At 36.4% G+C, this 121,636-nt stretch overlaps 5 protein-coding genes across 8 annotated transcripts; 3 read left to right on the top strand and 2 right to left on the bottom strand.

Moving 5' to 3' along the window:
* The first annotated feature begins 4,876 nt into the window (after positions 1 to 4,876).
* Positions 4,877 to 9,519, top strand: LOC127965998 (myb/SANT-like DNA-binding domain-containing protein 2). Its single transcript, XM_052566779.1, has 4 exons — positions 4,877 to 5,330; positions 6,315 to 6,570; positions 7,402 to 7,465; positions 7,553 to 9,519. The coding sequence occupies exons 1-4, from the start codon at positions 4,890 to 4,892 to the stop codon at positions 8,418 to 8,420; spliced, it is 1,629 nt and encodes a 542-aa protein (XP_052422739.1). The 5' UTR covers positions 4,877 to 4,889; the 3' UTR covers positions 8,421 to 9,519.
* Positions 9,520 to 12,533: 3,014 nt separating this feature from the next.
* On the top strand, positions 12,534 to 45,355 carry esama (endothelial cell adhesion molecule a). 2 transcript variants are annotated; one of them, XM_052567839.1, is made up of 7 exons: positions 12,534 to 12,988; positions 38,086 to 38,228; positions 40,404 to 40,605; positions 40,705 to 40,860; positions 42,121 to 42,243; positions 43,502 to 43,631; positions 43,708 to 45,355. In XM_052567839.1, exons 1-7 carry the CDS (start codon positions 12,919 to 12,921, stop codon positions 44,162 to 44,164), a joined length of 1,281 nt encoding a protein of 426 aa, XP_052423799.1. In that variant the 5' UTR covers positions 12,534 to 12,918; the 3' UTR covers positions 44,165 to 45,355. The 2 variants fall into 2 exon arrangements, with proteins under 2 accessions (XP_052423799.1, XP_052423800.1); XM_052567840.1 differs by lacking the exon at positions 12,534 to 12,988 and adding an exon at positions 37,756 to 37,944.
* Positions 45,356 to 46,682: 1,327 nt separating this feature from the next.
* On the bottom strand, positions 46,683 to 55,364 carry fez1 (fasciculation and elongation protein zeta 1 (zygin I)). 3 transcript variants are annotated; one of them, XM_052567843.1, is made up of 10 exons: positions 55,107 to 55,364; positions 53,039 to 53,408; positions 51,363 to 51,414; positions 50,328 to 50,414; positions 50,080 to 50,245; positions 49,386 to 49,660; positions 48,457 to 48,537; positions 48,273 to 48,348; positions 48,028 to 48,093; positions 46,683 to 47,579 (listed from the first exon to the last, which is right to left on the bottom strand). In XM_052567843.1, exons 2-10 carry the CDS (start codon positions 53,353 to 53,355, stop codon positions 47,563 to 47,565), a joined length of 1,137 nt encoding a protein of 378 aa, XP_052423803.1. In that variant the 5' UTR covers positions 53,356 to 53,408; positions 55,107 to 55,364; the 3' UTR covers positions 46,683 to 47,562. The 3 variants fall into 3 exon arrangements, with proteins under 3 accessions (XP_052423803.1, XP_052423801.1, XP_052423802.1); XM_052567841.1 differs by having other exon boundaries at positions 51,363 to 51,462; positions 55,107 to 55,362; XM_052567842.1 differs by lacking the exon at positions 46,683 to 47,579 and adding an exon at positions 47,606 to 47,946 and having other exon boundaries at positions 51,363 to 51,462; positions 55,107 to 55,363.
* Positions 55,365 to 61,231: 5,867 nt separating this feature from the next.
* vps26bl (vacuolar protein sorting 26 homolog B, like) lies at positions 61,232 to 66,140 on the bottom strand. Its single transcript, XM_052567834.1, has 6 exons — positions 65,647 to 66,140; positions 64,404 to 64,560; positions 64,110 to 64,274; positions 62,592 to 62,767; positions 62,323 to 62,465; positions 61,232 to 62,197 (listed from the first exon to the last, which is right to left on the bottom strand). Exons 1-6 carry the CDS (start codon positions 65,867 to 65,869, stop codon positions 62,063 to 62,065), a joined length of 999 nt encoding a protein of 332 aa, XP_052423794.1. The 5' UTR covers positions 65,870 to 66,140; the 3' UTR covers positions 61,232 to 62,062.
* A 2,349-nt stretch (positions 66,141 to 68,489) lies between these two features.
* On the top strand, positions 68,490 to 94,570 carry foxo1b (forkhead box O1 b). Its single transcript, XM_052567393.1, has 3 exons — positions 68,490 to 69,239; positions 89,854 to 90,045; positions 90,889 to 94,570. Exons 1-3 carry the CDS (start codon positions 68,685 to 68,687, stop codon positions 92,041 to 92,043), a joined length of 1,902 nt encoding a protein of 633 aa, XP_052423353.1. The 5' UTR covers positions 68,490 to 68,684; the 3' UTR covers positions 92,044 to 94,570.
* The last annotated feature ends 27,066 nt before the right edge of the window (positions 94,571 to 121,636 follow it).

Below are 121,636 nucleotides of genomic sequence, written 5' to 3' on the forward strand. Positions count from 1 at the left end.
ATTTAGTGAGATGACAGACGCTGATAGCACCACAAGCGTCACATGTGCTTCGATATGTCTGTAACGTTAATAAACGAAAGCGCGCTTCTGCGCCATTCATTAACAGAGACACACAGAACATGCAGGATTCAAATTCAAATCGACTTTTCTGGCTTAATGTTTACAGATACTAGTCCATATCATGATTTCATTTAAGTGTAATGGCCTACTTTTGATTATTTCATTGAAAAGTTGACAAATTCCATGACATTCCATGTTAAACTGAAAATTCCGTTTTTACGGCTGGATTCCGCGTCTTCCGCATAACGGAAATCATAGGGCCCTAAACATATACATCATTTTACCTCACACTTATGTTTGAAATTTCCTGTAGCCGATCTATACAGGTGGGAAGGGTTTTGAAAGCGCGCAGTAAACTGCTACAGCAAACACTGGCCAAGTATTTAAATGTTAAGCAGCCAGCTCAATGGCTGTTGCTGAAAATGGCTGAAAAAAAAAAAAAAACTAAAGCACTGTGGGAGCATTTCAGTGAGAAATAGAGGTAGTCATGGATGTAGGAAAATGAAGACTTCTGAATGCCTGAACCAAGAACAGTCTCTTTCGGATATGTTAACTTGAACATGACAACTCACCGACTCGTTGAACCCTATTACAGTGTCAGAGATGGCATCACAATTTGGACTCCTAAGCAATTCCATGATCCTGCAAAGAAAACAATAATACTTTCTTTATAATCAATTTAATCAATCCAATTATACATTTCTCTTTATTTCTTAAACAAGCTGTACATTATAAAAAAATATTCATCAACTTTCTTGAAAATCCATCATAGAATCAAGAATCAAATATGGTTTGGAGAATCAAAAAGAAAACACTATTCAGCTCCTTTTTATATTATGTATAACACAAAGTGTATGGAAGAAAAAAAATGCACATATTTAAGTATTTCAGCATGATTTAATGAAGCTTTAGGTGAAAAAAGAGAGAAGGCTGCCTCATAATGAAAGCCTCCAAACCAAAATGTGCTTTTTCTCTGAACTGGAGTCTGCAGGTGCTGCAATCAGCCGCGCCGCTGAGTGAATCTAATGATCATTCACACCACCGTGATAATGATCTGATCTAAAGCCAGTCGAGTGAGATGAGATGAAACAGAATTTGAAGATGGGTGTAAAAAGCTCCCATCATCGACGACTCACTCATAACAAAAAGACAGCAAATCTTCCATCAGCATCCCTGGCAGAATTTGTACTTCGGATCTCCCATTTCATTCCAGAAACAACTCTCCTCAAGTCAAGTAAGAGCTCTGGGTTTTTGTATGTCTTGGAGGTGAAAACAAGGGAGGGCATCGCAGGAGGAATCCCGGCAGAGGACACTATCTTGGACAAGTAACACATCTGTGACCCTGTAGGGGGTCAGTCATCGCGGACACTCTGAAAATCCAAAATTGCTGCCTGGCAACCAGAAAGTCATGCAGAGGTTGTTTATCAAAATATCCTCACCTCCAAAATGTGCTAAAAATCACAATTCGCTCTAATTGACTGTGAATGCATGTGTGTATTTTTGCTTGCAGGGGATAAACGGAAATATCTCTGCCCATTAGACATTATGCAAATAAGCACTTTCAGCTTTATAAAACGCAAAGGAATTTTGACTTGCCAATCCTAAAAGCAATCGCTCCGATACAAATTCACTTAAATGCTTCCAGCATCTTCGCTAAAATGCTAAATTATGAAATAATAATCGTAATTATCTTCGCTTTCTCGCTGCCCCTTAATGTTGCGGAGGGTCATTAGAATTTCTCTCACATTCAGCCATTTAAAGGGCTTTCGTGACTTTGCTGATGATAAAAAAAAAAAAGTACTGGCTTGATTTCATGAAGACGTGAGTTACTATGTGATCTGACTAAGAAGTGCTCCTCTTAATGTCGGCAATGCGTTTAGAAATGCCTCTAGAGCGGGTCTAATCAGAAGGCCATGCTTCTGATCATGAGCAAACACATCCATTCCCTCATTAAGCTAAAGGTATGGCAATGCATGTCTGTGGGGCATAATATGCATACGCTAAGAGATTCCCATTTTAGATTTGCATTCACAAATATAATGTCCAGTGTTGTAGTACAAAGTCAATTTTTACAATACGGGGGTTGTGGCTCTTTATTATTCATATTCATCATGGTTGAGGGATTCTTTATCTTGCATCTTGATGAGAAAATAACACCTTAGGCTAACTTCATACACAATTGAATCATAAGCATGGGTTTGCTCCTAAATTGTAAAATAATAGCAAATATTAGCTTAGGATTCTTTTATATTTTGTAATATAAAAGTTATATGAGAAACGAATTGACGTGTTTATCAGCATGTGCACAGCTATAGTTTAGGATTCAGGTTCCATCACCAAAAGCTCATGAAAGTCTTTGCGTTAACCTACAGGAACTTTTATAAATTACATAGGAGCCTGTCATCTTTGGTTTTTTTTTAAAGGTTATACTGTCTCCTGACTCCACAGTACATCTAACCTTTAGCAGACCTCGAACACAATGAAGCTGTCAGAAAACACCCAGATATAGACAGGAAATTTTATCTGGACGGTTCACTATTCTTAGGACGGGCCATAACCTTTGACCTGAAATAGATTCTCTGTTAAATCATGTGAACAGCTGTGAAGCTGCAGCTCAGTTAATCTGGATTCCCTATAGAATGACAAGATTTTTTTGTTTTCCAACACAAATATAATTCGACAGCATTATTAAATCAACAACATTACTATAAAATACATGGTAGCACTTTATTTTACAGTCCTGTTCCTCATGTACATACTATGTACTTATTATAATTATAACAATAACTATGTAATAACTAGGTACTAACCCTGAACCTACCCCTAAACCTAACCCTACCCCATGTAGTTACCTTGTATTACCAGAACTTTCTTAGATAAATACACTGTAAGTACACTATAAGTACATGTTAGTACACGTACTGTAAAATAAAGTGCAACCAAATACATGATTCATGCAGATGATCCAAGCTGCTATGAACATAAACAAATTCTTCTTCAATGTACATTTGTGGCAGCCAGACAGCAGACTAAATCATCAAAACTGGTTCAGTCTATGACATCCTGTGTTATACTTCATAAAAGAAGAAAAACATATTGTAAAGCTGTTATTTTTATGCGAACATTAAAGAAACAATGTGTCTGTAAAATAACAGGGCAAGAAAGGGGCATGATTATATCCATTACTTTTAAAGAAACACAGACAGAATTTTAATTTGACCACGATTAAGCATTTAGTTGTATTTCTTGTGGACAGAACACGTGTACACAAGTAAAGTGTTCCAAATCTGTTCTGTTGCCAGCCACATTAACAAACTCTGACACAAGGCAGAATGTAACGAGGAAGAGCAACCCCGCCTAGTGGTCAGCAATGGTACTTTCCCTTGTAGCTGTGGTGGAAAATACGCCTAACGTACTTGTATGGCAGAGTAAATGACCATCTAGAAAAAGGTTAATTGATTTTAATATTTTAATAAAATATTACTAATAATGTCATATTAGATCATGTTTACATACATACTTATTTGTATAAAATACACGAGACAGAGGTGGAATCTCCAGGGGTCAGAAAGAAAAACGTCCTGCTAGGTTTATTCCACTCATCAACTCACTCCATTCCATTCATCAGTTCTACCTCCGATCTAAAAAAAATCTTTGCTAATTAGCATATCCAGGTGACTGGAACAAAATACTGAGGACTTTTACTTTCTGAACCTGGACTTAAATGGGTAACTGAACTATCATATATATATATATATATATATATATATATATATATATATATATATATATATATATATATATATATATATTTACATAATATTTAACTTTCACATGACAACCGTTTTGATTTTTGGAAGTGATACTGTTTATATGTAGTTGTACAAATCTGTTTGTAGTATATTTATATTGGTAAACTTACATTTCTTAGGCCGCCAAGCAAGGTACAGATTAAATCCTGTCTGAAACTTCGTTTTGAAAGCCGACCAACTGAGTTTCGTTATTTTCTCAAAACAATCTGTGATCCCTCGCCATTTCACTCCAGTTCAGGATTTACATTTCCCGCTAACGAGTGAAAGAAACACGAGGCTAGCGATTACGGGTCGAGTCACACTCACAAACTCAGGTCTTATATTCAGAAACATGCTTCAAACAGCAGGTGAATTCTCACGGCGTTGCTTTTGTTTGCAGTAGTAAACACCGACTCTTCGACTTTCAAAACCTTTTGTAGATGACAAATCGGCTTTCACTCCGCACTAGTGATGAGAGATTTGAACGGAGGCTTCGGAGCTTGTATGTGTCGAGAATAAAGAGTTGTGACAAATGAAGCCTCGATTCGAAGCTTGTCTTGTTAACATAGAAATCACGCGACCAATGTCAAACGAAGCGAGACTTGAAACGAAGCTTCACTTTCTGTCCAGTCACGTGCGCGATTCACTTTGCTGACGAAATGTTTGATCCCCCAGATCTTACTTTACGAGTAAGTTTTAATCCTGATTTTTCCCTTGACTATAGGCTTTCACTTTTTGCATAATAATTATAATATTTAATATAATTTCATTCATTATAAAATATATACATTTTTTAATATTTTACATAAGAAAATATTTGTATTATTATATTTAAATGTATTAAATTATTCAAAAGTGAAACATTGCTTTTTACATAATTATCGCCCATAATATATACTTTTTAATATAGTGTTATTATTTATAACAATTATTTTTAATATGTAGCATAATATTGGGTGCAAAAATGATGCTGTCAATCGCGCTTGGAGTGAGCGCGCGCACTCTTCTCTGCCCCCTCCCCTTAGCAACAGAGGCAAGATGGCGGCCCCCAGTAACGCCGATCGTTCTCCTGATCTATCGGTGCCGCTGAAGATTCCCAAAACTGAGGTTCCTTCCCCGGAATCCGAGGATCTGAGTGACAGCAACCAATACCATTCCAACCCCTCCACCCCTAACAGATTCTCTCCTCTGAACGTCGGGGTTTCGCTGTCTGGGGGCGCAGGCCGGAGTGGATCGGCCTCTGCCTCTAACAGCTTCACCGCTTGCCGAGGCATGTCATGGACGCCGTCTGAAACAAACGCGCTGATCGCCGTGTGGGGCAACGAGCGGCTGGCGGAGGCGCGGATGCAGCAGCTGGAGGTGGCCGGGACGGTGTTTTCTGGCAAGGCGCCGGGACCCGCGATGTACGAGCGGGTGTCCAGAGCGCTGTCAGAGCTGGGTTACGAACGGACCCCATCCCAGTGTCGAGAGAGGATGAAGGTAGATAAAACATTCAAACCAATGGCTGTCACTCACTTATTCTCAGAGGCTTGTTGTCATGTTTAGTCGGCAGTTTACACAGAGCTTTGGTGAAGCTGTCAAAATCAAAACACAAAGCATGGATCTGTCTTGTCTCAAGCATGACTGTCGGTTATGATCAGTTTATGGTAGACCTCCACAGAGGTTTTGGTAAAATGGCGAAATCCAAACAAAAGGCTATATATATATATATATATATATATATATATATATATATATATATATACACACACATACATACATACATTCAGGTCACACATATGCATTCAGGTCAGAATGATGTTGTTTCATTTTTAGACATGTTACACTGAATGACAATGAAATAATATACATACACAGCTACCATCTAATTCATATTCAAGCATTTTACTTATATTATTATTTATATTATTTGTATAAGTAAAACTATTTTATGATTATTTAATTTTTCTGATTTTATATATGAAGCATTTACTTATTAATGTATTTACTTCAGCATTTACCTGTGAAATCACTTACGCTATCGACAACAGTCATATATTATATATTATTGTAACTCTTGTATATGATAACTCTTATCTCAGGGTTCGAACCTACACCCTTTTGATTACTAACCCAGATCTTTTAACTTCTGCACTACACCACCCACCCTTCACACTGCTTTCACTATGTCTGAATTTGCATACCTCCATGCTACATACATAGTATGTCAAATTTGTCAAATGTCAAATTTGTAGGATGTTTGAATATATTTTTAGTGTACATTTATAGAAACAATGCTATTTCATATATGAAAATATATGAAAACAAAAAAGTTGAGTGTCTGTTTTTAACAATAAGTGCTGGAAGTACAGGGAAAACATTTTTTTATTATTATTATTATTTGTGATGTCCATTTCTGTCTTAACTGATTCAAATATGGAGTGCATGTGTTGCTGTTTTTATAAACATGACCATCATCTGCAGACGCTGAGACGTTGTTATAGCCGGGTAAAGGAACATGGCATTGGGAAGAGGAAGAGCAGTTACTCCTTCGAGCAGCTGGAGAAAGTGTTCGGGCAGGGCGGCTGGGACTCTCAAAGCTGTCAGCCTGTGCTGATCAACAGCAGCGGGCTCTACCAGGAGATGGAGTCAGACGGAAGCACTATGGAGGACTACTCTCAGGAAGACTGGTGTAATCAGGACCTTTCTGCTGCCTTCAATGAGGGAGACCTAGAAACAGGTGATTGCTAAAATCTCTCTCTGCAGTGTAAATGAGTTAAAAGTCACTATTGTTGTAACCTCCTCATTTAAAAAGGGGAGCTTGTAGACTGGTGGTGCAAAATCTGGGCAAGCATCTGAAAGATTTTAGATTCATACCTCATCAGTGCTGCTCAAAATGTGCTACCACAGATATCCATATAACGGTTCACAGATTTACTGATAATTTAATGACACATATTTAGTTACAGTATATACTTATTACACTACTGTACAAGTTACATTTATTCAGTAAATACACAAGTGACAGTGTAGGCTTTTAAATTTTAACAAGAACTATAAATAAAAAAAGACCTTTTATATTCATCAAATCCTGAAAAAAAGAAATCATTATATATATATATATTTATATATATATATATATATATATATTTCTTTTGAACTACTTTTAACAATGTTAAAAGTAGTTGTTACCTGATATTTTTGTGGAAACCATATATATATGTATATATATCAGGTAACCCAATATAACTGTATTTTTGATCAAATTAATGCAGCATAAGAGAATACATTTGTTTTTTAAACTTACAAACATATATCAATACTATGTACTGATTATTAAAATTAATGTGTGTATATATATATATATATATATATATATATATATATATATATATATATATATATATATATATATATATATATGTACACATTTTTTTTTTTTAAAGATTCATCATTTTCACTGTGGCCCTATTTATCATCCCCAGTCTATGAAAATTCAGCCCCAACTCAAAGTCTAATGCTATGTGCATAATTTTAAATATCTCATAAAATACAATCTTATCTTTCACAGAGGACAGCCAGCTTCCAAAAACCAGAGTTCTTCAGATACGACTGGAGCCATCTGAGCACGCTCAGTAAGTTTGAACCCATGTCCTTTTTCCCTATCCATTTATTTAAACACAATTTCCACCCATGTCCTCATTTCCTCATGCTCTCTTTAGACGCCAGGAAGTGATGCAGAATGTGATGCGTATCCTGGAATCAGTGGAGGTCAAATGGGAGCACTTCCAGACGTGGACTGACTTCTCCCGTCTCCACCTGTCCAATAAGCTGGCCATCTTCGGAGTGGGCTACAACACGCGGTGGCGAGAGGAGATCCGCTACCACTACGCAGAAATCAGCTCACAGGTTCCCCTGGGAAAACGACTGCGGGAATACTTCAACCCTGAGAAGGCCGAGGGCAGGGTTATCATGACCAAGGTGCAGAAGATGAACTGGAAAAATGTGTATTATAAATTCCTAGACATCACTATTAGTGAAGCTCGCTGTTTGGAGCTCCACATGGAAGTGGAGTGGATCCCGATCGCACAGACGAGGGCGGCAGGGTGCAGCAACGGCTCCCAGTACCTTCTCCCAGGGGGCATCCCAAAAACATATGGCCTGTATGCAATAGGCTATGAGGAGATGAGTGGATCCAATTCTTCGCCTAGCACAGAGGACAAGTCTTCCCCCTCACAGGAAGAAGAGGAGACGGACCATTGTGAGAATTTGGAGAAGGACAAGAGGCCATCAGCCAAAGTCACTTACAGTTACCTCGGCATTGCAGAGGAAAGGACGCTACAGCAGTGTCTCTTCCAGCACTTTCAGACTTCAGGCAAACACTACACCCGAGGGGAGCCTTCGGCTGTAACCAGGTTCCTGCAGGACAACTGCACCGGCCAGACCAAGGAGGGCATCCTCTCTGGATTACACATTTACATTAAGTTCATTGAGGTGGAGCTGGACTTTCTCTCCGCCGGGTCTTTAGTGGAATGTTTAGAGACTGCGATCGGTTATTCGTTAAAGTTTAACAAGAAGGATGCACTGTAGCCAATTACATTTGCCAATGAATCTACCGTATTTTCCGGACTATAAGTCGCACTTTTTTTCATAGTTTGGCTGGTCCTGTGACTTATAATCAGGTGCGACTTATTTATCAAAATTAATTTGACATAAACCGAGAGAAATGAACCAAGAGAAATGAACCAATAGAAAACATTACCGTCTCCAGCCGCGAGAGGGCGCTCTTATGCTGCTCAGTGCTCCTGTAGTCTACACTAAGCAGCATAGAGCGCCCTCTCGCGGCTGGAGACGGTAATGTTTTCTCTTGGTTCTTGGTTCTAAATAAATGCGACTTATAGTCCAATGCATATGTTTTTTTCCTCATCATGACGTATTTTTGGACTGATGCGACTTATACTCAGGTGCGACTTATAGTCCGAAAAATACGGTATTTAAAGCCAGGATTTTGAAATGTAAACTTGAACTTAAAGTATATATGTGGTATGTCAGGCACAGTGTGTTCCAAAAGGGGTCATGTAGTCTCCTTTGCAGTAATTGTCTCTATCAGGGAGCGTAAACGGGAGCAAGCTGCCTTTATTTAAACCTCTCGAGATCCAAACGCAGGAACTGTTTGAGGGGGGGAAAAAATCCTTAAGGAGAACTCTTAATTAATCTAAGTATAAAGTCTATCTATATAGAAGTTTAAATATATATATTTAAGAGTATATATTGATATTGTCAAGCATTCCAGCATTTCCATTTATAGCATTCAAAGAATGTTTTTCATAAAGCGTTTATCAATGTTTGGTTTTTATTTGTGAGTTCACACAGTGTCTTTATGTATGATTGTTTCCAGGTCACAGTCTTGTTTACATGTTTGGAAGGACAAAAAATAAATCGATGAAATGACGTGCTGTTCATTCACTTTCTGATTTTAAATTCATGCGTTTTAGGTTTTTATTTATCCAGACCTTTCGGTATTAAAATATTATAATTAAAAGTTTCTTGAAGTCCCTTATATACACATTAAGTCATGGCATGTCAAATGTAAAATTAAGATAGGCCTACATTGAACTATAAGAATATGAAGTCTTGTTTTCAGAGAAATTTAACAAAATTAAGTTGAAACAAGAATAAACATCTGTCAGTGTGGTATGAAAACTTGTTTTCCCTTGAATTAAGTAGATTTTTCTAAACTTATTGGATATTTGTTCTTGTTTTAATCATCAATTCACCTAACTTTTCAAAATAAATCAAGCATAAAACAAGAACTTTTATTCCATGTCATTCTGTTCCTCTATAACTGCATCTTGATTTAATAAACTTCAGACATTTTCACTGTTAAACAAGATATAAAATAGTGACGAAGAACACTTTTTTGCACAGTGATCAGATGGTATAAAATGTTATTTCCAAAGTTAGGTATTCAAGCAATAATTAACTTATTATTTTATTTTTGAACGACTGTTAAATGAAATAGAGATCTGTTGGATTATTATTATTTTTTTTTACTTTGAAGTGATGTTAAAACAACACGACATTTACAAGACATTTAAATTTAAAGATTGTAATGAAGTGTTGTGCTCCTTTCCATTTATTCCTTGCATTTTCTTAACCTGGTCTTGAAAAGGTCTTAAATATACCTTCAGAGACACAGATGGGCGGCTATATGACCAGCAGGTGGCAGTAAATATCTGTGAGAGGCTGAAAGATGTGTCCAATAATGTCACATTCAAGAATAATAAACCATGTATTAGATTACTAAATATAGGCCTAAGTAGTGCATGTGAAAGTATATGTCATACAAGTGAAGTAAAGTGCATTTTGTAATTCTTAAAACATGCAATACTTTAGTTCAATTTGACCCTGGTGCCGTGAATTATGCCCCAAATCAGAAGACTGTGTAGTGTTTTATTTAACACACAGTGCACGTTCTCTTTGTAACACTGCTTGTGTATTAAACTTCTTTTGTGGTGTTGCAAAGGTAGCTGGGTGCTGGCGCTAAGAGAATCAATAATTCAAACACAAAGTCTAATTTCCTTGCTTAGCCTGTCATATGAGATGAGTATCTCTCTCGGCCAGGAAAAAAACACTCCCAGTGGAGGCTGCTACACTTTTTCTAACCCCAAACATTTATTATTTGCTTTATTGATTGAGATCTCTGGATTAAAAATGGTGGATGGTGACTAAAATATAGAACACTTATTATTATTGAACATGATAAGTGCTCCTTATCTTTATTTAGCTTTTTCTAAAAGCTCTAATATTACATGTGTCCGTATGAATACAGAAAATGCATCTATAAGAACATAATACTTTTTAATACTTTAATACCATTAAACCACTAATGTTTCAATCAGACAGAAACATATTTACGATTAAGTTGTTATAATTATTATTTTATTATTCTAGTTATTATTTTGTGTGTACGACAATATAATAATTTGTTTTTAAAAATATATATTTGCCAATATTGAATTATTATATTATTTTTCTCAATTTTAAATCTATTTATTTTGATTATATATATATATATATATATATATATATATATATATATATATATATATATATATATATATATATATAAATACATACATACATATATACACAGAAAGACACACACACACACACACATATATATATATATATATATATATATATATATATATATAATTATTATTGTTTTATTGTACATTTATAACACATTATAATTATTATTATTGTACATTTATAACACATTATAAATTATAATTGTGATTTACATTATAAAATTTAATTAATACATAATTAAATCAAATTAAATTAAATTAATTAAAATAGCTTACCACTCTGTCTTCTATATAACTTTAAACAACAACAAGGGGAATTAAATAAGAAAGGTAATAAAAAAGGCTGAACCTTCACTGTGTCTCATTCTTATCTCCTGGTTTTTTATGATTGAGCTGTGTGTGATCATAAATGATGGACCTAAATTACTCTGCAGGTCATGTTCACGTCATTATCTTTTCTGTTTGCTCGTCTGGGAGCTGTGAGATGATTGTGGCTCTGAATGTGTTCTCTTGTGTATCTGAGTGACTGACCTTTGCTCGTTGATTTTACAGCTCTGAATTGGTCAGTTGTGCCTTGGGAATGGCCTCCAGAGCGTGTTTTTTGATCTGTTGTGTCATTTTTATAGTGGTTTAAAAAGTAAAAAAGACCTTCTGTGTCAAGGAGTGTACTGTTGCAGCTAAAACACCCAAGCTCACCCTGTCCTTTGAATTTTTTTGTGGATGCAGTTTGCCCAAGGTGCTCGAGTGCATTTAAGATATTAGCTTTGACTGCAAAACCACATGATCGTGTCCGAGTAGCCCAGGGTGTAATCACAGAACTGAGCTCATCTGCCCCTAATAATCCAGCAGTCCGACTGCATCCACCTCAGCCCTGTTTCCATAGCAACATGCCATCCTAAAGAAACAGGAGTGAGGAGGTATTCACCTCCGAGGGCTGAGACCACTGTACTGCCTCGACAAGCCCCACTCCCTGTCCTGTTGCATTATCATTTCAAGAGATAAAAGGAACTACACGCTGTTGTCCCATCTAACTGAAAAGCACAAGAGCAGCCTGACTGTATTTTTATTGGTCTTTGGTCTTTTAAAAAGTTAAATGAAACCTCTGACTGCAGTCATGGTCATATATTAACCATAAGCATGTACATGAACTACTGATCTAAAAAGCATTATATAACATTTAGATAATGACTTGATAGTAAATGGAAAATGTAATGAAAGTAATAAAGTGTGACCTATTATACAAGTTTATGCCTATGATCATAAACTTACTAGTTATTTGTAAAAATTTATATTTGTCAAAATATCAGTCTATCAATTTACCTATCAATCTATCTATCTATCTATCTATCTATCTATCTATCTATCTATCTATCTATCTATCTATCTATCTATCTATCTATCTATCTATCTATCTATCCAAATTCCACACTGCCTATGTTTTAGTAATTAAAGTGGATATGAATTCATATTAATTTAATTTATATCAAATCGACATCTTTGCTTTAATCACTGTAGATTTAATAAGCGTTCAGCAGCTCGTACGTTCTCACGCGGAGTTCACCTGGAACTGGAGTGATGACGTGTCGGTGCGCGCAGGGGGCGTTCCGCGCGAGTGCAGGTGCAACAGCTCCTCGAGCAGTCATTACACACGGACTGAAGTACCGCTAGTGTTCACCCCACTCTCGCTGTCTGTGGAGTGCGTCGAGAAACTCCAGCGCTGTGAGAATCGTCCGGGATATTCGCCGAGAAACAAACGCACACTTGTTCAGTCTCATGCCACTGAATTCTGAGGAGTCAAAGATGATTTCCAGCTTTGAATGTAGCGTCAGTCTTCCCACGGTGAACATCGCTTGTTTTGAGGAGAGCACAAAGTTTTAGGACACTTGAAAGAGCCTTAGCGCTTTGATTTGTTTGTAGATAACCGTTATCTACTTCACGCGCAGTGTTAATACTGACGAGCGCGCGCAGAGCGGACACTCTTCACATGCTGAGCCATGGAGACGCTAACTTCCGCGAAACTTCACACCTGCCTGGCATTCTTATCATTTCTGTGCTGTATCCCAGGTAGGCTGTTTCTACACCACTACATGAACTATTACTGTGTGCTGGGAATGTAAACACTCCATGTGTTTACATAATGGATAGATATGAATAGGTATAGCCTACTTGAGCGCTTCATTCAGACTGTTTTTACAGTCAAACGCTAAAAATAAAAAAAATACAAGCCAACAGTACTGAGTAATACTTTACATATTTAAACGTGTTCTAAAATAGTTAATTGTGTGTGTGTGTATACATGTTATATACATGTTATATAAACAATAATATTTCATATGTCTTTTGTTTGTTGTTTACAGTCTACAAGAATAAGAAAAGACATAATATGATAATTAGATAATTATTGATAAAAGTGAACTGGAATGTAGGTTATAGTTTACCAAATGGTAGGAAACAAATCAAGCGGAAGAATATAAAAAAAAAAAAAAACACAATATAATACCTTAATAACACATGTTTAATAATTCTACATGATGTCCCTTAAGTCACATGCCCTTATAAAACACTGTTATCTAAACACTTCATGAGTAGACTAGTTTCACTTGGGTGTGGTCATCTGCTCATGGAGTCATTTGACATGCTTTCCAAAGCAATAAGGTCATTTTCCTTTAATTATTCTGTATGTAAAGTACAAACAATTGATATCGTTTGGAACTAAGTGACGTAGCAATACTTTAGCAGTTGTAAGTAACAGATATGACTTATGAGGGTTCTGAGATTAATGATCTTTGTTTTCTTATGCATGCATACACATGCGACACATTTTGCAGGTTCGTCCTCTTCTCTGCAGTGCCTAGAAAAGAGGGAACAAAAAAGAATATAAAATGGATTAACAGCGGGTATTTCCTTGAGTAAATTATTTTTTTTAATTTTTATTGAGAGAACTTGATCAGTTAAAAAGTTTGAACCGAATGTGAAATCTTGAGCTGCAGTTCAGACATTTAAAGTGCAAACCAAGGATTTACTAAACCCATTGGAATGAAATAGCGCAGTAAAATACCATTGTAGGGTTTCTGTGTTAAGCCCAGGTGGCAGGGATAAAATAAATTCAGAAGAACATCATAAGTTCCTGTAATCCTGCATTGCTCTGGTAGCTTGTACAAGTCAAAGCATGGCTTTGGGTAAAAGCCCTTGTTGGCCGTTTGGTGACACTGGTAAAAACAAAGCAATTTCATGCCCGGTTTTGTTTGCTCTGTTTTTATATTTAGAAGAACTTTGCAACAACTTTAACATAACACTGCTGCTCTAGAATGCAACTGAAAACTTTGTGTTGACAGATTTACAGTGTCCCATACGTATAAAAAAAAAAAGATGTCTTTATTAGAACACCAATGAATCAAAAAGCTTATAAAAATCACAATAATCTACAAGTAGTCAACACAACTCCAGTAATGTCTTGTGAAGTGAAAAGCTATGTGTTTGTAAAAAACAAATCCATAATTAAGGCATTGTAACTAGGGTTGGTCTGAATACCATTTTTCGAGCTTCGAAGCTTCGGTAGTAATCAACACTGAATATTCGAAGCTTCGAAAGGAGGGGGCTGAACATATTATTCTCTCTAATAAAGGCAGGAATCTCTGTGTATCTGTTTCTGTTTGCATTTATATTATGTCGAGAACCATCCATCCAATGACTTCACCTGTGGCGGTTGTGTTGCTGTGGACCCAAGGGAGTGCAGTGTCGCATTTTGGTGCAATATGGACACGCGAAAAAATACAGAATTAATAAACTAGAGAAAGGCGAGCCAGAAGCGGTGCGCCTCATGCAGACAGGGTTTATATGCTCCGAGAACGGACACTGCACTAGTGATACAAAACACACAGGTCTGTTAAGAACAATATCAAAATTATTATTATTAGCCTGGGCTACTGTATGTTTTTTTTCATGGCTGCCGAATTTGCAAGTATTTTCCATGAAAGTTAAGTGCACATTTGTATCATGTAAAATTACTGATTAACATGCGGCGGATAAAAGCAGCTTGTTTTTTTTACACCAACAATATATTACTACTTACAGAAATTACAGGTGATTTTTCAAACTCGATGTGCTGTTGTGGTAGGCCAGTTTCAAATTGCACATATGGGACACTGCCTTTGTTTTGTCCTCACTCAATTTAAAGTGATCCCATCTTCTTTTCCAGATGAACTGAATCATGACGTTCACTCAAAAAAAAAAAAAAAAAAAATTATTAGAATCTCAAAATTAAAAATCGAATGCCAAACCACCGAACAAATATTTGAATAATCAAATATTTTTATCCAGCCCTAATTGTAACATAAAACCATGCTTCTAGCTAAAATATGCATCCTCCATCACTAATCTTTCTTTCTTCATTCAGAAAGCGATCTCCTCTGAATCAGGAGAGAATCTGCACTAATAAAACACTGTTCACAAGTTAAAACAGTCTTTTTCATTAGAGAAAGAGTGATTATGGACTCTTATTTTAGCTAATAGTGATGGTTCAAAGGTAAAATGCCTTGATGAAAATACTTTTGTGTGAACTGAGACAAAATTTTATTTGGGAACTTTCATGTGATGAACTGCCCCTTTGTGAACCTGACAGGATTGTATAAATCCACTAAAACTCACCTTGAGAAATAAATGCAAATATCTGGAAATATATATGTTATAAATTTTGATATGATAGATTATCTAATGCAATGACATTCATATGTTTTAAAGTGTGACTTACTGAAAGTGTCCAAATACTTTTTGGGGTCATTGCAGCTAGAACCGTCATTTTTTCCATTAATGCCATGTTGGTTAGGGTTTGAGATGTGGGGTGTGTTGAGTATCAGGGTGTCTCATGTACAGAAATGAGAGGTCTCCCTCTCCCAGTGCTGTGTCCCTAGAGGAACAAGCTCAGTTCGGTCTGGGGTCATGGGAAAACTAGTATGTGACTTTCCCAACTTTTCCCAACTCATAATCCATGTGACACATCCTCTTGGAGAGGATTTTACATTACATGGCTTGTACAACCAATTGTCTTTTGACGTGCCTTTGTTTCTTTGTGTTGACATTTTTTTTTTCGAGTGATTTTTTTATTTATTTTATTTTTTTATTGGAAAAGATTGTGATTCTAGATTGTAAAGTCCTAGAGCAGCTTAAATCACCAGTGTTTTTGCATCCATTCATCATTCAATTTAACTTGGTGTGGTGTAGTGGCAGGTTGTCGTGCCGATGTGTCAGTTTAGCCTATTGCTACTGAGCTCATGCAGGGTGACGTTGTGTTGATGCTTTTGCGCTCCTCTCTAGCTGGTCTTACAGGAATCTGTGTAACAATTCTTGACTATAGAGATACTGAGGTCAGACGCAGAGACTCCTTCCTGTCAACTCTTGAAGGCACGCACAGATTCTCACTCATACTAATATCTCAGTGTTAGAAACAGAACGATGTTTAGCATGAAATATTTCAGAGGGGACACCTACAGTATGTCTTTTTCACTAACAACCTATACAGTCCAGTTTAACCAAGCCATGTATATTTAAATTAAGGCCAATAAAAAAATTTGGTGCATCTTTGCACCATTTCCTAATTTGCATAATTCCTTTAGTGAATGCTGAAACAACGCAGACAGCTCGTGCAAATGAATGTCAGCGGGTGCAATTCATTTTTAGTGAATTTTTATTGTGTTTAGTAAAGGGGCTTGCATATCGTTATATAAAACCAATTAATTCAAAATCATATTCTTGATAATATAATATAATATAATATTGATTCTCCTTACCTTGCAATCCAACGAGAAAAGTAAGACATTTTCATTATTATTATTATTCTTTTTTTGTAGCAGAGCATCAAAACTATTGACATGAAACTAAATGAATCCTGCAAATCCAGTTAATGCAACTGAGGAGAAGAGTAATCTTGAAGAGCTAGCTGAGCTTTTGTAGAGGAAGTGACAGAGTAATTACCACTGCTGAAATCCAGTGTAATCTCATGTGGCTGGTCAGGAATCATACAGTGCTGAAATGCAGTGACAGCAACTTACTGTCTGACTGTCTCTCTGTCAGATTGTCTTATTATACCTGGAGTTCTCCCTTTACACTGTAAGAAATATTTTTAAACATCATCTTCATATGGTAGAATCTTAATTTTGATTCTAGTGAAAAATATTAGTTAACGTTGCTGAATTATTCTACACCATAATAATAACTACTGTACATCAGGACACAGTACTTTTTAAGATTTTTAAGAAACAGAGACTTTGTGCCAGAACCTTGTGTACTGCTACCTTGCTACTAGGCAGCTTCCTATTGGCCTACTGAGAGGTTCTTGTTAAGCCTCAATTGCTGATCAAGAGTTTCTTTGAGTAAAATGGGTGACCTTGGGGTCACAGTTTGTTGTATAGCTCTCCTGCCCATGAAAGAACACCTCTTTCTTCAGAGAAATAGCCTGACAAAGATAGGAGCAAGAAAAAAAAAATTGTGTCTTGTTATGGAGAGAGATTGCAAAAAGAGTGAGAATCAGAAGTGAGCTGTCACTGAGGTTATGCGCACCTGTCATTCCATCAGCCATTAGAGGACAGAAAGCTTTACTTTACAGCTCATCAGCACTAGCCTACTTCAGCACCTGTGGCCATGTACAGCCTCAAAACCTCATTACTGTGAGAAAGAAAAAAAAACCCGCCTTGCACACAGTCATTTATAACCATTGAGAACAGTCATCTTCACATATAATTACATACTCATACTTCAGACAGGGTCCTGAACCTGTGTTTACATTCTGGTGACTATAACAATAATTTTGGTGCTGCTCTCATTATAAGCTGTAATTATAGACTTTCAGAGGGAGTATTAGGATCATTGGCGCACACCAGTGTTTTGGAGAGCTAAGACTTCATTACGATAATGACAGCTCAGAGGTAAAGACCCTCTGTCTCGCTGGTTTTATCCTCCCATCGGGCTTTCAAAGACAAGATGCACACAGTCAGATTTAATTTGCATGTTGTTGTTGTTTTAATTCTCCATTCCATTTGCTCTCACTTCAAGACTTTGTGATTTACTGGAAATATATTGTATACTGTAATTCAGTCAAGGGTGCCAGGAGGATGGGTTGATCCTGAATAACACATTTAGTTTAGTCGAGTGTGACTTCCACGAATCCAAGCAAACATTAGATTTGGTCTCTAAAGTTACACTGACCAAGTGGCCATTGCCCCATACAAGCAGTAATGCTCTAAATAGGAGGGGATTGATTCAGGGGCCAAGCCTCAGGCAGTGACCTCTTGTTTCATGTTCTTTCATTAGCAGTGTTAAGAATTAAATGCTCTAAAATGAGCTTACTATATTTAGATTTAAACCCTATTGTTTAGCAGCTATGCATCTTGTGCCAAGTCTGAACAAACACAAAGGGAAATGAGGAAATATAGCTTTGTTTATAGGCAATAAAAATGATACTCACTTCATGACTTTCAGTAACACTAACCTGCATTTGTTTCACTGGAAAATTCTTTAAAGAGAACAACAGTAACATTTGAATTTGTATACTGGTATTGTGATTAAACTTCAGGTTGTTGCGGCTTGGCTCTCTGTGACCTTCATTGACGCTTGGCAAGTGTGTGTTTTTTTCCTCATTAGTGACTGATCATTACTGTCATTGATTTCTCACTTAAATCCTTTAGTCATTAAGGTGGATCCTCTTTGGCTTGTTACAGAGTTATTTTTGGCTCTCATTTGTAGGACTTGTAGTGTTTGAGTTTGAAAGTGTTAGTATTCGGTTTATTATGTGCCTGCTACTAGAGCTGTACAAAAATCATGTTTGACTGTCTCTAGTGGAGTAATTGATCATTTTGAATTAATAAATTACACATTTTTGATTTAATAATTTTTTTTGTTAGTTTTTTTTATATTATATAAAATAATTTCCCCAGAAGAAAATGTATTATATAAGTGTGTGTGTGTGTGTGTGTATGCATAAATGTATGCATGTGTGTATAAATATATATTTTAAAAAAATAAACATAACATATTTTTCTTAAATATATACATATTAAATATATACATGCATATATACAGTGTTTTGGTGTGTATATACATACATAAACACATTTCTTGCCACTGTGTCTTTGCTTTGTAAGCAAAGCGACATGTTGTCTAGAAAATTCACAGGTGATGTTTCTTTAGCACTCATTTTTGAGCCACAGAGTATAATTTGAAGCACAAAACACTCATCTATGACTCCGAAAACACACTTATTACAACCACAAGTTGTTACTGAAAGTTCTGAAGACCATTTAAAGAGCTGTAACTTGTTATTGCATTTGTATTGGATTTATGCACATTTTATTTCTTGTGGAGCCCTACTGTGTGCTTTCCATGCAAGACATAATACAGATATTTGAATGTGTCCCCTGCTTTTATTTCTTAAAATCTAAGCATATAGACTCTTTCTATGATAATTTATGATAATTTTATCCTCCTAAGACAGCCCAGGGGTGATGCTGCATCTCTGCGGTATATGTCGAGCTAATATCTCACACGCTGCTGCTCCCATCAGCTACATCAAGCATGCAGTTTGGAAGCGGGGTGATGCGGTATGCATTACGACTTGCAGGGACACACATATTGTGTGTGTGTGTGTGTGTGTGTGTGCGTGTTTCAGATGGTTATATATGAAGATAAACCAGTGCACCAACATCTGTCTTCACTCAAAGCAGGATATGTCTTCTTGACACCTCAGTGCAAAAAGTAACCAGCTTCTATCCCAGAACGCTCTGCTCATTACAACTCTCACAGTCTGTAAATTACAGCACGCCTGAGGCTATCTATATTCCATCTAATCCAAATTCTTGCATCTATTCCAAGTCCCTGTGTCTTTCAGTTAAGCCCAGGTTGTCAATTGTCACCATCCCCGGCTTTGCATCAAATATATTTTTTTATTTCCCTTGTATGTTGTAACGTGGTCCTCTGAGCTCAACCACAGATCATTATCACAAAGTTTTACCAACGCAATCTCTGTAACATTTATTTTTCTACTTTATCTTTTCCTAAATCGATTTCGTTCCTAATTTATACAGGCAGCACTCCATGCATCCCTCCATTCCCAGTTTGCTCTTGACATATGTGGAAACACTTATGAAAATAAAAGCCGGGGACCATGTGTGAGTGTCGCTCCCCAAAACACATTAAAGTGAATGAAAGAGATGTCCTGTTATACCCTGTGCCAAATCCATTACTGCTAGTCACTGTCATTAGCCATTCATTCCCGCTCACCACTCAGAAATAATCAGTACAGGAGGTGCACCAGGGTGTTCATCTTCTCTCCATCAGTGTAAAAATAGCCGGAGCTGTCAGGAGCAGGTCTGCTTTTTCCCTCCACTATTGATAATTCAGACTCCTAATTACTGTGTGATACATAATTGAGCACTTGATGAAAACCTATGGATGTTCATTTAAACTGTTTCACCTTTAACCTGCTGCCTCTCATGATGGCAGCCTTGGAGAGATTCCGAATACTAACGAGACTGGGAATGATTGAGAATTGAGGATTTTATGTGAGATTTATGGAATTTTTCAAGAGATAAAAACTACAAATAACTTGTCTTCTCACAAATTACAAAGTATTACGAAGTATGAATAACACTGAATAAATGAATATGTCTTTAGAGTCTTTTTTAATTATGTTAATTATAGGTAAGAGTTTTCGTATAGAATGAAAACTAAATGCTGACAGTCTTTTGGGGACCAATATGGAAGGAAAACTTTCTAGGATAAACGGTAATACACTGAGCAGAGGCTGTGAGGAAACACCAGCAGTGTCTGGATCAGAGAGTATTGAAGTGAGGTGTCCATTAAAAAGGCAGAAAGATACTGAGCTCCAGATTTGACTGTTTAATCGAGACTACGAGGATTAGAGTTGGATTATTTAGGCATTGCAAAGAATCAGCAAATTAGCTAGTTGGTTTAATCCGAGAATAGCACACGCACAGATACTGTTTGAGTGTGTGTGGAGGGTAAACCCAATATAATATTAAAGTTGTAATGTCTCATTTGACATGTAAAATGAACCATTAATTTGATTTGAATCTTCTAGTTTCACAGCAGTTCAAAATATCGAAATAAATTTCTTTCATTATTGAAGTATTATATAATTAAATGACAGATATATATTTTATTCATTATAGAAGTGTTTTCACATTTTTAGACTGAATTGGCTTTCTTGAACCTGAGATCAGCATGAATACAGGGCAGAGGCTTTAGATGTACCGTCTTTGCCATCATAACCACAGAAGCAGTGCAGTTACAAATCACCTTACTGAATATTACGTCTTTGAAGTAATATTCTTAGGTTGATAACTTCGAGGTGACATTGAAATCATTCTCAGAAGCTTTATAAAGACATGAAAGATTTAAAATGCACAGTTGCAAAGGATTACTGCAGAGCCTGAGGATTGTGTGCACAGTAGTAGTTTGGATCTCACACATTTCTGCGTAACTGGAAATTTATCCCATCTTTGGAAATGCTGTGCATGGGATTCGGGGATATGTGAATAAATGCCTTCAGATTGTTCAACATTCAGCTGTCGCAAATTAACTCGGAGGTTCATTTTCACACGTTTCTTTTGAAGTGTCAGTGTTTTGGTCTTGAATGATATTTGAGGCTCTATGAGCGATGCAGCTGTCAAACCTGCACGCAGGTGATAAGTTGGTTTCCAGTGAAGGAAGCCTGTCCCAGTGTTCAGTGAGTTTTCTATTTCTGGTGGGAGAATTAAGGTAAATCTCATGCCTTTCAATTCTCATGACTGACTGAGCAGAGAACATCTGCAGAAAAGTCTTAAAGTGCAACATCTGAAGTATTATTTATTAATACAGCGAAGCTGGAAGTGGAATTTGCGTACTGAAGTTATTGGGGCACTGCAGCTAAGTACGCATACTTGTCCTGAGTTGTCTGATCAAATTGGTGCATGCAGTCACAGAGAAGAGAGAGCAAAAAGACTGTGGAGATCACCTTAGATTTATTCAGTGTGGTTTGTAGTACAGAAAGCAGCACTCTGTTGTTTAACAAGAGCCAGACCTCCTTGAGATCATACCCTTTTGGAGCTTTGTATATGCCTTTCAAAACTAAAATTAATATTTGAAAAAAAAAGGAACAAGTATTTACCTGTAGAGGCTAATAAAACATTTACAGAAAATAGCTTACTTCCATGTTGCAAAATAAAGTGGATACACTTTTACCTTAGCTGTTTGAAATTCTGCGGCACGTAATTGTGATCTTATTTGTTCTTTCAGTCATTAATAAAAAGAAGAGATGAAGGGCTAGACTGCCGTCCTCTAGGAACATCTCCCTAGAGACACACACACACACACACACACAAAAGTACTGTCATAATTACTTGGCTGCTGATTAACTATGCACTATTTGATTGGTCAAAGTGTTTGACATGTGGACCCTTTAGCCTGGAAGTATTGTGCTTTCTTCAGGCTTAGACTTATAATACTAATGGGAAGAGGGTTCAAGCGACCAATGGCTGATTGACTAATTAGGTTTTTTAAAAGAGAGTTTGAAACTCCTAAATCTGTTAACATCCCATTGCATAACAATACAAGCAAGTGCTTCTATGCTGTATAACAGCCATATTAGTCTCTGCTACATTTTGTGGTTTCAATGCAGTGGTTTGTGCTTATTTCTCACAAGCCATGATTTATGAGTTAAACACTAGTCTCTGCTCTTCCTTCCATAAAAAGTAATTACATGAAGTACTAATTTGCATTTGCATTCGATATGCATCACTGCAGACCCATTAGTAGCAAGTTTGTTTACCAAAAGAGAATCTGTTATATCATAATGCTTAAATCTCTGCATAAATGTCTTGTATGTAATTAAAAAGCCATAGGCGATCAATTTAATAATGGATGGCCTCTGTGGTTCTTCATAGTAAAACTGTTTACTGTGTATTTAATTTTAATTTTGTGGTTGAACAAATAACTCTATATAACTGTCTAGCAATGTAATAGATGTGTTTGTTTGAAATTAAATGCCCTAGTGTCAGTGTCTGTGGTAAATCTGTTATTGTTTCTCACTCTTTATGACCACCATTGAGTTTATATAAATAATTTTCTGTGTACAACTGACTGGTGACCCAAAGATAGTTTTGTATTTGCATAGTATGTGGGTATTTCCAGTTGCTAATGCGTTTTGGAAAATTTTAAAGTTTAGTCTACCATATTATGGCTCAAATATCTTTTTTTAATAGTTTGTATGAATTACTTTGGAAGCCCTTTATTCTGTGTTGAAAGAATTATCTAGTAGCTGTGTGGAAAGTGGTTAACTTTCATGTTCTGTGCAAAAGAGCATTATACCATCTTAGTATCATGTTTTCTTTTGAAATGAAGAGGAGGAATGGGAAAGTAGAAGAAGGGTGGGAGAAAAAAAGGGAGAGGTGGGGAGAGGGAGCAATAAATTAAGGAAGAGACAGCATTTAGACCTTTCCTTTTTCTGACTCTCACCTTCCTCTATGACCGCTTGGCACTTCCTGATAAGCTCCAGCATTCCTTCAGCAGGCAATTCCACTGTTCCCAGATCACCACGATAACACCAACAGATGAATAAATACATTTGCTGTCCTGTGAGTAATAGAGAAATCCCTACAGTGACTAAACCTGAGATACGCAAACTTCTCCAACATTCAGTGATGGAGGAAACACTGTCAGTCTGAACGATTGTAGTTTTAAAAGTTGACTTTCGTGGCTGTGGTTTGTAACTTTTATGTTGGTTTTATTTGAAAATAGATTTTCAGTAAGTCGTTCTGCAGTTGAACCGATTTTTCAGACCTACTTTACAGAATAAGATGTCCATTATGATGGAAGAAGTCGCAGCAGATTATCACGGCCACTGTTTTGAAGGTCTGCAATCTAATCTCCGAAGTTTAAAGGGTAATGTGACTCTGTTACCCAGGCCTCCACACATCCTTCTTGAAAACGGACTCCTGTTGGAAAGCGAGGCTTGTAAAGGAGTGCTTTGTTGGGATTCGGTAGCGAGGGCTATTGTTTATTGTCCCTTGGGATTCACTGCAACAGAGCGTTGTATTGCAGACATGCATTGAATGCGTTTTGTTAGAAGAGAGATAGCAAAAACTGTATTTTTGGCAGGCTAATGCTCTTCAATTCCACCCTGACAGATCATCCGTTCATCAAAGTAACAACAGTGAAGCTTTCGCTCTTCAAAATGGCATAAAAGATCAACTCTGATCCTCTTAAACCAACTAGCCTACCTGCTTTGGAAGCTAATTATTGCTAATTCTGTTTTGTTTCAGATTGTTAAATTGTTTTAGTCATTTGTTTGGTCATTGTCTTTGTGGTGGCAATCTCAGATATTTGTGAAGGTTTTGCCAAAAAGGTGTCTCGTTGCACTGAAGAGTTGAAATGAATGAGTGAGTGGGGCAGCTTTGAGCTGTGAGAAGATTAAAGGGAAGAGACTAGGCTTAGACACTGCCTGAGAAGATGAGCCCAATCTCAGAAAGTGCAAAAGGGGATGTTGTGGTGGGGAAGGAAGTGGTAGGACGTCCATAGACTTAACTCAGCTGCAGTTAATCATCTTAAACAACACCTTTTGAAGGTACTTGCAGTTTCTATGTTGCATTAGATGCATTGAGCATGAAATGGTTAAGTCACCCAAAAATGAAATTTCTGTCATTAATTACTCACCATCATGTCATCCAAATCCGAAAAACTTAAGTTCATCTTCGGAATACAAATGAAGATATTTTTGATTAAATCCGGGATCTTTCTTACCCTCCATAGACAGCAAGGGTTCTACTACAGTCAAGGCATAGAAACGTAGTAAGGAACCCTAATTTTACCAAGCTACAAGAAAACTTTTTATGCGCGAAGAAAACAAAAATAACAACTTTATTCATTGATTGTCAACAATGCATCGATAATTGCAGAGTACTGTTCCATAATAGAAGAAATCGTTGAATATTTTTGTTTTGTTTTCTTTTCTTTGTTCATTAAAAGTATTCTCGTAGCTTTGTAAAATTAAGGTTGAACCACTGATGTCACTTAGGCCATTTTATCAACGTACTTACTATGTTTCTGTGCCATGATCATGCTATGACCCTTGCTGTCTATAGATATAATATCTCTAAATATCTTCATTTGTGTTCCGAAGATGAACAAAGGTCTTAAGGGTTTGGAACGACATGAGAGTAATTAATGACAGAATTTTCATTTTTGGGTGAACTGTCCCTTTAAGCTCAATTAAATGCCACAGTTGCATTTTGTAATGACTTTCAGCCAGTTAAAATGTATTATTGTTATTACAAAAATTTCCATAATTTCCCAAAAATGGCAGTGTCTAACAGAAAAGATAAATGTAATTTAACAAAATGGTATTGCATAAGATGTGCACATATTTCAGAAATTAAAATAAACATTTTCATTCTCAAAATGTATTTCAAATTTTTTTGTTTTCAGTTAGATTTTTCAATTTGATAAGACTCTCAAACTGACACTTCTGTTTATCAGTTAAGCAACCTTATGTTTTGTCGAATATAATAATGTCAAAATATCCAAACATCATCTGATTATTTGGCTCAGCTGTCCATCAGTGTATATTATATCAGTTGTTAAAAACATAGCCTTCTCATTCATACAGGATCTCGTACACATCACATAGACCATTTCATACAAGTGTGGGAAATGTGAATAAGTGGATTTTATTAAGTCACTTATGTTTGACAGCTGTGAACTGATTTATTTTTTGCCCTTTGTATTTGAGAGGCCTTTGTTGATCTGTGGGTATTATCGCACTTTGTTTAGAGGATTCAGCCATAATGTGGGCAGCAGAGGAATGGTTGTATTCCCACACATTTGCTATTCTTGTAGATAAATAACAAGCTGGTGGCTGAAGCAAATGTCACTGATGACAGAAGAAGCTGTGATGCCACCCCCCTCCCCCATAAGTCTGTTATTTTATATTATTTTATGTACATCTTTTAATGTATGTGGGGGGATTTGTGAGAGAGATTTTAGGCCGGATTTCTAGATCAGACAGATCATTAACCCTGAGCAGTCAGCAGTAAGCCTTGTGGCTTATCTTGCCATCTTCTTAATTCACACATTGAGTAATTAGTTTATTTGTCACACCTTCTCTCAGAAGCTTCACCCATCAGAGAAGCTTTAGATTCTCTCATCTATGTCATTATGAGAAACCACCATAGTAGAAGAAAGATAATCATTTTATATGCTGATGAGCATTGTCTGAACCTTTTGCATTTTATATCATTTATTTGAACTATTTTGGCATTAACTTAACAGGAAAATATTTGCAAATACTTAACATGCACATTTTCACGAACATGTGCATTCATTTCAGGGTATCCTTTCAAATCTACTTCTGTCTCCCTGTGGAGGAAACCTGTTATTAGGTTTAATATTTACTCTGGAAATTGAACCAAACACTCATAAATTCTGAAATAAGGGTCAAATCCAATAGCTAAGGCAAGTCAGAGCTTATTGTCGGTCCACTGGACAAACACACAATCTCTTGCAGTTAGCCCAAATGAGAATTGCAAAATGACTAGCTGTTTGCCGGAGTGAAGGAGATGACATGCTAAGGTGCAACCGTGAGGCTTGTCCTGCTGCATTTCTGTGCCTTCAGAAGTGTGTACTACTCTCTCTTAGCACTCATTCTCAACAGGAGGCAGATAAATGCTTAGATGGTCCTGGTGGACCGCTGTGTCTGTCCATTTCTCGTTTTGAACTCATGGCTGCTCAAGGTCAGACTGTGCACTCAAGTGCAAATAACTTTTCTATGGAAGCCTTATACCAGACAGCCCTTGACGAAAATCACACTGGGATGCAACCAGCCAGCTTTCTGATGTGTTTGTCTGAAGAGTCAAAGTGGATTTATGGAGGATTTATTATTATTATTATTATTATTATTATTATTATTATTATTATTATTATTATTAAATATTTTTATTATTATTATTATTATTCAAATATGTATTTATTTAAAAAAAATTATTTATTATCTTTTTAATGTATATATTTTTTTCATATAATTTGTATTAATTTTCTTTTATTGTTTTCAAATGCTTATTTATTTTTTTATCGTGTTTTTTTATCTTTTAAAAAAAATCTATATATTTCTCTATATATATATATACATATTTTTTTTTTTTACATATTGTAATCGTATTATTTTATATAAGTTGTATTTTATATTTTAAAAATGATAGAGAGTTCTTGGAGTTATTTAAAGATCTGGATTTGTTACATTAGCGCTGGAGAACACAGATTTCAGTCAATGTCAGGAATTATTTTTTAAAACACTTTGAAGTCAGGGCTGGATTTGGTTTTTGCTTTGAATTTGCTTTTATGAGATCAACGCTGGCTGAGTGTCATACTCAAAACCTTCTGGGTAACTCCTGATGAGTAAAAACCCCTGATTGAGAGACATATTTATCTCAGTAACAGCTCCCCTGGAGCCTATGGCCTGGATCAAATTTCTCTAGCAACACAAGTAAAAGGATTATGACACTGGTAACGTCCCTGTGTCATAATGCAATCACCTGAACTGATATAAACACCACAAATATGATCCCAGATCAGCAGGTCTCTAATGAGATTTGTTATGCATTGTGATTATCAAGCCCATAGCGGTGGTTAAGCTCTATCTGGGTCGTGGGTGTCTAGATCATGATTAACCCAGGAGCAGCTTGATGGCATATATTAAATTCAGAGTCGGACCACCTGTCAGTGACATGAAATGAAGATGACGTCACTGCTGTTACTCCTCTATGGCATCAGCTATGAACTAAACCTGCTTTTATGACTTCAGGTACATTAATGAGGAAAAACCTCATATAGAAGACATGTGAAATTAGTCTTCCTGCTGTTTTAAAATTGAGCCGCTCCTTTTAGTTGTTTCATTTAAAGGAACATTCTAAATAATTACAGTTTGTATAAATTAAATGTGAATGACTGTTTTTGGGAATACTTTTTATATTATATTATATTGTATTGTATCTATGTATTTTATTATTATTATTGTGGCATGTTTTGGCATACTTTGTTGCTGGGTTTTCTGTTTCTTTGTTTTTTGCACTTTTCCCTGTTTTTATATTTAGATTACCCTGGCCATCATCTAACATCATTTATCAGTTATCAGGCATAACATGAAAATTATTATTGACTTATTGTTAATAATTATGGATAATTGGATATCATTAATTACAGTTTGGTAATATGTATTAAATTACAAGAGAGAGTTGGAATTTATAGAAATAGTTTATATATACGTGTGTGTGTGTGTGTGTGTGTTTGTGTGTGTGACCCTGGACTAGCTTTCCATTGATGTGTGGTTTGTTAGGATAGGACAATATTTGGCTGAGATACAACTATTTGAAAATCAAAAAGTCTGCAAAAAAAAATCTAAATATTTGAAGTTATCCAAATGAATTCTTAGCACAGCATATTACTAATCACAAATGAAGTTTTTATATATTTACCGTAGGAAATTTACAAAATATATTCTATGGAATAAGATCTTTACTTTAATTTGCTAATGATTTTTGGCATAAAAGAAAAATCGATAATTTTGACCCATAGCCTATAAATGTTTTTTTTTTTATGGCTATTGCTAAAAATATACATCAGAGACTTAAGACTGGTTTTGTGGTCCAGAGTCACATATTTAAAACCATTATTTTAAAAACAAATATTTAGTAATCCATAAACAGTTGAAATCAGATAAAATAACCTGGAATTTTCCTTTTGATAAAGAAAAACAGTGTTATCTCTTGTGATTGTCTTGTGGCTGTGGCTGAAATAGATCCCTGCTGGAGTTTGTCAAGGGTGGTGACATTCTATAAATTGTTTTTTATCCCATAAACCGGTCGTCACTGTTTTCTCAGGGACTGTGTTTTCATAACCCATTGTTTTCAGATGAAATAGTTTTGCTGTGTTCTTGTTGTCTGTTTTTCTCTGTATTCAAGCAGGCGCCAGCATTCACGCTGGGAATATGCTGTTTTAGATACAGCTTGAGAGTTTGATCACAACAGAAGGAAAACATGATCGTGACTTGACAGACATGACTGTGTCTGTGTGTCGAGACGTGCCACAGGATCCACTTCCTCTCTGCTTCTGTTTGTTTCTGTTGATCCTCGGGTTAATCAGAGCTCCTCAGAATCAAAAATGCAAAACAGAGATGATTAATGACGGCCAAACACAACATCACGACCTGCTGTTTCTGCTTCCAGCTTCCCCTATCATGAGCTTTACTCATCAGTTGTGGCCTTGTGTGTTTTTAAGACTGGTTTAACTATGGAATTGGAGTAGCAGATCAGGGCTATGTGTATTTTTGTGACAGCGTTGCTAAACTGAACTGACACTGTGTGGGAACTCTTAAGTCTTCTAAGAGTGTAATGTAATCCATCCCCTATGATACTCAGCCTTTCTGATAGTGTTGCTAGTGATGCATTTTTGGCTTGAAACTGACTTTTTCCACTACAAAATACAAAATATTTTTATAGTAGCACTGTTGCAACTATGTTTTCACGGTACGATGATAAAAGACATTAAGGGCGGCACAAAGAAAGCTGTCTGTTTTTCTTTCTGGTGGTATTCAGGCTAATAGATTCTTTATTCAGCTCAACAAACATTTGTTTTATCGGTTCTCACGTCAATTTAAGATTAATTCCTCACTCAGCTACCAGAGAAGCTTTATCTACTGTTGTGGTCAAGCGTCTGACGTATATAAGAACCTCGTTGAAATGCAAGTCTTAATCGAAAAGTCCACACTGCTCCTCAAACTCAGTGTGATAAACCACATCCATCCTAGACTGAGGCGTATCTCTTTCCTGATACACTAGCTCTGCAGAGTGTAGAGATAAAGCTGGTCTCATTGATTTATCTGCACTCTTTTCCATAAGATTTAGAGGGCCGGAGCTCTATGGTAATTACGTTGTCTTCATAGATGAGTAATTCGTTTTTGGACGTTCATTCTCAGCATGTGGCTTGATTATAAAATGTGTCATTTTCTTAATTTTACTTATGCAAGATGGGTATAGTTTGGCATACTCTGCTTGTAGCTGTATTTGAGGAAATGTACAGTTTGGTAAAAAAAAAATTATAAATAAACTCTCTTATGCTCACCAAGGCATTTTTTTTTATTTACACGTATTTTAAAATATAATACATTCAATACAATATAAAACTATTTTGCTGTTTAATATTTTTGTGAAAACCGTGATACATTGAACTGGATTGGAAATTTTAAAGAACTGTATATATTTAAAATATTTAATTTAATGCTTCAAACACCACTGTTCACGTCTTACTTAGTTTGTTCAATTCACTGCATTTAAAGTGCCCCTATTATGGGTTATGAAAGGTTAATATTTTGGTTTTGTGAGTCCCCAACAACAGGCTGACATGCGTACAATTAAAAAAAAACATACATTGTCTTATAATATGCATTTATTTTTACCTTATTTGCTCAACAGCTCTCAAAGGATTTGTTTAATTCATTTTTCCAAACCCCTCCTTTGGCTTTGCGTGACGCTAATCTGTGGTGGTTGGTCCAATTGGATCTTGCCTGATAAAGCAGCATTTGTGAGGGCAGCGCTGCTTTGTGTAACCGCTATTTTACTGCTCCAAAAGCGGCAACAAGTGGCAAAGAATGAAATTAAATTTGAATTCAGACCAAACGGAAAAGACCAACAAATGGGCTAGCAATATGCTAATGTTTAATGTTGACGTCAACAAGAAACGTCTTGGGATTAGTTTTAAAAACGACTCGTTTCAATGATTTAGAGTTGACTCTTTCTTTTGAGAGACAATGTCTTTATACACAGTGCACTTTTAGATTTAAAACTCTTCAGGATGTTTTCATTCACTGCTGTGTTACACACTGCATGAAAAGGTAATTTTCAAAAAGCCCTTATAGGGTCACTTTAACATGGGAGTTTTCTTTTCAGCTGTCACTAACAGGTTTGTGTCACTTATGACAGCAGTGGTGTGAGGTTTGATTAATTCAACCTTAAACTCAGATGATGGATGGTGTCTCTGAATCAGATTAAATGTATGAGGTTTGTGTGTCACAGATGATCTCATTTTGCGGCTCCTGTAAAACACAGGGTAATCCCAGCACAGTTCATCATGTTGATCCGATGTCTTCTGGACAGATTGCATCACCGGCCACCTCTTAGTATTCTACAGATTCGACTCCCAGCTGTCAGTCACCGTGTTGATTTGAAGCGATCAGATCTGGGCCAGAGGAGCATCCTGAGCGAAGCGATTGATGCAGCAGCAACACGGGCTCATATTGAAGTTATTTCAGGGTCTTAGATGGGGATGCAGGTGTGTGTGTGTGTGTGTGTGTGTGTGTGTGTGTGTGTGTGCGTGCGTGCGTCTCCTTTATGTGCTGTTGGAGTGTGTCCCAGTCTTCGTCTTATCTGGCCCAGCTCTCTTTCTTTTATCCATGTTTTAACACGATGCACAGGAAAGAAGGAAACACTGGACTTGGACTCTGACTGCGTCTGAAATGACATACTCAATGAGTACAGTATTGTTCAAAATAATAGCAGTACAATGTGACTAACCAGAATAATCAAGGTTTTTAGTATATTTTTTATTGCTACGTGGCAAACAAGTTACCAGTAGGTTCAGTAGATTGTCAGAAAACAAACAAGACCCAGCATTCATGATATGCACGCTCTTAAGGCTGTGCAATTGGGCAATTAGTTGAAAGGGGTGTGTTCAAAAAAATAGCAGTGTCTACCTTTGACTGTACAAACTCAAAACTATTTTGTACAAACATTTTTTTTTTCTGGGATTTAGCAATCCTGTGAATCACTAAACTAATATTTAGTTGTATGACCACAGTTTTTTAAAACTGCTTGACATCTGTGTGGCATGGAGTCAACCAACTTGTGGCACCTCTCAGCTGTTATTCCACTCCATGATTCTTTAACAACATTCCACAATTCATTCACATTTCTTGGTTTTGCTTCAGAAACAGCATTTTTGATATCACCCCACAAGTTCTCAATTGGATTAAGGTCTGGAGATTGGGCTGGCCACTCCATAACATTAATTTTGTTGGTTTGGAACCAAGACTTTGCCCGTTTACTAGTGTGTTTTGGGTCATTGTCTTGTTGAAACAACCATTTCAAGGGCATGTCCTCTTCAGCATAGGGCAACATGACCTCTTCAAGTATTTTAACATATGCAAACTGATCCATGATCCCTGATATTCGATAAATAGGCCCAACACCATAGTAGGAGAAACATGCCCATATCATGATGCTTGCACCTCCATGCTTCACTGTCTTCACTGTGTACTGTGGCTTGAATTCAGAGTTTGGGGGTCGTCTCACAAACTGCCTGTGGCCCTTGGACCCAAAAAGAACAATTTTACTCTCATCAGTCCACAAAATGTTCCTCCATTTCTCTTTAGGCCAGTTGATGTGTTCTTTGGCAAATTGTAACCTCTTCTGCACATGCCTTTTTTTTAACAGAGGGACTTTGCGGGGGATTCTTGAAAATAGATTAGCTTCACACAGACGTCTTCTAACTGTCACAGTACTTACAGGTAACTCCAGACTGTCTTTGATCATCCTGGAGGTGATCATTGGCTGAGCCTTTGCCATTCTGGTTATTCTTCTATCCATTTTGATGGTTGTCTTCCGTTTTCTTCCACGTCTCTCTGGTTTTGCTCTCCATTTTAAGGCATTGGAGATCATTTTAGCTGAACAGCCTATCATTTTTTGCACCTCTTTATAGGTTTTCCCCTCTCTAATCAACTTTTTAATCAAAGTACGCTGTTCTTCTGAACAATGTCTTGAACGACCCATTTTCCTCAGCTTTCAAATGCATGTTCAACAAGTGTTGGCTTCATCCTTAAATAGGGGCCACCTGATTCACACCGGTTTCTTCACAAAATTGATGACCTCAGTGATTGAATGCCACACTGCTATTTTTTTGAACACACCCCTTTCAACTAATTCAACTAATTGCCCAATTGCACAGCCTTAAGAGCGTGCATATCATGAATGCTGGGTCTCATTTGTTTTCTGAGAATCTACTGAACCTACTGGTAACTTGTTTGCCACGTAGCAATAAAAAAATATACGAAAAACCTTGATTATTCTGGTTAGTCACATTGTACTGCTATTATTTTGAACAATACTGTAGGTACTTAATTTCAATAAGTACTTACTTAATGAGCACTAAAAGAGTAAATACTCTATAGCCAAATCTCATTAAGAATGAATGTGATCCAGATATCATCCGCCATGTTGACGTTATCATGTGACCAATGACGTTGTAAAAAGCGCAACAGCTTAAAAGATATGAGAAAAGATTAACTCACTTTTTATCCAACACAAATGTTCTTCGATTTATCAGTTGTACTAATGGACAAATGAAAATACAACTTCTGTTTAGTTACTCGGTGTAGATTTGTTTATTTACATTCATCTAAAGCAATGTTGACAACAGTGATTTCTATATAACCGCACACATACATCACTCACTCAGATGTCTGTTCATGATGTGGTCATCTGCGATTCTTTTAGAAAATGTATATATATATAATATTTTCATTTATTTATTTATTTTTTTGGTTGACTTGAGGTGGAGTCATATTTTCTGTAGTCTTTGCCTGTCCATTTTTCACCATCCACATGAATCAGATTTGTCTCTGCGCACTCATTACTGCTTCAATTAACCTTGAGCTGCACTAAAGTCGATTGCAGAGACTTATGATTCCTTTTCATCATCACATTCACCCGCACTGCCCTCTCTTACGCCACAGATATTGTGGATAACATCTTACTTCTGCAATTAAACTAATGACTTATAAATATTTCTCAAATGAACCAAACAGAGTCACAGTTTGATAGAAGCATTGTCTGTAATTACGGAGAGATAATAGAGAGAGGAAGATGAGATTGGAAAGAAAAATGCCAGTAGAGGGAGAGAGACTTCAAAATGAGAAAAGGGAATAAGAGTTTTCTTGTCAGATAAGTAGTATTTTAAAAGAGGTGATAGAGGATAACCTGAAAGTCTTTCTCTATACACTGTTCAACAAACTTTTTATTATTTATTTTTTTAATAAACAGAAATTGGTGTACTGAAGTAAAAGGCATAATGGTTTTCTTCTCATATGACAACAAAAGGGCATTCTATGTGAAAAAAATAGCCAAACCATAGAAATACTTGCAAAACCTCCACTGCTGTGTTTTAGTGGCTATCATTTAGTCGGCATATTAAAATGATGTCCCTCAGATAGTAATTCTTTCCTGAAGGTACACAAATAAGACCCCCCCACCACATCCAGTGTTCATTACGAAACCACTTCATAAAGGTTTTATCAGTGATATGAAGAAAACATCTGTCAATCTCTCAGATCTGCAGTGTGCTTGTATATGTCTCCACCCCGGCCATCAGTTCTCCGGTTGATCTGATCATGGCTTTATAGTCGAGATTAGATTTGTCATTTTCATTTGACTAATTTTGCCAGAGCATCTGTAATCATTTTGGGTGTTAACTCATCTTAAAAAGACCTTCGGCCTCAGATCTGACTGAAGACCCAGGGTAGGAATGCTTTAACGGTAACTGTGCAGTGTAGATAGAGTTAGTGACCTCCACCCAATGCTTGGCATCCACGCAAACTGTCAGATGCACCAAAGGCCTTCCCAAAATCTTCATCGGAGCCTAGTGCCAGCTTCTAAAAATAAACAGTGATCTTCCTGTAATTAAAAGCATCAACATCTCTATTTACGTCATGCACATGAGAATTCGTATGGGAGCAACCTCACACTGTGTTCTACTTGCCATGTTCTTGTCTTCGTGAATCACGTTATCCACGATTCCCTCAAGAAAGTTACATTAAAGTCAACATGATTTTAATATCGTTCATAATGTGACATATTTTATAGTGAAATTTGATGTTCAGTGAGATGATAATGTAGGGCGGGACTTAACTGAATTGTGAAAAGTGTCTCTACATGAGTAACATGGTTGTTGGAGGGGTGGGATTTAAAATTAAGAGGTTTTGGTCTTGTCACCCAAAAAGAAAAGTAAGTTTGCATTCATTCTTACAATTGGTTTCTCAGTGAATCTTCTTGTTCACTGTAAGGTTAGTATCTGAGACCATGAAGGACATTAAAGCCATTGTTTTTCTTAAGCTATATGCACAGCATAATTACTAAGAGTCTTGATTTATGTTAGCGCAGCACTTTAGAATAATGGGTTTATCACAGAAATTAGATGGTTTTCAGCAAAATGTTCCACACAGAAACTTTAGGCTCAGCTGATGTTAAACAGGTGCGGTGCATAAATGCAAAATATGAATTAATAACCTGATCTTATATCAGGGATAAATTACATGCAGTCCCATTATATGTTTAAATGTCGCTGAGTAGAAGTATAATTATAATTGTGAGGATTTATATAACCAAAGTAAGATGCCAGATTTAGTGCTCAAGAACGATTTGTATTATTATTAATTAAATTTTTTTTTTTTTAAGCATTCAAATAGAAGGTTCAAAAGAACAGCATTTATTTAAAATTATATGATCACTTTTGATCAATTAAATTCGTCCTTGCTGAATAAAACTATCAATTCTAACTGACCTTAATCTTATGAATGTTAGTCTGCAGGTTTAAGTTTTATTGACACTATACTTTGTGCATCTTTGTTGTATAGCTGATGACACCTGTCAAGCATTAGTCTTAAATATAAAAGTCTGTGTTCATTATTTGACTTGACATGAGCTGCTTTCTATTTTTACATATTCTCCTCATTGCCCATACCTGTCCTCAGAGCTTTCCTCAGAACTTTCTGGGGTTCACAACGGAACAAACACAAACACATTTGCATCAGCGAAAACATTTGTGTGCACAAATGTGCGATTTGGAGGACTATAATGCCAGAAATCATTTGTGGGCTCATTAGGCTGATGGGATTGGGACAGTACTGGAATGTCTTGTCATTAGGAGCTATATCAGAATTCTGTGATGGTATTACGCTTGAAGACTCAGGAAATGGTCTCTCTGCTTTGTTCCCTCTGTCATTCTCACAGTAAATCAGAAAAAATCCCTTAACACATTTCCCAGAGGAATCATATATCATCCTTAAACGACCAGTGGACATTCACTTGAACTGGTCTCTTGTTAGCACACACTAATCTTAAAGTCACATCCGCAGCAAGGATGCTTTCCTCCTATGGCTTTGTTAAAGAGCTTCATGTTTGTTTGAGGTTGCTCTTTCGATAAGAAAGTTTAATAGGACAATTTAGAAGATTCTTACGTGGATCAGAGAAACTCTGTGTTCACAAGAGAGAAAACACTCTCAAAAGTGCTCTTATTAATGAGAGAGGCTGATGCTAACACGTTCCCTACTGAGCGTCAGCTACTAGTTAAATCTCTTATTGAGGCTTTAGTACAGCGTTCTAGAGATGAGGAGAATGCTGGGCAATGCACCTAATGATTCAGAAGCTCTGAAGTCCTGAATGAAGAACAAAACACCATATTCTTGGTGTCCATGTTCTTATTTACTGTATAATGAGTTTATTGCATACCATTTGCTGCCCTCTACTGGTATGCAGGCAGTCATGCATTTCATTGCATTCACTTTATTTATAGCACTTTATAACTGCACCTGCAGACCAAAGTGCTGTACAATCAAAAAAGAAGGTCAAACTCTTGTTCTAAAAGTTCATGGAAAATAATATATATATATTTTTTTTCTTTCTCTGTCTTTAAGCATTACTTCTAAGCTGCTTAGGGCTTAACATGCTTTGTATGGTATCCTAGCATGCAGATTATGGGAAATATTCCCATAATGAATTATGGATGAACATTTGTATATTATTGATTTAAAGTGCTAGTGTTCCTGCTAGAAAGCCGGTTAATCTTATGTTTTAATTATGAACTAAATTAATTTAATCTGAGTTTGAAAGACATAAATACTTATCAAGACCATTTAATATTTGCTGTTGTTCAAATGTTTAGGGTCAGTAAGGTTTTTGTTGTTGTTGTTGTTTTTTTGGAAAGAAATCAATAATTTTACCTACCAAGGACTTTAGTTTTCAATTCGTTAACAACAGATAGACTAGAAGCAATAAAAATGATCCTAAAATAAAAATAATATATATTATGCACACGCATACACAAAGCCTACATCACGTGTCATTATACTGTATCATGTTGCTGGTCCTCTCTGTATGTTTGTTTATAAATCTTTCACCCTGAGGAGTGTTTCAGAGTCCAGTTGGAACAGTTCAGGGAATGGCTTTTGGATGACCGCCATGACCTCTGTTCCTCGACAATGCCCTCTAATGACAGATGGGGGCAGACTGGAAAAGTGGATTAAGAGATATTTTTCTTCTTTTGGTAAACAACAGAACTGACACTGACTGCAAGATACTGTACATCTGGAAGAGACACAACCAGACAACCAGCTTAATTCCTTTATACATTCATAATGCAATTCAGCATATGATCCAGTCCCACATATGGGTTAAATTTCTGAATTGAGCCATGGCATTATTTGGTGAGTCAATGGAAGCAAACTGACTATCAATGCTAGTTTGTAATCAGGTTAAATACCAGCCCGCAAACATATAGCAGAAGAAAATGTCCGAAAGATGAGTACAAACAGGATTCTAGTTGAGGATTAGTGGGTTTACACTTAAGCGAGGGGAATTCAATATACATTGAGGCTCATTGCAGTGGCCCTGTGAATGTCCCTCTCCCTCCCACGTACCTTCTGCTAAGCCTAAAACAAGATGCTCGGCAGTTGCGTCACCCAGTTTTTCTCCCTGTGGACTTTCATCTGAAATCATAAGTGACAAGAGGATTTTAGAAGCAGATTCTCTCTTATGAGTCTCTGTGTGGTGCGTATTTGTTTCACTGGGAGCTGAGCCGAAGCATCCCAGCCAAGCTGGCGGATCAAACGGACAACCAGGACAGCTGGATTCAGCTTGTTTACCTCCACTTGGGGGAGTGTATGTCACTCCTGAATGTTTCGGAGATTCTATTGGGGTTTCAAATGAGTGCACCTGGACTTGTAGGCTGTCAGCTGGGTTGAATGGAAATATTTAGTGTTTTTGAGTGTTTTTTTATGCTTTCTCTCTTTATCTTTCCAGGTGACCTTGCCCAACTTCAGCTGCCTCAGAAAAATGTAGAAGTGATCAAAGGGCAGATGGTAGTGCTGCAGGCTTCTTACACTGGTGTGGAGATTGAGAAAAATACTGTGGTTTGGAACTACATGTCCAGCAGCACAGAAATGGTGACTCTCTTTCTTATTTGTTCTTCTTCTTCTTTGTTTGTGTTGACAGACTTGTATAATTTGTATTATTATTAATTTGTATTGCAATTTATATATTCTTATTCGTATTAATTGAGAGACAGCATTAAATAAATATACTTTTTTTTTTTTTTTTTTTTTTTTTTTTTTTTTTTTTTTACAAATTTTTACAAATGTTATATATACCTATAACACCCTAAAATCTTGGTCTTAAAAACATGAACATGTTATTTGTTGCTTTTATTTATTTAAAGTATACCTAGTCAGCTACTTTGACGACTGTGGATTAAATAAATAGCTAAAAATGGTAAAATAAGATGAACATAAGAAATAATGATGAAAAATAATTAATAAAAACAAACAAAATAACAACAAGCGAAGTAGGATTAAAATAAAAACCCAAGGTAGTGTAAGTATTGTGTACAGTAGACTGAAACAATGAATATTCAGTAGAATTTAGTAATAATAATAATAATAATAATAATAATAATAAAAGCAGAATTTATGCTTGTCATATTAAAATATACTATATTTAATTCCCATATAAAGTGTTTATAGCTATTAATAAACAAGTAATAATTGAGTTAATAAATAATTGCAATAATCCCTTAATAATAATTATTATTATTATTATTATTATTTAGGGATATATCAAGCTCTTTTTGATGGAATAAATGAGAGACAAAGAATTGTTGTAAAAGTTAATATTCTGTAAACTATGAAATAAACATTCTGATAATCATAAGTAATAAGTAACATAGTTAATTAACTAGGTTGCTGAGAAATTTAAGGAGTGCAGTATTTTGGGTCTTGTGCATATATTGGCTGTTTTCAAACTGATTTCATAGTTCCATAAAAAAAAAAAAAAAAAAAAAAAGACAATTGCTGCCAAGAGTAGACATTTCAATTACAGTTTTTACACTAGCTCCTAAGGTAAGATGGTCTGAGCTTGCAGGTAATATGAGATAGCAGTCTGCTATGATGATTCACATGACTTTGTATTTTTAATATGGTTATATATATATATATATATATATATATATATATATATATATATATATATATATATATATATATATATCATGGTGTTCAGAAGGTAACATGACATGCAGCTGATGTAATGGTCACTCAGGCTCTTGAGTTCCAGAGGTTAAGAGTGCACACTGATAAAATCCCACTCCTCATTATCACCCATACTCGAATACGCCGAATGGATTCAGCAGAGATTTATAATATATTCTGATAATGTTATGTCAGTCCAAATTAGATTTGGAAATGGTGTGGTATTATGGGTGGGATTATATTCATTCGTTAGTTTTTGTGCAGATGCCAGAAAGTTTAGCACCATCTGTGCATGTAATGATTTTGGATTATGAATGGCAGAGACAGAAATAATATTCTGGACCGATTAAAAAAAAAAAGTGTCTTAAAAATGATCACTTTTTTTATATGGAAATTTTGTTTTGGTTTTCATTCAGTTACATAATGTTGATCAAATGTCGACAAATGTCTTTATCACAGAATCACTTGTTTTTTTGTATTAACCATATCAAAAGTACAAAAAGTCATGTGAATCATCATAGCAGACTGCTATCTCATATTACCTGCAAGCTCAGACCATCTTACCTTAGAAGCTAGTGTAAAAACTCTAATTGAAATGTCTACTCTTGGCAGCAATTGTCTTTCATTTTGCATTACACAGCACCTCATTATCTGCAGATTATAAAATCCTCTATCCTGCATTTTCTTCAGTTGAGATTAAATCTGCACACTGAGGAATCAGCTGATATGAATCCTTTAGACCTGTCCGCTGAGAAATTCTGTCCCAGCCTCTAACAGATTGATGATCTTACATCATTCCATTTTTTTATTGTATTTTTACACAAGTGGTTTAGAAATTTCAAGCTGCTTGCCTAAACAGTTTTTCAGTATATTTAATTAGTATTAGAAATGTATTTAATTATTTAATTTATGTTTTCAATAATTAATTTATAATTGTGTGTGTGTGTGTGTGTGTGTGTGTTAATAAAATGTAATGAATAAATATAACAGTATATTGTGAAAAGTATTTCACCTTAAACCTCCTGTCTTTTATTATCTATTCATACCTCATTTGCAATTTTAATGCCTCCCACCCTCTTCTCTGTCTTTCTCTAGATTATCTCATATGTTGGTGGAAAATTAAGTTATAGCACTTCCCAGTTTGCAGGGCGAGTTGGTTTTATGCATAATATGCCCAACACCAACCTGTCCCTGTACATTAACAACACCAAAGCATCAGACTCAGGGAAGTACATGTGCCAGGTTATTATACCAGGCATCACAGGACATACTGGAGAGCTCACCCTTGATGTTAAAGGTGTGTACTTACTGCCATACTGTTGTGCACACATCATAAAACACACATGACAGATGCTTGTCCTGGATTTAACATCATAACCCATCCTGTCTCTTTTAGTCCCTCCTTCGGTTCCAGTTTGTCAAGTTAAAGGAAGGCCTGTTCTTAAAGGGAACATCACTCTGGCTTGTAACTCTGATGATGGGAAACCTGCACCACAATACAAGTGGACCAAGACCAGCCCCACTTCAGAAGTCTTCTTCCCTCCCGCACAAAGTGAGTCTGTCTGTGTGTCCAAGTAAGACACAAGAATAGATTTCATTAAGGTATTCATTCTTCATTCTATTAGCATGCATTAGCATTAACATGTTTTTCCAAAAATGAAAATGTACTCACCCTAATGTTGTTTCAAATTCTTAACACTTTATTCCTTTTGTGGAAAGAGGTGAAATTTGTAAGAATGCCAACTGATAAAGAAAGTAGCATAACACTATTCTTTAGTAAGTCATCTACTTGACTCTGGATACAGTCGCAACAGGTAACAGCTCACTACAAGGGAGGAATATTTGTAAATTTTAACTTTATTTCGGTTGGTTTTTCATATTTAGATGTCGTATAACTTCAAAAGAGTGCATACAGTCTATGATCAGGTGTATTTCTTTCTTTTTTTTTCTCATGTGTTCAATTGAGGACGGTAAGTATGTACAGTCAAACCAAAATTTATTCAGACACCTTCAACATTTCTCACATTATCACAGTTTAGAAAATGGTAATAAAATATGACAAGAGTTAAGAGTTAAACTGTCAAAACCAATTCATTAACTTTGATAGAAAGGTATGTAAAGAACTAGGTTAGTTGTCAGCTGTTAAATTTACGTACACAGATGATACCCAATTTAGGTCAACCAGTTACCAGGCAATGCTAAATTTTGTTCAGTCTGTGGTGGAAAAAGGTTGCATTAGCAATTAAAGGAAAACATGGTCAGGTAAAAGTGTCTGATTTTTGGTCCAATATTTTTATCAGATTTACTGATAGTCCTATGTATGAAGAATTTTTGGGTATAATATGCCACAGTTTACTTTATTTTGCTGTCCTCACTTACATAAATGAACTATAGTGTCATGCACCCACTAGTAAAAATCAATCAATTATCAAAATCAAAATAATATCTGGTGTCTGAATCATTTTTGTTTTGAGTGTATTTTTTAAACACCATGAATGGTGAAAAAATCATTTCAGAATTTTCTTTTGTGGTTCAACTAATCCTTTAAGCATGACGAGGAAACCGTTTGGCCTGAGATTAAACCTTAAAACCATATATTTGTTGACCTTTGTTATGTAATTCTTGAGTCACTGGAATCAAATCCTTGGATATACTAGATAAACATTGCTGGCATTCATCTAGCAATATTTTATCAGTTACTGTGACACTCTGTGATCTCGCTTTCAAATATTTGAATTTTTCTAATCTCTGGCTGAATTATTTTTGTGATCATGTAAGTCTAACTTTACCCTCATACTCGTTGTTGTTGTAGATGAAACAGCAGGAACATTAAAGCTGAACAATCTGAGCAGTAATATGTCAGGGAAATACATGTGCACCGCATCCAACTCTGCAGGAGCGGAGACGTGCTACATCAACCTGGAGGTCATCACATGTACGTACTGTTGTTTGCTCATTACATACTGTACATAAGCTCTCAAAAGTATTAAGAAATTAATACTTTTATTCAGCAGGGATGCATTAAATTGATCAAAAGTGACAGTAAAGACATTTATGTTAACATCACACTAACTAATGAATTCTAAAAAAAGTTTTACAGTTTCCACAAAATAATTAAGCATCACAATTGTTTTCATCATTGATTTTTAGAAATGTTTTATGAGCAGAAAATCAGCATATGTGACCCTGGACCACAAAACCAGACATAAGGGTCAATTTTATGAAGTTGGGACTTATAAATCATCTGAAAGCTGAATAAATAAGCTGCCCAGTTATAAGTTAGGAAAACATTTGGCCGAGATACAACTATTTTAAAATCTGGAATCCGAGTGTGCAAAAAAATCTAAATATTGATAAAATCGCCTTTAAAGTTGTCCAAATTAAGTCCTTAGCTATGCAAATTATATATTTATATAGATATATTTATGGTAGGAAATTTACAATATATCTTCATGGAACATGATTATTATAATATAATGATATTATTATTATCATATTTGCTTATATACTTTTACTAATGATTTTTGGCATAAAAGAAAAATTGACAGATTTGACCCATACAATGTTTTGTTGTCTATTGCAACTTAAGAATGGTTTTCTGGTCCAGGGTCACACATTAGAAGGACTTCTGAAGGATCATGTTACACTGAACACTGGAATAATAGATGCTGGAAATTCAAGAATAAATGTATAAAATAAAAAGTAAAATAAAAAATGCAGTCCCACTTCATGTTAGGTCGCCTTAACTACTACTACTATGTACATAAATGTAAATAAATAATTTGATACAATGGTACATACATGATTTTACATTGCACTTATATTTAAAAAAAAAACTGCATATAATTAATTTCTGTAATTACATTTATAATTACACTGTTGACTCATCTCTTACACCTTAACCCACCCTTAAACATGTCCCTAACCTTACCTGTATCCCACCTCAGTACCAGCAAAGCTGTTTTGCAATACAATATGAACACAATACGTAGACTGTAATTTTTTTTTTTTTTTGATCTAAGTACATAGTAGTTACCTAATATAAAGTGGGACCAAAAATTAAATCTTACTGTTTTTTAAAAGGTTGTATTCATTCTCTTTTTCATACTTGATGTTTAGTCATTTAAGTTGTATGATGATAAAAAGTGTACTGTACATTAAGTACATTAAGCATACATTCACTTTTCATACAGCGACTAATGCTGGGATGATCGCTGGTGTCACAGTTGGTTGTATTGTGGCTCTCATCCTCATCATTCTCTTCCTCGTCTTCATGTGGACAAGACGGAAGGACACTGAGGAGGATTTAGCTAATGAAATCAAGTAAGATCATTATGATTTATTGATTGATTTAGTAATTTCTAACTTGTTTTGACACTAATGTTTTTGTGTGTTACAGAGAGGATGCTCAGGCTCCCAAACGCGTCTCATGGGCCAAGAGTGGCACTGGATCTGACATCATCTCTAAAAACGGCACCCTGTCCTCCATTCACACCAGCTCTTACCCGCGAGACACCAAGAACCACCACCATTACCCTCACTCCGACACCGCGTCCATCCTCACAGCCACGGGCAGCACAGCAGGCTACCGCTCGCAGCCTCCAGCAGACGCCAGCCTGGAGCGCACATTGCCAGGCTACAACACCAACCCCACCCCACCCCGTGGACCCTCGGGACCCCCCAGCACCAATGGAGGCACACCTCATTACACCTCAGTGACCCGGCCAGCCTCCGCTCAGCCTCAGATTCCTCGTCAGCCCTTGCTGCCCACCACTGTAACTGCTGCCAACATCTCCCGCATGGGAGGGGTACCCATTATGGTGCCAGCGCAAAACCAGGCTGGCTCTCTGGTGTAGGACCAAACATTTCATGTCTGCGGTGACACAAACTAAAGCACATTGGAAAGGATGAATAGGAACTGATAAGCTTAATGCCTCTGTATGGAAACTGTATGATGTCATTTTCTTTATTTTGTTTAAATGTAAGCAAAAATATGTAAAGATGCTCATTTTAATGTTTTAAACGTTTTTTACTGTTCAAAGTAATACAAAAAACTTTCTATAAATTGGAGCTTGTTTAACTATAAATGAAAAGACACTGACCAAAAAACAAAGATGTTGGAACATTAGTGCTATTCAAATGATTAATCGCATCCAAAATATACGTTTTTGTTTACACAGTATGTGTGTGTACTTTGTATTTTTATTATGTATGTATACTGTATATACACTCACATGCATGTATATATTTAATAAAAATATGTTGTTTATATATTAAATAAATTATGAATATAAATATACACATGTAAATATTTTTTTATATATACAGTATGTGTGTGTATTAATAAATATACACAGTACACACTATACACACACACACATATTATGTAAACAAAAATATTTATTTTGAATGCGATTAATCGTTTGACAGCACAATTGGAATTATTCACTTTTTCACTTCATTGTATTGATTCTTTTTGTTGTTTCTGCTTTGATTGTTATTTTGCTAACTAAAGATGCTATTTTGCCTTGATGAAAACAAATGAAAGGTCTATTCCATATTATTTACAGACACTCCTCATGAATATTTACGTTTAATACATATGTGGAAGTAAGCTGTTTTAGTTTGAATTGCAGCACCCACTCTTATGTTTCATAGCCGCATATGTTAAGGGACATCACCTAAAATGTGACATATTAAGTTGCTTTATTTGCCTTTAAATGTTTTTGGCCAAGTATTTAGAAATAAACTTATGTTGTTATCTCAGAGATGTGTGGTAGCTTTTTTCAATTTAGAAGTGTGGAATTTGCTATATTGTGTTTTTGTACCCCATGATGATATTTTAAAACTAATGTATTAAATTGAATATGTAAACTGTATTTATAAACATTCATTTACCTTACTGTAAATAAGGTATTTATTTTTCATTCTAGATCTGTGGTCATTTCACAATTTCGTAGCAAAGAAGTTCATGATTTTTCTGGTTCACTGGATACAAAAACATCCAGTTTCCAGGAAATAAATGCACCAGTGAAACAAACTCAAAAGTGGCTGTATTTATTTACTTAACGTACATCACTGAACATCCCAGTTTTACTCAGAAAGAAGTCATATTATGGAAGTAAAATGGGTTGCGAATGGCAGTTCATGGTCACTTTAAGCAGGCTATAGCTAACCATATAATAAATCAAAATAGCGCATCTACTGTATGCCAAAAATCATGTTGTTTTTTATTTTATTTTACCACATATTTCATAAATGCAATTTAAAATGCTGTAATTTTTTTAAGTATGTTGTATACTCAACAGTACGACTGACTGTTTATCAAGCACATATTTTACTATATTTTATCAGAATTGTTTTATATTTCTTACCCATGTCTGGACTGGACAACCTCAAACTGTTCTGTATATATGACTATTTACTGTCAGCAGACATGAAAACACTTTGTATTCATATTTTTGATTAAAAGAAACTGGCTGTAAACATGCAGTCTGTTCATTTAAAAGGACATATAGTAGTAGTGTTCTGTAGAGTCTGAAATGTTGCATATATTTTGTATGATATCAGTAACATATCACCTAACGTTAGTAGGCTATGTATTTGTTGTCATCCAGTCCTGGAAAATTGACCTACAGTGACCTAGATTCATGTTAATGCTTACTAATAAGTATTTTTTATTTATTTTTATTTTTTTTTTGATGGCGGAAAAAAAAGAACCTCATAAAACTTAAAAATTCACAATAAAATCATTCGTGGTTGCGCATCATTTTTCGCGCGCTTTTTGTTGGAAAGTGCCCAAGTGAACGGTTATGAAGACTTGCTTTTAAACGAAGAGAGCAGAAGGTAAGATACGGTTATAGATAGTCTTTTAAGACTTTTAGTCACCCATTATTAATAATATGTAGGAAAGATAACCTAACGCGTTACGTAATATAAATAAGCCGCAAGCTGTGCAACATTTAGACAGAGTGTGGCTAAAATAAGCTAATTTGACTGTGCTGCATTTAAAAATGAGCAAAAATGAATTCCTCTGTTTTCATCTGTTATCTAACATTTCCTATAATTCTAATATTGTGTTAAGACACTGTATTAATTATTTCAATTAAATTCCAACAGAAAAAAGTAGGCTAGACATGGACAGCATATCAGAATTTTTTTTCCAACTAATGAGTATCAACAGTTTTGATGTCACCGGTTATTAGGTGTAAGCTACGTGTTTTCATTTAATTCATTTTGCAAAAGTATAACGTTAAACTAGACTCTAAAAAAAAAAAAAAAAAAAAAAAAATCCTCGACAAGCTTGCATGTGACCTGTATATGACTGTCCTCTAGTGGAATGCTGAGGTATTACAATTGAATCACAGTCATTCAGGCTTTTACAGGGTTTGACGTTTATTGGAATTACAACTCAGCAATACTTCACATTCCTCCATGTCCCTTACTAAATAAGAACTATATACATTAAAGATGTAAGCACAAGGCATGGATGACAGTTAATGTTAAAAGTAAAAAAAAAAAAAAAAAAAAAAAAAAAAACATTTTTATTAGACAAATGGATCGTCAAAAGAAACTATGTAGAACTGTGTATTTCATACACAAGATGAAAAAAAAATGTCAGGTTACCCAAAATAAGAAAAGTTACAAGATTTCTCCCTGTAACTTGGCATTAATGTTGAACACTAAAACATGCTGTATTTTCAACCAACCTTGGCTGAAATGAAGCCGCAATACTAAAACGGCTAAAGCAGAAAGTATGGATGGATTATTTTCAAATGTGCTCTCGAATCACTGCATCTACACCTTAGGAAGATTGTGAATAATGCCCTTCTCATCGCCACCTGTGTTCAGAATGGATGTGAATGATTGAGTGGTATCTAAAATACCTTATGTTAGGCGTATATTTAAAAATAAAAATATTACCTGATCGTAGAGTTAAACTGATTAAATTCCACCTGTTACCCTTACACGTTCCATATGGCTTTTGGCCCGTATTAACACACGTAGTAGAAAACATGTAAAGCACCAGGTGCTGTAGTGTGAACCTTATGGATATGTGAATACAGGAAGGGCAGTGAGATGAGCAAGGTCAAAGGTCGTTAGACAAGCAAGAGAAGGATGGTTAGATGTTCAGGGTCCCTCGCTGATACTGGATAAGGGAGCTCATGCAGCTGGGCTTTGAGAACCGAGAGAGGACGAACGAAGACCCCCGACCTCTCCAGAGTCTCACCATCAGCACGTCACGCTCAGGACTTTAGGTAGGACACAGAACTACAGGATGGAGACGTGATAATGTGTTAATGGTCTCAATGCAGTGTATGTCGTTCATATACATTTATATACTGTACTATATAACAATATTATACTAAAACCATAAAAACAATTTAAAATAAACTTTATCTGAAATAAAATTAAATAAAAATAAATAGATACTATATTGACATATAAAAAGCAAAATAAAAATCACAAAAACACACCAAAACTACTAACACTTTAAAAAATGAAAGCAATAAAAATGAAAACAAATTCAAAATATCAATAAAAACTCAATGATATTAAAATAATGCTGGTGCGTTATTTACGGGAATATTTAGAGCTGGTGAACAGTGATCTTCTGTGAATCCAGTTATTTAATTAGCTAAATTGAGAAAAATATATTTATACCAAATATTTTTTTAAACGTTATTTAGATCATGGTGAAAAAAAGTTTTGGATTTACCTTTTAGTATGTAGTCAGTCAGGAGGGTCGGGACCTTCTCACTGTCTTCTTTCATGGCATAAAGAACTGAAAAACAATATCAGTTGATAAAATGGTCCTTGTTTGTTTTCCTTTGATAGTTAAATTTGGTATTGTTTGATTTTAAGCATTAAATCAATCAATATTAGCAATATTAGCTTTTTACAGAAAAGTCGGTTTCACTTTGACTCAGTTTTAATGCCATTAGTGCAGATCAGTACTCTTACTTTTTGTGAGCATTTGCAAGTCATCCACAGACGGAGGAGTGGCTTTTTTCTCATACGGAATGACTGTGTTTAGGTACTGTTGAGCACACATATGAAAAACAGTCGGACAGAGTTTACGATCAGATCCTATTCCTGCATATATATGCATGTTTAGTTCAAAACATTTATGGAAATGCTCCTCCACCTGTCTTTCTGTCCCTGAGGTCCCAAAGGTCTGCCTGATGCCTGTCTGCAGGATGTTGGAAAGACCCTCCATACTGAAGCGCTGAAAAACATTAAAACATAAAATATTAAGAACTAGAAGCTCACATTTTGTACAGCACTTCATTCATTGTGTGCACATCCTACGCCAAACTACTGCAAGGAGCTGGAAGAATTCAACTGAGGATCTAGAAATGATGGAAAAAGTTCTGACATTACATGATAGAAAATCACATGCATTATACATATTTTACATAATAATGTTGTGATGCAATTTATTTAAGCATTTGAAAGTATTGATTTTATTTCTTATGTTTTATTTAATTTTTTTTGAGAATTCATAAAAATGAAAAAGTGAGAAAAATGTATATATAATATAATATTATTTAAAATAAATAAAAAATAATAAATGCAATATTCATAAAATAAAAGTTATTAAAAATTAGAAAAATAAATAGAATTTAATAAAATAATAATAATAATAATTAGCCATTTATCAATTATCAATCATGATGGTATGGATATATATATAAATAATTTATCATTTATTGGCTAAAATCCTAAGCCTCTGAGTTCAGGAAAGGTGTTTAAACATAATATATTACATTTGAGCTTCACAATTTGCCACATTTACCAAATCTAATCACTGTGTACAAAATAACTCAAATGATCAACTCATCCCTGTGAGAACATGGAGGATGAGGACGCAGAGATGCAGTTCTTGCATGATGTAATCAAATCACAGTGGCATTACTGCAAGAGGAAGCAGCTATTGCCTCCACAGCTCATACTGCAGGGGAATGCTTCCTCTACTCTTCCAGTAAGTTCTAAGTGCAGCTGTAGAGTAATGGGGCAAGATCCATTAACCGCAGATGGAGGCAAACATCACGCAGCTCATTTCAACACACTTACTTTTGCAGGCATGCTCCCGGTCTTCTCGGAGCGCGTCGGTCCTTGTAAACTCATGGCCTTGTCCTTACGCCTGCGCTTGCTCAGCTCCCTTTGCTCCTTCTGTCTGTTCTGGACCTCCATCAGAGCTGTGATGAAGGTGTTCTTCACCTCCTTCTCAAACTCCAGCTCGTCCCTCCGGGCCAGCTGGGTCACCAGTTCCTCCGAATACTCTCGTATCGCCGCCTCCATCCGACACAAGATGTCAAGCAGTGCCGAGCTTGGCATCAGCCTCAGACCTGCATGACAAGCACTGGGTTTAATAAGACTTGATCAACGCGAGCAACTCTTGGCTTTCACACTGTGACTAATGTTGCATTGTTTCTTTAGTGTCGTTCCCACTTAATGTGGGCTATTTTCTTTCGCTTTTTCTCCACTGCGTCTTTGGTTTCAAAAACATGATCTGGGATAAAGAAATGCTGAAACAACAGATTCAAATAGAAACCTTCTCTACTTTATAGGCACATGTTTCTAGAGCATGTTTACACTTACCTTGATCTGGTTTTACTTTCGCTGACAGACATCATGCTTGTATTTTACTCATAAAGATCATCTGTACTGTATATATCAACTACATTTTCATCTTGACATCTAGTTTCATCTAAAGATTCACCCTGAGGTTCACATATATTTATTAATTGCAGGTTTGAAGGAGCACCTTCATAGGAGCAGTTGTTGTTGGAGGCCTGAGAAAGCATGCGGATCTCCTCCAACAGAGAGGGGCTACTTTTAGAGGAAGACACAGCGATATCATCTTCCTCCTCTTCCTCTGTCTCTCCAGGATCTGGTGAGTTTTCCATCATCTCCACGATCTCCTCAATCACCTGATGAGAGAATAAATGACAGATTTTAGTGGGCGTTTAAACCAGGATTTTTTAAAAGGCGGCTGTAAATGTTTAGACTTACCTGATCAGCGCTAATAAGAGGTTCTTCACTCAAACAACTGACATTTTCATTCTTCTCGTTCATCTCATCCTCCTCTTTTTCATGTATCTTTAAAACCAAGACATGAAAACCATGTAAATCCACAGCCGTGTCAATAAGACATGATGGTAGAGAGTAATGGCTCCATATAGTTCCATTACACTCACTGCTAATGTGCTGAAGAGAGTGCTTTCAAATGTTAGCTTGACAGCTCTTCTGGCCTGCAATGATGTACAGCAGAGTCTTGACTAAACTAGTCAAAAGCTAGCATTAGATTACCTCATTTCACATCCGACCAGTTGCATTAGTTGATTATCTGTATAACAGTATACAAATACTGTAACTCTGTTCATCTCACACGATGAAGAAATATACAAATCTTTGCCAGTTAGTCACGGACATTATTCAGAGATCTTTTTGTGGTGTCTAAACTATTTATTGCAAAGCTTTTGACAGGCTGATTGCCAGAGAAAGTAGATCAGGCTGGGTTTTTGGCAGCGAGTGACTATCTCCGCCGTCCATTTGGCATAAATATACACACCACACCCTGAATCAAGAGTGCAAAGCTGTACTCTATGCAGTGCTGCAGTCATTTACTCAGAGGAAATAAAATTGCTTTTCAATTATAAGGAGAAAGATATTTCAAGTTGTTTCAATAAAATATATCTCAAGAGATTTCTTGATGGCCAATGCATCAGTGATAACTTCTTTGCAACTTAAATCAGCTCCATTAATATAATATAATTAATATAATAATCATACATTTCCTTTAACAATAAATCATATTTAGTGATATCAACAGAGTAATAATATTAATATCAGAAGTAATCTAAATAGTATTATCATTGTATGGTAAAATTCACATGATGATATTAAATTACTATAAATAATGTAATATAAATATCAATGCATTGGTAAAAATGATTTTGTCCCTAATATTGTACTCTTGACTCTAAGCCCTGCAGTATATTATCATGACAACACCATGAACGTTATCAGAGCAGAGCAGATGTTTACCTCTTGATCTGAGAGGTTGCCATTCAGCGTTTCTGAGGTGGGCTCGTCCCAGCTGGACACAGAGGAGGGGACGTAGTTGTCAGTCAGAGCATCCCACACGCTACAAAAACACATGCATGGACATTTATATACACAGTGTTCCAACTGACACACAGTGAAAATGGTACAAATGAGACATTCAGACTCAACAACATCTTTATTAACTATAATAACTGTGATCTAAAATGGTAATTGTGTATTAACAGCTGTCGACCATGTCGGTATGCAAATGCACTGTCAGAACATATTTATATAGCTCATTTTTTATTTTGGTCATGCATGCGGACCTGCAGACCACTTATGTGCACCCCTGCTAATAAGTACTCAATTCATTTACTGAGAAATTTCATTTATATGTATCGATTACGATTTGTTAGCAACAAGAAATTTAGAGCTTTTGCTTTTTTTATTATTATTTTAAGAAGTTCTTTAAGTAGCTGGTTTGCATGTTTATATAACAGGGCTAGTGACAATGCTTTCTTTCTCTTTCTATCTATTTATCTAGATACTAAAATTACTCTCCACACTTTCTTTGTGCCTCTGTCTAGTCATTCAGGGAACAAGTGGCCATTCAAAGTGTGCTGATCCTCTGTTGACACACAGACACAAGCCTACCAGCCTCCATTCCAGCCCTGCAACAACACCAAACTGGTACAGACTCATCGTCTACCCATATGTCATTGTCAGAAAGAGTTTCATTTCGGTTTGCTGTCTAGAGATCTCCAAAAGCAACATCTTATCTAGAATATTTAGCAACCACAGGTAAAAATAAATAAATAAATAAATATACTTAGAATTGAGCAGGCTGGTTTCTGTAATTCATCAGATGCACAGCCACAGGCTGAATTCTAGCGCAGGGACAGATTTGTGTCTGAATACCAGCCAAGAACAAAAGCCACGGGCAATGTGAACACATCACAGCGGGAAACGCAGGAAATAACATGCTAACAAATCATAAATCAACGACGTATTTACAGCAAAAACTATGAGAGTAATGAGCAAGATGCTCAAATTCTGGAAAACCCAGCAACATGTTCAATTTGATCTCTTACAAGGTTACAAAACATATTGATTTGAATCTAATTTTCTCACATTTTTATGCTCTTTTTATATTTACTTGCTAATATTAGTGTATATATTTGCCTTCACCGTCTCAATCATTGATGATGTTTTGACTGTTTTAAATCAACAATAATGCCTACTATGTTTAGACCAAGGGATTTTTTTTTTGTCCTATTTTGCGAGAGGCAGATTTGATGGCAGAGAGAGGATGGTGATAGACTGCCAGCACAGACAAGTCAGGACAAACAAAAGCACTGAGGCGTATAAAAATGTGCTGAATAATTCACAGCCGAACCATGGACATGCACACAGACAGGCGCTGGTGATGGACAAAGGGTGTTTTTATACAATTTGATTGGCAGGCCAGTTGGCAAGGATGTCAGACATGTCCTCACTTTTGATTGGCAAAGAGACAGCCAGCTGGATAGGTATATTCATCAGCGCAGTCATAACAGTATGCATACTATTTTTGGTGGTGTAAAAACGTGAGGCTAATTGCATAAATCTTCCTTTAAAATGAATGAATTCCTGTACCTTACATGTATTTACAAGAAGTGGAACAGAAAAGATCTTACTCTTCATCTTGAAGCCTCTCTTCATCCTCCTCGGTGTGCGACTGGTTGCGAACAGGTGCCAGACCTTCTGTCTTCGTGTTGTAATTGTGGAAGCACACATTTAGCTTCTCATCAAATTCATTGACGAGGTCCTCCATGGACTTGAAGCTCATCATCTCGGAGAAGTTCTCCAGCTCTGAGAACTCTTCGCGGCACAGTGGGGCCAGAGGAATGGTTTTGTGAGGACGGCATGCAGGCTGCTCGGATTGGATCTCCTCCATCTTACAGGGTCGCAGATCCTCAAATTCCTCATCCAGGCACACCAGAGGGGCCTCCATCCTGATGCCCTCTTGATCGCACAGTCACGTGGAGGATGTCACTGTAACAGTCCCTAATTAAAAATATGATAATTGTAAATCTGTCATTTTAACATCTCAGATTATCATCTTAAACATAAAATGCTAATTTAAAATGTTAAGTAATTCAGATAGATTTTTCACTTCTCTGAAAATGATGTTATATAATAGTAATGGCTTCTTCAGAGTCAAGAACATTTTGTGAGACTTGATATGAAAATATGAAATACAGCAGGGAACACGAATGACTGCATTTCGCTCAAGCAGAGTGAAAGTAATTGTGTTTAATTTGCATGATGGTTGATTCTGCAGAACCTCTGGGACTTTTCCCAATGAATTCTGGGACTGTAAGGCCATCAAAGTCAACCAGCGATTATAGCTCATGCTAATTCAAATTCACTTTCCCAAACATGAAAAAAATAATAAATGTAGAAATACGTACATTAGCTTTTTTTCTGCAATCATTACTACCTTATAATCCACTCTATATCAATAACATTTATTTTTAGCAAATTAAATGATACAATATGAGCGTTTCTAGGTAAAAATGCATCTTGTTATATTCTGATTCACCCAAAACATGGTTTTTACATTCTATTCAGGTAAAGATGACTCGAAATGAAATGAACAAGTTCAGTTTGAGAGTTATTATACAGTAACATCCACTCTTTATTTCCTGCATTTTCGACCTGTGATCTGACAGTTCCCATGAATGAGCTCGATAGGCTTTATCAGGCTTAAAGTCAAGCTAAAAGACAGCAGGATAAAAATCTATTTAAAATTGTCTTGCATAAACTTTTACCCCAACATTAGATTAGTCAGCAAAATTCCATTCCACTAATACACTCTATTACCCTAGTGTGTATGTGTCTGTCTGTAGTGCACTGTGTCAGAATTAAGGGAATGACCTTGTGTCACTTCCTGGTTTTTGGCTACCGATTGATTTGTTTGTCCGCCTCCCATAATTCTGTGCCTATGGCCAAAACCCATTCACAAGAAAAAACTTCAAATGACCAAAGCAAACAGGCAATCCAATGTTACATTGATAAACTGCTGCTTATTCACACCTCCTGAGGAAGGGGGTGGAATTGAGCAAGAGTAAAAATAGCATATTGACCTTAAATAAATCGATGGAACAAACTGTGGCAATGGAATAAAACACTTTTGACATGGGACCTCCGCTGAGAGTGACATAATCTAAATGTGTATTACAATCATATTTATCCCAGTGATAAAAAATGCAAGAGATATTTCTCAAATGCACTGCTAAATCTGGATCACAGCATTAATTTGTGGGTGCCAGTTAAAGGTGCTTTCAGCAGGCATGACCTATGTTGTGAAATATGAATATCAACACAACCATGTCACAAGATAAGATGAATTGATGAGCCATGATGGGGAGAAATATGGCAGATCACATCATAAAGCATGGGAGAGATAAAATACAACATCACTGTTTTGGTTTGGATGAAGACATTTTTTGGTGTTTCTTTAGGTCACACCACATGGATTTGAAAATATTACTTTTGATTATCCAAATGGAAAGATATTTAAACTGTGCTATCCCCCAAAAAATATGTCTAGATATATGTACCGAATTAAATGAAAAAAGAAAGGGATGGATGCAGAACGGACGGAGATCAAGGTTACCCCATTACCCAGTGGGAATGATGTGAAAACAATGGCGGGACGGAGACGGAGTGATGGAGGAGAGAGAGGGAGGAACAGATTACCTGCAGAAGAATCTCTCCGTGTGTATCTGGGTAGAAACTGCCCCTCCTATTCCAGTACAGTCAGAGAGAAACCACCATCAGCAAATCTTGGTCAGGATGAAACGACAGCAGACACAATCATTCCCATCTCACACTCAGAAGCTCTGTGTCCTGATGGCTGCTATTCTTATCTAAGCCAGTCAAGGCTCAGAGTGTTGTTTTCTGAGAATTAAGCAGCAGCCGTCCTCTCCTGTTCCACTGAGCCTGCGCATTGGTACGGCAGCTGATGGCATCATCCTCCTCGCCGACCCTCCCCCTTCTGCTCCTCTCCTCATGCACCTCACTCTCTCCGCCCCCTACCCCTCCTGCTCCCTTTCTCTCAGTCTGCCATAAGCCAAATCCCTCCATATTCATGAGGAAGGACAAAAAAAAAAACCTGAGAGGTAATGGGGAGAAGCTGTATTGGGGCTTTATTCACACCTTGACCTCGCTTGTCATCGGCCACATCAGGAGTCTCTTGGCAAGATCCCTTCTCATTACCCCTCAAAGCACGCTCGAGGGATTTCAATGGAGGAAGCCGTGCTAACAACATGTACGCTGCTTACTGTCAGTCATTACTATTGAAATGAAAGCTATAAATCTGGCTAAATTACAGTGTTTTAATAATGTTGCAGGGTCATATAGAGTAATACTAAGTCTGAGACCACTAGTGGAAATGCTTCTATATTGTATTTTTGTAATAATTTAATAAAACAATTACAAATTGTATTATTAGTATAACAGTTTAATGAAAACATTGTTAAATTTCACAAATGTGGTTATTTGATTAGTGACCTATAGAACATGAGGAACTGTAAATGTTTTATTTCTTTGTTATAATAACATATGTTATATGATTTCATTTATTTTTAGGGAACATTAACAAAGATGAATAAAAGCTATAATGTTGTTCATTGGTAGACACTAATGCACTAACAAATGAGATCTTATTGTTAAGTGTTACTAAAAAATGTATTATAATTGATGTATCTCCTAGATTATAAATTTTCAACATCCTAAAGTAATTACATATGATTTATATAGCACAATTATTTATATAGCACAATTGAAAACCAAACCCAAAATAATAAAAAATAAAATTCCTTCCTCTAAAACATTCAATTTCCAGGTTTATGTTTGATAATTAATCACAGATTAAACAACAGATGTCAATGGTGTCTCAGATTGAACCCCTACAGACAAAATACACAGTTTCCAGCTCAATTTGTCTGACTCTGCAGGCCATCATGCAAGTCAGAAAGACAGAGAAACACAGCAAAGACAAAGACTGTGGATTATAGGAACTGATTGGGCATAAAGAACCTTTTGTTTGGTCGTAGTATTGCACAGTTGCCCTTTACGTCACACATATCCACACCTCCCATATGTAACGCCACTCTCCCTGCTGCCCTTAATCTTTCACGGCTTTTAATCTGTGTCTCAGCCTGTAAAAAGACCCATACAGTTAGAGACGCTCTCCAGCATGCATGTGTCTGCATTCACACAAGCTGCTCAAAATTGGCTTGCCATATTCCAGGAATTAGCATCTGATTGGGCCCTATCTTGCACCCAGCGCAATTGACTTTGTACACCGACGCATGTGTCATTCCTATTTTGCACCCGCGCAAAGCGCGCTTTTCCCTCCACAGAAGCACGTCGCTAAACTAGTGAATGAACTTGCGCTCCCTGGGCGGTTCAGCGCAAAAAAGGAGGCGTGTTCCGGCGCAAACAATCCCTGGTGCTATTTTGCTGTTCCATTAAACAATTGCGCCACTGACCAGAAAAAACCTAGTCTAAAGTCAGTGGCGCGTTGCGCGTTGTTCATTATGCTATTTTAAGGGCGCATGCTTGACCATAATGTATAGCGTGCACAACGCGCATACACTTTGCTCATGTAATCTACACAGATGCAACAGTTATTTTTGCAAATCATAAATTGTTACACTAAAAAAATATTAACACATGAGATGACGGAAATCATTGTGGTGTGCCACGAAGATGTGAAAAAAATAAGCATAAATCTAGCTTACAAATTATTCAGGCTAATTATTCTCCCATCCCCATACAACACACCTTCTCTGTCTTTCACTGCTTTTACAAGAACATCAGTCTCCTCGGCTGTGAACCGCTCCTGGCGTGCGCCTGGTAAATACGCCATAATAATAGCAATCCATAATGGAACTTGCGCACCTGCTTTTAAAGGGAATGTTGGATGACGCTCTGATTGGTTTATTTCACGTTACGCCCAAACCACACCTATGAATAATGAAGCTACTTCAGACCAACCCATTTTAGATTTGCGCCGGGCGCAAGAGCCATTTATCCCGCCGGGAAAATAGCAACAGCGCCGAGACCCGCCCACAAACTTACTTGCGCTTCGCGCTTTGACACTTGCGTTTCAGATCGTTAAAATAGGGCCCATTGTATGGATTACAAACAATGCTTTCACAGTTTTGAGCAGATGACTGTGGGAAACAAAAGCATGGCACACGTTGCACAGGCCATCTAGACATCATATAATAAAGCATCCTTCCTGCTTCCTGGCTAGATTTACTCAGAAATGCATTTCGGTGTTGGAAGCATGCGGCGTGACTGAAATACAAATGCAGGTGTATTACTACTGGCTAGCATGCTTTAATGTATTTGGTAGTTGTTGGCTGTATGCATGTGGCACATCTTTGTCTAACAGACTTTAAACCATGTGAGTCCATTAATGGTTAATAAGAAGGAGGAGAGTGCAGAAAGTAACAGTAGTGGGTCTTTGAAGGGGGGGGGGGGGGGGTATTCTGCAAAGCTCAAACACAAATATGACATCATCTTCTATGGGAGTGTCAATCACTGTCTAATATATACAACTACAAAATTGTTAGATGATAAGTCAGCCTATTTTTATCATCAAAGCTGCACTGTTTTGATGCAAAGGCCACTTCAAACCGTCTTTCAAAACCCTTTACACTTGCCCAAATGAAAAAGAATATATATATATATATATATATATATATATATATATATATATATATATATTACTTTATTTAAACATGCAAACTACAGCTCATCTCATACCGCGTTTGCTTTCCATCTTTATTACATTAGAACTGATGAGATAATAAAAAAATTGGGAATACACACAATGACCTGATTTCCTGTGCAACACTCCCCCTTCTCACACAGATGCAAGGCTCCTCCACAATGCAGTCAAAAGACTCGGAATGACGGAGGCCCCATCGCCATGGTAACCGGGTTTGTGCAGCTGAGCATTGCGCTCGGAGCAGTGGCTGTGGTTATTGGTGAAGGATTGGAACTGGCCCATTAGCTCCACGCCTCCAAACATCGAAGGCCTAATAGGTTTGTACAATGTGGCCGCTGGATTTATCGAGCGAAGGTGTTGTTTTAGCTGACATTGAATATTTATGAAGTGATGTGATGACTGTATGTACTGTATGAACCTCCAGTTCTTTTATCAGGGCAAGATGGTAGGTTGCGCCTGCCGTTGACACTTTTAACAGAAAATCAGTACACTAAACTACATTGCCACTGATTTAAAATATAATAATAATAATAAAAAATAAGGTTTTAATTTTTTTGATTGTGATGATAGTTTAGAGTTGATAGGAAGTGAATAGTAACGGTGCTATAAGTCTGCACACAAGGTTATCAGTAATGCACTTTAATTATTTAAATATTTTTGCAGCAGTAATAACATATAGTAATTGTTACCCTTTTTTTTTTTTTTGAAATTGAAATTTTCCAAAATGAGAAGTGATTTTTATTACTCTTAGCCTCCCTGAGGAAAACATCTGCTACTCTGTATATCGTGTGACAGACTCGGTTCGGGATTTGAACACAAAGGCTTGTGATCTCTCCTCAGTCCCCATTAGTGTCTATGGGCTTGAATTTTGCAGATGTAGGGAAAGAGGACATCAGCTATGATCAATACTCATCCAGGTTCAGAATTCACTTGGAAAATACAGCTGTCAGCAGCAGGCCAGCCGATCAATAACAACATCTAAACACTAGAAGACTGCACATACTATTGAAAACTCATCAGCTAAATTATCTGCCTTTATACTTGCCCATCTGGAACGTTTTACAGTAAGTGAGTAATAAAGCATCTTATACATAAATGCCTCTACTATTCAAAAGTTTGGAGTCGGTAAGATCTTTATGTAACAATGCAAATACTGAAAAGAAGAAGAAGAAAAACAATTTGGTGCTCAATAAACAATTCTTTTTTTTTTTTTAAACAATTGTGCAGATTAATACACTGTGAAAACTGTGATCAATTCATTAATATACAGGGTAGCCAATAATATATGAAAATTAATACATTTTAATCCTTCTATTATCAATTTGGCAGTAGAGTGCATTGCTGATTGGGCAAATGAGGTGCGAGTCTGCCCTCTAGGGGTTATCAAGAGATACAGCAAGCTGATTTCAAGCATTTAGAAACCCAATTAATCTCAAAAAGTTTAATTTAAACATGCAAATCAAATTGTGTTGGAGAAAGATATCAAATGTTACTCGAGTTTATGAATTAAAGGTAAAAGATACTTTAGGGACAACACTGGTCTTATTTTTAATATTTAGCTCATTTAGTTCTTTTAAGAAAAAAATTAAATTCAAATATAAAACAGACCTTGTGAATTTGTTTCTAATAAAAAAAGGATGGCAACACTTTAAGACCATAAAATACCTTATTTTTACAAACTGAGTTCATTGCAGGTGAAAAGACTAATCATGACACTGGAAGTTTCTAAGATGGAAAAGATGAACATGTTTTTTTTTTCTTCTTTTTTTAATCTGAGGAATCAGAGTAAAAACAAATGTCATATACAGCACAAGTACTGAAAGAGCTGTTAGATTGTGTGTGTTCTGCACTCGTATTTTACATTAGCACAGTTCTAGAATCTTCTAGAATCCATTTTGTAAACTCTGCTAGTACCTTAGAACGATTTCTAAACCATTTCTAAATCATATACTTACAATTCTGTAAATATATACTGTACATACATAATATTAATATAGAAATATGGTTATCTAATGCTGTTTTAAGCAGCACTTTTTTACACAATGTTAAATGTCGAGAAAGTTAGGAAACAACCGATTCTTATTCCTTCTTTGTTTTGAAAGGATACACAGTGCTAATTTGTAAAATCGTATCGGTGAAGTCAGTAAACACAGTGTGGCACACAGAGCCATGAATATTCTGCAAAGAGATGCTTTAGATTTGTGAAACAGACAGCAGAGAGTTCACTTACACTAAGTTCTCTGTGACCGGCCTTGCCATCATCTTTTACTAGTTTGACACCAAAAGCAAGAGCTTCTTTAAAAGGCATGTAAAAAAAAGTGAGGGGGGGGGGGGGGCGATTTTATCGAACATTATGCACTATCTTTCTTAGTTAATGTTCACTGCCGGACACAAGGATCATTTTCTACTTAAGTGAAAGGAAGTGCTAAAAAAAGACTGATATTGTGAAACTGCAGTCTCACAAAAGGCAGCTTATCTTGAGATGATTCATCCTGGTTTTTCAGACAGATAAACACCCCTACGGCCCCAACATGACCAGAAATAATCACGACAATAAGAGACACTAACAAGGCAGCATTCATTAACCCGCAATCTCAAATTATGTGCGCAATTACTTCCAGGATATGCATCCCTTATACTGCGCACGTTAATTTATCTGCTTTTCATCCTGATCACACACACTTTATCAGCATTTATAATAAGTACTGGTCTGTGGTCAAAGATTTCTAAGGTTTTAAATACATACTACTAGACATGTAATATGAAGCTGATCTCCAGTGTTGGTAAAAATGAGAACTAAAATAAGATATTGATGCCATCCAAATTGTAGAATTGACAGGCATTAAAGAACATTAAACATTACAATGCCAATGACCAATCAGATTAAACATCCAATGACCTAGGAACACTTTAAAATAAGGTCGTTCTGTAGTAACCCTGAACTAACTAACAATAAACAATCCTTTTACAAACATTAATTAATCTTGATCAACGTCATCTTTTAGATAAAAATAGTAAATTTTTACAATATACACGTTAACATTAATAAACGTTGAATCAGCCAACACAAACTAACAAATAAGTTGAATGATAATTCATTTATAAATAAACATTATCTAAGATTAATTTTTAGTTCTTGAAAGCTTATAATAAAGTGTTATCCGACAACATATAGTCTTGAAAAGCTTGTTAAAGGAGCTTGTTAAAGTATCCTTGTATCAATACAGTCTGACAGACAAAATAAAAATACAATTCAGGTGCATTTTAGTTTAGCTACTGTACATGCCTGTAGGGAAATTCATTTGGTTTGTTAAATCTAAGCAAAAATGCTTATGTAATTTTGGGTTGATATGAAGTTAAGGGTCCCACTGGAGACACTGAAAACACATTGGCAAAAACTCTGAAGTGCTTAGAATTTATCTTACGGAATGGCAACAAAAGTAAAAAGGCTTGTATTGGTAAGAATACTGTCAGAAACACTGTTATGTTATGAAAGAACAAAATCTACAATAACAAAACATTCAATACAGAAGTGAAAAAAGGCTGTAAATAGAATATAGAGAGTGGAATGTGTTTGTTTTGTCTAGATGAACTGCTGAAATGTTTCAAATAAATATACAGTCAATTAATTCCAGGGTGGAGGACAAAAAGTAAACAATCTCAGGAACCGCCAAGAAGAATTCGTAAATATCAAATTGTGGTTTTTGGAATCAGCGTTTTTGCTTTTCATACATTAATCCCTTTTTAAAAGCTACTTAGGAACTTGTTGATCATAAACTGGTGTGTTTAGGAACGTGAAATATCATGTTTACATTGCCATCTATTTTGGGAGCACAAGGCTTCTTTAAATCCATACACACAATCTCTTTGACTCATACACACATGAGAAGATGAGAAGACATGGTTGGGGTTAGTTGTCGTCCTCTTTAGCTTGAGAAAGTGCTTTCTCTGCACTCGCCGAACCCTCGAAGCGCTGAGAGGCGATGGCAGCTTGATGGGACATGCTTTTTCTCACAATGTCTCCCTTCCTCCATAGTGTAATCTCCTAAAAATCCACAAAAAATGTCAATTCATGTATAAAATAGATCATATCCTGAACATTTAATGGTTAAAATATCACTACTAACTTTTTATTTATTCATTTGTTAATTTAGTAAAGTAAAGACCAACCTGTTGTTTGAAGTAACGTCTCTCTTCTTCATCAATGAGTACGAGATTCAGGTAATAACGAACAGAGAATTTCTTATTAACATCCCTCATGGTGGGCGTCATCTCGTACCCAGCCAGAAAAAGACGGATGGGGATGGATTCACCTAAAGCCAAGTAAAGATCGAGTTCAAATTCAGTACAATTCATTTGAGTCAGCTGTGAATATGTTTCAAATGAATCCATCAAAATCTTCATGCTCATAAATGGTCGTGTTAAGAATTGTTTCATACCTCGCACAGGTGCTCCATCCATAATCTCGTATTTTGCAATGGTGTCATTTTCGTGGTACACATTTGTCCCTGTCCCTGTTGTCTCCCGTTTAATAATATCAATCTCCATGTGTTTGATTTTGATTCGCACCAACAGGAAATAGATCTTCCCTACAATCACATCTTTCAGGTGATACCTGCCATTTTTGGGGGGGGGGGGGAAATGCACACAGGATATCAGTGAATGCCAAATTGAAATGTTGAACTATTTTAAAGAGGTCATATGATGTTGCTAAAAATAACATTATTTGGTGTATTTGGTGTAATGCAATGTGTTAATGTGGTTTTAGGTTCAAAAAGCACATTATTTTCACATACTGTACATTACTGTTTCTCCTCCAATTCTGCCTTTCTGAAACACGTTTTTAAGGCCCAATCGGTCCAAAAAGCAAGGTGTGCTTTGATTGGCCAGCTATCCAGTGTTTTGTGATTGGCCAAATACCTCAAGTGTGTGACAGAAATGTTACGCCCCTTAAAATACTGTGCTGCCGTGTTCCGGGGTCGACAAGACAAAAACAATAAAACCCATTACAAACTAGGCATTTGTTGCATCCAGTGGGAACATAATTACTAATTATAATGACTTATACTGTGTTTTTACATGTTGCGTTGCGTATCGCGTGTTAACATGAAACCATGTCTGCATTTGTGATCTGAGAAATGACAAAACTCACATTTGAATCTTCAGTGGCAAATTATTTCAATATGAAGATGTACTTACAGGCTGTAAGTCAGAAGCGCCAGATTGTCCTTGCAAAGTTTGAATTGCCTTTTGTGACACTGACGGATTGTAGGCTACTCTCCCAGGATCAGGAAACAGTCCTCAATAAAATGTGCTGCATTGATGCAGAATCGTTTCGTGAAATGATTCTTAGATTTTCAGAATGCATCACGATTCCTCTGGAATCTATTCTGAGCTTAGATTTTAACAGCAGATGGTGATCTAATCTAGTTTTTATCTGGATACTCAAATGTTCATGAAGAAGAGTGCTAAAGACTGTTTGTGCATTCAGCTGAGTCATGTAATTTCACCTCAGCTTAGAATGCTTTTATGACGCAAGATTAATGTAAACACAGCCCACTGTGAACACCTTTTGTTATTCGCTTCAACCTTTTCAAATTTTATGGATTATTATTTTAGGTTAAGTGTGTGTAAGGATTTGGAAACAAGCAGAGTATGGTTGTTTCTAAAGCATGCAGTGCTATCTGCTGTTTAAAACTAAGCTCAGAATCGATTCAAGAAAAATAATTGCGATGCATTCGGAAAAATCTCAGAATCTATGCGGAATCATTTCTCGATTCGCGATACATCGATTTATTTTCCCAGCCCTACTGCGTACATCTGAATAATTGGGTTGAACTCTTCTGGAACTGATTTCTAGTCATGTCCTCTTTTGGAAGGCCAAGCAAAGTAGTTTCGCTTTCACAATGAAACACAGCGTCTCCACAACATGGCGGCGGCGGTAACACTTGACTTACTTGGACTTGTTGTACTCAAACTCAATGTGTAGACAGTCCTCAATTCCCACCTCCATCTTTATGGAGGAGTTGAGTTCTGGATATGTGCTGAGTGTGTGCACTACAATGTCCATCTCTTTGGAGATGTCATTCAGTCTCCTGCTGATGGTCGCCCGCAGGAAATAGCTGAAGGAAAATTAGAGTTTAGAATAAAACCATCCAAGCAACATCTAAGACTAAGTGTCAGCTAAGTGTACAATCTATTGTGGGAGGTCGTATAAACAATCTTTCCTGAGCTACACAACTAGAACATACCGTAGTTTAACATTCTGGCCTGTGTAGGACTCGTACGGTTTCTCCACGTGTGTGAACTCAAAATCAAAGGTCTGAGATTGAGCCATTTCTCCAGGCCGAGCTAAATCCTTAACCAGAGAGACAAACTCATGATGGTTTCCTCTGTCATAGTACAATTCTAGGAGAAAAAGGGAGAAAAATATTACCATAGATGCTCAATTTTGACATGGCTGCTTAATAAAACATTCAATTTGGTTGGTATATTATGTTTCATTATTTAAAGTAAGAAAAATTATTTAAGGCTTTGTTAGGTTTGCCAAGTATTGAACAACATGACATTATTAAAGGTAAACTATGTCTTTATAATAAATAAATAATACATAAGGTTGAATTACATGCCTCAGGAGGGGAAACTACATTTTCTTTACATACATCAAGTTCTGAGAAATGCCCTTGCTTATAACAAGGATAAACAAGTATCTTTTAAGGAAACTGTTCATTACTGAAAAAAAATTATGACATCAAGAGGTGTGGTTCCTATTATACCGCCTTTTTTTACTGGAGATGGGGAAGTCGATTCATTTTAGAGAATCGGTTCTTTTGAACAATGCATTTAAAAGAACAGGAGAAAATCGACTCAATGATTATTTGACATGTAGCACATTGTGTGTAATGTGATTCAACTAACATGGTGACACTTATTTAGATTCTAAATATCATTTTTATTTACATTAAAAGATACTAAATGTAATTTACCCTTATTTACCCAAAAAGTTTGAGGCTATTTTACGTCCTAGCTGTTTTTTGGTTGATAAACCATCACCAGTACAGGTTTTACACGATGTAAAATGATTTTTATTATTATTATTATTTTTAATCAACCTATCATACGAATATACTTCTTGCTAATTCCGAAATATAAAGATACGCTCAGAGGAGCGAATCCTCAATGATTTTTAGCGAACCGGTTCGTTCGATTCACTGAAAATATCCAACAAGAAAGAACGATTCGTTCACGAATCAAACAACGCCAATGTGTCATATGTCACGAGACCAGTGTTTGCAATTTGACACTTCGTATTAACATGTTATTACTTAAGTCTGCATCACACTTAATAAAACGTGCTTTACAAAACAAATGTGATCGCGACACCTCTACACAAACGAACACAAACGTAAATGTTGAATTGTGTTTAACTTAGCAGTCACATCGCAGCACATACGTTGCGTCATCAAGCATTGCTCGTTCAAACGTTGTACTAACCGATTTGCCCGATAAACTCTATTTTGATCCCTTGATGCTCGAGCCTCTTGCCTGGGTTCTTCAGGGTTACGTTGACTTTCCCAGAGACTGTCTCCCCATCGTAAAACAGAAAATATTTGTCCTTTTTCCCGTCTTCTGTTTTGTGCTCGGCCTTTTTTCTCGTCTCGGCATCATTTAGAACTACGTCAATTTCAGCACTTTGTCCGAAACTGAAGAAGCTCATCCCGAAATCCTTGTGCTGGACTGGAATCCTTTTGTATTCTAACACCTGGTCCTATTCCACATCAATACAATTCCGTCCTGTTCACAAGCGAGCTGCTCTATCTTTTGTATCTCTATCTCATGTACTTATATAATAGGTTGTTCAAAATAAATTGTAGCTAATTCTTCATATGGCTACTGTATTAATACATAAATAAGATTTTTCAGCAATGCACAAACAGACACAAGCTTCAGAAATGAATTTACTACCGGGATAGTCCACGTAAATATTGTTTCAAAATAAAAGTCTTACAGAGACGACTGAAATTTATCAAGAGTCAAATGTACATTAGAGAAATTATATTTAGGGGTTTTATTTGTTTTAATTTTGAATCATTTAATGCACACACAATCTTATTTATCACATACTTATGTAATATTGGATACGGTTTCTGCAGGTCTTAAAATAAAGTTTTTTTTTTTTTTTTTTAATGGAGGCCTGAAAGTCACAAAGTCTTAAATAAAAAAAAAACTTGCATTAAATGTTGAATACACTGAAAAAAACTTAAACAAATTTAATTGAATTTAACAGGAGAGTCAAATGTGCATAGAAGGAACTGTATTTAGGGGTTTTGATTGTTTTATTTTTTTTTTTATTGATGCACACAAACTGTTGTAAAATATTTAATATTTTTTAATTGAATTTATCAAGAGTCAAATTTATATGAGAGGAATTGTATTTAGGGGTTTTAACTGTTTACATTTTTTAATAATTTGATTTACACAAAATGTTAGTAAGTAATATTGGAAGTGGTTTCTGCAGGTTTTAAAAAGTTCACTTCTTTTTAAAGGCCTTAAGTCATTAAGTCTTAAGTTCATAAAACTGGCATTAAATGTTGCATGCACTGAAAAAATAGTAGTATGTTTTATTTTGTTTTTGAATATAAATATCTAAATATCTTTAATTCAAAATGCATTTACTTGAGATTCAAAATTCAAAAAGAAGCCCTGTTTTTGAGAAATAACTTAATGCTTGAAAAAAGAACTCATATGAAAACATGTTTTCCCTTGAATTATGTAGATTTTCAATTAAAAACCATAAACACATAATTTACACACACACGCACATATATATATATATATATATATATATATATATATATATATATATATATATATATATATTAATATATATATAAACCTTAAAAATGTTTTAAAAGTCTTAACTTCATAAAAGCTGCAGAAACCCTTTAGTTAGGGTAGCCCTGTATTTTTTTTTTTTTTTAATGCACCCTGGTCAAGACTGGTTGTCACTGCATGTATGCTAGTTAATGTCTCCCTCTAGTGAGCTAATGATAGCACAGCTCTGCATGAACACCGACTAAACATTCACGCCGTTACCACACGCGCGTTTTGTTGAAAACATAAAGGATTTAGTGCAAATTTAGGAAGCCAAGTTCAGCAAGACATATAGACTATTTGACAGGCGGATGGGTGCCAAATGCTTTCTAAGTCTCAGTGTACTCAGCCTCTTAAATCTTGATGAAAGGACCACTTTTGAAGCCTATTAACAAAATATATTAAACTGATAATTACTTGATATTATACGACTAAAAAGGTGAATGGAAAGCTACACTGTGTGGTCAAATTCTTTCATAATCCTCTGTAAATCCTGTTTAACTAAAAATATAAGGCAAGCCATATTAACATTTATTTCTATCAAACTAATACCAATTATATATATATATATATATATATATATATATATATATATATATATATATATATATATATATATATATATACATATATACATATATATATATTAGAAGCAAAAAATCAAACAATGAGTGGCATCAATTTCAAAATTAATAACATGTAGATGTTAATAATTATCTCACTACAGCTGAAAATATCTATTCAGTCAGTTACTAGCACATCAGACTGGTTAGTCTTATTCCTTTACCGATAATGAAGATTCCAGTGTTACTGGTAATGAATTACACATTTTTGCTATTGAATCATATGGAGATATGTTGCTCGGATATTTACTATTCTCTTCTTAACTGAACTAGTGATACAAGAGATTTATATAGTGTTTCATACTGTAAATACTAGTGACTAACTAAAAGTTGACTAATTGTGTACTAGGAATTAGTAATATGCAGGCTATAATTAGCCTATTAGTGAAACTGAAAATAGATAGTCACACAAAGACCTGTAAAGTATGGATTTCTCAGATATTAACTATGCACTTCCAGTGACATTGGAAAATGTTTCTAGTAATGACAGTGATAGATGATTTTGTTAAGTAATGGTAACTAACTGAAATGTGACTAGTCACCTGGAATAATTTCTATAGCACAGGCTATAATTACCCTACTAGTGAACTTAAAAATAGGTACTAGTCACATAAAGTGACGTAAACTAACATTACAAAGATACTACTTGTTAAATGAAATGTTAAATGAGCTTTCCATAAAAATTATAAACTGGAGTAGCGTGGATTATGCAAACGCTGTCTCTGTTTACCTTTTGAATACGTGCTTGTGATTGGCTGTCTAGGCTGTCACTTCAGCTGTGGGCGTGGCCAGCTCACTCTACTCTAATACACGCTGCACCCTGAGAGCGCTTCATAACAGTCATTTCATTTAAAACCGCGTTAGGCATGGTACGAGCCACACATCGCTGAGTTTCACTGCGCGAACAGACCCACGGCTTTACTGTCAGTCAGCTCTGATCATGTGCGATTGTTAGAGAGAGCAAACTAGACAAAATCTCAACTGCACTTATCCTCTGTTTAAGGACAGCCGGCTGACTTCGGCTTTGATTTTGTGATGGCAGAACCGCAGCAACAGCTGGTTGACATCGACCCGGATTTTGAGCCTCTCTCCCGGCCGCGCTCATGCACCTGGCCGCTGCACCGACCGGAGTTCAGCGAGCCGGGGAGCTCCAACACCTCCTCCCCGGCACCGTCCGTCAAGCCGGAGCAAGGTATAGTGGACTTTATCAGCAGCCTAAGTTTACTAGAAGAAACCGAGGACTACCAGGAGGAGAAACCCGTCCTTTTGAACGACTTCCACTGCCAGGACAACTGCGTTCATCCACAGCAACAGCATCCCCAGCAGCCGAATCCCCAGCTGACGCACCTGCAACAGGTGCCGCCGCTCCCAGCCCCTGCCAGCAGCTCCAGCCCTGCAGCGGCCCAGAGGAAGAGCAGCTCGTCTCGCAGGAACGCGTGGGGGAATATGTCATACGCTGACCTCATCACCAAGGCGATCGAGAGCTCCCCTGAGAAGCGGCTCACCCTGTCTCAGATCTACGAGTGGATGGTGAAGAGCGTGCCTTACTTCAAAGATAAGGGCGACAGCAACAGCTCAGCCGGCTGGAAGGTAATGGCTCTCCAAGGCCAAGCACAAGTGTCATTAAAAGTGGCATTAGAGGTCATCCTATTGTATGCGTTTTATTCAAACACGTTAACATGCAGAAGTATTTCTGCACACTGAAAGCATCCTTTAATCTGTCCATCAGTGTATTTAAATTTGATTACAGGTCTACTCAAAAAAAAAAAAAAAAAAAAAAGACAATTTGAAAAAATAAGACTTGTGATTCTAAATAAGTGGAAGTTAAAAGTTAAGTGTATGTAGTTAAAAGAGCAATTCATACTGTACCTGAACATCTACAAACAAATTTTTTTCTTAATCAATATTTTCATCTGTATTTCCAGTAAAAATATCTAAACTTCCTTAAAAGAAGATACATTTTTCTTTCTTTTCTTTGAGAATAGGTCTTAAATTAAATGTTTATAATTTCAAATATAATTCTAAAAAAGTCAAGAAAGAAGATTTATTTATTTATAAATGTATTTCCTCCTAAATTAACTTTCTATCTGACCTACAGTAGTTACCTCTACCTGACTGGTAATATTTCTTGGTAACCTAATGTAGGCAAGCTTTACAGAGGATCCTGGGTGGTTCCGGCCCGACCAACCATGTTCCCATCCTAGCAACCACAACTATCTATCCCACATTATATCTTAGAGCTACTGGATTTAATTCACTTAAATATTTTTGAGATGACTGCTGATTTTGATCTAATTATGGTGTTCCCACAGGAACATAATTATTTTTCTTTACCAATGTGGGCCCCTGAAAAAGGTGTAGCGTAATATATGACAGTAACAATTATCCTTCAAAAGCGCAGTTGTGGATTCCCTCTGAGCACAAATGAATGACATGCGGTTTGTTATGGAATTTAAAGCTCGAAAGAGGAGGGACCCGAGCTCACAGTGTTCAGAAGAATGCATAACAACCCAGTATCAGCTGCGCATTTGCTGATGCCAGTTCAGTTTAATCTTTGTTTAATATCCTTGTCAGAACAACTTGTGGTTTGGCTTTCTGTCATCAGCATGATGTAGAGAGGGGGTTATATAAGGCTAAATAGCATTTATTTTTATTTTTATGTTTTATATGTATACTCGCCCTCATGTCATTCCAAACTTGTATGACTTTTTTTCTACTGAAGATTTCAAGCTTAAAATAGGAAGCCAAACCGTCATTGAAAATTGGTCAATACATCTTTTGCACTATTCCAAGACTGAACTTGCGGCAAAAAATAGCTTTGTGTGAAATATAATGAAAAGAGCATTTTATTTAAAGACTCGTAAAAAAAAGTCTTTACATTTTCGACTTTTTATGAGTGAACTACTGTTGTTCATCTAGCAGTCTGAGTGAACTGCGGTCATTTTCATTGGTTTTAGTCATGTGACCTATTTTTTCCAGCACTCGTGCAGAGGTATGTAGTAAGTCTTGTGATTTGAGGGCACATTTCTAAAGCTCCTGAGGTGCTTTGAGGTGCTTTGAGGTGCATGATGACTAAAACCAACTATCAGGGCTGGCATGAGTGAGGTGGAGCAAACAGAGTGTGTTTTCAGCATTGAAAGGGTCTTTGTTAACCTGTCATTTGTCTCTAGAACACTTCTTCCTGTCTCTGTTTTTTTTGTTTCTTTGCTTGCTCGGTGCGTAAATGGAAATACAAATCCTTACCATCACCCATGTCAGGGCCTCCTCCCAACACTGAGCTAAAAATACCGGCAAGATTACCTGTCATTACAGGGAGACACATTTACCTGAAAGGTGTGGTCCGCCCCCTCCTCACCGCCATCTACACGCCACGACAAAACATGGTCTGGACTCCTCCACCTGTGACATCATAGTTTCAGCAATCCAGTCTAGGTGTTGGACTGTTCTTTATCATCATACTGTCTACATACCTGAGACTACAATAGTATTCTGCTTCCTGTCCCGGTAGATTCCAGTCTGTGACTGTCACGTTAACGTAAGTAAAACCTGAGCACAAAGAAAAGGGTTTTGTCATGGTGCAGCTGAGTCAGTGTCAAATGATTCTGAGTGTAATACATTGCTCTGAAATAATAAAAAAAAAATATATATATATAATATATATTAATTATAGTTTAGATAGTAATAAGCTGCAACACATAATTTATTAGGTTTTAAATTTGCGAAAGTAGCTGGAAATTATACATCTATGATGTAACTTCATTACAGCAATAAACTTATAAACCCACTTTTGCTGGAAAATGATGTCATAATGCGATTTCTTTATGATTTTCAACCCTTTATAACTGATACTTCCAAGATGCCACAAATTAGTCAATTACAACTGTGACAAAACCTCAGCTGTGTAAGCCAGCTGGATACATTTAACATGCAGACATATTTAAAGCAGAATAATTTCAACCAAGAAAACCAAATGTTTAAGTTTAAAAGACATAAAAAAAAAACTGTATGCAAATGAATGCATTCCATCGTTGCACCACTGGTAAGACAGGGCAAGTGACATGGCCAATTGACCATTCTTGTTGTTGAAATATGTTAACATACCGGTATGTTGCTTTTGTTCTGATATGTACACCATGTACTATAGAGTTTTTGTCCCATGATAACCAGATATTTTATTGATTGGTTGGCAGTGGTTTCTGTAGTGTATTGCTAAATCATTTCCTTCCACTTTGGAATATCATTGTTGCAATTACTGTTCCACATCAAATGTGCAGCCTACTAATTGGCTGTTATCTTGTCTTTTGGCCCATTTTAGTTTCATTGTGGACAGATTGCTTGTCGCTGGAATCATGTTTGTTTTAGATTCACATCAAATTGAGAGTTGGGTGCAAACTAATCACTTTTGTTTAGTTCACTTCTGATGCGCTAGTTTTATTTTAGTTTCAAGCCTAGATGTAACTGCTCAAAAGAATTCAAGGCGGTTGAAATGAAAATGTTATCCTGTGGTTTAAAAACCTCTGGGGTTCGGAGGTCAACTTTTTAAGGTCGTGCCAACAAGTTTGTAGAGCATGCAATGGGAGTCCATGTTCATTTTAAAGTCAAAGTTAAATAATAAGAATAGTGTTCTCATTTTATGAGGTTTTGGCACCCAGCATGTTGTTTCATAGCTCTCTTGTGTTTTTAAATATGCACACCATTGCTCTATGCACCTTAAGTAGTCAAACACAAACAGGCATACAGGTAGAATTCAGTGTGGGGCAGTTTTGTAATTCCCATGTGTCCTTCTGTAAAAATGGCATGTAATTTCTGTTTTGGAGCCTTGGCAGTTTGCACCCAAAGCTAGAGTTGTGTTACTATGTTTGTGGTATAGTGATACAATCTTGTGTGGAGCCGTACTGTAGCTCATCTTGTGTAATTCAACACACCTTTGTCATTCATATCATTTTATTTACTATTTGAACTCCATTCATAATGTCTTTAACGGCACTAAGAGTTACTCACCCAAATTAATAAATGAACCCATATGGTTTTCATTAAGCTATTTTTTTAAACAAGCTTTCTCACTTCCCCCTCTTCCTCATGCTTTTGAAAAATGTTTAACTCTGAGCCCTACTTATAGCACATGAACCCTGTTACCTCTACATGCTTTGAAGTTCACATAGGCTTTCACCTCACCTACTAACATGCGCGTGCGCACACACACACACACACATGCACAAACCTGCAAGCCATACATTTGTATGTAAGAGTTTTCAAGCTTTTTCAAGGCACACTCAATATTTGTTTAAGCTTATCTTGAACAGATACCAATTTGTATCCTTTGTCATTCAGCAAGTTTCGAGTGTAGGCGTTCTGGCCACTGATTCTCCAAAACTAGTCACTTTTGACGTGTTTGTAGATTCAAAGTGTGCATTAGGTAGATTTAAAATCTATATTCTAGAATTTTACATTTATCTCATTCGGTTTGTGAGTTCTTTTGAATTTGGTAGATAAATGCCAGAGCATGCAGGTGAAGTGTGCACAGAGGCTGAAGTTTGTGGTTGATACCTGCTCTGAATAACACGTAATTAGCATTGTGCAAGGTGCAGCAAAATTGAGGGACATTTTGCTTTTACACACACTCAAAGCGAAAGAGAGAAAGGAAAGGGAGGAAAGGGTTGAAAATGAAATGAAAGCACATGCAGCGCTGCTCCACCATACCACAGACAGATGAAAGACTTCATCACTGTGGCTCTGTGAGTTGGTGCAGACTTTGGCTCTGTGGGTACCTGTGGCTTTTAATCTAGAGCTACATCAGTGTGCATGCATGGGACAGTAGCGTGACAAAAAGATACATGTGAAAACCCTCTGAATTCATCAGATATCAGGAAAAAAGTCCCCTAACTGAAATGTCAAATGACGACAAACGGATGTCAGCGCCATAGGTGAAATGCAGAAAAAGAATATAATATACCGTAGTCAATAATGATTACAATTCATGTGAAAAGTTATTTTATTATGAACTTTCATTGTTGGCACAATGAATAATGATTAACTGTAATCCTTGTGTTTTATTCTGTCATTCTGACCTGGAAAGGTTTTTCATTTTCCTAAAAAAAAAAAAAAAGGTAGTTTATGTTATTGCATTGGACTAAAACTTACTGACTTTGCTCACACAGGCTATAACAGCTTCCCAAAAATGATCATTTTGTGGGATTATTTTCCCCATTTTGTTGTGGTGTTCATGATCAAAAATGACTGGCCTACAAAAAAACTGCTGATAAATTTCTCATAATGCTATATTATTACCAAATATTGGAATCATCCTTTTTACATTTGGGAAAATTGCTAAAACATGGTAAAAATTATCCACTAAGTTCCAAAAAGAAATACAAAATCTGTTCTTATTAAAAGAAAACAAGATGACAAAAAGATTTAATCTGAGATTTGGTCATGATACAACATAGTGAGATATGAAAAAAAAGGTCATAATTTTTCTTTGACAGATTTATTGTGGGTACAAAAATTGATTGGTAATGAATTAATGGATTTGGAATAAATTAGGTTGGCTTCAGGTGATTTGAAATTAGTTTTGAAGCTGATTTATTTGAATGGGTGTCCAAAGGCCAGAACACATCTGTTGCAGAAAACTGAATTTGAATTGAACTGATTTTCTTTGAATTGCACTGAGGTGTAGCACTCATGCAGATAAGAATGAACCATGGAAGCCTTGACTGGTCTTCATGATGAAGACACAGAAATAGGTATAAGATAGGCAGGAATTTACCCTTGAGCTTGCCAGAGACATTCCTAAAAAACTTGTTTGCTCTTGTTATGGAAAGACATATGCATTTTAGCTGGAAAAATTCCCTGGACTCATCAGAGCTGAAGTCGTGCCAACTTTAGCTAATAATTCCAGAAAGCATGACAATAAGACATTTTGTTTTATCTGACAAAGCCACACCACAAAAAAATCTGACCTCTTACTGTACCTTTACTTACCACAAAAGACCAAACATCTCTTGACTTCTCTTGTTTGCCCATTTTTCTTTGGCCAAATATTGCGGTCATCTGTATATATTTTTTATTTTTAGGATCCCAATAGATTTATTCAAAGAGTGAGTTCAGTGAGTTTGCATATATTTTCTTTTTACATTTTGTTTTAAAGACATTATACTTTCAAAAGTTGGACTTTATTGAAAGAAGAGTCTCACCAAGTCTACATTTATTTAAACAAAAACACAATAAAAACAGTAATAATGTGAAATATTTTTTGCAAGGAGTCCGCATACTGTAACAGGTTTAGGCTGTTTAGGACAGTATCATCTTTCAAAGTGTTCCTTCAGAAGGTCAACTACATCCTTGTTGTCAGATCTTGTATGTCATGTAGAGGAACGCACCTCGTTGACGCCATGTCTGTAGTGCTGGAGGTATCATGGGAGGTCTGCATTGTTGTTAAAGCGTGGCTAAACCCTCCAAAGCATATATATGACCTGTGTTCCCATTTCTGTCTAAAAATTCTCGCTCATGGGATTCCTCTCTCTAAATCCCAGAGAGTTCAGAGGCATCTGGGGTCACTGGGGTCACTAAAAGGCAGAAGAGAGGGTATTTTGTAGGCCTCACTGTACTCTAGTCCTACTGCACAATCACAGGAGGTGACAACAACTCCTCCAGCATTGTGGAGAGAGGGAGAGGAGAGAAGGAGGAGGAGGAATGGAAGGGAAAGGGGGTTACTGGGGAAAAGCGTCAAACATCCTCCATTCCTGAGCACTACGCTCATTTCCATCTGCGCGTTCCTTAAAGCATTTCCTCCGCCTTCCGTCAGAAAACACAGCGGCTTGTGTTTACAGAAGGACATCAGTGAAGTTGGCTTGAACCACTTACATCAACATTGTGCAGTGTTTAACAGTAACAGTAATTCCTGAAAATTTCTTCCCCTGTCCTTATGTCTTTCACTATTTGGGAACTAAGATGACATCAGAAAGAATTTGAGGTTGTCAGTTCAGCATTGATTGCTGTCATTGAAACAGCATTGAATCAGTGTTGTATCAATGTTGCAGCTGGACTTTATTAATCAAGTTTTGATTGGATCGGGTTCGTGATTCATCGAAGAAATCAAGTCACAGATTTGAAATGACTTGATGGAGAGTTAACGATGAACAGTTCCTTTTAACCTAAAACCTAAATGTGTTAAAGCATAGTTTTGTGTAACTCTAAGCTTCCCTGTCCTTCTGACGTCCCGCTCCTCTTTACAAGGGCCTCTGACCTACGAATGTCTTCGTTGTCCTTTGCTGCTGCATCTGTGTCTCTCTGTTAGAGATGCAGTATCTTGAAAGCAGCTCTCTCTGAGAAAACACTGATGAATGACTTCCCCTGTTTTATTTTCTACCACTAATCATTCTCAGCATTGATTACTTCTGAGTCCATGTCCTTCCTGTGTGTGTAAATCATGCTCAGAGAATGCCTGTACTCGCTCTTCTCATTCACAGAGTTGTCTATAAGCCACTCTTGCTGTGTGTCTAGGGTCATTGTCCTGTTGGAAGGTCAACCCGTTGCCCAATATGAGGTTCTGAATGCTCTGGACTAGGTTTTTATTAAGGCCATCTATATATTTTGCTTCACTGAGCATTCCTGTTACTCTGACTAGTCCCACTGCATGAGGCTGCTACCAGCACACTTTACTTTTGGGATGGTACTCTGCAGGCGATGAGCAAAGCTGGTTACCTTCAAACATTATGCTTGGATTTGAGGTTCATCAGACTGGAGAATATTATTTCTCACAGTCTGAGGGTCCGTTATGTGCTTTTTTATAAAATCATTAAATATATAATATTATCTATTTAATTATTTATTTATGACATTAATAATTTTATTATTATATTAAGGCTGGTACATTTGCTTAATTCAGTTGTGACTGGAAAAAAACAATTATTGTTGTTCCCCCCTTCGCCTGCTATCAAAACCATATCTGTTGCCCCAAAGGGATCTCATTAAAACTATGGCTAAATCAAACATGACCCCTTTCTCTAAACTTCATCCGCCACTGAACTTTTGTCATGTTGAGTCCAGTGGCTCTGGTGGAACCTTTGGCTTGAGGTTATTTTTGCACTTTCCTGTAAAAACAGTGCACATGTCTTCCACAATGAGTGATGATGCGTTTCCTGCTGAGTGGCTGGAAAATAGCAACATTCCCTCCCCTGAAAAAGACACACACACTCTCTCTGCCTGGCCGGGAGACGGGGGGGCACCAGAGTTTCACAACAAAACTCATCGTCAGCCTGGCTGGTTCATTCCAGAATACAGTGTTGACTCCTCTGTGCAATATGAAGCAGTTTTGCCATCCTATTAAAAGCACATGGAAATTAATGATGATGCTAACTCCCACTAAATCGATGTTTATAAAACTCAAATATAAGTCTGGAAAAAAAGGAGACCGAGCCCTTTGCTCAGCATTAAAAACAAGACGTACATGCGTAGGCCCGCACGTATTTGTGATCTTTTTTCATGTTTTTTTTCGTTGATTGTTTGGGGAAAGTCTGTGCAATTATGTGGAATAGATGTGCACATGGGGTGAGAGTCCTACACACAAATGAACCAACAGATTTGCTAAATGAAGCCAGAACTGACTCTGTCCTTTGAGTCTCGTTCAGCAAAATGAACAAATCTTTTTTCCAGTCATTTCGTTCATTTTAGCAATATGTTATTCAAATGTTACGTGTTACTTGCCTCTAGTAATACATCTAGTACCTACGCAAACGTTGATCACACTACAAACAATACAACTATAATGCTATCAGAAACCGAAAAGATTCATTCATTACTTACCTGGGTCTTTAGCCTATGATTAGCTCACCTCATCTCTTATCTGACAAGTCTTTGGGTTTGAGTTGTTCGTTCATCACATGACATTCCCATAAACTTAACTAATGCAGGTCTCAAATTTGAGCGTTTTATCTCTCACAGTATGTAAATGTGTGATTTTGATGATGATTCTTTTCCATAACACTGAGTGTGGTGACAAAGGTAATAAAGAGTTGGTTGTTATTATTATTATTATTATTAAGTCTCAAACTGCATTGGTTAAGTAAAGGGCTTTCACGTGATGAACAAACGACTTGGAAAGCCTGAAGACTCGATAGAGGTGAACTAATTTCAGTACAGAACCCATAGAATGTTGCGCATGGGCAACTGAACAAATCACTCCCCGAGATGACTCGTTTTGTTCCGAGTCATATTAAAGATTCATCCCATCTCTAGAGGGAAATAACAGGGGAGGGACAGGAGGTGTGTTATTCTTTACACCGTCTCACAATAACACACACGCCCCTCCAGGCCTCTGGGGGCTGGTTGAGGGGTGGGGGCTCCGCATCCTGTAACACACACACATACACGTGCAAACACTCACTCACAACAAATGTTAAATACACACCCACAAAGGCACGTTTGCTCCGCTACATGCTCACAAAGGCCAGGTGCTTGTGTTCCCTCAGAAGGGGGTCCCTCCGTTCCGTTTCTTGCCTTCTTTCTCTCTCAGGGGAGGCTGCTGCTCACTGGATACCGGTGGGCAGAAAGACTTCAGATGCTTGGCGCCTCACTGGAAGTCTGTATTTTTCTCAGTGGCCTGTGACATGAACCGTTACTACACGTGCAGTATTTCAACTGGCACCGGTGCAACTTAAAAACAATACATCTGTCTTTTCTGAAGATAGATGTAAGAGTGGCATGAAAAAACCTACCTAATAATTTTTCAGAAGTATTTTTCATTCACTGTGAGGGTTAAAGGAAGTGAGTGGACATTTGTTTATGTGGGAAAGCCACGATAAAGAGATGAATGTGTATGTGTGTTTGTTTGTTTGTGTGTGTGTGTGTGTGTGTGTGTGAGAGAGAGAGAGAGAGAGAGAGAGAGAGAGAGAGAGAGAGAGATAGAGAGAGAAAGAGAGGGAGAGAGAGGGAGAGAGAGTGTTTGCACACGCTTTTTCTGTTTGCGGGAAAAAGCCAGCTATGAAAAGAAAATAGATAAGGCTTGCTCACATGACCTTGGCCTGGTTTTGTGTGTCCATTCTTCCTCTGCAAAGATGTGATGTCACTTCCTGTTAGTATCCTTTGTTTATCGATTTTTCATTGAGCTGTTGCATTCACTACATTTTAAAACTTTATTTAAAAAGGACGGATTAAATTGAGCACAAGAAAAAGAATAGAAAGTATATTTACATTTGATTAAAAAAACTATATTTTAAATAGATGCTTTCTATTTATCAAAGAATCCTGAATAAAAAATAAAAAAATTAGTTTCCATAAAAAAAAAATGAAATAGCACAGTTTGGGGTGGGGGTGATTACATTAAAAAAATGAAAAAAATAAAAGCAATCAAATTTGTGAAGACTGGAGTGATGGTGCTGACAATTCTGCTTTGCAAACACAGTAATAAATTACATTTTAAAATATATTAAAACAGTATATTACTGTTTTTACTGTATTTTTGATCAAATAAATGCAGCCTAGAGGCTTCTTGTTAAAAAAAAAACTTTTAAACAGTTGCATTTGAAAGAAATTCTGTCATAAACAAGCAAACAAACAGGCAAACAAAAACTGTTAAACATACTTAAAAATTTTATGTTTTACAAAAGACATGAGGATGAGTAAATAATGAGAATCAGCTGACTGACTAAAGTAATGAAGCATTGTGTGGTTTGGTACTGTGCAGGTGGTCTGTGTGTGTGTGTGTGACACTGGTATGTGATTTAAGTGGTCAACCGTAATCACTCCTCCATGGGCACCAATATACATATACAAGACTGCAAGCTAGATTACCGCTATAGCAATCCTAACATTTTCTATCAAATCTTTGAGAGAGGTTGTGTAACCCAAATAGAAATGAATTCCCTTACTCTCATACTGTTATATATCCAAATATTTTTCTTCAATGGAGCACAAAAATAATTATTTTCCAAAATGTCCCATGAGCTCTTTTCCTTACTGTTAATATAAATAGTTCAGCTGCAAAAATGACAGAAAAGATGCTTAAAAGTAGCGCGTTTTGCGTTGTTGAAATAAGAGCGCATGCAACCATATTCAAATTTTGGATGCCTCATACCAGTTTTTACGATGTTGACACTGGACAATGGTGCTAGAATATAAAAAAAAAAGTGAATGCAGGGAACATTACCAGTGAACAATAGTTTCAGTTTTGTTCAGTTCCTCACACATTTAGCTATTTTGAGAATTGGAATATATCACATACAGTAACGCCATATTTTATTGTGCTTTTTGTCCATTTTGTAGCTTGACGTCCCCTTGTCAGTGTGTTTTGGTGTGCAGAAAAGAGATGCAATTACAGTTTATTCTAAAAAAAAGTCTTACCAGTACAAAATGACATAAAGCTGAATATGATGAGGTCAACTGTCTCTTCAGTCGAACAACAAGTACTTGATGTCAGACATTCAGTACCAGTACTAGTGCAAACCACTTCTCTATGTTTTAAGGACAGTGTGCCAAACCTCTTTGTAGTCTCAGTCTTTCCATTTGACCCTGAGCCAGATGTGAGAGAATGTAAAAAGAATTGACAAGACTTAAGACCTAAAATGGCAAAATGAACAGTCAGACTCATTTAGTGAGTGACAAAGTTCATGTCGGGTCATCCTGTTATTAAAGCGAGAGAAAAAAAAACAGGCTGCAGCAGGTTGCTTTTGTTTCACAGCCCCAAACACACACACACATTCTTTCACAGGCTCACATAATTCATTTGAAATGTCACATCGTGATCTTTAATAGAAAATCAAAAATGCTTTTTGTAAACCAATCTGCCAATCATTAATACTCAGCAGAAGAGCTGAATCACCTTTGAAGAGTGTGTATGTGTGTGCGTGTGAGAGAGAAAGAGAGAGAGAGTGTGTGTGTTTAATTTCACACTGTTCCCTTACAGTACACGCTTTTTAGTTGTCTTTGCCTTTCCTGCCCCTCCCTGGAGCAACCGCATGATATGATAATAAATGACAGATCTGAGTACAGCCCAGGTGTTTGCTCGTGCGAATGAAAGTTAGTTTGTAAAGGTGGGACTGGATTGATTGGGTGGGTGTGGAAAGCAGTTAGAAAAGCATGATAAACCTCAGTGGGTGTCGAGATGACTGTGACCTCCTGCCCTCTTTGTCCCTGTGCACATGTGTGTCAACATGTTTGAGTGAAATAGATGTGTGTAACCACACAAAATACCTCACAGGCAAGAAAAATCACGAATGAGATCTCTAACACTGCAGGTGTTTCTCCCAGGCAGAAATTAGATTAAATGGAGAGTAAAGAGAGACTTTTGACACTTCAGATTTTAGAAATCTGATGTTACTTTAGAAACTTCATACATCTGCAGTCAAAGTTCAGAGATTCGAACACTGCTAATCAAGTACATCTAGATTTGCTGGTGAGGCTGGTGGTTCACCTTGAAAGTCTTGCTAGTTATGCTAGTTAAGAAGACTTGTTGGAAGACCAGCATCAAAACAGTCATGAGTATTAGTGTTCAAAACTCTTAATATTGTATATGATTGTTAAAAAATTTGGGGCCAGTATTTTTTTTTTTTTTAAAGAACTTAATACTTTCAGCAAAGATGCGTTAACGTTTGAATTTATGCATTTGGCAAACACTTTTATCCAAAGCAACTTACAGTGCATTCAGGTTATACAATTTTTCTTACCTAACATGTGTTCCCTGGGAATCGAACCCACAACCATTTGCGCTGCTAATGCAATGCTCTACCACTGAGCCACATGAACTAAACTGATCAAAAGTGGCCTGTGAGACTTTGGACCATAGTGCGGCCCAGTGGAAAAAAAAGCCTAAGAACCACTGGTTTAGATAAATAGCTGTATTGTGTACGTTTGACTCGTGTATGATAATTTTCTTCCAAATACAATAATTTAGAGCTTCTGGTGCAAGACATGGATATTTCCAACTTGGTGACACTGGCAGCCAATGAGCTTGCTGCTTTACATTTAAATGGTTGGTTAGTATTCACTAGAGCAGCTCGCAGTGCTTTTAGAGTGCCTTTGAAATCCTCCATCTCCCCATCTTCACCTGTATAGATCTGCTATGGGTTATTATATATGCTATTTGTTAGGGCTGGACGATTAATAAATCGAACACAATTAATTGCGATTGTCATGCACATTTTTTCAGTAAAGACGGTTCTGTGATTCACAGTTAAACTCCATCATCTACTTTCAGGTGGAGCAGCATTTATTACACATGTTGATTAGCATTTCATTATAGATATACTTTATTATGATGAAAATTATAATAATAAGAACCCAGATAAACCATATATTGCCACAGTCGTGTTTATTAGTCACGTTGAATCAATTAAAGTAGTTAAATCTTCTGTTTATTCAGCTGCATTTCCTAGATTTCTTCTTTGGGGGATATTTGGATTTACAGCGCCAGGGCGCCCTCTGGCCTTCGGATGAATATTTACTGCTGATCACAGAACTGTGCTTCACTGAAAGATATGCATGACAATCGCAGCCTCTGCCTAATTGTTATTTATTGCCTTTGTGATTTAATTTTGATTAATAGTGCAGCCCTACTATTTGTGCAGCAGCAGTATGTCTTAAATACTCCTGTATTGGCAGTAGCAAGTTTCTGTACTTGCTTACAGCAGCAGCAATAATCTACAACAACAGCAAAAACCAACAGCAGCAGCAGCATAGTAGATTCCGCCGAGACCAAGCACATTAACATTGCCACATCCATTACCATGATAAATTTTCATAGAGTTGTCATGATAGAACTGATAACTCCAAAAAGTTAGAAAAAGAGCAACTTCTGATCAATAAAAAGTTGTTTTTAAAGGGGGGGGGGGGTGAAATGCTCATTTTCACTCAATATCCTGTTAATGTTGAGTACCTATAGAGTAGTACTCCATCCTTCATAACTCCAAAAAGTCTTTAGTTTTATTATATTTATAAGAAAAAGATAGTCTGTACCGTTTTTTCCCAGAAAAAAAACGAGCGGCTGGAGGCGTGACGTGTGGGTGGAGCTAAAGAATCACGAGCGCGAGTAGGCTTTTGCATTGAGAGCTGGAAGCTATGTCATTACCGTGAGGAAAAAAACATCATCCAAAACAAACCATGGCTAACAGTCAGATTCAGCCGTATATTTATGATCCAGAATCAGATCCAGAGTCTGAAATTTAACAAGAGCTGCAGCAGCAACGACTACAGCAGGACGTCTCTATGTAGTATGTATTGAAACTGTATATATTTGCTTAGCAATATACATTTTTTCTTCTTCTTCTTCTTTAAAGGTGTATATGTGGAAAGTGCAGTTTGATGCCAGCATCGCATGTTGTTTACTTGATGTGCTCACGCGCCGATAGCTAAGTTAACAACACAGAGATATTTGAAGCAGTTTTACTCACCACATGCGGTTCCAACACACGATCGTGACCCTTTTTCGTTGGGACTGCATTATCCTTAAGAAATAAACGATGTGCAAATCCGGCGTCAAACTGGGCCTTGTTCGTAAAACAAGCATCTTCGAAATGCAGGGAACAAACAAAAACACTTGCACAACTCCGTTGATGCTCTGTAAAAATAAACTCCATCCACTGATCCCTTAATGCTGTTTTTTTTTTTTGGTAATCTGTGCAGGGTTGTCTTGCCCTGGCAACCAAAAACACACTTCTTTTGTTGCATTTCGGTCTCTCACTCTGATCAGTGAATGTCTGTGCTCAGCCTCTCATTGCTCTGCTATACGGGAGCGCGCGTTCTTCCGGCAGAAGTGCCCTTAGGACCCATATAAGGAAATTCCGCTCCATCTAACGTCACACAGAGCCATACTCGAAAAAAAACTTTCCGAAACTTGTGACAAACCGGAAGGAGTATTTTTGGAACATTGTCCATGTTTAGCATGGGAATCCAACTCTTTAACAGTGTAAAAAACTCAGTATGCATGAAATAGCATTTCACCCCCCCCCCCCCCCCCCCCTTTAAGCAAGATTAAATGGTTCAAAGTGCTAAACTGTTTAGTTTTATTTGAAACTACAGTTAATCAGTCATTTTTCGTAGTCGGGCTTATTAGTATTGTTGCTTATATCTCATAAAATGTAATTTACTCGTTAGAGTGACTGAATGATAAAAAATTCTGCAATCAGGGACTTTAATGTCGGATTACACAAAGAAGCGGTTCCTCTTATCAAAGATAATTTTTTGTTTCGCACTGAAGTTCTTTGTATCATTTATTAGAGCATTTTACTCCCCAAAGGTCCCGTTGGTGGCCCCTGTGTGGGTCTGGTCTGTGCCCGCACGGAGCCCTGTGGTCTGTTAGAGTGAGAGGGCAGACAGGGCTCATATCAGTTTTACGCAGCTTTTCCTGAACGGATGGGCCAAGGAGGGTGACGGGCCCTCTCTCTAACTGCACTTGTGGGACGTCAAGTTTTTCTCTTTGTCCTTTTCACTTTGTCCCTCTGTCTCCATCTCTGTTTCACTCTCTCAAAATAACCCAGCCGCCAGTATGTACACTAATACACACATTTACACTTACTTCTCCATATGTTTTACTAACCAACTACTAACCAAAAGAAAAAGAAAAGAAAACAGACTTTGAACAAGCAAGATTTAGGGTTCTTTGCAGTGTATGTGTTTTATCCCTAACAGTAGGCCGGAGCAAGATAGTGTTATTCTTTAGAGTATCAGGTATAATAACAGTTCTTAGCATGCAAAGAAACCATGTGTATGTTTATACATATATAATTGTGTTCGTCATCTTTTCCTGTCCCTCCTCTCTGCAACCACATGAAATGAAGGTAAAGTGCAGCCTGTGTGTTTAGCTAAAGATTTCTCTAGAAGTGCAGGTGCTTTTGTCACTCTGGTGAGAATCTCCTGTAGATAACTGTGCTACTGTTTTCCTGTAGACGTCACTGGAAGATCTGAAATCTGTGTTTGAGAACTAATATGTAATTCAGGTTATATTTATAATGAATACGTTTTTAAATGAATTATCACTTTTAAAAGATCACAATGATTAGAATTAGAACTATTTTGTATTCTTAATTATAATTAATGAATTTGTTATCTATCTATCTATCTATCTATCTATCTATCTATCTATCTATCTATCTCTATCTATACATACAGTATACAGTATACCTTAGGTATGGTGAGTGGTTGCCTACGGTATGTGGTTGTTAAGGTGTTCTAATTGGTTTTTAATACTTTTTCGTGTGGTTTCTAGAGTTTTCTGGGTAGTTTTTGGTCAAAGAGATCACCTCACCCTACCACAAAAATGAACGTATCAATTAAAACTGGGCATGTTAAACACCATACTTTGTTACTGAACAGATTTCTGAAAAAGTCATTTAAACGTTTCGCAAGATAATTGTATTCTTATTCCGCTGAATAAAAAGGAAAAAATATGAACTAATGCACCATGTACTACTATGTATTTACATATAAATAGAAAACTAAAAGAACTACTAACCTTGAGTTTTTCATTCATAACTGGTTCCCTGACACACAAATGTATTTATTTTCTTCTTTTTCACTTCAGTGCTAAATATTTACAATGAAGGAAAGAGAGATAAAGCGGATGTGCGCAGGAGGAAGTGGTTAGCCCATTGAAGTCTCTTGTCACAGCTTATCTCTGAGGACCTCTTGCCGTTCTCTGTTGAACTTGTACATTCCACTTGTGTTTATCTCCTCTCACTGAAATCTCACCCACTGACACTTTCGTCTCAATCAGAACCTGGGAAAGCACTTCTGACACACATTTTAATCATAATGCATAATTACCAGACATATTGAGCCTTGGTGCACACATTGAGCCTGGCAGGTTTGAGTCCAGCTTGCATCATGTCATGATCCCATTCCTCATCTCTTTCTCCGATTTCCTATCTCAAATGAATCTTTGCGATCCCTTTCAAACTGTAGGTTTACTTTGTGTGCATATGGCAGGGAGGGAGGGGTGGCATTATGTTTGTGTGTGAACATCAGGCACTTGTCTGTCAGTTCGCACCTGGTCTTTGGAAGCGCTGCTTGTTTACTTGGACTGGTGTTCGTTGTCAAGACGTCACGGCTGACTGGCTGCAGTCAAACAGCTGTGCAGGAGTTATCCAATCCACTGGCGCCAATGTTTGATTGTGTTCTCAGTAGAGCATTTTACACTGTGTCTACGCTTCAGGCCTTCCCGTTATTACTGTAACAAAGCAAGGGAATAATGTGTTGTGAGTGATTTGCTCTCTTTCAGTGCAGATAATGCTACAACTGCTTTCTTCAAACCCAAATACTGATAAAAAGTAGTCCTATAAAAAGTGTCTTTATCTATACCTCAAAATCAAGGAAGTCTTCATATCTCACACTTGCAACTTCATATCTTAATTGTCACTATATTTCATAATTAAGACTCTCATGTCCCACAGTGTTATTTAAAATCTCACAATGTTACTTGCATCTTTATATTCAATATCCTACAATTTCAAAAGTATCTCACAAATGTGACTATATCATAATTTTGACTATGTCTCATGGTTATGACTAAACCGGTATCTCAGAGAGTCCGAAAATTAGACTTAATGTCACAGTTGTGACTTCATATCTCATAATTTTATGTCTCTCAAATTGATGCTTATTGTAAGCTTGATCTCTCAATTACCTGTTTTATATTTTACTTTAATTTGGAAACTGACTTGTATAGTTTTTTATTTAAGATGATCAGTTTAAAATCATTGTTCTCTGTTCACATAACTTGAGTGTGAGTTGGTTTGGTTATGATGAGTTGTAAGTTGTGAAGGTGATGGCTGATTAATAATGCCTGCTTGTTATTGAGTGGCAGTCAGTGTGTGTGTGGTGTCTGGGGTGTCAGACAGGATGCAGATGGGGTTTCTCGGACTTGTTTATAAATCCCTCAGGAGATCTGATGCGCACACGTGCACACACACACACACACACACACACTCAAATACATAGTGACCCCTTCAGCGTCGCCTATTGGCACCTACCACTGCAGAAATAGCTTTGAGGATTATAATAGAAATGTGTTTTTCACACATGCACACACACCGTTACAGCATCACACACTTATTTGCCACTGCACCTGGTACTACAAGCAAATTCGCTTCTGTTTACCAATTTGTCATACATGACCTGCAAAGAAATTTTATAATCTGGGTGTGCTAGATCTTCATATGTATAATTTCGTAGATTCATTAATTATAAATAATTTATTAAGTACATTTTTGTTTTGTTTAGTTGATAAAAAATAATTCTAAATAATTATAACGAATGATTTAGGATAATCAATATTTCCATTCTCAATTATATTTGATTAATGTTTGGTAGTTTATTTGGTGTGTGTGTGTATGTGTGTGTGTGTGTGTGTGTGTCATGATGGCTACTTATGGAACTGATTCTGTCTGACTGACAAACCTTTATGTAAGAGCCTGAAATTAGAGGAGTTTCAATTTGCACAAACTTTTAGCACACTTCCCACCCATCTGTGTAGAAATTGGTGCATGGGTCCACAGTTTTTCCATCTCACACTTCAGCTGACTCAAATCTTACCCAAAGGGGATTTTAATGCACACTTTTCTTTAGTGTCGCAGATCAGTTGGGGATATCCCAGATCTGAGACCAAAGGTCATCATGTAACCTTGAAATACCTTGAATACCTGTGATAAGACAAGGATAGAGAGAGGTGAAGGCCCCACACCGTGTATAGATGTCCCATGTGCTGATCTCAGACCAGAATTACTAGGTTAATTCACTCAACTCTGACAACTTTCTTAATTTGTTCACATCATTCAAAAATAATACTAATCCATGTAATTTGAGGGCTGTTTTTCAAATCTTTGAAGCCATAGAGTAGCATATTGTGTTAGCAACAAAATGAAATTTAATTTGTTATTGAAAATCAACCTTCAAATCTAATTTGCATTTGTGTGCATTCAAACATCATCCAGAATAAAAAAATTGAATTGAAAGACACAGCTGAATTGATGCAGTGATGTGTCTGTTAATGAGTATTTGTAGAAATCTAAATAGCCTTTTTCTGTTTCTGGGGGAGCAGATTTCATGCAGCCTTGGCTATTACTCACTTCCTGTACTGTACCTTATAAAGCTGCTCAGATCAGTAGTGAAAGACTAACTGCAAGCGTCAGTCTATTTTAAGGGTATTGAGTAAAGAAATACCTGACTGTGAAACTATTCAGGCATTAATGTAAATTCGTTCTTTTGTTCAATTTGATTAGAAAACTGTGACACCTTCTCCGTCGCATTCCTGTAGTGACTCACATCCTGCCGCCTGGCCTGGTGTGCATGTGCAAAGCATGTTCACTTGAGCTCTGAATGTGTGATTAGCGATCTGCTAATATGACTAGATGAATTTATGTATGAGTACACTGGAACACTCACAACATCATCCTTTCTTTCTTTCTTTCTTTCTGCCTTTCTTTTCTTCTGCCCGTTTTGTGTCTGTCTGTCTGTCTGTCTTATACTTTTAAAAAGGAGTAAAGTATAATGATTTTCAACTATTAACATTGCACAGAATTCTTTATTTCTGTCTTTCTTTGTGTCTGTGTCTTTCTCTCGCTCTCTCTCTGAGTGTCAGGGTGGAGCGAGGCTGTGCTGTGGGGGTTCTGTTACAGTGCAGACAGACGCCAGACAGCCCCATACGTTATTACTCTCTCTGTGTCTGTTTGCAAGGGTCTGTCAGCAGTACTGGAGAGGCTGTCCTCCTCTACACACACGCACAGACACACACAGCGAACTCATCGACCCCGTCCCTCTCAGCAGGAAAACATTCCCGCTGCCCCGCCTCTACCTCAACACACCCTCCTTCTCCTCCTCCTTCGTGACTCAATGCCTACTACCTCCCTCTGTCTCCACCACTTCACTTTCCATACTGGTACCCCTCTTTCTCATTTTATCTCTATTCCTCCAGTTCTTCCTTTTCCTCTCACTCAGCATTCTTTCCTCAATTCTGTTTTCCCTCATTATTCTTATCCTAGCAGTGCCAGTTAAATGGGTCAGACAGAAGATCTAGAATATGTGGTTCTGTTTCCAGACCCCGTGCACACTTACTCATTCGCTCTGTTCAAATCTATGCAGTCACTTTATTCGCTAATTCTGTGATGTAGAAGCCGCAATTCCCTTGACTTGACCTCTAAGGTCACCTTCAGCATCAAAGATTGGAGGTAAACTCCTGCTGACCTTCTTCTGGGGCTTGAGCCTCTTCCTACCACTTGACTTCCTACTACACAGGAAACAGACTTTTTGTAGGACATTGTTTATTTAAAATGTAATAATGCATAAATACTTAATTAGCTTGGACCAATACAGTCAAACTGCTTCAACTGTTAAGTGTTGCTTTAGTAATTCTTCCCACAAAGATTCCCACATTAACTCTTATTTTTACCATCTTGAAATAACCTGGCTTTGACCTTTGGTTAGACTGTTAATTTTTAATTTAGTAATAATGATACCATGGTATCGTCAAAATACCACACAAAAACAAATTACCAGTCACAATTACAATATTGAGTTTGTCCTTTTATCGTCTTCTAAAACTCTATATTGTTTACTTTTTTGTTCTCAATGACAGTCCAGGCCTAAATTATGTCACTTATTTACTCCAAAGGAATCAAATAAGAGTTAAGCTAGCAAAGTGTTTGAGACTTTTAAATTGTTCTGTGGTAGTCTCGCTTCTCTTTCTTGGTAAATGAAGGTCTGGTCTGGGTGTGAATGGAAAAACCGAAGCAGACAAAATATCATTAGCGCAGGATGTGTGTGTGTGTGTGTATGTTGAGTTCAGAGTGTGCCTCCGAAAAGGACATGACTAATACAGTTCTTCCTCTGCCAGCTAACTGGCTATTCCTCTACTTCATATTGTCACTAGGCTCTGAAAAGCCTGTTGTATCTGCAGTTGTGTGCATATGATTTGGTAACATACGTTAAAGTGATATCGGTCATTCTTCAAACACACAAACACCCTCACAGCAACTTGTCTGGCAAAATATTGTCTGTTTTGTCAATCAAAATGGTTTATCTCATGTTTCAATATTACTGCATGTATTACAGTACAAAAACAAGATATTATGTGTTAAAATCTTTTTTATTGGTTAAAAGCAAGATGATATGATACTGATTGGATGATTGCAGGTCATTTCCACTTCTTGTGAATAGTTTCCAGTGAGACATCTATACTCAGATTTCCATGTCCTCACCCTGTTCTCTTTCTCTCTGCCAGAACTCAATCAGACACAACCTGTCCTTGCACAGTCGTTTCGTGCGCGTCCAGAATGAAGGAACGGGGAAGAGCTCGTGGTGGATGCTGAACCCTGAGGGGGGAAAGAGTGGCAAGTCTCCACGCCGGAGAGCCACTTCCATGGACAACAACAGCAAGTTCACGAAGAGCCGCGGACGAGCAGCCAAGAAAAAGGTCAGTTGAGGAGAAAACAGTCTCTGCTCGCCCACTAGGTGCTCGCTCACTAGATTCACTGCGTGCCAAATATGGATGAGTTGGTTGGAACTGCTGCAAAAAGGCTATTGCAATCAGTAACACAGTTTATATAAACACACACCAAAAATATTTAAAGTGGCATATTGTAATGCCTTATCTAAATTGTTCACATTTTAATTAATAAAGTTGTCAACACAGAAAAACGTAAATTATGGTACATAATGACATGCTTTTAGTCAATGTGCTCCTCTTTTCTATTTTTGATGCACTTCAAGCTACTTTATTTTGCCTGACTAACTGAAACAGAATTTTTTTTTACAAATATAATGATGTGAAATTCATTTATTTATTTATTTTATATTTTTTACTTTTTTTTTTTTTAATTGTTTGTCTTTTTTTTCATTTTTTGTTTATATTTGCATTCAATTGATTCTGGTCTCTGGACTATTAAATAAAATAAATATATAAAAATAATTAAATGACTGAATAAATAAATAGACAGTTGAATTTAAATGTTACAAAATATTATATACAACTACTAATTAAAACCTATTTATACACAATTGTATTGGTGCAAAATGAATGTCTACAATTATTTCTCTATTCCAAAACGACCAAGAATTTAAAATCAGTTTAAAAATAATTCATGGCCTCAAAACCCCTGGTCTTCTGAAAATCTGATTGGTTTGTGATCAATTTAATCAGATTATCCATAGTTGTGCCACTTCCAGTGTAGACATTGTGGAAGAATAACTTACAGCAGTATATCTGAACAGTGATGTGTTACAGTTGGTTTTCATGGCTCTTCTTTTGCATCTATAGATGTCGATGCAGGGTGGACTGGATGGTGGTTCTAACAGTCCTGGTTCTCAGTACCCAAAATGGCTCGGCAGCCCCAACTCTCACAGCAATGAAGACTTTGAACCCTGGACCACCTTTCGAACCCGTGCCAGCTCTGATGCCAGTACGCTCAGCGGCCGTCGCTCACCCTTCCTGCCTGAGGAGGATGAGGCTGGTGAGGTTCCCATCGGGTACCCAGGCACCAAACTGGGTGGCCCTCTCCCCAGCCTGTCCGAAGTGGCGGGTCACCACGGTTCTGAGAACGTGATGATGGACAATCTCTTAGACAACCTCAACCTCATCTCAACCAAAAATAACACCCAGGCAAGCCAAGAGACCCAAACTGCGTTGTCTTCTCCCATGATGCAAGGTAGCCCTGGGTACCCATCTTACAACTCTCCCAGTATGGGTCCTCAGCCCCAAGTCCAACAGGACTACCGGAGGTGCCTGTATGGACAGGCCAGGATGGGTGGACAGAATCCCATCGCCATACCTACTTTATCAGACAGTCAACCAGGAGGCTACGGACCCTTCGTGGGTCAGTACAACTGTGCCGCAGGGCTGCTCAAAGAGCTGCTGACCGCAGAAGCCGATCCGAGAAGGGACATGATGCAGCCTTTAGAGTCAGTGGGGTCTGGAGAAGGGAGACGGGTGCTACCTAGCTATGCTGGTCAGGGACAAATGGCACAGGGGGGTAAAATGATCACGCATCCTCACCTACATGGACACTCGCGCTCACTTCATCAGTTGCCCTCACCAGCAATGGGCATGAACGGCTGTGCCCTGTTGCCACACGGGCATCCTGTTCGCCTCGGTAACATGAAGCTACAGCCACACCTGCCTCATCATGCTCAACTGGGTAGAGGCGGAGGTGAAGCCAGGATGCCAAATTACACCAATGGCAACGGTTTCCACAGGCACGGACCGGGTCCTCACCACCATCACAGCCACCCGGAGCGGCTGCCCAGTGACTTAGATGACATGTCGATCGAGCAGCTGGAGTGTGACGTAGAAACCGTCCTTCACGACACACTCATGGACGGTGATGCTCTGGATTTCAACTTCGACCCCATGAGCAGTCAACAGAGTTTCCCACATGGAGTCAAGACCAACACGCATAGCTGGGTATCGGGATAAACACATTATTTACTCAAACACATACACGTTGGTGAGGCAGGCTGTTTTTGATTTATAATATGAACAAACAAGTGTGTGTGAATATATATATATATATATGTAAATATGTCATAGACATAAAGCAGGTCAATCAACAGTTGACTAAAGCGACTGAATGCTGTAGGTCATACCAAAAGGCTACACATACAAGAGAGATCCCGAGCTTACATTTCCTTCCCATCTCCAAGGACTCAATTATTAAAAGTCTAAAATAAAACAACTATGAGTGAAAATAAAACAGAAGTAAAATAAATAAATAGATTTTTGGCATCACTGAAGCCCATCAAATTTAGTTGACGTAATTGTGTCGGTCTTTTAATTCTTTGTTTATTTCTCACAGTTTTGAATTTATTTCTCACAATTGCAACTTTATTTCTCCTGTTGTGACTATACAGTATATCGGGCATTTACAATTTTATTTCTCTGAATTCTGACTTTGTAAATCCATATAAAATAGAAAAATTCCTGACATGTCAGATGTTATTTTAATTCACTATTGTAGCTTTCTCTGTCCTCTCTCTCTCTCTCTCTCTCTCAAGTATGTGCATGCACCTCATGAACTGTTTACCTCAGTCAGAACTTCTGCAACCAATCAGCAGAGGCCAGTGAATGGTCATTATTTACTGATTTACAGTACATTGTTCCAGTAGACTCCATGATTGTCGGGAATCATCATAATCTGCTTTTTGCTTGCGGTTAGTCAGAGTGTAAATATTGAAGCTGGCTAATCAAAAATAGTCACGTCAAACACTCACAGACATTTGAGATTGTTTTGTATAGTTTTGCCTATTTGGCCTTTCAACTTGGCACTGTAAGTCACTAAAATGAATTCAGGACAGATGCTTGTGTCATTTAAAAACTGGAGTGCTGTATAATGTCTGTTGTAGTGTACATTACAGTTATCTTTGTCATTTCAGGGTGCTGAATGAATGTGTTTTGTAAAGAGATGTATATTTTTGTTGTACTGATGGGATGGTTAATGAAGTGTTTATATTTGTACATTTGTAAGCTCCTTACAGGTCATTTTAAATGCTCTTCAATAACCCCTCCCAACTTATAAATGTCAAAAAAGTCCTTTATTGTGGCCTTGTTTGCTGTATATATAACATAGATTTTCTCAAACTATATAATGTTATGTATTTTGTGCCTTCCCCTCTTGCAACCTGGCATTGGATGATGTGATGATTTCTCATCAGTTTCTGATTTTAAATTCACCATTTTTTAATGTCAGTTTGGTATAACCGTCCTGAGATAATGCAAAAAGTCTTCATATTAAAACCCCATTGACTTTTTTGAATTACATGAGAATGTAAGTTCAAATATAACCCCCAAAAAAACCGCATGATATTCATGATTCAAACATTCATATTTGAATAATGATAATAACAATAATCATTTTTACCTCGGACAATGTATTTGAAAACATACTATTTTTCTTTCTTTTCCCACAAATTCTTGTATTTTAAAATGGAACTCTAAAATCCATATATCTTGACCCAAGATATTTTTTGTCATTGACTAGTTAAACTTAATGGCAAGATGAAACTAATTTAAAATGAGCTATGCTGGGATTCTAGAATCCTCAGAAAAGGTCACTGGAAGCCACATTCACTTAAGACTAATTTTGCATCTGTCTGAGGGCATCAGGCTAAAGGCCTCTTAAAATGTTTTTACATTTATGTTTTTGACAGAAATTATATGATAATTTTGTGTAATTTAAGATTTTTCTCTGTGTTCTTGTCTTAATGTTGTACATGCGTGCACACACACACACTCACACGTTCATTGTAACTGCATATCTACAAAATATTTGATGCATTGGGATTTCAAACCTGTGGGATTTTCTATCCAAGCAGTGAGGTGTACCAAGAAGGTTTGTAAATGATAAAGAATATTTGAAACATATTCATATATTTTTAACCGATATAAAACAACAATATATGCTTTTCAGACTGATTTCAGACTGCCTATGATTATTCAAAAGTATGCTTTTGTTTGTTTGTGTCTGTTATCTAATATCTGTATATAATAATTATTATGTATCATTGACTTTGTGAGTTTTTTTCTGGTCTAGATTCTTTGGATCTTTAGACATGTAAATAGCGTTGATTTTGTCTTGTTGAATAATCAGATATGTCATTTGTTTTGACTCTAATTTCTTAATGGACGAATTTGTCTCAAATGCGTAGTGAAGTTGTATTTTTTTTTTTTTTTTTTTTGCTGATTTTAATGTTGTCTGACGTGACCTAATTGAGATGGGAGATGTTTTCCCACTGTAGCCAATTGTACATTAGAAGCATACACTTATCGTACAGCCTTTGTCAGAACCACATGCTTTTTTTTAGACTAGTTCTACTTGGAGGAAGTGCCTATTAATATTGTAATGTAAACAGCGATGAAGAATTGATTTTAATTTAACAAAAAGAAAACTGCAGCTGTTATATGAAGCCATAATTGTATATAAAGGTATGAATATATGAACTAAGAATCTGTCTCTCTTTTTTTTAATCCAGAGTGCAGTGTGTTTGAATGTGTGTATTGTCTATCACATGTGTTATGTGTTTATGGGTGAGAGTGTGTACAAGTGAGTGAGATTAAATTACAGAACAGTGTCCTCACAGGAAATTTGCTCAAAATGGCTAATTGGCGTCTGATGTTGTTAGGGGTACAGAAGAACATATATGAATCTAGAATTGCATATCAAGAAAAACAAGTGCTTTCAGAGGCATGTTTTGCTTCATTTCTGTTCGTCACACAAGAATCAACAGTCACTGTGCAGTTACTTTTATGTAAGGAAGACTAGACCAATCACAATTAAGTATGCAAATGAATGCACAAAAACATGAATGAACTGACCTTCGATAAATCGGTTGAAAGTTGAATGATTTGTTCACAAATCGGATTGATCCATTTATAAGGTCCAAACTAAATTAGATTATCATTGGGAAACCAACAGTTACTTTTTTGACTTTTCGTTACAAAAAGCTATCAAATAGCTTCAGAAGATTTAAAATAAATTTGTGGTGCATTTTCATCAATTTGAATTGCAAAATCTCTGGTCCCCATTAGTTGTAATGGGCTGTTTTTTCCATTTGTGTTAAAAGAAAGAAATAATCTCATACAGACTGGATCTGCAAACTGTAAACAACGACAGAATTTTCTCTTTTTTTATCGACTAACAGACAGAAGTATGTTTATATATAATGAATGGAGTCGTAATGTTAAAACGTTTCCTGGCTGAACTAACAGCAAGACAATAGGGCTCTGCTGTTCTTCCATATATGCTTTATTCCGGTTGTACTGAAAGTGAACAGGGTGAGACGGAGTACAGAGGATCTTTTTGGTATCGAGTTGAATCATTGGCTGACTTCTCTGGTTAAGTGAAAGGGCAGCACGTTGTCCCCTCTCTTGCTGGGTCTGGGTCTGGGTCTCTGTGGTGGGTCAGGTCTGCTGAAGAATGTGACTAGACACATATGCTCCCCATATGTTCCTCTTGATGGATCTGCAGAGAGGGATTAGGAAGAAAGAGAAGAAGAGAGGCCACATTAGGACACTAGAACACTCCAGGAGTTCACTTTGCGGGACACACCAAGCAATGAACTCATAGACCTCTTTCTCACTGTCAGATAGGAATCTCTGTAACTTCTTCTAAGCTGTAGGGGTTTATTGTTAGTGAAGCTGTGCACGCGAAACACATTTTTGTCGTGTTCTTGTCAATGTGTGTGTTCTTCTGATTTAGAGAGAGTTTCTGTTCAAAAGCACCACTGTATTTGAAGTTTTCTCGTGCCAACAATCAGGTTTCTTCATTTGTTTTTTGGATGTAAACCACACTGACCTCTTTTAGGCCTTTGAAGACGCATCTAAATGGTCACATGGCCATTTTATGAGAATTCCACTAGGATTAGTTAATTCAATATATTCTTTATTTTGCATTTAAAGAGAAATGCATGCTTTATGTGTCTGTTTGTAATGTTTAAAAAACATAAAATGAAAAAATATATATTTGTAATAAATATTAATAAGTCATATTGTGTAAAATGTTTAAGTGAGTTGCATCGTTTCTTTTACAAGTAAACGTCTGTTTGTGGCACAGGCTGTATTCAGTTTAAATGCATCCACCTGCATACACACACCTGCAATTTCTACATAAGCGCATGGACAATTTCTTTAAGACATGGAGGCTTTTCATGCAAACATTTCTTGTTCCCCCTTCTTCCCCTGTTTTTAAGTGTCCATGGTTAGGCTCAGGCCACGGTTTGTTCAAGAAGGAAGTGAGACTGCGTGTCTCTCCTCAGCCAGAAACCACCAGGCAAACTTTCAGCTGCCAAAATAGAACCCCATTGAGACTTCAGCTGGAGTTCATCAAGTTCAGCAAAAGTGTGTCAGCATGCTACACTCTCACTCTGGGTCAGGTAGACCTACGCTATAGAAAGATCTATTAAGCTGTCATTCATTCATTCATTCATTTATTCATTCAAAAAAAAAAAAGAATGAAAGTCTGTTATTAGAATCTTAAAACCATAATTTAAAAAGTTATTTTAGTGCTTGTAGAAAAAAGTATTCTTCTTTTGGAAGGTTTTCTTTTTTGTTTAGTTTTTTTAATGGTGCAGTATAAAAATTCTCTTCCTGTGTCATGGTTAAAAGCAAAAGCTGAAATAATGACTTCTTTCAAAAAAGCACCATGAAAGTGGTCAATGTGACCTCTGCACTACATTTTTACCATGATTTACATTAGACATGTAAAAGTAGTAATATACAACCCCCCCCCCCCCCCCCCCAAAAAAAAAACAAAAAACTTCACTGTTAGAACCAGAATAATTTGATGTAATTAAAGGGGTCATATGATGAGATTAGAATTTTTCCTTTCTCTTTGGAGTGTTATAAGCTTGTTGCATAAAGAAGATCTGTAAAGTTGCAAAGACTAAAGTCTCAAATCCAAAGAGATATTCTTTATCAAAGTTAAGACTCTGCTACGCCCCCTAAAACGGCTCATTCAAACATACCCCCACATGTCTATGTCACGATGTGGAAATATCCTCATAATGCCGCCCAGATGTTCATGCAAAGAAAGAAGGCGTGGTTTCAGTAACCGCAGTTAGTGTTGAAGCAGCCATGTCAGGGAGATGCTGTGTGTATCTAGGCGAAAGCAAAAGCACTTTATTTGGCCTTCTGAAAGTAAATGCATTTAGGAATCTTTAAGATTACTTACAACAGAACAGCAACGCATTTTATGGATGACCTAGGAGAGGAACCTAGGAGAGGAGGTAATTCTGACTTTGCTAAGACAATCTGGCACTCCTGAGTCAGCTACTGTAACTATGTTTTGTTATTAGTTAAGTATTTTCTGTTGAATGTTCAAATGCAGAGTTTTGCATGGAGAGAGAGAGAGAGAGAGAGAGAGAGAGAGAGAGAGAGAGAGAGAGGCAGGGTCACACAGTGGAGTCAGCTGTCTTAACTGACCGTGGTTTGTATACTGCAAACACATACGAGATTCATCACTGTGTCTGTCACGTGACTTTGTGACTCTTTCAGGCTTGAACTGAGGGTAAAACTAAGGACATTATTAACTGTTTTTACGTTTGTTTCGAAAGATAAAGCTCACGATTATGGATAGGGGCATTACATTTCCGACGAGTGCTTGCGGTGTTCAGCCAATCACAATGCACTGGGTCACGTTTTTGGACATTAAAGCATGTCAACATATTCTGTTACACCAATGCACAAAATAATGATGTTTAAAAAAGCATCATATGACCCCTTTAAATGACTTTTTAAAGATCACAGTGCAGCCCTCAACAACAGATGAACTGTAATGCTAAATATTTACCAATATTTGCAAGTATCCTTCAAATCACTAGGTTTTACCCATTTGTCAGTAAGTAGTTCTTTGTCTTTTAAAAATAACAACATTTTGTATGATCTCTTTTTCTGCTATATATTTTATTAAAGGGGTCATCAGATGCTACATGCACTTTTACAAGTTGTTTGAACTGAAATGTGTGTTGGCAGTGTGTGTACACAACTACCCTTTAATGATAAAATGCACCCAGTATTATTATTTTTATCTCATTAAATCATTTGCCTCTTCTCAAATTGAGCCAATCTTGACGTCACACAGTCAGGCCCCTCCCACGATAGTTTGATTGACAGTAATGTTTCAGCACAGACTGGACTGGCATCTTCCCTTAGACCCGCCCTGAGTGAACTGTCGTCTGTCCGCCATTGTTTCACCGCCGGAGCAGATGTAGGCAAGATTGTCTTCTAAGCGATTGAGGTGTTCTGTTGTTGGATGTAATAATGAACATAGCTAATAAGCAAGTTTCACGATGAATGGAATAAACAGTCCAGGGGTCAACAGAGCTCATGTCCATTTTAAAGGGTAAAAAGGGTCATGTACAATTTCAGGGTAAAAAGGGTGTTTTTTTACACAACCATTGAGAAATTTTATTTAAACTACTGTGTGTTACTCTCTTTTCATTAAAGCCCTAAAGAATCATATCAACTTGTGGAATATGGGCATCCGATGACCCCTTTAAGTACTGGTCAATATATGTTGTTTTTATCTGAATGATGAAGAAACATTATTAAAAATTATTTTAAACATTAAAGTAGACATTTTAATGTCATTTTCTTTCTTCGATGTATATCAAAATCACTTTTGTAAATTTAATTTGAAACGAACATCAAAATAGGATGCCTTGTCTTTGAACCGTATAAATATACAGTATTTGTGTATAAATATTCTACCACTTGCTTAGTGGATGAAGGTGAGATAACGACTAATTTACATTTTTTTCGTAAATTTTGAATCCCACTTTTGTGATGGCTACATGTCTCGGGCCCCATGACATGTAGCCATCATGAATGATTTGCATAATTTTTGCGTTTTTGACATACTGTGTGTGGTAGAGCAGTCACAACAGACTAGGCATTCTGACCAATCAGAGTAGAGCAGGCTCATGGAAAGGAGGGGTCAAGAGAGACTGTATCTTTGAACTGCTTCGAACGAATCGTTTGAGAATCTCTGGAAAATGAGGTGATATTAAATGCATATTTTGATAAAATGAAAGCATTTTCTGGCCTTGCATGCGTGTAATCCTATCATAGGAGACTCCCCAAAAAAAGTGAAATTTGCCAACTATGGTAACCCAGAATTTGAGAATACTCAGAATTGGTGCTCTGCAGTTAACCCATCCAAGTGCACAGACACAGAAGTGAGAAGTGAACACACACCCAGAGCAGTGGGCAGCTATAGATCCAGCATCATGAGAACAACTAGGGGTTCAAGGGCACTTCAGCCATGGGTATTGAGGGTGGAAGAGAGTGCTGTTCATTCACTCCCTCCCACCTACAACTTCTGCCAGCACTGAGACTCGAACCTGCAACCTTCTGATAACTAGTCCAACTCTCTAACCATCAGGCCAGAGCTGTCCCAAACAATATTTGGAACCCTAAAATTGGCATAATAGGGGCAGTTTAAAATGTTATTTGAACAATTACACCACCCTGAACAATTAATGCGGCAATATTTGTTTTTAATTAAATTAAATTAATTTAAGAATTCCAAGCACTACAAAACTGCTTGTCCCCACAGCCATGTCCAGAGGGAACCTGCTTCATTTTGAGGTCAAAAACAGGGTTTTCTACCATTTACAATACAATAATGTATTCATAACTATCAAATATATGATGTATATGGTATAAAAAACTAAATGCAGAATAAATACTATAAAATAAATAATAAATGTAGGTCCCCAGGAGTTGTGTCACTGGTGTTACCGTTTGACACAATTTCTTTTTAATTTTGAAAACACTGATGACATCAGTAGACTTCCTTCTTCCTATTTCCTAAAGATCTATGAAAAAGGCCCATGATAAGTCCACTGTCTCTTTTCAGTTATCAGAAATGTTCTCATTTATCTCATGATTTCATATGAAGCTTTTAGTTGAAGTCACTGGTATGACCTAATTTATTGTCAGGGAATTGTAAAAAACTAGAATACAAATGAATTAACTACTTATTTTAGTGAATATACCATGTGGTTTGAAACCTTCCAGCAGGCTTTTTTTTAATGCACTTTCATTAAAATTGTCACTGGTGTTACTGTCACTGGTGTCACCTTCCTTACGGATAACAACAGTAAAAATCAGTATATCAGGTTTTGTATGTCACTGGTGATTCATCGTGTCACTGGTTTTACTGTGTTTTATTTTCTTTCTTTCACAACCCAATCTCATTTCTTGCATTTTCCTTATTTTTCTGTAACTCTGACGACATGTTCTGGAAAACAAATCAAGAAATAATATTTAATAAAAACCTTTAATATTGTCAAAGTGTTACATGTGTTCTTTAAATAGTTGCACAAAAAAGAAAAAGGAAAAAAAATAATAATTAAGCTCTCATTTATATAGGCTATATTCATAAAGTCAAGAGGTAATCTATGTGGTCTAAGATTAAATGTTGGAAAAAGAAATACATTTTAAGACATCTTGCCTTGCCAAACATGGACATTTCTGTAGAATGAGCTTACAGAATATGACTAAGTCCCTATATTTAGTAAAGCATGCCTGCATACAGTATGTCTCTAATCATCTGTTTATTGCAACCATGTGACACAGAAACTTTAAGTCTGGAGTCTCGTTGTTGTTCTGAGCTGAAATTTAATCAAACCAAAAATCGAAACGTTCTACAGAAACGCGAAATATCAGAAAAGCACATTAAATCTCACAGTTCTGGCTTTCATTAGCGCTGCCTCTCTCATTTTACTGTTTGTCTTTCACTTTTTCTCCTTTGCACACACTCATTCACACTCTCTCTTTTCTCAGTTTGGGTTTTACTTTTACTGATGAGCGATCCAATCTGTTTTGGGGTCTGGTTCTCCTCAGAGCAACTGCTTGAGGCCCTCTGGCGCTGCTAGAAAGTCTTGTTAAACTGTGAAAGTGGAAGAAAACTCGCAGGGAGTGCTGACAGCTTTGATACATGGAAAACATAAAGAGAGCTGAGAGCAGTTAGTTGTGAGAGGCGCAAATATGATTATTACCCTGTATCTTAGATCCATCTCTGCTGTGAGTTCATTATGGTTGCTTGGCTGTGCAGTGGATATGATGGTAATATTGCGACTGAGGTTGCCCTTCATGCCCTTTTGGTTAATTTGTTATGAGACACAAGTAGTCAATCCATTAATTTGTTTAATTGGCAGCTTTTGCAACTTATATTACGCCAATTTAGGGACTGTCTGCCCAAAGGATGATGTCTTCTGTTATATGTGAAGCATATCTGTTACATATACTGTTAAAAAAATAAGCATACATCATATTTATTTGGCTGTGGATATACTGCTGCCAGTTATTTTGAGTTTAAAGATGCTTACTTGTAGACCACAGCACCACTTGCTAACTTCGTTTGTTTTGCAGACATTTGGCCCTTGCTGATGATGTCATGGAAAGTACATGTACAATGACTAAAGGCTAAAGTCTGCTTTTAAATGTGAGGAGTAACCATGGCGATTGGAGATCGCTTGGAGGTTGATAGCAGAGGATGATTAGATGAAGGAAACAGCTGACATCCTGTCGTTTGGAGCATACAGATACTGTTTGAAAAGAATAATTCAGCACTGGTGTCAACAATTTTTGTACAATATGTCAATTACAGCTGATTTGAGTCATTTTATTTCATGGTCACTATATATATATATATATATATATATATATATATATATATATATATATATCACCATATTGTTATTTTTGCTTTAAGGAAGGTCTTTATAATATAAAAATTTTGATACCATAGAAATGTCAGATTTCTTGTCACCAGTGTCAATATCACACAAAAAAAATAGTACTAGCCAATTAAAACAAAAACAAAACTAGTCAGCGAGTCAGCAAAACTAATTACAAGTAATAGGACAGAAAACTACTGTAAGCAATTGAAAAATCAAGAAATGCTACATACATTGTATAAAGTAATCAAATATATAAAAACTGCATATTCTTCACCGTGTAAATTAAGCATATTAAAGTTACAAAGTGATTTAGTCAAGAGCAGTGGGGGATTTTCTCTTTTGTTGTTTTATTAACATGAATGACAGACAGCAGGAATATTAGACTGCTGTCACTTTAAGAGCTGCCTAGATCTATTACACATATGCTTTCTTTCTCAGCTGTTTACTTTCACGTAAGATGTAGGTTTACCAGGATACTTGCAAAGATGGGCATTTTGACACATACAAGTCTGTGTATGTTTCGTTTAAGGCCTATAAAGCATTTCATCCTGCACTCTATGAACATCGTTTTCACGTGTGCTCTTCTCTGACAGTGTTCAGAAACAGTCTCTTAGACAGCGCATGTACAGTATATAGCAAAATGAGTTATCGTTCACTGCTGATTGCATTTCAACATCTTAAAATAACTAGTTTTTAAACTGAAATGCTTAAAAACGTGTGCAAATTATATGTTTTCATGACCACATAGCACAGCAACTCCACATGAGCGCATAACCATGATAGAGATGATAGTCCAAAATCTCTACCAGTTGATACATTTCTAGTGGTTAATCATTTCTACAGGTATATCACACAAACCTAATCTATATTGTTTTGATTTTAATGAAACATTTTATCAGTGAAAGTAATTACTTGATATGCATTCCGTAACTAATCAATAAAATATTGATGAAGGGTCATTTGTTGAAGCAATGTTGAATGTGTGCACTCTGCGAGGAGAACTGTTTTAGATTTATTATTATTTATTTTATTTTATTTTTTGCCATACAGGTCATCTTTATCCTATAAATTCAACATTGACTAACAATCCAGGTAAAATATGATTGCATGAGGCTATCTATGTTTCAATTCGGAGGCTCCATCCTCCTCTGGAGGTCCATTTTTTTTATTTTTTTTTATTTTTTTGTGAATGTCATTGTGGTGATCTCATTAAAGAAGAAGAAAAAAAAAACACCAGGGTTTTATATCTCACAAGGAATAACAGTCAAAGTCTCCTGGAAACAAGAGGCATGTTTCTGCATGAGTTTGTTGTGTTTGGACACATGACTTGAAAGTTCTTTAGTGGCCAGTTTTTTCAGTAACTATTTACAAAGACTGCAAATGTATGATGCCTAGTGCTTTAAAATCTGTTCAGACTTTAAAGGGCATGCAGTGTATTCCAACCTTAAGATTAACAAATGTTCTGGCTAGTCAGCCACATGAACACAGAGCCGTTTAACACAGCAGACAGTAGGGTATTACACAATAAATTCACTTAATTAGTTGCTGTTCCCTATAGGTTGCAGCACACAGAAGGGACCTTGCAGTTTATTGTTCAGTGGCCTGGTTGAACAAGAGTTCAGTGTGCATGAGGGGAGGGCGCTTGACAGGAGCCGAAGTCAGTGCAGAGCATGACATGATGCTCTTGTCATGTATGCCGTACTGTTTTAAGGACACCCGTGCATTTAAATGGTGCATTGCAATCTTGGAGTTTTAGCTAATTTTATGCATGTTACTTGAGCGAATGCTGAATAAAAAAAAATATTTGTTACTGACTTTTGACCCTCAAACACAGTACATTCCTCATTCTAAATTATCTTTGAGATGTAATGTTTGTCAAATGTCATTTAACTGAGTCATTTTTTAGTGCTGGAAATGTCTGATTGAACTTGTAATTTTCTAAATGTCATGTTTTTTTCCAGTACTCAGTTTTATTCTGCTTTAATTTTCCTACCTGTTATCAAACGATCACAAATACCAATTTTCCTGTCTGTTTATGATAATTTGATCTCACCATACAAACACAGAATTGTGCAATAAGTGGTTTACTGTACATCCTTTTAGTCATCATTTTAAATGCTTAAAGAAATAGTTTACCCCTAACTGAAATGTGAATTTCTCTGCCTGTCTGCGTGTGATGGAATTGCTGTCTTTTAAAAGGGCCAACAAAACTTTTCTTGTATTCCAGGAAAAAATCTAGTCCTACAGGTCTGACGTGGTTAGGTAAATAATGACAGAATTTTCATTTTTGGATGAACTATTTATTTAAACAAACTTTGATTTTGATCCACGGCTCTTTTAATGCTGATGAGAGACAGCAAATTTATGCCGCTGGGGTTTAGTGACAGGCAGAGCAATTCACAGCTGAAATAACACAGAACTGGCCAAAAATGACAGGACCCTGCACTGCACTAAAAGGGTGCAAACAGCATAAGCACAAAACAAGAGTCCCAGTCGTGCTATTCCACCACATAAATCCAGAGAAAATTGCTTAGCAATATTCGGTTCATTAGCTGTCGTTGTTATTGGAGCACTGAAGAGAATGAAGTCCCTTATTGGTTAAATATGCATAAAATCTTTCTTTATTGTAGGTGGTCTGAGAACAGTTACACAATCTTTTTTTTTCTAATTATAATTTTTTGGGGGGCAATGCTTTCAGTAGTACTGAAACTGCAATGATTTTTATTTTATTTTTTTGTCATGAAAAATGTAAACTTCCCTGACACAATATATAATTTTTTGAAAATAAATCACAATTTAGTGAATTTTTCATATCTGTATTTTGCTAGATTTATGCTCAAGAAAATCTGAGCTAAGAAAAATGAACAACATTTTTTTTTTCTTTTATGCAAATTGTTGTGTCTGTTTTTTTTTTTTTTTTTTTTTTTTTTTGATTATTGGAAATTAAGACAAAAATACTGATTATACTCACATATACAGGCACACACACATTTATTTATTCTTTATTTCTTTTTTTCAGTTATTCTTTTTGTGTTAACATGGACTCCCCTAGGGATGAGAGAGCATTGCGTTGTTTGTTGATCTGGTATTATCTCCATTGTTGGTGGTTAGGGAGAGTATTACTAATATTGGCCACCTCCTGTGCTTCAGTCCAGCTTGCTGTCACCACCCTCTCATCACTTCCTGTGCTTTAATCACATGATAAGAGCCAGTGACGCCTCCTGGACTGGTATCATGCAGTGTGTGTCTGTGTGTGTGTGTGAGTGTGTATGTATGCATATGACCCACTGCTGATGTCAGTCACCCCAGGTGAGAGCCAGGCCTCTACCCTGCGTCTCTCCGCCACCCGCTGTCTCTCCATGATCGTGCTGCATGGCCTGACTGTGCAACGTGGTGAGAGAGAAGCCCGAGAGAAATGTTGGCGCCCGCCTGTGGCACAGCTTATGGGAATTAATCAGGTTTTCCTGATGGCCCCTCTCTAATGGAGAAAGCAGTGTGTGCGGACATGAATGTCCACTTTCAGACACAGACTCTGCTGACGGAAGCAAGAAATGATGATGTTTTGAAAGAAATATGTCTGTCTATTTATATCTTTGAAATGTGAAAGATGTAGGTAACCATTACTGGTTATTGCAGATAGATAGATGGATGGATTGAAGGACGCATGCACACATAGAGGACTGGATGAATGGATTAATGGGGAGACGGATGGCTGTATGGATGGATGGATGCATAGATAGATTGATGATTGATGAATGGATGGATGCATAGATAGATTGATGATTGATGAATGGATGGATGGATGGATGGATGGATGGATGGATGGATGGATGCATAGATAGATTGATGATGGATGAATGGATGGATAGGGAGATGGATGGATGGATAAATGGTGAGATAACTGGATGGATGGATGGATGGATAAGGAGATAAATGGTGGATGCATAGGAGGATGGATGAATGGTTGGATGGATGGATTTATTGACAGACAGTTAGATAGATAGATAGATAGATAGATAGATAGATAGATAGATAGATAGATAGATAGATAGATAGATAGATAGATAGATAAGAAACAGAATGACTTTGCTAACATGCCTTGAATTTTTAATTGGAAGCAAAGTGGTGAACTAAGAGAGAGAGAGAGTGTGTGTGTGTGTGTGTGTGTGTGTGTCTGTGTGGGCCTGTTTTTGTGACATATCAGGACACAACTTTGTATAATGACATGGGTATGACACAGGTATTACAAGGAGAGGGTGACTTATGAAGACATAACCCATGTCCCCATTTTTCAAAACACTTATAAATCATACAGAATGATGTTTTTTTGAGAAAGTAAAAATGCACAAAGTTTCCTGTGAGGGTTAGGGTTAGGGGTAGGGTTGGTGAAGGGCGATAGAATATACAGTTTCTACATTATAAAAACCATTACGCCTATGGGATGTCCCCACTTTTCACAAAAACAAACATCTCTGTGTGTGTGTGTGTGTTTGACCCACACTGCAGTTTAGCCAAAATCCACTAGTGAATGAGTCCAGAGAGCCTCATTCCTCAGCTCTGCCAGAGGAATGTTTCAGCAGTGATCTAACTGGAATGTCTGTGCTGTTGTCGCTGCGGCCCAGCAATGACAAAAAGAAGTTGATTTAGGACGAGCTCATCAGGGAAATGTGGCAAGATGATACAATGAGATTATTGGGCCAGAAATGAAAGCTTTGGCTTTAGACAAGGGTTTAATTTGAGCGTACATTTTTTGCAAATTAAAAATGCAATTAAAATACTCACATGATGATTCAACAGTATGTGTTTTATTAGTTATTACTATTTTGTTTAACTCTTCATGAAGACTCCTTATAATATAGTAATCCTTCACAATGCCAAATTATGTAATATATGTAATATCAGACTGTCTTCAATGATAAGTGGCTTGTCATAACATGTTGCCATCATGTCGCACACCGGGATCGTCTTTAGTCAATGTTGAGTGTTTGGCACATTAATGTTTTTTTGAAGATGTGTATTAACTTACAGCATATTCTGAGACAGACTTGCAGTCATTATACAGACATGCATTACCTGTAATGTCCTCTGTCCATTAAGCTTACCATTTTCTCCATCTCCTCCATTCACAGACTTAATTATAGTCCTGTTAAAAGGTTTTTCATTTTCTTCACCATCTCATTTGCTCTCATTTCATTCTCACATGTACTATTGCACACAGTTTCATGTGCTGACCTGCGTCTGATCTCCTGTGTGTTTCAGATAATGTTATTATGAGCTTGGCTCTAGTTCATGGACATTCTGGCAGAAATCTCACCCCGCCAAGCAGCCAAGTTTGTTTGTTTGCTCTCAACATGCAAACGGGTTACTTTATTATCGAAAACGTGCAGTTAGCATTGCTAATTATGCCAGGAATATACCTCAGTCATAAAACAAATGCAGAAGAAATTTTGCTTTTATTTTAAGAATGAAAGGGTTCATGAATGATTTTAAGGTTATTTATTAAAGTATTAAAGTAGCCTATTATAGTATGTATTAATATTTTGATTTTAGTTTCAGTATAATATTTTCATCTTTTTTTTTTTTTTTATCTCTATTATATTTCTACAATTAAATTTCTGTTTAGCTTTAATTTATTTTCGAGTTTTAGTTGTACGGTACCTGTATTTGCACCGAAAATGTCACATATGGGTCTTTCTATTCAGTATGCATGCAGTACAATTTTTCTCAGGCAGTTTTAATGATAAATGCTATTTTAACAGTCTTTGATGTGATGTGACAGATCAAAGTATAAACGCCTCAGTTCAAACACCAGGATCCCTTTCTCTCAGTTTTAACGCAAAATAAACATGAATGAACATATAATGCCTAACATACAGTAAACGCTCAGTTAGTGGTTCAACCGTCTAGAGAAGACAATTCTAATTCATATTTTACTTTACCTGTTAGTGATACCTTAATTATTTAATGTATGTTTAAATAAATCTATTATGAAACAAGTTAAGTCAGCCACTGTCTAAATTAATATATTTCAACAACAAATGCTGTATACATTTTATCATTAAGAAGTTAATTTAAAAATGACATTATGTGAAATTTAAATGTTTGTATACAATTTTTCTTAGTTAATTATTATATTTAAAAATAAATAGTAATTAAACTTAAGTTTGGGCTCTGTTAAAGGGATAGTTCACCCAAAAATGAAAATTCTGTCATTAATTACTCACGCTCAAGTCGTTCCAAACCTGTAAGACATTCATTTATCTCCAGAACACAAATGAAGATATTTTTTAATGCATTCCAAGAGCTCTTTGACTCTCCCATAGACAGCAAGGGTACTACCACCATCAATGTCCAGAAACGTAGTAAGGACATCAGTAAAATAGTCCATGTGACATCAGGAGTTCAACTGAAAACAAAAATAACAACTTTGTTTAACAATTCTTCTCCTCCTCATCCAGTCTGCTGTGGCTTTCCTCTATTTTGGGGAGAATCACGACGCATGCGCACACTTCTGCTTCATTTAAACAGCGAACAAATCAACTTTATATACACTTTAATCAAGTTTATACAAAAAAATGGAATAGTTTAATAGCAACAAAATGAGTGCAATTCATTTTTTATCATTATCAGCCTCTATAATATATTTATTTAATAAATTTCTTTGTCAATATTCAGTCGTACCTCTGGGAGGGTACGTTTCTCAGATAAAGTGGACAAAGCGCGGTTTCCCACACTTTCTAGAGTAAACTATGCTGACAGGTTGAACAAATACGCCATGGGCTTTTCTGATTGCTTCACTGTCTTGGCTGATGGGTTTCTGCTGTCTGTCCCATAGGAGCTCTCATGTAGAACTTTTAATCATCATATATTACCATGGTAACAACATAACACACAAGCACTCCCACACCCTGCAGCTCCAGCGCGGGTTAAGAAACATGAAAACCTGTAGGGTGGAATCACTGAGAGAAACTAGATGATATACAAAAAAACTCATTAATCTTTCATAGATGTACTGTAAGTAAAGCCCGACTAAATTCAAATACAATCAGCAGCTGAATGCATGCTAGAACATTTACTGTTTGTTCTGCTAAGGGGTTACAAAAGAAAAGCTTCTGTTGTGATTGATGATAATGGGATTAATGATGATCTGTGATGCTTGCTAAGGCACTAATGCTGTTGCTCATACTTAGGGATAGGGAGCAAACCACTAACCGTAAGTATAAAAATGTGATGCATTACTCATAAAATACAAAAGAGTGACTCCTCAGATATTACGAATTGTTTTGTTTTGTATCTATCTATCTATCTATCTATCTATCTATCTATCTATCTATCTATCTATCTATCTATCTATCTATCTATCTATCTATCTATCTATCTATCTATCTATCTATCTATCTATCTATCTATCCGTCTATCCGTCTATCTGTCTGTCTGTCTGTCTGTCTCTCTGTCTTTATCTATTTTTTATTTTAATTTTAATTTAATTGTATTGTATTTCATTTTTAAATAGATGTTCTTTTAAATGTTCTCTTCATCAAAGAATCCTGAAACAAATATATCACAGTATAAGAAAACTATTTAACTTTGTTAAATGTTGTGGAACACTGTTTATTAATAACAATAATAACAACAACAACAACAATAATAATAATAATAATAATGTAATTGTTATTATTGTTATAATCATGGCTGCTTTGATGGCTGCTGAAAATTCAGCTTTGTTATAACAGGAATAATTACATTTTAAAATATATTGAAATAGAAAATAATTATTTGTAAATGTAATCATATTTCACAATATTACAGTTTTACTGTATTTCTGATCAAATAAATGCAGCATGGGTAAGCATAAGAGTCAAAAATGTTTAGACAAAACGAAATCAAACTTTTCAACAATGGTGAATATATTCTCAACTCTCTACCGTTACTGTGTGTGTGTGTGTGTGTGTGTGTGTGTGTGCGTGCATACACGCTCAAGTGAACTGATTGAGTCATAAACCATCAGACAAATTAAATGCAACACTTTAAACATGCATAGTTTCTCAGTGAATCAGGGAATCACAGCCATGCAAAACCTCACACAGCAACCATTTCAAATGCACAAAGAATGAGTAACCCACAGAGAAGTGAGAATTATTAAATAAGAACAACAAGGTATAATTAGGGGTGTGGAGCTGCTGGCTGTAATGCTGAAAAGATGCAACTCACACACATAGATGGAGCGTGTACATTGTATCTTCTCCTCTACAGAGGGATTAGGCACCAGCTGTGAGACACCACCTAATTACCTTACTTGAGCTGTGGATTACACCCAGATGACAAGGTACTAGCAGTGGTAAGAGATCTCGGCCCTCGCAGGCAGGCCTGGACAGGCCCGCTTCAGACCTGGGACAAAGTAACGAGTATCATACGTCCATCTCATGGGATTTGTAAGGTGTTTGGTGTTGACAAGCAAAGTGAATGGGTGGGGGGAGGTGGTGGTGCTGGTTCTTAAAATATATGCAGTGGGTTTATTGCCAAAGGTTTACATTAATATTACATGCGAGACATTTACATTGCATCAAGTATCATTAAACAATACTTTCACAGCATTATTATTCTTATATTCTTATTATACTTATTTATTATGAACACCAAACCAATAATGAAAATATAGCCTTTAATGTAATATTGTATATAAATGCTCTAAGTAAAAAAAAAAAGAGAATTTTTAGTTTGATATCTAATGCATTAACTAATGATAAATATGTTAACCTAATTGTAAACTATTGTACATGTACCTTATACATTATTATTAATTTAAAGGAATATTTTTGTATATTACAGTTTTTCACAGTCGCTTTGGTGAATTTCTTGAATCATCCTTAACAATTGCAAAGAAGTACGTGCATTTCTCAAAACAATTCATACAAACAGCACAACACAATGGATTACTTGCAAAAGCCTGTAACTATCTCAAAATGTTCAGTTCTTTACATCTCTCAAAAGTATTTATGTCAGTCAACATATCAGTGCCTTCAGAATGAAAAGTCCTTGAGTCACTGTTCACAAACAAGATAGTCAAAATGCCTAGTCATGTTGTTAATATAACAGTGCATTAGTGTTACCTGATGTAATTTGGATGAAAGTTTCTGTATTGAAATGCAGAAACCTGCACTTCTAATGTATGCCATATATCCTTTTCAAAAGTACACATTTACACATAACTGTATGTGAGATATTGATTGAAAGAGACTGGATTGGATTCACAGTTAAAATTGAATAGTGGTCTGACAAAAAAAAAAAAAATTCATTGTGTTACAGTTTTTCTCAGTTGCTTTGGTACATTTCTCGGATCATCCTTGAGATTTGCAAAACAGTAAGTGCATTTCTCAAAACAACTCGTACAAATATCAAAACACCATGGATAACCTGCAAAAGCCAGTCTCTTGCTCAAAATCCTTAGTTCATCTCTCAAAAATAAATATCTGTGTCAATGAACATGTCAGTGCCATCAGAATGACAAGTCCTTGTGTCATAGTTTACGGATAAGACAGTCAAATTGCTTAGTCATGTTGTCAATATAACAGTGTACTCTGGAGGGATGTTCTGATGTAAACTATGGCAACTGTTTTGGGTGACAGTTACTGTATTGAACAGTATGCCATATGCTTATGTATGCCATATATCCATTTCAGAAGTAACAATGTACACGTTACTGTATGTGGGATACTGATTGAGACTGGATAGAATTCCCAGTTACACTTTTACTGGTGGTCTGACCCCCCTCAAAAAAAAAAAAAAAAATCTGTTTTTGTGATATAGAAAAGGAAAAGGAAATATGGGCACAAAGATGAAAATAAGTCAATTTTCAGAATTTGTAACTCTTGTGTTGTCCTCTGTCTTTTCAGTATATGCTTTCCAACTGAAGACTCATGAGATGAACCTTTGAGCTATTTCAGAGAACTGGTTTATCATTAGTTGATCTACATTCTCTTCATTAGTGAAATTCATTAGTCAAGATTCACCTCCACAATTCATGGCAAATTTACAAAAACTCTAATAGTGTAGATAATGTGCTTGACTGTTTATGACAACTAGATCAACCATTTTGCATATAATCAACCATTTTAATAATGTTAATTTAATTTCAAAATATAACCTTTGTTAATGTTAATTTCTATGTAATAACTACTAATTAACTAATTATGAATGAATTATGCATATTTATCATGAAAAAATCATAAATGGAAATAAATAATATAATAATGCAAAATGCATTTTAATTTGATACCTAAAGCATTAATTAATGTAAAAAAAAATCTATTTAGCATTTTAAAACCATTACCTACTTCAAAATGTCCCAAAAACATAAAATAATAATAATAATTATAATAATATATTTTTATGTTTACACTCATCCTCAAATAATGTCTCTCAAGGTGTACTGTAAAAATATATGAGATTTATAAAGAAATTTACATTTAATAATTAAGAAATAATTTCATAGTAACTTTTCACCCAAATTATTATGCTGATAATGAAATTTGTAATGGAAACTGTATTGAAATAGATTTATAAATGCAAAATAGCAGTATAATCACTAATGGTTCTCAGCACGTTGGACCTCATCATTAGACTAGCGGTTGTATATTATAAGACCATGAGAAGAAAATTCACCACTAAAAGGTTTCTATGTATGAGTACTTGTTGCATTCACTTGGAAAGCAGATGGGTGGATGTAGCACTTCAGATGCTGTGATATAATGATTTCTCGTGTCTGTCTGTCTCCGGCACTCCACTTTTTTTCTTCCTGAGAACAAAACGTATCTGTATAAAAGCACTGCTGGATGGAGAGTGAATTAAGCTGAGCCTGCTCTCCGAAGCCTAATGGAAAGGCCAATAATTGCTCTGTCTGTTAAAAGATACAAAGTGGGAAACACGGGGATAAGAGTGTGCCATTGAAAGTGTGAACTGGAATAAAAGGACTAATCATGAGGGTTTTTTCACAGCCCTAAAATGCTGCGCTAGTTAAAGGTCAATCTTTATTAGTGGGCTAGTTTTAGCTCATGCAGACCCAGAGCCCGGTCCCCTCTCTTCAAATTGTAATTTGGTCTTTATGAAAAGCAAGAGATATTATTTGAATCAAGGGCTATCTGAAAAAAAAGTGGACAGCCGATGTGATAAAGCTGTTGCACAATGGTTAATATTCCTGTGTGGAAGATAATGCCATCATGCGGTGTCGTAATAGTTAAAGTTACTCAGAGAAATTACCGAAATGGCTTTGATGTGATGTTCAGACTCGATGGAAGATGGACATTATGAAGGTTATTTTCAGATGTCTTTCTCTCCTCCGCTCAAAGTATTTTTTGAAAGTTATGACTCAAAAAGCGAACACACGACTGCAAACTTTTAGGCCTTGTGTTCTCAGGAAAGAGAGTTGACATTTGCGTAGACGAGGACATGCGTGTTCCTCCGCCGTGTCTCTCTTGCCTGTCTGTTGTGGTGCGTTTTGTCTGATCATATTCCGTTGACTGCTGTCTGTCCCTTCACTCTTCAGGAAATTGTGTTGAATCTGTGACGCAAGGCCAACTCTCACAAGCTCATTTTGATTTGATTATGGCTCACCTAATCAAATTTAGGCTTTAATGCTTTTCTCAATTTAATCTTGGCTATTAAAGATGCTCCTCAATTCCTCACTGCTGCTACCAGGTTGTGAAACCATGGGCAACGTGCCTTCAAGATGCCCGAGGAAAGAGGTCAAAGCACCAAATCCGATTCTTATTGTCACCTAATTGATAAGAGGAATCCTGTATTTTAGAAGATGTGTGTGTAACAGTGAATGGGAAGCTTTCTGTGTTATGCAATTATGACGTCGCATTGAACTGAATGCTTTTCTCATGTTGACCTGTGACTTCAACTCTTTATCCTCAAGAGTTGTGTGGTCATTTTGTGTTGATCTATTCTCGATAAAATATGTGTGTGTGTATATATATTTATGCAAATGCATAAAAATGTTCACGTTATGAAGTATGTTCTTGACAAAAATAGTGATGGTGCAAAGCACAAATCAACCGCACAAGAAATAAAGACATTTGGATCAGCGAAGCGTGGTTAGTTCTTTGGCAATTCAAGATTTCCGAAACATGTTAGGTTCATAGAATATTAAGATCATGGAATTTATTGATTTTTGGGGCTGAATTCATGTTCAAAGGGTTTCATCACCATCATCAAGGCGAAATTTTATAATATTGTATTAAAACTGATATCTCTGTCAAACTCCTATCTACATTTTCATAACTAAATTCAATAGATAGTTAGATAAAGACAGAAAGGCATACAGACAGACAGACAGACAGACAGACAGACAGACAGACAGACAGACAGACAGACAGACAGACAGATAGATAGATAGATAGATAAATAGATAGATAGATAGATAGATAGATAGATAGATAGATAGATAGATAGATAGATAGATAGATAGATAGATAGATAGATAGATAGATAGATAGATAGATAGATAGATAGATAGATAGATAGATAGATAGATAGATAGATAGATATCGCTTGCATTTGGTCATCACAAAGACATTAATGATGTCAACGATCCAATTTTGTTTTGGAGATCCAAATATGGCTGGGGTACGATTAGTAGGCTATACTCAAAAAGGCTGAGATTCACTGTTGTAGAGAACATGGGAAAAAAAAGTTATCTGTATAATTTAAAAAAGTTTTTCTATGTCATCAGGCTGCAAAAAACCTTTTTTGCTTCTAACTGGGTCCTTTAATTTAGTAGCCGCAGCCACATTCACCTAATCACTGCGTGATGTTCAGCGGCCTAATTGCCCATAATAATACAGTGACTCGAGTCGTGAGTTGTTGACTCAGTTTATTTCACTGGGGATGATGGGAGACACTGCAGACAGACCCACAGCATGAAGCAGGCATGCGGTGTTTGGTAATGGAGCAGAACGAAGCTGTGTAAAACAGAAAGCTCCCTTATAAACTTTCTGGAGAGACGCTTTTAGCCAAAGCGCCACAACTTAAATGCGATTAAGGCAGAAGAAAATATGATTTCAGGCAGGGGTCTCGCCACTGAAGAGTGTCTCTTTCAGCTGCTGAAAATAAACTGACCCATAATCAGATTTCAGCTGTAATTAACATTATGCAGCGGTTGAAACCACCGAATCTTATTTTGTACAACTGATTTTAAAATGCACCATTTTCTTATACAGGAGAAATATCAGAGGGTTTCTGTTCACCTAAACTGACTTATTGAACCAGCCTAAAAGAATACATTATTAAAAGAGCAAACCACCAGCTTTCTTTGGCTTTTCGGTTTATTTTACTTGGTGTGGGTCTGGGTGTATAAGAGAATATCTGAAACACATCATGTGCACTAACTGCGTCACATAAATAGGGAAGATTGACGGCTATAACGGGCCAAACTAAAGAGCCAGTCTCTCTAAATCTTTTCAAATTTTCAGGAAAATAGGCCGACGTGATTCTTTGATTTTTGTGCATTGCTAATGTAGTACAGTAAGAGGGTCATCATTACAAATAAATAAATAAATAAAAAGCAGACGAAGTTTGTGCAACCTGCAACCTAATTCAACTATTATACTATCCAGCCTGCAACCTACTATTCAAACAATTTAAATATATGTGGACATGAAATAATAATTTGAGTTTGCATGTTTATTATATTTGCGCTTCAACTAAAGTAACCTAGTCCATTACAATATAGTTAGGCCTACAAACAGGTCTATTAATACAAAATGATTGAGATGGCTAATCAAATCAAAGTTCGCGAGGTTTACTGATCACGGAAGCAGAGCAAGCTAATTTTAGCGCGACGCGATTTTAACGTTAATAGAAAGCGAGGTAAGAAAACATTTAACAGCTGTTTATAGAATAGAAATGCTAAACGACTGACCATTGTTACGAATTACTTGACTTTTTTCTCAGAGATTTAATATGAAGGCATGGTATCCTATCATGTATGCCAAGGATAGGCAACTCCGGTCCTGGAGGGCCACTATCCTGCAGAGTTTAGCTTCAGCCCTCATAAAAACTCACCTGCCTGTATCTATCTAGTAATCCCGAAAACACTGATTGCCTTGTTCAGGTGTGTTTAATTATGGTTGGAGCTAAACTCTGCAGGATAGTGGCCCTCCAGGACCGGAGTTGTCTATCCCTGATGTATGCTAGGGTTCATGTAGCCACTAAACTAAATGTGAGAAGAGTCAAACGCAAAGCGTCTTGTCACAATTTATATTGGACATACAAGTAAGATGGAAGTAAGTAAGTGGATGTGCGCATATTTTAAAATATGATTTGCAAGTAATTCAAAATATTAACTCCCAACAAGAATTAGACCTAGAATTTCCTTTACCTTCACATTCTGTTGATGAGGCGTTCCTAAGGGCTACACCTCAAGAATGAAGTCTTAATTCAGTTCAGTACAACTGATTACAGAGATGCAAGATGCATCAGTTGCTTGAAACAATCTGACTGTTAAATTATACAGAGCATGTTATAAAATATGACAATGATGTGGGAAAAAAAAAAAAATCTAAAATGGGTAACAACAGACTGTCTCACAGAGATTTCATGGCGACATTGTCTTGTAAATGTCATTTTCCTAAACCCAAAGGGAACATATTGTAGCTTAGCTGATAATAAAAAAGTAGGGACAATTTACTGACAACTTATAAAAGCTACTCATTATTTTGGCAAAGCTTGTTTCCATCTTGATATTTTAAGCTAAATCCATCTTAAGGTCTAACAAATATTTAAATAGATAAGTGGGCAGCTGAATTCCAACCAAAGCCTAAAGCTTTTTCTGTAACATGGCGAAACAAATTTTGAACACATGCCACCTGTTTTTTCCACCTAAGAAATGCAGACTGTGCATAATATTTACAGACATTTTATTGTAAGAACTTTACGTCAAAAAAGAAAAAAAAAAGTTTACATTTTGGTTAGGTTGGTTGGAGCGTCTCGGTTTGAAATGTGTGAAGTGGCTTTATAACTGCACAAATTGTGTAATTAACATAGCTGTTAAAAAGTCCAATGTGGGCAACAGGCACATGTCTGACATATTCTTTTCAGCTTGTCAGCATGTTTCAGAAGAGATGAAACAAAGGGAGGTTCCCTTTGACTATGTGAATTCCCCTTTATAATTCTCAAGCTGGTTTGACAGACCATGGGCCATCTGAAGAACAGGTTCCAGAGTGGTTTTCTCTGATCTTAGGCCTTGCTTTTTAGGGAACCCAAAAAACAGTCAATGTGCATTACATTTCATGGCTAATTGAACAAACCCCACTAATAAAACTCACTAAAGAAACTGGCTGCTACCTAGTCAGAATAAGTCATATGGCTCTCGTTTGTCATCAGATATACCACAAGTGCACTAGATCAGCAGTATCCCATCCATCTCAGGGTGAGATCTACAGCACAAAATGCAAAACCAAATACTGTGAGTACAACTGAAGCATAATTTTTGAAGCTCAGCAAGCGAAGTTGTCTGTCCTACTTTCTAGCTTTTCCATGTAAATAGCAGGCAAATTAAGTCTGGCAGGCTTTTTCAGGCCAATTAAAGAGTGTAGCTTGAGCTGACAGAGATGAAAGCGCTCTTGTCTACTTTCAGCATTTGCAGCACTGTCCATTGCCAAACATGGAAACATTTTAAAGAGCCCATGAATTCAAAATTGGACTTCTGTTGATTTTAGTCCATATGTTAAAACCATCTACACAAGGTTAAAAAAAGTAAACAAGTGGGAAAAAACTAACATTTATCATGAGTGCAAAATTCTGATGACATGATTTTTGTCCAATCAAACGCACTCTAGAGTGATAATGTCGTTAATTTTTGGAACCAACTAACAAGTAGCAAATGACATTGCATGACTGGCGTAAAGGAAGATGACTGACTCTCTTAGATAACACATGAAAGACATTGGCACCTGATTTACAGTGTTTTGAAGAAAGGAACAGAAAATATTTAAGAAAGTAAAGGTCAGGTTGTTTAAATGGGGTAACGCATTTCAAGTAACATGAGTTACGTAATCAGATTATTTTTCCCAAGCAACTAATAAAGTAACATTGCTTTTTAATTTAAAAGAAAATATCTGAGCTACTTTTTCATATAAGTTACCCCAGTTACTTTGTTTTCCCATTTATTGACTGACAGCTCTTCTGTCTGCATATTGAGAGAAATCGGGAGCGAAGTCTCTCGGCGGCCATCTTTGAAACACCTCTCAGGCATGCAAGTGCAGCTTCTATCTGTTTGAATGGAGAAACATCAAATTCTCCAAAACTATTCACGAAGTTTAGGACTAAATTTCATATATGAAATTAATTACCAATGAAATCTGACAACAACTGTACCATAAATGTTGTATATTTTGCCCAAACAGCATTTTAAAAAAGCTTCTTTGTCAGGCTAGACCTGCCAGTGAGCATGCACATTGCACTCTGACTTTACCGATTAGGGATTGGCTCTTCTGCTCAGAAGGCGGGGCTTTGTTTGATAGATCTGCCATATTGAGTTTTGCTTTTTTTCCCTTTCATCATCCATCCATCCATGAGTGACACGTCTTGGGTATTCTATGGTCTTTGATCAGGAGTAAGTGCAGAGGCCATTGAATGCACTGTGTTAACATGATTTTTACTGTAGTTCTAGACTAAATGTGAAAATGCATCTCACTTGCATAAAGACAAATTCAGTATTCATTAAAATGAATAAAAAGCAGATAAATAAAATGCAAACCTGTAATAATTCAGTTAAACAACACAAACATCCTTTATATATTTACAGTTTTTCTCAGTCACTTTGGTACATTTCTCAGATCAGAATTGAAATTCTCAAAACTACCTGTTCAATTCTCACATCATTGTGTCACTTGTGCACATCAAAAAGCAGTTTCTCATTTCTTTGAACAAGTTGCAAATGCTTTGGTACATCCATGCAAATGATTATGTACAATTCTCTGTTGTTTCCTACATTATCAGTTGCTAATGTCATGTTGCTCAAAGTGTATTATATAGTTTTCTGTGCAATAGTCTCACCCCTCAAAACATCTAGTCTTTAGTTCATCGTATAAGTCATCAAATGCAAAATGGTTAATCTAGTTGTCATAAACTGCAAAGCACACTTTTTATTTTTATTTCTTTTACACATTATTATTAGACTTTTTGTCAATTTGGCATGAATTGTGCAAGTGAATATTTACTAATGAAGAGAATGTAGATGATAAACCAATGATAAACCATTTCTCTGAAATAGCTCAAAGGTTCATCTCATGAGTCTTCAGTTGGAAAGCGTATACTGTATAGACAGAGGACAACACGAGTTGCACATTCTTACAATTGTCTTATTTTCATCTTTGTGCCCATACTCCTTTATCCTTTTCTTTATCACAATGACATTGTAAAGGCTTTTTTTTTTTTTTTTTGGCCAGACCACTAGTAAAAGTGTAACTGGGAATTCAATCCAGTCTCTTTCAGTCAATATCCCACATACAGTAATGTGTAAATGTGTACTTTTGAAATTATATGGCATACATAAGCATATGGCATACTGTTCAATACAGTAACTGTCACCCAAAACAGTTGCCATAGTTTACATCAGAACATCCCTCCAGAGAACACTGTTATATTGACAACATGACTAAGCAATTTGACTGTCTTATCCATACACAATGACACAAGGACTTGTCATTCTGATGGCACTGACATGTTCATTGACACAGATATTTATTTTTGAGAGATTAACTAAGGATTTTGAGTAAGAGACTGGCTTTTGCAGGTAATCCATGGTGTTTTGATATTTGTACAAATTGTTTTGAGAAATGCACTTACTGTTTTGCAAATTGTGAGATTGATTCGAGAAATGTACCAAAGCAACTGAGAAAAACTGTAATGACTAGATGATGTGGAGGTTGTACAAGTAGTTTTGAAAATTTCATTTCTGTTTTGAAAAATGCACCAAAGTGACTGAGAAAAACTGTAATTCCCCTTTTATTAACCAATGTCTTTGCTGCTGACCTTCAATCATCGCAATCAAGGCAACCATTAATATATTAATAATCAAAAATTACTTTAGATAAACATTTTTGGTTTTGTTCTAAAGAGAGAAACAGAAAAAGTAAGGCAAAAGTAACATAAGGCATTACTTTCCATAAAACGTAAAATTTGTTACTTTTTTTTTTTGAATAATGCATTACTTTTAAAAGGAACTTTTTATTCCGACACTGTTTAAATGCATTTCTATCATCCTAAACTCAATTGTCTCAGTGACACTGTTAAGAGTCAGGTGTAATCAGAGTAAAGACATTGAAAAGCATAGAGTTGACTCTGAAATGATGTAATACATTGTAAATGGTTAGTTCACAAGTGTTTTGCTAACAGTTTATGTTGTAAGAGACCCTTAGCGCCCCTCAGCTTCAGCTGCATTTCCACAAATAATGATGGCTGTATACTATATTTAATATTATATATATATATATATATATATATATATATATATATATATATATATATATATATATATATATATATATATATATATATATATATATATATATATATATATATATATATATATATATATATATATATATATATATATATATATATATATATATATATATATATATATATATATATAGTATATATTGAGTGAGTCATGATTAGAGAGTCAGATTTGTAGCCAAAAGATTGCGGGATCGAGTCTTGGTACCGTCAGGGATTGTAGGTGGGGGAATGGCTGCCCACTGCTCAAGGTGTGTGTTCATAGTGTGTGTGTGTGTGTGTGTGTGTTTACTACTGTGTGTGTACAATTGGATGAGTGAAATGCAGAGCACAAATTCCACCATACTTTGCCACACGTCATGTCCTTTCCTTTCCTATAATCATTTTTGGCAGTCTGATCAAATACATAGTCAAGGAGGATAAGTTAGAACTTGCAGCTGAAATTAAAGGTCAAGTTGAGCACATTGCATTCTTTGCATTCTGATGTGGCTTACAGTATCTCAGGTTTAATGCTGAAAGACTAAAAAGATATGCACTTCCAAAACGAACAGCTTCAATTGTATAGTCTAACACAACAAACTATTTTTTATTCTTTTAAAACAGGTTGTACACTGGAAATTGTTAGCATACTGTGGAAAGTATAATAATATGTACTGTGTAAATATATGGTAATATACGGTATATGAAAGTCCGTGACAGTCAGGCACTATAACAAATCCCAAAGCGCCACCTATTGGTTTTCAAGAGAAAGTCATGCCTCAATTTGTGTTAAATTAATGCTAAAGTGCTCTCTCTAGTGGACTGAGTCTGCATACACTGTTTGGCTGCTATTTAGCAGATGTTTTTTAGACATAAACATAAAGGGTTTTTGGTCAACATGCACCCAGCATTTTTTTTTCGTGAGTAATAGACCACGACTGAGACCATCTCTGTTTTTAGAATAGCCTCATCCCACACAGGGTGACTTTTTATGTAAACACCAGGTTAGGACCCAGCTGGAGAGCGGTGTATTTAATGAGCTGGATTTGATGCATCTGAGGTTTTATTACTGCTTGTGGCTGTTGACTCGACAGAGAAGTAAAGTGCCAGGAGCAAGGAGATAATGGCTGGTTGACTTTAAACTAAATCACAAAATCATGATGAATCACGTCAAAGCAAACACATTTTGATCCTTTTGCTGCTACTTTTATCAGTGTGTCACGCTTTAGCTGAAATAAACTTGTTTATGCCAGGATCTTGTTTTTAAATATCGATGGAAAAGGCAATAGCATCACATAGATGACACAGAAACCAGTTAAACTAACACC

The sequence above is a fragment of the Carassius gibelio genome, chromosome B10, assembly GCF_023724105.1.
Source record: "Carassius gibelio isolate Cgi1373 ecotype wild population from Czech Republic chromosome B10, carGib1.2-hapl.c, whole genome shotgun sequence".
NCBI lineage: Eukaryota > Metazoa > Chordata > Actinopteri > Cypriniformes > Cyprinidae > Carassius > Carassius gibelio.

What these genes read in the sequence shown, in the direction of transcription:
- LOC127965998 (XM_052566779.1), top strand. Translation starts at nt 4,890, where the DNA reads ATGGCGGCCCCCAGTAACGCCGATCGTTCTCCTGATCTATCGGTGCCG. An exon ending in TGAGGGAGACCTAGAAACAG is followed by an intron (nt 6,571 to 7,401) that starts GTGATTGCTAAA and finishes TATCTTTCACAG; the next exon opens with AGGACAGCCAGCTTCCAAAA. An exon ending in GAGCCATCTGAGCACGCTCA is followed by an intron (nt 7,466 to 7,552) that starts GTAAGTTTGAAC and finishes TGCTCTCTTTAG; the next exon opens with ACGCCAGGAAGTGATGCAGA.
- fez1 (XM_052567841.1), bottom strand. Translation starts at nt 53,355, where the DNA reads ATGGAGGCCCCTCTGGTGTGCCTGGATGAGGAATTTGAGGATCTGCGA. An exon ending in GAGAGGCTTCAAGATGAAGA is followed by an intron (nt 51,463 to 53,038) that starts GTAAGATCTTTT and finishes GTGTTTTTGTAG; the next exon opens with CGTGTGGGATGCTCTGACTG. An exon ending in CAACAACTGCTCCTATGAAG is followed by an intron (nt 49,661 to 50,079) that starts GTGCTCCTTCAA and finishes CTTGTCATGCAG; the next exon opens with GTCTGAGGCTGATGCCAAGC.
- esama (XM_052567839.1), top strand. Translation starts at nt 12,919, where the DNA reads ATGGAGACGCTAACTTCCGCGAAACTTCACACCTGCCTGGCATTCTTA. An exon ending in GCTCACCCTTGATGTTAAAG is followed by an intron (nt 40,606 to 40,704) that starts GTGTGTACTTAC and finishes TGTCTCTTTTAG; the next exon opens with TCCCTCCTTCGGTTCCAGTT. An exon ending in CAACCTGGAGGTCATCACAT is followed by an intron (nt 42,244 to 43,501) that starts GTACGTACTGTT and finishes CTTTTCATACAG; the next exon opens with CGACTAATGCTGGGATGATC.
- vps26bl (XM_052567834.1), bottom strand. Translation starts at nt 65,869, where the DNA reads ATGAGCTTCTTCAGTTTCGGACAAAGTGCTGAAATTGACGTAGTTCTA. An exon ending in TTTGAGTACAACAAGTCCAA is followed by an intron (nt 62,768 to 64,109) that starts GTAAGTCAAGTG and finishes CAAAAATGGCAG; the next exon opens with GTATCACCTGAAAGATGTGA. An exon ending in GGATGGAGCACCTGTGCGAG is followed by an intron (nt 62,466 to 62,591) that starts GTATGAAACAAT and finishes ACTTGGCTTTAG; the next exon opens with GTGAATCCATCCCCATCCGT.
- foxo1b (XM_052567393.1), top strand. Translation starts at nt 68,685, where the DNA reads ATGGCAGAACCGCAGCAACAGCTGGTTGACATCGACCCGGATTTTGAG. An exon ending in ACAGCTCAGCCGGCTGGAAG is followed by an intron (nt 69,240 to 89,853) that starts GTAATGGCTCTC and finishes TCTCTCTGCCAG; the next exon opens with AACTCAATCAGACACAACCT. An exon ending in GACGAGCAGCCAAGAAAAAG is followed by an intron (nt 90,046 to 90,888) that starts GTCAGTTGAGGA and finishes TTGCATCTATAG; the next exon opens with ATGTCGATGCAGGGTGGACT.